This window comes from Saccopteryx leptura, chromosome 2, assembly GCF_036850995.1.
Source record: "Saccopteryx leptura isolate mSacLep1 chromosome 2, mSacLep1_pri_phased_curated, whole genome shotgun sequence".
NCBI classification, from domain to species: Eukaryota; Metazoa; Chordata; class Mammalia; order Chiroptera; family Emballonuridae; genus Saccopteryx; species Saccopteryx leptura.
This window is the reverse complement of record NC_089504.1, coordinates 330,817,571-330,938,668: the sequence shown is the minus strand read 5'-3', so window position 1 is coordinate 330,938,668 and position 121,098 is coordinate 330,817,571. Positions and strand designations below refer to the sequence as shown.

The following is a 121,098-nucleotide window of genomic DNA, read 5'->3' as shown; positions in this document are numbered from 1 at the left end:
AAGTCAGATGGGTCTGAAAACTCCAGCCGGAAAGCACCTGTTTCCCAAGGCGTCAGGCAAGAAAGCAGGACATAAGAGGCTATTGTAAAAGTCATAAAGGTTCTTTCTGACGTGCAGAAAAAGGGGGGCGGGGGAAACAGACTCCAAGTTATTTGTGTGCCATTGGTTGTGAATTGGATTTTCTTCTTAGAAAGTTCAAGAGAATCAACTGAAAAGCTTAAAAACAAAAATGAGTTCAGTAAGATGGCCAGGTAAGATACAATTTCAAAACAACCATTGTCTAAATACAAACTCTGAAATCAGGAAAAAAAAAACACCTATCTTTCACGGTAGCAAAAAAACATAAAAACAAAATACAGCTGGAAATTCACGTCTCTGTAAGGTAAGACCTTGCTGGAGAAAACCGCAAAACACACCGCAGGCTGTTTTTGAAAATCTCAGCAGGTGAAGAAATGTCGTATTTCTGAGTAGGAAAACAATATTATAAAGTTAGTAATTTTCCCCAACTTAATCTGTACATTTAAATTAAAACCCCAAAGAGTTTCTTCTGGGAATCTGAAAAACTGACACTAAAAATTATCTGAAGCAATATAATCAATAGGTTTTTTTTTTTAATAAGAGTGAAAATGGCCCTGGCCGGCTGGCTCAGCGGTAGAGCGTCGGCCTAGCGTGCAGAGGACCCGGGTTCGATTCCCGGCCAGGGCACACAGGAGAAGCGCCCATTTGCTTCTCCACCCCTCCGCCGCGCTTTCCTCTCTGTCTCTCTCTTCCCCTCCCGCAGCCAAGGCTCCATTGGAGCAAAGATGGCCCGGGCGCTGGGGATGGCTCCTTGGCCTCTGCCCCAGGCGCTAGAGTGGCTCTGGTCGCAATATGGCGACGCCCAGGATGGGCAGAGCATTGCCCCCTGGTGGACAGAGCGTCGCCCCTGGTGGGCGTGCTGGGTGGATCCCGGTCGGGTGCATGCGGGAGTCTGTCTGACTGTCTCTCCCTGTTTCCAGCTTCAGAAAAATGAAAAAAAAAAAAAAAAAAAGAGTGAAAATGACCTAAACCAATACTGATCAGATTAGCAAAATACCTAAAATTTGATGATGCCCAGTGGTGGCAAGGGCATAGAGTGGCATTTACAATTTTCTAAGTGGGAGTGTAAACTGGTAAAATTCTAAACGCTCATTATCTTTGAGCCTGTAATTACACTAGGAACTTACCCGTCAATATACTTGAAAAGCATTCCAGAACACATTTAAAGATGGTCGTCACACCATTTCTTTGTAAAAAAAAAAAAAAAAAATGGGAATAACCTAAATGTCCACCTATAGGGACTTGTTAAGTAAATTCTGACATATTCACTTATAACATAGTATATCATCTATATAAATTTTCATTTACTGATTCTGTGAAAAAAGAAATAAACAAAAAAATTTTTAATAAATCAAGATGTGGCCACTAACTTAACCTGACAAGCTCAGGGAAAGCCTACACAATGGCCTCGCAAACTCAGGGAACTGAGGTAAACACAGGATGGTCTATTCAAACGTTTCTAACTCAAAGCAGTTCATGGTGGGTAGTCATGTCCTAGGGAAGAACTTTCTCTAAACAAAGGTAATGTTTGTTTTTACTCAAGCCTGTCTGCTGTCTTTTGCATCTACCAGAATGTACCTGATAACATGTGTTTGGAATGTAAGGGGGTCAGACATCCCACCAGAGCTAAAGTCAATCGACCCTTCACTGTTATTGCTATATGAACCGTTAACTGTCCTGTTCCCACCTATGTAAAGAAGTTTCTTTCTTTTTTTTTTTTTTTTTTGTATTTTTCTGAAGCTAGAAACTGGGAGAGATAGTCAGACAGACTCCCGCATGCGCTCTACCGGGATCCACCCGGCACGCCCACCATGGGGCAACGCTCTGCCCACCAGGGGGCGATGCTCTGCCCATCCTGGGCGTCGCCATATTGCGACCAGAGCCACTCTAGTGCCTGAGGCAGAGGCCACAGAGCCATCCCCAGCGCCTGGGCCATCTTTGCTCCAGTGGAGCCTTGGCTGCGGGAGGGGAAGAGAGAGACAGAGAGGAAAGCGCGGCGGAGGGGTGGAGAAGCAAATGGGCGCCTCTCCTGTGTGCCCTGGCCGGGAATCGAACCCGGGTCCTCCGCAGGCTAGGCCGACGCTCTACTGCTGAGCTAACCGGCCAGGGCAAGAAGTTTCAGCACATATACTTCTACTTTTTACTCAAGCCCAGAGATTTCCCAGTTTTGCTTTCTCCCGCCCTAATCTATCACCAATCAACTTCATGTAACCTCCTAACATCTTCTCCTTCGACTCTGATTTATGTATAAAGTAAGTGGTGAAACCACCATTTTTCAGTTCATTTTCTTAGTACGTTGAGACTTTTTGCTTCCCGGCAACTGTCAACAGTTTGCTTCAAATAAACTTATGAAAAATTCTTACAGGTTTGGAAGATTTTTATGTTAACAATTCTAAAAAGAGATAAAGAGAGAAGCAGACAGAAACACCGATCTGCTCCTGTATGTGCCGACTGGGGACCAAACCACAACCTCTGCATATCAGGACAAAGCTCTAATCAACCAAGCCACCCAGCCAGGACATGTATTATAGAGCAGTTAAAGAAAATGGGTAGAACTGCAAATGTTGCTCTTTAAAGATGACTAAGTCCATTAGATGAAACAACAACAGGAAGAACACTATAAACAATCTAATCCTATTTATAGATTGAAAAAGTTTATGCTGGTAGATGCATAAAAATAATTTAAAAGAGTATCCAAAAATCTATTAACTAATTTGCTTTTGGAAAGAGATTAGAAGTGGGAGAGAAAAGAAAAACTTTTCATTTTTTAAATACCTTTGAGCTGTTTTGAATTTGTTGCTTGCATAATGATAAAAAAAAGTTTGAGCCTGACCAGGTGGTGGCGCAGTGGATAGAGCGTCGGACTGGGATGCAGAAGACCAAGGTTGGAAACCCCAAGGTCGCCAGCTTGAGCGCAGGCTCATCTGGTTTGAGCAAAAAGCTCACCAGCTTGAGCCCAAGGTCGCTGGCTCAAGCAAGGGGTTACTCAGTCTGCTGAAGGCCTGCGGTCAAGGCACATATGAGAAAGCAATCAATGAACGACTAGGAAGTGGCAATGCGCAACGAAAAACTAATGATTGATGCTTCTCATCTCTCCGTTCCTGTCTGTCCCTGTCTATCCCTCTCTCTGTCTCTGTAAAGGAAAAAAAAAAAAAAGTTTGATCCTTCAATTGCGGTACTAATACAGGAACAAAGAGATCCAAGAAACAAAACCAAATTTCCGGAATTCACACATGTACATCTATATATGAGTTTCCTAAGTGATAACAGCAAAATCTCAAATCACCAAGGAGCATTTTCAGTAAAGGACAGAGACAACTTGGTTGTCACTTGGAAAATAATCCAGTCAGACACAGGTTGTCCAGAAAACAGAAACTAGGTTGCAGAAAGAGATTTAAAGAGAGAGCTAAGTTTCAAATTTGTTGAAGTGGCTGGAAAATAAAAATGGGAGAGTTGGTGTCACCCAGAGATCAGGAGTTGCAGGAAGCCACCAGGACTGGGGCCCACACTGCCATGCTGCGGTCGAGGGAACAGTCCTCACCTGCTGCCACTACTGCTCACAGAACCAGAAGGCCTCTCCCACCTGTCCCCCTTCTGGCCTCACGCAAGTGCCTCTCACTGGCGAAACCTAAACTATCAATAGAAACCCACTGCCAGGGAGTTCAGGAAAGGTTTCAAGTCTTCCGGGCCCTGGGATCTGGGGGAGCATGAACAGCAGAGGAAGTGGTTAAGTATCTCAGTAAGTGGTGCTGTAAAATGACTTATAAGTCTGGGGAAAAAAAACACAACCACAGATCAATCCTTAATTCACACCTTAAAAACACATAAATTTCAGAAAAAAATTAAAAGAAATAATAATAAAGGCATCTCAATTAGCTAAAGAAGACTGAGGGATCACAAGAATTACTTTCTACATTATCTACTTTGGCACCATTTAAGCTATTGCAATGACTTTCATAATCCATGAAAACAAAGACTGTTCTTAGGAGTGGAAAGATGTGGTCAAGCTTTCACAGCATGGGCCATAAAAAATAACGTAAGATACTAAGAGCAAGGCCAGCCTACAGCAAGGCCCTAATCTCTGTGCCCCGCCACTCCCAGGCCAAGCTCCACCTCCCGTGGACCAGTGCTCTCTTCTGGTGACCGTATTTACTAAGGAATGGAAGTCTCTCTTAGCAATTCACCAAGCAGGAGGCTAGGTAAAGGACTGGCAGTGTAGTCAACAGACATATTTATGCATACAATGGAAATGAAAACTACAGAACAAAGTCCTGGTCTGGTGTTCTTTCCTCCCTAGTTCCTGCTTTGTACTTTTTATATTTGTTCTGGGGTGTTTTGTGGCCTGATTTGAAATAATAGGGCAAGAGCTGAGGATATTGAAATACCAGACTAGGAATTGCTTTCAACTACTGTCCCTGCAAGATGAACTTCATAGCACACTATTTCGGTACCCATTAATAGAAATGCCCAGAAAAAGTCATTCTTAGACAAATAAGGTTGAGAAATGCTATATAATCTCGTGAGTGGGGTGGGGGATCACAGGGTATATTATATGTGCATATTAAAGGCACTTCTGTAAAGAAAACAGCTTAATACTTTTTTTTTTTTTTTTAATTTTAGAGAGGAGAGAGAGACAGAGAGGGAGAAAGAGAGGAGAGACAGAGAGAGAAGGTGGGGAGGAGCTGGAAGCATCAACTCCCATATGTGCCTTGACCAGGCAAGCCCAGGGTTTCGAACCGGCGACCTCAGCATTTCCAGGTCAACGCTTTATCCACTGCGCCACCACAGGTCAGGCATCTTTTTTTTTTTTTTTTTTAAGCTTAATACTTTTTAACATCAAATGTTTCCCAAGTTTATTTTTTGCACAATGCACAGACACTTTTGTGATAATGTATTATTAAAAAACAATGTTCTACAAACAATTTCTTAGATTCTGCCCCAGATCATGCTAAAGGAAAAAGCGGCCGGTATGACACCAATTCTCTAGCAGTCTGAGGACTGGTTGATGTTCTCTTCCGACACAGGAGGAAGCGGGTCCTGATCCTCGGTGAGCAGATTCTCCGATTTCAGCTGGGCCCTCCTTATGCTTTCCAAGTTCAGTTGTTGGTATTTTCTTTTAAAAAAGCCACACTAAAACAAAGGGAGGGAAAGCCCAATTACCGACCTAAGATACCCATCTGTCTTAGAAAACCATTTATCTGACTGTGGCCGAAAGAGCCCTTATCCTCCTCGGCTTCCGAGGGTTCCTCTGCATCTCTCCCGGGTGATACACTCTCTCTAGACCTGTCTTCAATGCTGCCTTTTCCACAAGCCTCTCCTGGTGCTCATTCCCCAGCCACAGGGATTTTCAACCTTTCTCTGAACCCTTAGAGCTCTCTAATCTTTTTTTTTTTTTTTTGACAGAGACAGAGAGAGAGAGGGACAGACAGGGAAAGACAGGAAGGGAGAGAGATGAGAAGCATCAATTCTTCATTATATAGTACCTTAGTTGTTAATATATTGCTTTCTCATATGTGCCTTGACCAGGGGCTACAGCAGAGCGAGTAATCCCTTGCTTAAGCCAGTGACCTTGGGCTCAAGCCAACGACCTTGGTCTTCAAGCCAAAGACCTTTGGGCTCGAGCCAGGGATGATGGAGTCACGTCTATGATCCCACACTCAAGCTAGCGACCCCGTGCTCAAGCTGGTGAGCCCACACTCAAGCCTGCAACCTTGGGGTCTTGAATCTGGGTCCTCCGCATCCCAGTCCGACACTCTATCCACTACACCACTGCCTGGTCAGGCTTAACTTAGCTAATTCTAAAAGTACTATAGAAAGTACTACAGTGTTGGCTGTACTGGATCTTATTTATGTAAAAGTACTCAGCCTACTATGCTGAGACTAGAATATCAAGTATGGCCTCCTACATCAAGAAACCCACAGTCTAGAGAAAGAGAATGATTACCACAGTACCACGAGGAAGGGTTTCCAGAGGGAGCTCACAGGAAAAGCATGTAACTCAGCTCAGCTCCCAGGGCTCAGCCCCCTTTGGGCTGAGTTTGAAGGGAAGAGCGTGAGAAAGGTGAGAAAGTGGGGAAGAGCGTAAGAGGTAGATAACCTGATGACAAGCACAAAGATGCAAATCTACTTAGTTCAACCTCCAGAGAAAAAAGCAAGACTAAGGGTGGAGTGGGAGGGGCCGGACAGTGAAGAGACTTGAACAGCAGAAAAAGAGTTTGAACATTAAAAGAGGAGAAGGAAGCCCTGGCCGGTTGGCTCAGCGATAGAGCGTCGGCCTAGCGTGCAGAGGACCCGGGTTCGATTCCCGGCCAGGGCACACAGGAGAAGCGCCCATTTGCTTCTCCACCCCTCCGCCGCGCTTTCCTCTCTGTCTCTCTCTTCCCCTCCCGCAGCCAAGGGTCCATTGGAGCAAAGATGGCCCGGGTGCTGGGGATGGCTCTGTGGCCTCTGCCTCAGGCGCTAGAGTGGCTCTGGTCACAACATGGCGACGCCCAGGGTGGGCAGAGCATCGCCCCCTGGTGGGCAGAGCATCGCCCCATGGTGGGCGTGCCGGGTGGATCCCGGTCGGGCGCATGTGGGAGTCTGTCTGACTGTCTCTCCCTGTTTCCAGCTTAAGAAAAATGCAAAAAAAAAAAAAAAAAAGAGGAGAAGGAAAGGATTTAAGTAGAGAAAGTACAATCAAATCTGTTTCAGGAAAATCTCTCTCTAATACTTCAATAAGATTTTTATCTTTTTCAGACAGAAACTGTCTTACTCTTTTGCTTAAAGAGATGTGCGGCTGCCTGACCTGTGGTGGTGCAGTGGATAAAGTGTTGACCTGGAAATGCTGAGGTTGCTGGTTCGAAACCCTGGGCTTGCCTGGTCAAGGCACATATGGGAGTTGATACTTCCAGCTCCTCCCCCACTTCTCTCTCTCTGTCTCTCCTCTCTGTCTCTCCCTCTCCTCTCTAAAATGAATTAAAAAAAAAAAAAAAGAGATGTGCGGCTGAAAGAAAAGGGTGTAGTGGCCACCCAGCCAGGGCAGCTGCTCTAAGTCAGGGGCTAAGGCAGAAAGCTCTGCACCCAACACAGAGCCTTCCTGGCCGGGACGGTGCTGACCTTGACTAGGATGACTATAATCACAATCAAGACCAGAAGGCCGGCCACGCTGCTTCCGATGACGAGAGGCAGAGAAAGGTTCTCCTCATCTTTCAGGAAGACGATGGTGATCTAGAACAAGAAAAAGAGATCATCTAATAAGTGGGGTAAAGCAAATGAGAAAAAATTGCCACACGTTATTTTAAGGAGAAAAATATGAGTATAGAGGCTTACAGGCTTCGGGTAGGAAACCTGACAATAACTGACGGACTAATGCTCAGTGTGGACAGCTCTGAGAGGTAAAAACTCCAGGGAACCCAGTCAAAAGGGAGCCCCCATAGCAATGACATTTACCTCCAAGAGTTTGACCAGGTTCCCAAAGTAAATACTGGAGGAAAAAGTCTTCGCTTCCCAGCAAGGGGAGGGTGAAAGGAACCATTCTGAAATACACCAGGGCACTCCACCACAGCCTAACCTGCTGGGGTATCACCAGAGCCTAGCTTACCCGGTGGGGGAAGGGAAATACTCAAGCTGAGCCCACTCTAGCTATCCTGCCCCATATACTAAAAAAAACCCTGAGAAACACTTGTGAAGTTCCCAGTCCAGAGGCACAAGACTTCCCCTCCCAACCCTCGTCCCGCCCCCCACCACATTATCACAGGCCTATTTACAGCGGCTCCTTTGACTTAATACATCATGTCCAGCTGTCAAGAAAAACTTACCAGGCATATCAAAAGGCAAAAAAACACAATTTGAAGAGAAAGAGCAAGCATCAGAACCAGATGTGGCAAGGAATGTTAGAATTATCAACTGGGAATTATCAAAATAATTATGATTAATATGCTAAGGGCTCTAATGGCTTAAATAGACGACAGCATGTAAGAACAAAGACAAAGAACAGGCAATGCAAGGAGAAAGAACTGAAATGAAATGCTAGAGATAAAACACCATAAGGAAAAATGAAGGATGCCTTTGATGGCTCATTAGTAGATTGAATTTGGCTAAGGAAAGAATCTCTGGCCTAGGTAAATCAACAGAATCCTCGATAAGCAAACAGAACAAAAACTGGGGGGGGGGGGGGGGGGGGGGATAGAGCACAGTAAAATGATCTCATGAACAAAACACTTTATATTAACTATTTTGACTTGTAATACAGAAACAGAGCTAAGTCTGTCAGGAGATTGTGGCCTTCTGTAAGGATTCTCTGAGTTTAACAGAGGGTCCCACAGGATTAAGGTCTTTAGGTTTTAGCCCTCGCCAGTTGGTTCAGCGGTTGAGCATCAATACCGACCTGATGTGTGGATGTCCCAGATTTGATTTCTGGTCAGGGCACAGAGGAGAAGCACCCCTCTGCTTCTCAACCCCTCCTCCCCTTCCTCCTTCTCTCTCTCCTCTCTCTCCTCTCTCTCACTCTCTTCCCCTCCCGCAGCCATGGCTCAATTGATCTTGATAGACACAAGCACCTCGGCCTGGGCACTGGGGATGGCTCCGGGGAGCCTCCACCTCAGGCGCTAAAAATAGCTCAGTTGCGAGCATGACCCCAGCTGGGCAGAGCATTGGCCCTAGATGGGGGATGCCAGGTGGATCCTGGTCAGAGTGCATGCAGGAGTCTGTCTCTGTATCTCCCCTACTCTTGCACACACAAAAAAAGTTTTTAGGTTTTAAAGACTGACAGAAAATTAAGATTCTACAGCCAGTGATGCCAGTATACATCCTTCATCCCGATGCTCATCTTCAAAATGATAACCTATTGTAAACGACCGTTAAGTCCTTCCAACTGTTCTGACAGCTCTTTTTGAGCTTCCATAAATCCCTAAAGTCTGATAATACATTTTTTCACACACACAAAATATATGACAAAAGTACTGGTCTACTCAACAGACTAAAGTGTACGTTACCTCAGAGACATAAAAAGCAAAACAGCGTCCGTGCGCACAACCTGCGGAGCTCTTCCATTAGGAGCCATTCCCGGCATTGCTGTCGAAAGGCTCTTTCAATTTCACAGTCTATGCTGTCTTCTCACTAACAGGACTCAGCTAGGAAGCTCAGGTGATGTGCCTCCCAAGTGAGAGCCAGATATGGTTGTCCCAAGCTGTAGCCAGCATGCACATCATGGCCAAAGGGCCATCACAACTTCTCTGCCTGCCCCAAACAATGAGTTCCTTTCACCCAAGTGTTTAAGCCTCAAGGTCAGCAATGCTTTAGAGAGAAATTCTGTATGGGGTGGAAGACTGGACAAATTTACCTTTAGGGCCTCTTCTGAGTTACAAATGCTGGTTATTGTATGTACTTCCTAGGGTTGAGCTTCCAGGCACTATTCACAGAGCTGAATTTAAAAGGATTAAGTTCTAGGCCTGGAGAGTAGGAGGGAGCAAAGGACAGAGAGGGAGGAAGAACAGGAAGAGAGCTGGTGTTTCTTCCATGGGAGTGAACTGGGGGAAAAGAGGACTGGAGAACCTGGCTTAGGAAAGAGATAAATGGAGTCCCAAAGCGGCAGTGGTTTTACACAGCAGAACTGAGCAGAAGAAATGCTGCTATTTCTCAAAGTCTCTATCCTTTCCCTCTTCCAAACCCACAGGTTTCCAAAGCGCCCCAAAGCTGCCCTCGCAGAGGTGACGGGAGAAACAGGGCACAAGATACCACTGCTTGTAGCAAACACTGATGGTGGCCTACTCAACAGCCATTCTCTCGTTTTAGACTCATTCAGAAATCATGACTGGTGTAAGCTAATCATGGCAACGCTTGATTGTCCCCTTTGCCAATGGCTGACATGAGATCCGGCTCTTTCTAATGACATATAGGGAGGTATGTGCTGGGAGTTTTCAGGAAAATTTCCCTCCCTGAAAAGGCCCATGAAGATAAAAATCCCTTTGCTGACCTCTTTCTACCTATTTTGTATTCGGCCCTGTGAAAATACAGCACTGGGAGAGGTGGCAACTGTGTGCTGGGAAGGGAAGGCATCACCGGCACGCAGGTGTGTGCACAAGATTCAAAGGAGCCAGGCCATCGACCTGGTCTGCCTCCCTAACTTAATAAACAACACATGCCTTTATGGTACGTAAGCGGGAGTCTTTCCTTACCTGCAGCTGAAATGCACTTGGATACACAGCTTCTAGATTCATTGTAAGTCAGGCATGCCCTGTGGTGGCGCAGTGGCTAAAGCACTGACCTGGAATGCTGAAGTCGCCAGTTAGAAACCCTGGGCTTGGCTTGCCTGGTCAAGGCACATACAACAAGCCATCAATGAACAACTAAAGTGAAGCAACTATGAGTTGAGACTTCTTGCTTTCCCCCCTACTCTCGCTCTATAAAATCAATAAATAAAAATTAAAAGAAAAAAAAAGACTTGTAAGTCAGGAGCTTATTGTCAAGAACTACTTGGCACCTTGGGGTACTGAATTTAAAGAAAATAATTATTAAAAATCTATACTGCAGAAATAAAACTGTCAGTAAGAGGAGAAAGTATGTACCATAAATAAAATTATTTAAGAATGTGCATGTAAGAAACCGTTAACAATAACTCATTTGGGAACAGGGAGTTGGGGCATGGGAAGAGGGAGTGAAGGAGCCATTATTTTTCATTTGGTATCTTTCTGTAAGGCTTGGATTTTCCTCTAAACATTACTTCTATTTTATTTTACTTTTATGTATTGATTTTAGCCAGAGAAAAAGGGAGAGAGATGGAGAGACAGAGATGGGGGGAAAGGGGGGAGAGAGATAACGAGAGAGAGAGAGAGAGAGAGAGAGAGAGAGAGAAAGACACACACACACACACACACACAGGAACATGAATCTATTCCTGTATATTCCCTGACTGGGGATCGAACTGGCACCTCGAAACTTCGGGCCGATGCTCTAACCAATGGAGCTATCCAGCCAGGGCAAGCATTACTTCTATTTTTTTTTTAAATCTGGGTAGTGGGATAATGGGGCACTTCTCTTTCCTTTTTTTTTCTTTTTCTTTACGTGAGAAGCAGGGAGGCACAGAGACAGACTCCAGCATGCACCCCCACATACACCAATCCACCCAGAAAGCCTCCTACTGGGCAATGCTCTGACCATCTGGGGCGTTGCTCCATTGCTTAGCAACCAAGCTATTTCAGCGCCTGAGGTAAGGCCATGGAGCCATCCTCAGTGCCCAAGGCCAACTTGCTCCAACCGAGCCATGGCTGTGCAAGGGGAAGAGAGAAATAGAAAGAAGGGGGGGTTGGAGAAGCAGATGGTCGTTTCTCCTGTGTGCCCTGACTGGCAATCAAACCCAAGACATCCACACACTGGGCAACGCTCTACCACTGAGCAAACTGGCCAGGGCACTTCTCTTTCCTCTATATCATTTTTCGTATTAGAAATACTTAAAAAAATAAAGGAAAATGTTATTCCTGATATATTTAGAGAACTGCTCCTTTCTCCTCCTCCAGAAATGAAACCAGAGGATCTAATATTTAGCAACCCAGTCTCACTCTCTTAACATTCCTTTCACTAATGAATCATGCCTAACTAAAGAGCTCACAGATGGAACATCTCTAAAGCCAGCAGCACATCTAGGTGAATGTCAACAAGAATGACAACTCAGGGAGCACACACAGCATTTAGCCCATAGATACCACATATCCCTTTGACTTGTGGTCATACTTCTGCAAAAATAAATCACAAGTTTTAGTATGTAATCTAAGACTTGTAAAGGAAGTATGCATTCCTGAGTATTGTCTAAATGCTTAATTTAATATTATAACTAAACTCTGATACTTCCCACTAGAAAGAGTTATGGCATACAATTTCTCATTTCAGAAAATTTTTTAAAAATACCTTTCCAAATCAAAGTTATGCGTAGCTGTGGTTCCAGCCTAGTTATTTCAGCTTAGAATTCCTCAACTTAAAACTCTTTTAATTGCCTCATTTCACAGATGGAAAATCTGAGGCAGAAACTGACTAGCTCAAGGTCACAGAGGCAGTTGGTGGCAGAGTCAAGATCAGAGGTGGCAAGACTGAAAGTAGGAACAAGGCGATAGCAGAGCACTACCCAGAAAACAGACGTTACCTCAGTTCTGTGGTTCTCTGCATTAAGCCCCTCGTACAAAGATCTGTTGAAGGATATTTCACCCAGGATCTGCAATTCACTTACATCTCTTAGGAACTGTAATTAGGGGTGGGAGGAGGAGAGAGGAAACAGGTTTTAGACAGGGACTTACTGTTTTTGTGCAGCATTCACCATCCTTCCTTTAAACGTGTTCCACCTCTAGTATTCCCTAGCCTCAGCAACCACAAAGTTACCCCCACAAGAAACCTGTAGTTATTTCTCAACTTCTTTTCCCTAACCTTCTACCTCATGTCACATCTTCACCTACCTGCACTTGTCATACTACCCACCCATGCATTCACTGGTTGACTGCTGTCCATGACCCAACTGGGGATTGAACCTGCAACCCTGGCATACTGGAACAATGCTCCAACAAACTGACCTATCTAGCCAGGGCCTGCAGTTCTCAATTTTGAATGAATGAACAGGGAAGGCCTATCTAAGGTAACATTTGAGCTAAATATAAGAAACCACACATATGAAGATCTGGGAGAACAGGATCATGCAGAAGGAACAGCAAGTACAAAGATCCTGCGGCTAGAATGACAATGGCAAGCTGGAGGAACAGAAAGGACAGAATAGCTGGAGGACAAGAAGCCAGGAAGAGGAGAACACTAGGTGATGAAGCTGAAGAAGAAATCAGAGACCACATCATGCAGTGCACGGCAGGCCACTAAACAAGTATGGAGTTTAGTCTGAGCTTATTCAAAAGCACTATGTTTGCTTGTAAAAGACTGCTGTTAGGTGAAGAATGTTTGGAGAGGGCATGGCAAGAGCAGAGACAAGAAGAGCAGATAGAAGGTCGCTGCAGTAGTCTGGGGCAAAGACCGTGTGGCCTGAACGAAAACTGTAGCAGTGGAGATGAAGAGAAGTGGATGGATTTAGAATACATTTTGCACTTGATCTTAGCCAAAAGGCCCAGAAGCCTTTGGCCTTTTAGATTAGAATAGAATATATTTTGGAAGTGGAATGACGGAGCTCGCTGTTGGAATAAAGGCAATACGAAAGGGAGGAGTTCCAAGAAATTCCTAGGAAGTACCTGGAGTGGTTAGTTACCTGGGTCACTAACTAAGTAAAGAACGTGTCAGGGCAGAGGGTGGGCCAAGAGGCATGTTATTTGTGAGATGCTAGCACCGTGCTAGTATTCTTTCTAGGGGAAACGGATGCCCGTAAGCTGCAGGGAACACAAATCTGAAGCATTTCACAGTCCAGGTACCTGCTTAGATTGACTCACGGAGAGCTCTGCAGCTACCGTTATATTCTCTTTATCCGCAGTGATGGCACAGCTCACGGAATGCCATTCCTCCACATGCTGGAAAAGGAAAGTTTAGTTAGCACGATCCTTCGTAGGGAAAAGATGGAATTTTAACACTAAGCACGCAGAGCACTTTTAAGATCCCAGAATATAGGATGCGAACAGTTGCATCTAATTGCTCACCTGAGTGGAAGCCAAGCCGCACGTCGGCAAACGTGCCCCAGGGAAGAGGCGAAGCGGGGCTTCGGGGCCACCCCGCGTGTGCTTTCGGGGGAAATCTCGGAAAAGGAGTAACCTGCCCTCTCTTGCCACCCGCTGCAGGCCCTCCCTCCCTTGGCTTCTCGGGACCACTGCACTCACCTGAATCGGGGCGCTCCCACAAGTGCGCTCCTGACTCTGGATGCACACGGTGTAAGCCTGAAACGAGAGCCATTTCCGCGACTCAGTGAGGAAACGAAACCGCCGCAGTGATCCGCCCTCTGCCTGCTCCCGCCAGTCCGCCGTGATACGCATGCGCGCGGACGGACGCTAGGACCCGATGTGCAAGCCAGCCGACAGGCCCGTCGGCGTCGGCGTCTGGAGGAAGTCTCGCGGTGTTTGCATTTAAATCGTTTGGCGGGGGAGCGCCATGGCAGCGCCAGCCCCGCGACTCCGGAATCGGCTCTTACGAACTTATGGTGCTGCTGGCGGCTGGGGGCGGCAGCGGCGGGCGGGCCGGGCCGTTGCTCAGTGGTTCCCGCCTCAAGATCCAAAGCGTTTCTTCAGCAGCACCAGTAGCAGCGACGACCCCTCGCAATCCGTCGCTTCCGACGATCCTGACGACCCCGATTTCTCCTGCAGCCCGGTGGGTCAGCGGCGGAAGCGAGCTGGCGGTCGAATCGCCAAGGACCAGCCGAGCCTGATCGTGACCCCCAGACGCCTGAGGCTGCGAGCTCGGCCCCCGCAGAAGTGCAGCACCCCCTGCGGCTCACCCCGACCGCCGCCGTTCCCCAGCAGCAGCCCGAGCCGCCGCAGCCCGGACCGCAGTGTGTACAGCCAACCCGGGAACGACAGCGAGCTGGGCACCAGTGCCTCCTTGTTTAGCTCCCCGGCCTCTCTGGGCCCCGCCCCTGGTTCCCCAGCGCCAGGAAACCGTGTCATCGGTACCGGCCCCTCTCCCTCTCTGGTCCAAGCACCTCATCTTTGCTCCCAGGAGGCAGCAACAGGAGGAGGTAGCATCACCAGGTTGGCCCACCCAGCTCGTGCCAACCTCAGGTCAGCTCTCTTTAGCCTTACAGACTCTGGAAACACTGAGGACTCTGACTTCGGGACAGATGGGAAGAATATGAGGAAATCCTGCTATGAAAGGAAACGGGTGGGGAAGAAGCTAGAGAGCCCAGGTTTATCACCCATCCGAAAGAAGAGGGCCACAGACCAGAACTCTTGTCAAGAGATTAGGGCTCAAGGGGCTGTCCAGACAGAATATGAGGAAGCCAGTGGTTGCAAGGGCTGTACTGTACCTGGGAAGAGCAACAGGCCTGAGAGAACTGGGCCAAGCCGGAAAAGGAAACATCAGGAGGCAGTAGAAACCTCCCTCCTCCATCACCACCAGTTTAAAAAGGGCCAAAAGATGGGGAAAAATTCATTCCTCGCCCAGGACGTGACTCATTTACAAAATGACTGCTCTTGGACCAAAGCCAAGGCTTCCTTCAGTTTCCACAAGAAGAAGATAGTGACCGCCGTGTCAGAAGTGTGCGGCAGCTGCGCCGGCACCGGCTCTCCCTCTGGGTCCTTCATATCGGAATGTTCAAATACTTCTGTCCTGAACAGAACAAACATTGCTTCGTCCCGTTGGCACTCCTCTTCTATGTATTTGCTAAGCCCCATAAAGACACTTCATGTCACAGACAAAAAGGCATCGGATGCTGAAAAGGTTTATAGGGAATGCAACCAGCAGGGTCCTATCCCCTTTAGCTCTTGCCTTCCCACGGAAAAACTGGAAGGCTGTGAGAAGATTGGGGAAGGAGTGTTTGGTGAAGTGTTTCAAACAACTGCTAATCATACACCTGTAGCCCTAAAAATCATTGCTATTGAAGGACCTGATTTAATTAATGGAGCCCATCAGAAAACTTTTGAGGAAATCCTTCCAGAGATCATCATCTCCAAAGAGTTGAGCCTCTTGTCTGATGAGGTATTTAATCGTACAGAAGGTTTTATTGGGCTGAACTCAGTGTACTGTGTTCAGGGATCTTACCCTCCCTTGCTCCTCAAAGCCTGGGATCATTATAACTCAATCAAAGGGTCTGCAAATGACCGGCCTGACTTTTTTGAGGAGGACCAGCTCTTCATTGTGCTAGAATTTGAGTTTGGAGGGATTGACTTAGAGCATATGAGAAAGAGGTTGACCTCCATAGCTAGTGCAAAGAGCATCCTCCACCAGATCACCGCATCCCTCGCTGTGGCAGAGGCATCGCTGCACTTTGAGCATCGAGACTTACACTGGGGGAACGTGCTCTTAAAGAAAACCAGCCTCAAAGAACTCGACTACACCCTCAACGGGAAGACAAGTACTATTCCCACTCGTGGGCTCCAGGTCAGCATCATTGACTACACCCTGTCACGACTGGAGCGGGATGGAATCGTGGTTTTCTGTGACATTTCCATGGATGAGGACCTGTTTACAGGTGAAGGTGACTACCAGTTTGAGATCTACAGGCTGATGAGGAAGGAGAGCAACAACTGCTGGGGTGAATATCACCCTTATAATAATGTGCTCTGGTTACATTACCTCACAGATAAGATTCTGAAAGAAATGACCTTCAAGAATAAACATAACACCCCTGCCCTGAAGCAAACGAAGCACGAGATCCTGCATTTCTATAGGACAATGCTGAACTTCAGCTCTGCCACGGACCTGCTCTGCCAGCACAGTCTATTTAAGTAAGTCAAAGGTGCCTTAATGCCCCACACGGAGAGGGCACTGGCCTGGAGAGCCTCCAGTGCTGTTTTCAGTCTCTGTCCCCAGAAAAGGGTAAAATTCCCACTCTTCCCATGTTTCTAATCAGCTTTTCAAACAATTTGTTTCTAGGTGGAAACTGAAATGTTTGTGGAAATGTTTAAACAACAGATGTTCTTTAAAAACAAACTACACCTGAGAGAGTGTTTATAATTTATAAGCCCTCCTTCTGTCAGCAGAGTCCATTTTCTAAGTTTCTTTCCATATTTTTATTGTTGAGCCTTGGCACTGTATGTAGCCTAGGGAAAAGGAATTCAGGAGAGCCTAAGGCCTCAGCTGTCCTGATCAGAGCCAGTAAGTATCATCAGGCTGGCTTTGGGAACCATACTACAGTCAACCGAGAGCAAAGAGGGTGTAGCAAAGCAGAGATCAAGACAGACAGACTGGAAGGAGAGAGAAAAGGAAGGTGGTGGTCAGTTTATAGGGAGACATGCAAGAAATGTCACATATTTATCATGCTCATTTGCCAATCAGAGTAGAATAGTGATTTTCAACAGGAAAATAAATGTCTCTATGGCTACTAAAAAGGTTTAAATTTTTGCTTATTTGTCACCAAGGGAAGGAAAACAAATGTTGCTGTAGGAAACAGTTGGTTATTATTCCTTCTGAACATGACTTTGATAACTTGTTCCTAATGTGTTCCCAGGCTACCTAAGTTTGTGTTTATACCTTTGAGAATTCATAGGCACTCTGGAAAGAGATGTGATCGTGATAAAGAACCGCCTCTAAGTACCTGAGTCTTTGTCAGGTTCTTCACTCTTATAAACTGGACACCCTGTAATTTGATCGGAATACAGATTTGCAGCTGGAATTCGGCTCCAAAGAAATTTTCCCCATGTATCTGCAAAGTAAAGAGTGGAAAATTAAGCTGGTGTTGCTTTGCCACTTGTAGCTTTGCAATCATAGGTACTAAACACTTACATTGAAGGGGAATTCTTTGTGGTCAGAAAGCTCCTGGCTTGTGTTCACATACATCATTGATGGTCTGCAATTGATTGAGAGGATATTTGTTAGGTCTTGAGGCCCCCTTGTTATAAGTGAATCTGAATGCTACCAATTGGGTACACAAGGACAGAGGGCACCAGATCCCTAAGAGGAATCAAAGCTAAATGTCAAAATATAAATTAGTGGAAGGCAGTTAGTTGGGAAAAGGTAGAATATTTGAATAGTATGTATTTGGGCTGGTTCTGTGTCTGTCACGCTTCAGGATGGCCTTTTCTCCTTTTTCAATCCCATAGCCCCTCTCTTCTTCCCTCCTTAATATCATGTCAGTACTCTTGTAGCAAGACTGGCAGACACTACTACTTCTATTATTACCATGGGTTTCTTGGACCCAACTGTTAGTGTCCAGAGATGAATGGGAGCCTGGACTCCACTCAGAAAGGCAGTGCCCACATCCAGCCTCCCACCCGCTCCATCCACAAGAGAGAACTCCTGAAGCTGTCCCGCAGGTGCTGGCCGCTTGGAGGTACTTACTTGGGAAGAACTGCAAGGAAGGCATGCCTGAATTGAAGGCTGTGGGTCTCTCTGACCAAAGACCGTCTTTCATTGGCGCTAAGAGATAATAATGTCAGTTAATAGCACACCTGCTTTGTGTATATGGCTACATCTGTACCTTGGCTTCCCAGGGTCATCGGGGGTCAGATAAGACTCTTGGACATAAGCAGAATGCAGAGGAATTGCTAGAACTCTTTACTTTGAGAAACATTGATTTTAAAGGGTTTCTCAACCTCAACAATATTGACATTTTGGGCCAGCTTATTCTTTGTGAGAGACTATCCTGTATATTGTAAGATGTTCAGCAGTATCCCTGGTCTCTACCCACTAGATGCCAGTGGCACCCTCTAAGACACGCCAATCAATATCTTCAGGTATTGCCCACAGGGTGGCAGAATCACCCTCATTTGAGAACCTCTTCCCAACACAGTACCCACCCTATGCCCAAACAGAGATTTTGCAAATGACAGAATTTCCCCAAAGTTACATGAATCAGAATTAGAATTCCAGTCCAGGCTCATTCTATCGGACTGTACCATAGTTTAACTTTGTGTGTCAATAAAAGAATGTTTTAAATATCTCTGATTACAACCAAGGGGACACAGGTGACTTTGGGCTCACCGAGGTTCTCCCTGGGCAGTTAGGGAACCATAGATCTTACGTAGCATGTGGGAGGAAGATTTCTTTCAGGGCCATAGCCTGAGTCTGCTGTGACACAGGCACTACTTACTTTGTCATTGTCACAGTGATGTATGCTGTCCTGTTTGGAAAGGCACTCTCCTCTAGCTGCCAAACTACTGAAAAATTTGCCTATTAAAAAAAAAAAGTCACTGATTCCTACTAACTAGATGGACCTGGGAAACAATTTATACTGCTCACATTTTTGTATCATAGCATGCTTCCACATTTATTATTCCATGTAAACCTCTTAGTCCGCTTTTACAGCTGAGGAAATGCCTCAGAGATTCCCACAGCACAAAGAGCATCAGTGCTACATCAGGGACTCAGCTCAGGATGAATAACTTTGGGTCTGATGATCCTCCCGTACTACCCACAACTACACTCTGCTGTGCTGTGTGAGCCAACAGTGTGTGCTGTATCCCTCACCCACCTCCCTGCCTTCAGAGCGAGCTTGTTAGTTCTAAGCATAGCTGTGGTAAAAGGAAGTGTGGAGACCACAACTGAGATTTCACAGAGACTGGAAAGTACAAGACACCAACTCCAGGGTACCGAGAAGAGTCAATCAAGACAGACTCACAGATGACCTCTTGAGTATGGGGTGACCGATCTTGCAGGTCATGACCAGGACAGAAGCAGTTGGCTTGGGGTCACCACACTCAATGTTTGGAGAAGGAGGCTGTTAACACGAAAAAGACTGCTCTTAGAAGGCAAAAAACAAGTTTATTTATACCAATTTAATACCGTTTACTGACTTTTCACATGCAACACACCATGTTGGGGCCTGAGGACATAAATCAAACTTGGTCCCTGTCTTCCTTACAAGTTGGGCAGGAGGCTCAGTAGGAGATGATTGAGGGACTTAAATACAAGGCCTACAGAATGGTTCTGTGAGAGGTACAGTCATCCCTTGCCATATCACCGTTCACTTTTCATGGTCTCTCTCTATAGCAGATTTTTTTTTTTTTTTTTTTTTTTTTTTTTTACAGAGACAGGGAGTGAGTCAGAGAGAGGGATAGACAGGGACAGACAGACAGGAACGGAGAGAGATGAGAAGCATCAATCATCAGTTTTCCATTGCGCATTGCAACACCTTAGTTGTTCATTGATTGCTTTCTCATATGTGCCTTGACCGTGGGCCTTCAGCAGACCGAGTAACCCCTTGCTGGAGCCAGTGACATTGGGTTCAAGCTGGTGGGCTTTTGCTCAAACCAGATGAGCCCGCGCTCAAGCTGGCGACCTCGGGATCTCGAACCTGGGTCCTCTGCATCCCAGTCCGACGCTCTATCCACTGCGCCACCGCCTGGTCAGGCTCTATAGCAGATTTTAAAATTGTGTATATCTAATTTTGTATTGTGAATTTTTCACTATATCGTGGGATTTTGTGGTATGTAGGTATTTTTATGTATTTATTATTTTAATTATTTTTGCAGTAAAATAAGTGTGGGAAAGGTTAATAAGAGTGTGGGGAGGGTTTATAAAACCTTAAAATATATATAAATAGTAAAATAAATATAAGGTCACTGCTTCGCAGCTTTTTGCCTATGCAGGGGTTCTTGAATCAAACCCCCGCGATAGACAAGGGACCACTGTACAGAGAAAAGCAGTAGAGAAAGAGAGAAATTCCAGTTTGGAGAAATCTCAGTCTTCATGGGGAAGGGGACATTTGAGTTGGGCCTCAGGCCAATGCAAATTTAATTTCCTGAGATGGGCTGAAAGGCTAGCAGGAGCCCCAGCGCCACCAGGCTGCCTTTTTCAATTCTGGTTCCTAGTCTGGACCGCTCTGCAGAAAACGATTTGAGCAATGACTGTTTTTCATTTTCCCCAGAAGGGTGCATCACTAGTTCCATTCTAGGTGCTTAGGAAATCATTTTATTCTCTTTAGAATAGATGCTGTCCTAGCCCAAATAGCCCAAGACCATCAGAGACAGACCATGGGCTGACAGGTTTGATTCATTACAACGAAGAAAATTGCACTGCTGAGTCTTACCACACAAAGGAAAAGACAGTTATTAAAGGACTCGGGAACGGTGGTGTTCGGTAAATGAAGCAGTATGTTGATAGGCTCATAATAAAGCAGGGCTTGTGTAAAAGGGTCACTCAACATCAGGTCTGGTCAGCAGAGTGGACCCAGGGACCCCTTCCCTGGAAACTAGTAAAATAGATGTGAAACATTTTTCCAGAAGTGCTGTATGTGCAGCTCTGTGCCTCAGGTGGATATAGACTGCTTCTCTTTGTCAAAGGCACTTCGATTCTCCAGGCAAGGGTGAGATGGTTTCATAATTACAGATATAACTTCAAACAGCAGAATTTCTGATTGCAACAATTTTAGACAACAAAATTTCTCAGTGTTATGATACTTCGCAGCTTGTCCTTGGGACAAATACCATTTCCTAGTATCTCACAGCCAGCTTTGTGTCTGCACTCCCAGGCCAGTGAATGGCAGGGCAGACTTAATTTCTAGTCCTAGCTAATTTATTAGAGATTATTTCTCTCTTAGAACCTGGGTTCAGAAAGGTTACAAACAAGAAGGAGTAATTGTGCAGCAAAGTGGCACCATTGAAGGTTTGTGAGACAGAGAATGGCATGATTGGATCCATGGCATATAGTTGGATTGGAGCAGATTCATCTAGTTAGTTAATAATCACTTACTGGATGGACCAAGATGAGGCTGGAGGTAGAGGTAGGAGGTTGCCATAAAAAACAGGTATGCAAGGAGGAAAAGCCATGAGTGGCATGTTTCCAAAACTGCTGTCATAGTTACCTTTTGTATCCTCTTAAACTGTAAGTTTCTGGGGTAATTCAAAGCAATGCTTGTCATGTAGGAATCTTCCCCTGAGTTAGCGAGGTTAATGTTCATTGTCAGCTCCTTTGTAACACCCACGACCAATTCCTGCCTGCACAGGGTAGGCAAACAGATTATTGTTACCAGTTTATTTATTCTGTAAAACCTGGATGCAATGCAATAATACATTCTTAACTAACTTCATAGATAAATTTCCTAAAGGATACATTTAGCCTAGATTTTCTTCCAGTAACATAAGCAAACACCTGGACCTCCATACCTACCTCAGTTGCTCCAGGGACTGTGTGAAATGCTTCACATGCTCAATTTATCCTTATTATAACTGGATGAAATAGGACAGCTATTCTCCATTTTATATAGAAGGACACAGAAGCCAAGAGACTCACTAATTTGCCTGAAGTCTAACAGCGTTTCAAAAAGGAATTGGGAGAATGGGATGTCCTCTTTCTACCACCAGTTCTTTGTGACCCCAGACAAGGCACGTCATTACAGAAGTCCATTTATTTTACATATATTTATGGAGTACTGTAGTTTCTGTGCCAGATACCGTGCTCAACACTGGAGAAACAGTGGTTCACAAGACAGATACTGTCCCTGCCCCTTTCCTTGCTTTAGCATTCCCAACCACAGAATCATTCAGGCCCTTCCAATTTAAAGGCTATGGTTTAAAACATGAGTCTGTTCAGCCTGGTGAAGAGAAGACTTGGGTGTGTTTGTGAGAGAGTGCAGAACTATCAATAATTGAGATCTGCAGGAAAATGTACAGTACAAAGAAAACTTTCTAACCATCTGAAACAGTCAAAGATGGGATAAGTAGTTCTGGGAATAACCATGAGTTTTGTTATGTGTTTTTTGTTTTTGCTTATTTTTTCCTTAATGGTTTGCTTGATTGATTGATTTTGGAGAGAGAAAGAAACATCTATCTGCTCCTATATGTGCCCTGACTGGGATCAAACCCACAACCTTGGCATATCGGGACAAGGTTCTAACCAACTGAGCTATTGCGCCAGGGATGTTGCTTTGTTTTTAATCACAGCTGAGTAGAGGACAGATGATTGGACGGAGAAAGGAGTCAGAGACAGAGCCTGCTTACAGAGATCCATCTGAAACAACACATGCCTGCCATAAGACAGTAGTGGTTGGGATGGAAAGAAGGGATAGAAGCCAGAGATACTAAGGCTGTACTTGCGAGCAGAGTCAAAGGAGAGAGGACTGGAGTCCCACGTTTACAGCCTGGGTGACCGATGAGGGAGAGGCCACAGGAGGAAGAGTAGAGGTTGGAAATTGACCAGAAGAGTTCAGTCTGGGAAATGCTGAGAGGTGTTTATACTATAGGATAACAAAGTAGAGATGTTGAAATATCAGTTGAAAATACTATTCTAGAACCCAGAAGAGAGATCTGAGAATCATCAGAATATTTTAACAGGAGTTCTTAACCTGAGGGCCAGGGACATTTTCAGAAGCCCTGAATATAACACTGATGTATGCACATGTGATCTTCTAATTCTTTAGGAGATCTATGTCCACAACAAGGTAAAAAGCCACTGAAATATTTGGATCCTAAAGATCAGACTTAATACTTTGAAAAATGAAAAGACTGCTTGCTATGTACACTAGGGGGTGATGTAGGGCCAGCTGTTAGTGCTACATCTCCAGTCACAAGGAATTGGCTGAGAGGGCAGTTCTTAGCTCTGATTAATCCCCTGTGGAAACAGCTGTGTCTGCTTGTTAGGCTGGATTCCAGAGCACTCAAAAGTCTTGAATTGGATCCTTAGCAACTGAGATGGGCAGCGCTAAGCCATCCCCATCTGAAACACAAGTCTTGCAAATGTCTATGAGAAGACTTATCAGGGAACAGTGTTCTTCCCCATAGACACTGAATCCAGCCACTGGCCATCAGTTCCATGTTACACTTGCAGCACCACTCACTATCCAGGAAGGCATTTTAAGACCACCATGTGTCCAAAACCAAACTAGTGATTTCTTCCTGTCGACCTTGCCTTCCAGAATCATTCTTCCAAAGGCTTCCGCAATTCAGTTCTTAGCATCGCCGTCGTTCTAGAATTCAGTGTGGTCCAATAGAACTTTTGCAGTGGTGGAAATGGTCTGTAGCTGTGCTGTTTAATATCACTAGCCTTATGTTCGGTATTGAGCACTTGAAATGTGCATAGTACAACTGAGGGACTAAAACTTTTTGTTTATTTGTTTGTTTACCAGGGCTTAACTTTTATTGATTTTTAGAGAGACAGAGATGAAAGGAGACAGGGGAGGGGGAAGGGAAGCATTCATTTGTTGTTCCACTCATGAGGTCCTGCATTCTTTGGCTGCCTCCCATGTGTGCCCTGACCAGGGATCAAACCTGCTACCTTGTCATCTCAGGACAATGCTCTTAACCGACTGAGCTAACTGGCCAGGGCTATTAAAACTTTAATTTTAATTAATTTAAATATTAATTGGATAGCACAGTTCTAGATGCTCAGGCTGAAACCTTGAAAGCCTTCTTAGAGCGCTCTCTTTCCCTTACTCCCCACATCCAGTCTGTCATCAAACCCTGTGGGCTCTAACTTCAAACTATAACCACCTTCATTGCTACCACCCCGGCTGAAGTCACCATCATGTCTCCCCTGAGTTATAAGAGCTCTTTGCTATCTCCCTGCTTCCACCTTTGCTCCTACAGTCTATTCTCAACTCAGCAGTAAGAATGATCCTGTTATAAATGGAAGATCATGCATTCCTCCGGCTTCCCAGCGCACAGGAGAAGCCCTGGGGAGGGCCCATGCAGCCCCTATGACCTTTCCTCCTGCCCACACATTACCTCTCCTCATTCTTCTGCGACCACACTGCTGTCCTGGCTGTGCCTCCCTCTCCAGGCATGCTCCCATCTCAGGGCATCTGCAGGTGCTCTTCCTTCAGAGACCTACATAGTTCACTCCTCGACCTCCTCCTGTGTGTATCAGCGAGTCCTTTCCCGACCTCTCCATTTAACACTATCACCCCACCTCCGCCCCGCACTCCCTCTCACCTTCTCTGCCTTATTTTTCTTTGTAGTCTGTCTTCACAACATATTTACTTATTTACTATAATCTCCTCCTAAGAGCAGCAGGAAGGCAGGACTTTTTGTCTGTGTCGTTCACCGACTTACCTCCACACCTAGAGTGCTCAGCACAGAGGAGATGCTCCATAAATATTTAATAAATTAAGTAATTTGGTTAAGCAGTGAATCAGGGCAAAGGTTACCTCTAACTGAAATGCTCCTAGGAACCAGAGACACTGGGTTATGAAAATAGCGCTACCTGGGATGGTGAGAAACCTGGGCTCAAGTCCACCAGGTGACCCCATGCAGGCTCTCAACCACTGAGTCTGTTCTCTAATCCATGAAATGGGAAAGCAAATCTTATGGGGTGATAATAAAAGCAAGAGTCCTTCGTGGGCCATGAGGGGAAGGGGAAAGAAGTGAGCAGTTGGTCCTGATGAGGTGTTTGCCTAGGCAAGCCTTCAGGAGGAAGTTAATTGCAGAAACTAGTCTGACTGTATCCAACTCACTGAGAGGTGGTGGCGGCCAACTGTAACTCAGCAACACAAAACAGCTTATTCTTGCAGGCCTTCTCGTAGGGCAGCTGGAACGAGACAGAAAGGGCAGATCAGCCCAGGGACCCCCATCCCCGCAAGCCTTGCCTTGTGATCTCCTCCTTAGGACACCCCTGTCCCTCCTGCTGACTCTTGAGAAGTACAATTATGGGGGGTGAAGGCTGACAGGCTGGGGTTGTGTCCACATGGCCAAGAGAGCTGTGACCATGATTCCCCGATCTGTCAGGGATAGGAGGAACAGTCAGATAGCATTCAGATGGCAGGTGGCAGTCTGTCAGGTAGGGGAGTGCTTGGTCCTGCAACACGGGTACCATGAGAAAGGTCTGTGGCCAAGGTCAGAAAGGGGGTGACTTCATGGAATGGTGGGAGTGCCTGTCACATTTATAGCATAAGAATAAAACAGTAAGACTAACAATTCATTTTGAAATTTGGAGGAGGAAAAACTACATGAAGAAAAGCCTCCTGAGATGCTCCAAGTAGAGTCAGGAACAGCAGAGGCATGAATGGAAGATTCCTAACCAAATATTGTCAAGGTCTAGTCCTGCAAGGTCCACTGACCCCATGGCTAGTCTTCTCTGTAGGTTAACTATTCCCCTTGCAATCTTGCCTACACTGAAACAAATTTAGAAAGTCACATTGGGTCCGAAGGTCCAGTCAAGGTTGCAAAGCCCTAGTTCAGGTTGGAAAATTGAGTTTTCTAAAGAATCTGGGTGTTATTTTTTATTACAAAGGAGACACCGCCAACTCCTTAACTGGGCAATCTCTGTATTTATCTCCCCAGCAGCCAGTGACCATCTCAGCAGTTTTATGCAAGGACTCTCACCATGGCCTGCAGCTGGAATGGGAGCCCAGAGCTGCAAAGGAAACCTACTTCCTGCGAAGGGAGATGCAGTTTGCGAAAGGCAGAGCTTGACACTGATGGGGTCAACGGTTTTGAGCAAGATGTTTTTGTTTTGGGGGAGGTTCCTTTCTTTTTTTTCAGATTTGTTTTTAACATAGCCCAGTAAAAGAGCAGGATTAAACTACATTGAGCTCCCAGCTAGAACTCATTCTCTGGAAACATCTATGTACCTAACTAATACCAAATCACTTCTCACCCTTTTTATCAGTGGAATAAAAATTTCTTTGCCAAACCATCAAAGTAATACTTGATTAAGGTAAGAATCATGCATGGGGCCCTGGCCGGTTGGCTCAGCGGTAGAGCATTGGCCTGGCGTGCGGGGGACCCGGGTTCGATTCCCGGCCAAGGCACATAGGAGAAGCGCCCATTTGCTTCTCCACTCCCCCCTTCCTCTCTGTCTCTCTCTTCCCCTCCCGCAGCCAAAGCTCCATTGGAGCAAAGATGGCCGGGGCGCTGGGGATGGCTCCTTGGCCTCTGCCCCAGGCGCTAGAGGGGCTCTGGTTGCAGCAGAGCGATGCCCCGGAGGGGCAGAGCATCGCCCCCTGGTGGGCATACTGGGTGGATCCTGGTCGGGCACATGCGGGAGTCTGTCTGACTGTCTCTCCCCGTTTCCAGCTTCAGAAAAATACAAAAAAAAAAAAAAAAAGAATCATGCATGGATGTTAAACAGGATAAACACATACTCTCAAAGCATCTCCCCATAAAACATTTATAAATTACAAAGGGAAATAGCACAGGTAATGGGACAAAGCAATGTGCCCCCTGACATGATGCACGTAGAAAGACAGAGCTTTACCTCTATGATAATCTTGCCCAAAATGTATAATCTGAATAAAGAACTATCAGACAAGTTCAAGTTGAAAAACATTCTATAAAATCACTGGCCTGTGTCTGTCAAAAATTTTAAAGTCATGGCCCTGGCCGGTTGGCTCAGTGGTAGAGCGTCGGCCTGGCGTGCAGGAGTCCCAGGTTCGATTCCCAGCCAGGGCACACAGGAGAAGTGCCCATCTGCTTCTCCACACCTCCCCATCTCTTTCCTCTCTCTCTCTCTGCCCCTCCCACAGCCAAGGCTCCATTGGAGCAAAGATGGCCGGGGCGCTGAGGATGGCTCCATGGCCTCTGCCTCAGGCGCTAGAGTGGCTCTGGTTGCAACAGAGCGACGCCCCAGATGGGCAGAGCATTGCCCCCTGGTGGGCGTGCCGGGTGGGTCCCGGTCGGGCGCATGCAGGAGTCTGTCTGACTGCCTCCCCATTTCCAGCTTCAGAAAAATACAAAAAAAAAAAAATGTTAAAGTCATTAAACAAAGACTGAGAAACTGTTCCAAATTAAAGAAGACTAAAGATAAATGATAACAAATGCAATGAATTGATGCTGGACCAGAAAAAATCTTTTTTTTCTTTTTTTTCTTTTTTTTGCTATAAAGGACATTAATAGGACAATTGATGTCATTTAAATAAATTAGATAATGGTATTTTATTAATTTCCTGATTTTGATCATGGTACTGAGGTTGTATAAGAGAATGTTTTTGTTTTTTTAAGAAATATAAACTGAATATTGGAGAGTAAGAAGCATCAAAATCTATAACTTACTTTCAGATGGTTCAGAAATATAAATGTGTATGTAATATAGATGTATATGTGTATATGTATGTCTGTATATAGTGAGAGAATGATAAAGTAAAAATGTTTGACATTTGAGAAATCTGGATGAAGTGTATGGAGATATTTTGCACTATTTTTATAACTATAGTAAGCCAATTATTTCAGAAAACTTTTTAAAAAAAAGAATATATAAGTTAGTGTTAATCTATTTATTAAAAGATTATGTTAGTCTTTCCGATCTTTTCTGCATTGAACTTGCTGCCAATACTGAATTTTTAAAAATTCTTTACAAAATAAATATACTATTATAAATTTAAAATAAAAGTCTCTTACCTAGAAAATTAAGATGACAATCTTTGTTCATAAGGAACCTGATTCCCACTCTTCCTGGGTAGATGAGCAGTGAAAAGAATCACCCTGATTATGTCACTCTTATTTCTATTTACTATTTGTGATAGATACATTGGGTATTGACCAAAACGAGAAAACACATACACACACACACACACACACACACATATACACACATATTTATATGTATGTGTGTATATATATATATATATATATATATATATATATATATATATATATATATGACAGGGACAAGGAAGACAGATAAACATCAACTCATAGTTGTGACATCTCAGTTGTTCATTGATTGTTTCCTCATATGTGCCTCGACTGGAGAGCTCCAGCCAAGCCAGTGACCTTGGACTCAAACCAGTAACCTTGTACTTCAAGCCAGCAACCTTTGAGCTCAAGCTGGGGACCCTGCCAAGCTGGTGAGCCTGTGCTCAAGTTGGATGAGTCCGCACTTAAGCAGCGACCTCAGGGTTTCAAACCTGAGTTCTTAGCATTCCAGACCAACGCTCTATCCACTGTGCCACTACCTGGTCAGGCGAAAAGCTTATATAATTTAATATAGAGCATTTGAATAAAAATATTGGATAGTTGGGGCTGTCCTGTGATTATCTGGATGTATACTTATGTTACCTGAAGCATTTCTGTGCCAGCATGAACTACTTTCGGCTTTTTACTTTTAATTTTGGAGACTCAATTCATTCCAAGTGACTGTAATTATTACTCTTTCATGCTCATGTCACTTCTTTGATCTTACTCATTTTTCTATACCCCATAAGACTCTAAATGTAGATGGATAGGATGTACTAGGGGCCAGGGCCTGGACACAAAATCACCTTAGATGTCAGAATCAGGAAATATGACTGTTTGTCCCCTACCCAGCCCCAGATTTCTCTTAGTACGAGAAAGGTTCCTTGTGACACTCAACCCATTAGGATGCATGTCTGGTGGGCCAGACATTCAGCCTGAAGTCCCTGGATAGGACCTGGGTAGACAGGTGTACCAAAGGGCATCTACTCTGCAGTGCAGAGCAGCTTGACCCCAGCCCAGTCCCCATACAGGACCCCCACCACTGTCATCAGAGACCCTTGCCAAGTCAGGCAATGCATTCATGTGCTTTATTTAATATGTAGTAAGCACTTTTTGTAAACATAAAGGAACTAGCCTTGGGTGGTAGTTTGGAGATGTGGTTACCTAGCAGTGAGGCCCTTATGTGCAAGAAGGGGCCCAAATGCTATCTGAAGACCCTCCCAATTCTAATATTCTTTGAAGTTACGGGAACAGGTACTTTTGGGTGGATGGCTCCCAAGAGGGTCTGGTCCTAGCTGTGGGTAGTCACCTGGAAGATGGCGGAGGGCTCATTGTAGGGATCCAGAACAGGGCGGGGATGCTCCCTCTGGCCCTTGGAGGTCTGGAGTTGGTAGCTGACCTTGACACTAATATTGGAGAAGCAGTCCTCTTCACAGAGCTTCAGAGGCATCAAGGAGTGCAGAATTGCAGTTGGATGTGAGGAAGAAGATGACAAGGAAAACATTTTTAACTTTGATGTAGTTGTAATAATAAACAACGAAAGCGGTGAGCCAGAAGTCCTAAGCCTCTTCCATATAAGCCAGGCTGAAGGGAAGCTTTCATTTAATCAAGCTGCCACGAGTGTTGGAACGATCTCCTTCAATCTGCTGTGGCCTCAGAACTCCTAACTCCCTGAGGGTTCCACCCCAATCATAAAGGGATTCTGGCTCTCATGAGTTAACAACTGACTTGACTTTATTCAGAGAGCAAATGGGAGCCACAGAAGAGAAGACTCATGGTCACACCCATGTTTACAAGGATCTTTCTCAAAGCAGCATGGAGGACATATTAGAAAGGTAAAACCACAGTAAGGGGAGGGCCTAACATGACATTGCCATGGTCTCTGAGTAAGCGTCTCTGCCATGAGAGAAGCTTGGAGCACATGAAAATAGGTGAGCATGATTCCGAGTGGAAAGGGTATTTATGCTTTTATTTAAAGAAGCCATAGACTCACTATACACTTTCTTAATCCAATTAACAATTGGAACAGATGTGTAGTCAGAAGCATAATTTATGAGGTTATTGAAATAAATGGCCCTTATAGGTCCAAAGTTGTATGTGAGGCTCTGAGCCCTGATAAATACGTGTTTTCATGTCTCTAGACACCTTTGTCAGGAGTAGACCTTTATAAATGATAACTTTTGTCTTTCTCCTTTCTCTCATTCAACTTTTCTGATGTTGATTCAAAGAAGGACACACAGCCCCGCTGCTGTCATTAGGCAAGGTTAGGTGACATTGGGAAGGGAAGAAACAGCAATTAGAGCATTTCCCTTTTTGTTCAGATGCTAGGAAGCTCAGAAATATAGTTAATATTCAATGTCAGTATCTTTCACTTGGATCTCTGGCATAATTAACTCCATCTCCCATGCCATTATGTGGTTCTTGACCTATTATTTTAATTGTCTAGTTTGTGTGGATGGATAGATAGCCTTCATTGCACACCCCTCAGTCCTTTTCTCAATAACACAGGCCCTGCTGGACTCTTGTGAACTCCTCGCTTACCTGTCCCTCTGTGGGAATGAGCAGGAAGGTCTCACAGAGACGGGGTTCGCTGCTCCACTCCTGAAGGTAGCTCTGACAAGCTCCCTTGTTCCAGCACTGGAGCCTCTTCCTCTGCTTCATCCTATCCACGTCCAACGTGAAATTCAGAGCCATCTCCCTGAGGCCTGTGAATGAAGACCAGACCTTCCTGATGAGGCCGGGCAGGGCAAGCCCAGGTGCAGGCCCAGCCAGCCTGAGGCCCCTCAGGAGCCTCCCCAGTGTCCCCACATAGCTGCTGCCCTGGGGCTACCCTTCTGGGTCTTCTTCTCTGGGAAGGGACTTTTCTCATGGTCCTCTGGCACCTGGCTATGGTCCCTCAGTGCCCAGGCCCAAACCCAGAGCAGCACATTGCCAGGGTTCCCTAGGAGGAGGGAGTGCTAGGGAGGAGGCTGGGATTCAGGGAGAAAAGGAGGAGGGGGAATAATACAGGGAATGGAGAGAGAACCCACGGATTCAAGGCTGAGGACAGCAGAGCCAGAAGCACCTTACCAGTCACATGGGCCAGCGCCCTTACTGTACCGGCCAGACCAGGGCCCAGAGAGTGACAGACACCTGCCACTCAGCAGCAGCCAGTCAGACTCTGCAGCCAGAATCTTTCAACCTATACAGCCAGAACTGCCGGGCCTGTCATCTTCCGCCCCCACGTTTGATAATGGACTCCTTCTGTGGGAAAAGTCAGCCCCTTGGAAGAGTACTTCCTTACTTGCAGGAACCTGGGAGACATCTGAGGGGTTGTTACTGAGTCACTAGACCTGGGAGACTGTTGCTGACGGATTACTCTGGAGAGGAGTTCTTGGGTTGCCAGTGAGTACTGGGCTGTGAAAGCCAGGCCATCCTCTGCCTTCTGGAAACTCCTCCAGCCTGTGCCAGGTACGGGGATGGGAAGAGAGGCCAGGCCTCCAGCAAGAGAGAAAGAGGAAAGGCACTTGGCAGCGGCCCCTACACACACATGCGCACGTGGACACAATAGGTGGACATGGAGAAATGCCTGCCCTTTTTTTTTTTTTTTTCTGAAGCTGGAAACAGGGAGGCAGTCAGACAGACTCCCTCATGCACCCGACCGGGACCCACCCAGCACACCCACCAGGGGCAATGCTCTGCCCATCCTGGGCATCGCTATGTTGCAACCAGAGCCATTCTAGCGCCTGAGGCAGAGGCCATGGAGCCATCCTCAGCGCCCGGGCCAACTTTGCTCCAATGGAGCCTCGGCTGCGGGAGGGGAAGAGAGACAGAGAGGAAGGAGAGGGGGAGGGGTGGAGAAGCAGATGGGCGCCTCTCCTGTGTGCCCTGGCCGGGAATCGAACCTGGGACTCCCGCACGCCAGGCCAACACTCTACCACTGAGCCAACCGGCCAGGGGATGCCTGCCTTTTTCTGAATCTTCTTTTGGAAACTCAGACCTTCCAACCTGAGGAAGGGATCGAATCCCCTTCTTCCCAACAGGGTCAGACACATCCCTCCAGAGTGTGGACTTGATGGCAGAGTGTACCTTTTATAGGGCAATTCACACCACAGAACCCAGTGTCAAAGGAGCTAAGCTCCAAACAGAGGGATTTCAAACACCAGGACCTCATAACACACTTCCCCGACCCCTACCCCCATTCTTTACCCCTGCCCCCGACCCTCAAAGCCAGCAAGGAGTGACCCCAACACCTGGTGATCAGCCAGGCTGCCTGTTACCTGACTTGGCAGTTGTGGTCATGAAGTTGATTTCAAAACACAAAGATACATTTACGCTGCTGTTGAAGCCAATGGGCAGCACCTTGGGGGCAAAGGTCATGGACACCTTCAGGCGAACCACAGGTCTTGAGCTAAATAAGACAGCAAAGAGGACCATGAGAAGTGACCCTAGGACTTCTGTATTAGTGCTTGGTTCATTCATTCATTCAATGAATATTCACTTAACATCTCTAATGTGCCAACTGCTGTGCTGAGTCTTCAGGATATAGTAGGGAAAGAGATAAGTCCCTGCTCTAGTGGGAAAATAGACAACAAGCAAATAAACAAGAAGAAACAGTAAAATACTATGTACAAATAATGCTATGATAATAAAGTAGAATAAAGTCATATAGACCGGGGGTTTCTTAGGTTGAGTAGTCAGGGAATGCCTCAGTAATAAGGAGATATTTGAGATCTGTTTACAAGAGAGAACCAACTCTGTAAAGATCTAGGGGAAGTGCATTCTGCAGAAGGCACAGCTAGTGCAAAGGGCCTGTGGTAGGAATGAGCCTGGTTGGAGGAACACAGGTCAGCATGACAGGAGCACAGTTAGTGAGACACGGTGGTAACAGGAGGTAAGGAGGGGTGGGTAGGCAGGGCCAGGCCATGGAAAACTTATAAGCCATGGTAAGGAATTTGGGTTTTACTCTAAGTGGGAGCCACTGAGGGATTTTAAGCAGCAGAGTGAAAGGGATCAGTCCAGCTGCTGCATGGAGAACAGAGCACGGGGAGTGGAAGCAGGAAGAACGCCATGGCAGGAATCCAGGTGAGAGGTGACAGTATCTTGTATGGGGAGGTGTTTTGGTGGTAAAGCCAACAAAACATATTGATGGGGTGGCAAGGAAAGGAAAAGAAGAATCAAGGATGACCCCTGAGCTTTTCCCCTGAAGCCTAGGGAGGGGCTGGTTCGGGGAGAATGAGGTGTGGGTAAGAAGAGGTCCATTTTTGGACATGTTGACTTGGAGATTCCTGGGAGCAACAGCAAAGAGGGGTATTGCACTGACAGCCGAGTCTGGGGCTTAGTGGAGAGCACAGGGCAGATAGGGGCCCCATCGGCTTATTTATAGCCATGGAACTTGATAATTTCCTTAGAGATGAGCCCAGGAGCTCTGAAATTAATGATACGGCAGCCATCACAGAGCACTCTGCTAAATACTCTGCACAGATTCTCTCAACCCTCATAACTCTGTGAGGTAAGCACTATTATTATTCCCATTTCCAGATGAGAAAATGAGACTTAGAATTCAATAACCTGCCCAAGCACAGACCATTAAGTGAGAGCTAAGGTTCAAAGCTAGACGGGCAGACTCCAGAGCCAGTGTCCCTAACCGCCTACTCTCTCCTGTCAGTGCCTGGTGTCTTCATGGGGTCATTGAGGGCAGGACAAGCAGGTGGGACTGGGGCCTGGGACCCCAGAAGGCAGGGCAGACTCCTACCAGAGAACAGCCGCCCGACCAAGAGTGCCCACGGTGATGTCACCGAGGCCATCACCACTCAGATCTAAGCCACCGTCCACGGACATGCCGAAGTAGTGGAGTCCTGGGGCCACCGCCAAGGCTTTGATGTGCTGTGAAGGGAGAAATACAAGGCATGGGAGAGGGTGGGGAGAGTCCCTTTTGGTTTTATTTATATCAGCAAGTCAGCATGGGTCCCCACTCCTCAATGAGGGCCCTCAATTAGAAATTGGAAAGAGCAGGGCAAGGTCCTCCAAGGGGAAGTGGAATTTGAATGGAGTCTTGAAGAGCAGCAGGTGGGACTTGACAGGGGAGATGAGGAAAGCAGGGGTGGGGCGGCTTAGGGTGGTCTCAGGAATCAGCCAGGGGCCAGTGCGTGGGAACAGGAAGAAAGCTGGGTGCAAAGAGGCTTGATGTGGGGGCCTGGGTAGGGGGTAGGGGTTTGGGGATGAGTGAATCTAACCAGACATAGCGCATGAGAGAGGGAGAAGACAGGTGGCAGGGATGGAGGCGATGGAGAGGAGGGGCTGGACTGGGATAGAACTAAAATGTTAGGATGAACATGGGGCTGACAGGCTGTTCCGAGTGTCGGGTGTCTCAGATTATCCCAGGTTTCTGATGGGGTGGAGGGAGCCCAGAGGAGCAGCAGGTCTGGGGGGAGGAGGATGCTTTCTGTTGGGCAGCATGAGTGTGAGATGCTTCGGAGCCATCCAGGTGAGGTGCTCAGGAGGCAGCTGGACAGGCAGGACTGCAGCTTAGGAGAGAAACTAGTTGGCGGTGTGCGAAGGCGCCCGGCAGCAGAGTGCTGGAGGGTGAGAACCGAGGCATGGAGAGACGGGTGGGGGACAGGAGCCAGAGCAGGGACAGAAAGAGAGAAAGGAGGACCTGAGGCAGGTGCACAGTCGGCAATGCCAGAGAAGGGAGCTACAGGTCAGGGAGGTACCCAGATGCTGCCTCAAGCTCCTGCCCCACCTGAGTGGTCTGGATGAGGCCCTGTACTGAAACCTCCCACCAGCCTGAGTGACTTCTGCCCTTCACTGGGCACTGCCAACCCCGTGGGACTGCCCGACAGTTAGAACTGGAGCTGACTTGGGGCTCAGGCCATAGCATCTGGGGGGATCACTGCCCCAGAGTAGAAGCAGGAGAGAGCCCTGCGGGTTACCTGCGAGGGGCGGGTAGAGAAGCCAGCCCTGTGTCCGTTGTAAATATACACGCTGCCGCAGCTGGAGCCGTCATCTCCCCACAAACCCTCCAGGGGGGCCCCAATGGCCACATCCGTGAGTTTATCCTGGCTGATATCCCCCACCGTTGCCACGGCAAAGCCAAATCGGGCATCAGTGAACTCAGGCTGCCCACTCAGCATGCTTGCCAAGGAGAAGGACCCATCCTATAAAGCAAATAGGCAGCTCAGCCCTCAAGACAAGAGGAGCAGAGTGCCCACCCCATTGCCAAACAGGAGGCATGCTCGCCGGATTCATCCATTTGGATTCCCTGGCAGGGAGGGAGTGTGAGGCTCAGAAAAGGCAAAGGACCTTCCCAGGGTTCCACAGTGAGCTAGTGGTAAAGCTGGGGTCCTCCTGCCTTGCAGCTCAGGACCACAGCCTGCCACCTCTGCTCCCACCATTAGGGGCACTGGACTGGCAAATGGGAGGACTGGGTTCTAGTCTTGGCTCTGCCACACATTTGCTCTGTATATGTGAACAAGTTGCAACATACTGAGCCTCAGCTTCCTCATCGGTAAAGTGAGAGTGACAGCTGCCTCCCATAATTACTAGAGAAACAGGTGAGATTATAGACAAATCTTCTTTGTCAACTGTGCTGCTATTTGGGATGTAATCACCACCAATATATGATGATGAGATGGAGGAAATGAGAAAGCAGGGTACAGGAGGAGTGGAGCCACTGGCCACCTGGCCACCATCCAGGGTAATTCCAGCCTCTGTCCCCTCTGCACCAGGCTGAGTCGTCACAGCCTCAGCAAGCTGGCAAAGACAGAGACTCCCACCTGCTCGTTCAGACGGTATACGTAGACTCTTCCTTCCTGTCCATGAACATGGTAAAATGGAGCAGCCACCAGCAAGAAGTCTGTGGTTCCATCCATGTCGATGTCCACAGGACACAGCTCAGAGCCAAAATAGGACCCCATCTACAGCCCAGGAAGAACTCAGCTCACAGGGGGCACTGTGGAGGCCCCCGCTCCCACCCCTCAGCAAGGCTAGACCCCTGGCCCTGCTCTCCCTGGACCACCAAATCTGGGTCATTCCAGATCAATCCATTCACCAGAGTAGCACAGGAGACTGGGAGAGCCGTCTGACCCCCCACGATGAGGAACCACTGGCAATCAGACATGCAGGGCCAGGGCGAAGGCTCTGAGTGCTGCCCAGGCTGGGTCCTCACGGTGCCCTGGAGCCCATCCCTTGTCCTTGGGCCTCCGATCCCTCATCTGACATAATGGAGGGGGCCCCGCGGTCCCAACCCAGCAGGTACCTGCTCCCCCTCCAGTACTGGCACGAAGCTGGTCTCTCCGGCCTCCTTCTGGAGCTCAAACACGGCCCCTCGATGCTTGTGCCGGGGAGCCCCTGCCACATAGGAGAGGCCGCAGGCCTTATGCAGCACAGCCACCGAGTAACCTGGGGCGGGAGTGGTGTTCTTGTGAACAGGAGCTCCCGCTGGGCCACTCCTTTGCCTCCTCCCACCACCTTCTGAACCAGGACTTGAAAGTGGCCTGAGCAAGAGGACAAAATAGGGGACTGCCCTCATCTTTTTAAAAACTGGCATCAGGGAGCTCTTCCACTTGTCCACTCTCGTTGGTCACACATGTCGCTGGTCAGCACACAGATGTGATATACACACACTGTCATGTATACAGCTTCACTCAAAATACACTCATTCACACACCCAGTATAAGGACAGGTAAGGGGTGAGGGTCACCCACCACTATTATTAATGGGGAGGCCCTGCTGCCCTAGGCAGCCATCCAGGGCCACCCCAGGAACTGAGTACTGAGCAGGCCCTGTACTCTCCCTGGAGGCACTAATTCTTAGCCTCCAGGTTGAAAACAAGGGCCCATAACTCAGTCCATGTGACCAATTTGGGCCATTCCCAACTAGGAAACCTAGTGCAGCCTAAAGTGACACCTCAGTATCCCTGCCTAGGCCCCACCCTCACCCAGGTAGCCTCCAGGCCCCACCCTCACCCAGGTAGCCTACAGGCCCCACCCTCACCCAGGTAGCCTCCAGGCCCCACCCTCACCCAGGTAGCCTGCAGGCTCCACCCTCACCCAGGTAGCCTCCAGGCCCCACCCTCACCCAGGTAGCCTCCAGGCTCCGCCCTCACCTAGGTGGTCTCCAGGCTCCGCCCTCACCCAGGTAGCCTCCAGGCCCTGCCCTCACCCAGGTAGCCTCCAGGCTCCGCCCTCACCTAGGTGGTCTCCAGGCTCCGCCCTCACCCAGGTAGCCTCCAGGCCCTGCCCTCACCCAGGTGGTCTCCAGGCCCCACCCTCACTAGGTGGCATCCTGGCCCTGCCCCCACCAGGTGGCCTCCAGGCCCCTGCCCTCACCCAGGTAGCTGTGCTTTTCAGCGTTGGTGTTCACCATCGTCTGGTTCAGGAAGTGGCCGCGGTGGATGCGCATGTCATAGAGCAACACACCCCCTGACCAGTCAAAGGCCCCAACAGCACCAAGCAGCACCGTGCCCTGCAAGGGACAAGGGATGGAGGCCATCTGAGATGGCGGTACCTGGGGCCAGCCTCTGTGGCCTTGGGTTTCCCGGCCAGCACAGTCAACCTTGTGCTATAGGGGAAGGGGGCTGTCCCTCTAGTACCAACACCCCCAGAGCAGAAAGCTGTCCCAGGGCCCAGACATGGAGCATTCAAACACTATGATTGAGAAGACAGTGTTCCTCTCCTTCTTTGCACATTTCTCAACCCCGGGCCCGACACACAGACCCAGCTGGGCTGAGTGACAGCGCTAACCATGCTTCTGCCATGCACAAAGGCGTGTCCTCACTGTGCCGTACACAGGCCCCCTTGGGAACAATGCCTCTGGGGGGGAGAAGTAGGCAACTTGGCAAGTTGATGCAGGCCAAAGCCTGTCACTCATCTGTATTTTAAAAAGACCTGCCCAGTTTTTGAGCACACAAAACAAGATGACCTCCAAAATAAACATGGCCATTCTTTTGTCTGCCTCAGGGGTCCAGATTAGAGCCAGCAAGCAGAAGTCTTCCCCATTATCCTAACATGGCTCCTTCAGAGGCATCGCCATAGGAGGCAGAGCCCTGTACTGAGAGCCAGGGCCCTGAGTCCTTGGGTGTCACTGTGGCCCCTCCTTGATGGCGAGCCTGCCTGGTGCCGAGTTGGCCACATACTTGGTCCAGGATCTGGGCGCTGAACCCGATCTGCGCCAGCTGGTAGTGGTGGTCTTCTCCGACAGTGCCTGGAAGCCAAGAAGCCTGGTGAGACACTGGTATGGGCAAAGTGAGGGGAGAAACCAAGCCAGGGAAGGGTCAGGCCTGGCCTCGCACCCAGACAGAACCAGGACTGGGGTGCTGGGATGAGCACCAGCCAGAGAGTAGAGATGTGGGTCCTGCTTTAGTAGCTACTAGGAGAGGCCCTGGATGGTACCCTCCCTCTTTCGGGGCTTTGGTTTCCTCAACTGCGAGCCCTAGGAGCAGGAACCACGCCCTATTCATCCTTCCTGTCCAGCTCCGTACCGCATCAGAGCTTCATGGAGTTTGGGGAAAGTGCAGAAGGCTGGAGATATGGTTGCCTTTTTAGAGATGGAACAGCTGAGGCTCCCAGAGGTGACCGGGGTTGCCCATTGTGCCGTATGGAAGGTAGGCCAGGGGAGTAGCTGGAGGGCAGGGTTCAGCCCTGTGGCACGCCAAGGGGCAGCCACAGCATGGCCGGGTTCCCTGGAGCCCTCACCTTCCATGCGACCGATACTCTGCTGCAGTTTGCTCAGCAGCCCATCCAGGGCCGCGTAGTTGGTCACCTTGAAGGCATGGGTCTCATCAGGGTCTGAGGCGATCAGCTTCAGTTCCATCTCAGTCTTAGCTTTCTTAAATGCTTCTCCCACCTGCCAGATGAACGGGTCAGCACCGTGAGGGCTGGCTGGTTGCTAAGCCCCGGGGTCTCCCCAGGCCCAGGGAGAGGGCTAAGCCACGTGTGCCCTCTGGGCTTCAAGGCCTTCTTCACCTGCCCCCTACTTTTCCTGCTGCCCATGCGGCCCCAAACACACATTCTGGGTTCCAGTTTTACCAATCTACACGTTTTCCTGGACACACCAGGCTCCTTCTCACCTGTGCACTTGTGGTTTCCTCTGTCTGCAGAGCCCTTCCCTCCGCCCCTGTTCCCTAGGCCTCCAAGACCCAGCCTAGTCCCGCCTCCTCCAGGACTACCCCTTCCACCTCAGTGTCCATCCTGTGGGCTCCCAGAGTGGCCACTGCTCTCCCCATCACTGCTGGGCAAGTGAGCTATGAGCACATCGGGAAATGAGACTTCTGTGGGAAGACCCAGTTGGGAGTGGGAGTGGTGAACAGGGCATGGGGACTGGAAGAAAAGAGGCCCGTGAACAGAACAGGGTTTGGGGAAGCCGCGTGCAGAAGCCCCTACCAGGAATCTCGGCTCCTCCCCTCTCACCAGGCTATACAGGGTCAGGAGGTGCCCCCGGCTCCTGGCTCTTACCCCAATGGCAAAGCGCTCAACACCTTGCATCTTTGGGGAGTTGATGACAGTCGTGAGGTTGAGGGGGTCCCCGAATATGTCTCCATCAGTGAGTACCACCATGACCTTGGAGGCCTTTTTTCTGGAGCCGTGGCTTGGCGTGAAGATGTTGTCTCTAAGTAGGAGAGAGTAAAGGAAGTGGAGGACTGTGCCGGAGAGATGGCTGAGCCTGGGGACATTTTATTCACAAACCTATTTTAGAATTGGAGAGGATTAAGGAGCTCTCCCAGGGGAACAAAGTTTGAAGTAGGAGTGGTGATGTTCTCATGGCACACAGCAAAGCTGGCTGCGGGTGGGGAACCTGCCCCAACAGGAAAGTGTGGGACAGCACAAGAAACAGACTTGAGTGGGACTGATAATGACATGAATAACAGTGGCTAATATTTACAAAGCACATATGTAAAACCGGCACTGTTGTAAGCGCTGTACATATTTTAACCTATTTAATCCTCACAAAATCCTCTAAGGCAAGTGCTATTATTATTCTCATTTTGAAAGCAAGGATCCAAGCACAGAGAGGTTAAGCACCCAACATCTCCGAGTACAGATTGGAGCTGGGATGTGGACCCAGGCAGGCTGGCCACTGAGCCCAGCCCTGAATGCACTGCGCTCTACTGCCACTCACAAGAGGTGTCTTCAGAAGAGTTTTTGGAGGACTGTCCTGGGGTGTCACTCACCAGCTAAGTAAGGCTGGACTAAAAGACCTCACATCCCCCTCTTAGCCAAGGAGGAGCTAGAACCCTGATGCCCTCTTCTTCAGTTCTGTCCAGCAACCTCTCCAGCCTCTGAGAAGGGATGCCAGCCAGCACCCAGGGGGTGATCAGGGAATTCCCACTGCCCTCCCACTCACTCACAGGACATGCTGCATGGCAGAGGCTGTCTTGGTGACATTCCCCACTTGAGTGATGCTCTGGACTCTGTTGAGAGAGGCCACCACATCCTGGCTGTACCGAAGGTCAAACTCAGTCTGGATCACGTATCCATACTGCACCAGGGCAAAGCTGCACTGGAGGGAGGAACCAAGGGGGAGGAGGCTGGCAGAGTGGCCGAGTTGCCACGCCTTCGCCCTTGAATAGCTCCCCTGGAAGCAGTGGAAGAATCCCCTCATTCTTCCCCACTTAATGCAGGAGGAAAATCTCTAAGCAAGTGGGGCTGGAGGAAGGTATGGCAGTAATGGCTCCCAGTGAATCACAGACTCTTCCCTGAACCCATGCCTTGTGTATTTCCTCTCCCCTCCATGTGACTTTCTTTGGCCATTGGGATATCAGAAAATAGGATGCAATCAGAGACATGGAAAGTGCTTGTGCGCATTTGGTCTTGCCCTCTTTGAACACTGCAGCCATGGAAGTGTTGGGCTGACCTGCTGGCGACACATGGCTAGACAGGTGAGGCCATCTTGGGCCATCGAGTCCCAGTCAAGCAACCAGATACCTGCAGCTGCAGAACAAAACTTCAAGCAAGACCAGCAGAAGAACCACCCAGCTGAACCGAGCCCAAGTGGCTGACCCACAGAACTGTGAGCAGGTCAGTCAGTGGTGGTGGCTTAGAGGTTGTTCATTCACAGCAATAAATAGCAATAGACAGTGTGAGTCTCACTCCGAGGAAAGCCCACCTCAAAGCATTTCTCATAGATGTTCCTCATCATGTTAGAGATGAAGTCTTTGGCCCTCTGGAAGTCTGGGGGATCAATGCTTCCTGAGCCATCCAGGATGATGGCAATCTCGGTACCTGGGCCAAGACAAAGAGCAGCTTGGGAGTGAGCATGGAATTCGGGGCAGGAGTGAGGGCTGCATGTCCTGAGCTGCAGGCATCCGCCCCCTTCAAGCCCCAAGGGCTTAGTTCAGGCAAGTACCTAGTTGGTGAAACTTTCAGGAAGGAAGCCTTTATCTCAGAGGCAGAGCCAGAGCCAGAATGCTCATGCTCTGACCCTATGTGAGCACTCCCATCACTCCCACTCGCTAGGCCTCAGTTTCCCCATCTGTAAGATGGAGATGGGCAGAGCTGGGACTGGCCGGGGCTATAGAACCCAGCCACCGCTCCCCATCTGCCAGACCTGGGCGCTTCTCACCCTGGAGGTCACCAGCCCTGAGAGCCTCTGGGAGCAACCCAGATCTGCCTCTTCTCACCAGCTCCTTCCTCCTCCTCCACATCCTCCTCCTGCTCCTCTCCTGCTGCCTTCAGGGCACGGCGCCGCCTGGCTGCGTTCCCCGCGTTGCCTTTTCTGTCCTTGTAGCAGTGTCCAGTGTCCACATGGGCCTCAGGATCCAGAAGCATTTCTTTAAAAATACACGCAGAAGAGCTCAGAGTCAGAGCCTCCTCGTTCCCTGCAGGGCCAGCCCGGACTTGGCCCGCGGGGCACCCGGGCCTGCCTGGCCCTCTCTGGGCCACGGTGTCCCTCTTAATCTGCCACGGGCTGGTGCCTCTTCTTGGAAACCCAAGGTGACCTCTTCAGAGCTGTCCAAGGCTAGTGAGTATCCAGTCCTTACCAACATTTTTGAAAGCCACCTCGGCCTGGGGACTGAGGTTGGGGGCCAGCAGGCTGCAGGTGCCAGTGAGCTCTGAGTTGAGGCTGTGGGGCTGCCGGGACACCACCTGAATGCAGATCTGAGTGTGGGGGCAGAGAGGGAAAGTCTAGGTTACCCCCAACCCAGGCCCCCTAGTCACAGCTACCCAGAGCCAAGTGCCTCAAGCAGGCAGGGGAGAAAGAACAGCTTGCTCAGCCCTCACCAGGGGTGGGGTCAGAGATAGCACCTGGGGCAGTATGCTGGGTCACACAGAATACCCGGTCAGAGCCACCGTCAGCCCTGGGGTTGACACCAGGGATGGACTTGGCCCTGAGAATAACATCCAGTCAGGACTGGTATTACATCACTACCGGTTTGCCACAGGGGTCCGTTCCAGCCTCCCACCCCACGCACACTCACCAAAATACCGTGGTGGCTCCGGACAACTGTCACTCCCCGGTGCCTCCCCTTTGGGATGGGGACATGCTCTGAAACAGTTAAGCCCAGGTAAGGATGGGAGAACCACAGAAAGGCGACCCTAGAGCCAAGGTCAGAGGGCACCGGGGCTGTGGTGTCCTCTGTGCCGGCCTGTGCTGGATGGTGGTGGAGGCCTGGAAACACCGAGGCCTGGTGCTCCTCCTCCAGGGGCTCCCCGTCTGCTGGGCAGGCGACTAAAGCAGCACTAGGTGGCGGGTGTGGGCGGCGCTGGGGAGGCATACAGATGCCGAGGGACTGGCTACATGGACCCACGAACCCTGCAGTCTCAGAGACCCGTCTCTGGGGAGTCTTATTGCTCCCCTACCCCAGGGGCAGATGTGGTAGCTCCTTCCTCTCCCTTCCCAAAGTGAGCCTCAGGAAACTGTTCCATTTTTGAGCCCCCAGATCACCCTGTTATCCTGCTGGACTGTGTCCCTTTCTGAGGCTGTTCAACACACTGCCTCTCACAGAGACAAGGACTCTGCCTCACATAGCTGAGGGGTGATCAACACATATGAGCCTGCGTTGGATCGAGTGGGATGGGTAGACTTGGGTGGATAAATGCACTTGTCCATTGTTCATTCATTTATTGAAACAGCATTTACTGAGCACCTGACAGGCGCCCGGTCCCATGCTAGACATTAGGATGGCCACAGTTAGACTGGGAGGGGAGGGTTGGATTCCACAAAGGTGTGGTGAGTGGGATAGGTTAGGTTTTGGACTCAGGTGACGTTAGGTTTGCATCTGTAGGTGCCGCCAATACTGTTTGGGTGACTTGAGTCATACTGGCAACCAAAGGACTTCTCTGAACTGGCGGCTCCTCTTCTGTCAAATGGTATAGTTTTGAGGATTAAAAATGAATGAAGAAGCACTTAGCATGGTGAGCACTCAGTACATTTTAGGATTGGATTTTGTTAGGATTGGGTCAGGCAAGCAGGCTGCGAATTAGAGTCGGGCTGGGACTGGATTGGGCACTGGGATAGAAGGTGAGCTGCGAGTGGCGGCGGAGTCTACTGGGGAGGGACCGGAATCATCGGGGCTGGGGTGGGAAGGGTTTGGGCTGGATGAGTGGGGCTCCTAGAAAGGACTCCTGGGAGCATTCCCCGGAGCTGGGCTTGACTTACCTACAGGTTGGCAAAGGATCTCATCCCGGGCCAGGGAACACAGATGCAGGGGCCCTGTTGTCCTGCTGGTCCTCGGGCTGGTGACCAGGAGCCTGATGGAAGGGTGGACACCAAAGCTGAGCTGGCTGCTGAGGCCCGTTGCCTCCCTGCCTGCCCATGCACAGTCTTCCCATCACAGGCCCACAGGCTCCCTGTTTGGAAAACTGTGGAGAAGGCGCGGACCCGAGAAAAGCAGGCAGAGGCCCAGCTCAGGATGGCGGACTCCACATTACATGGAAGGCATTGCTCAGCCTTCACCTTTGCACAGCTCCAGACGGGGAATGGTTACCTGCATTCCCTCTCTGCCTTCTGGCCCACCCTGACAGAGACAGGGTGACACTGGTAGTAGACAAAGATTCTGCTCTTCGGTGGCAGTGGGAGGAACCAAGGAGCCACCAGCAGCGCAGTTGGTTATACTGGGGATAGTGCTGGCTCCTCAGTGGCTGCCAGGGAGAGGGGGCTGCCCCAGCTGGCCTCGGTGACACTATTTCCTGAGGAGAGCACGCTGGTGCCCCTAGCGTCTGAGTCAGTCAGAACTGGAGGTCCGGGAATGGGCACCTCGGCCTGATGAAGGCAGCCGCAGGAGATGCCACGACCAACGACAAACTTTGCCCTCCCACCACTCTGAGCTCAGCCTAAACCTTCTCTCTACCATGCTGCCCAAGGAGGGCTGGGCTGCCAGAGACGGGGAAAGGGGCCTGGGGAAGGGGCCCTGAGGCTGGGCTTGGTAACAGTGAACCAAGACCAAAGTCTTCATGCTGAGGGCAGTAGGAAGCCATGGGGGACTTTATAAAAGGGAAATACACAATTAGCCTATGCTTTAGAAAGGTCATGGTGAGGCTACAGTGGGTTGGGGAGGGGTCAGGAATGAGTTACTCTCTTCACTTCCTCACCTCTCGTCACTCTACATCTTATAACATTATAAAATACATCCTTCAGTTATCTCCATGGTTTACAGAATAATAATAACATCTACACCTGCGTGTGTGTCCCACTAGCTTAACCCACCCCAAGGTCACCAGTGGTCCCTACATGGCCAGATCCAATGGACACCTTTCTGTCCTCATCTTCTTCAACCTCTCAGCAGCCCTGGACGTGACAGTCTCCTTGAAACACTTCCTTCTTGATTCCCTCCTACGTGTCTCCTTGCTGCGCCTCAGATGCTTCCCCGTCTGACTAAACAGAGCCCCAAGGCTTGGTCTTGTTTCCTTTGCCAGCAGGCTGTGACCCCTGCAAACCCGTGGCTCCAATCCACCTGTAAATGCTGAGATTCTCACCTTTACATCTACGGCCCTCGCATCCCTCCACTAGAGTCAGACTAGCCTAGCGGGAAAAAGCAGAATAATGTCCACCCGCTCCCCACGAGATGTTTGTGTCCTAAGCTCTAGAATCTGTGACTATGCTGCTTTTCATGGTCAAAGTGATTTTGTGAACTTGATTAAGTAAAGGATCTTGATATAGGGAAATTACCCTCGATATTTTTTTTTCAATTTAAATTTTTTTTATTTTCAGTTTACGTTCAATATTATGTTGTATTGGTTTCAGGTGTACAGCATAGTGGTTAGACAATCATATACTTTACAAGGTGACCCTGATATTTCAAGCAGGACCAGGCACTATACATAGTTACTACAGTTGTACTGACTAGATTCCCTAAGCTATATTTTCCATCCACAGGGTTATTTTGTAACTATGAATTTGTACTTATTAATCCTGGCACCTTTTCCACCCAGCCCCATGTCCCCCTCCCCTCCGGCAACCATCAGTCTCTTCTCTGTATCTATGAGTCTCTTTCTGTTTTGTTTGTTCATTTATTTTGTTCGTTAGACTCCACATATAAGTGAAGTCGTATGGTATCCCAGAATATTGAGTGATCTCAATGTAATCACACTGAGAGGGAGCAGGAGGATCAGAGTCAGAGAAAGCTTTGAGGACGCTACATGCTGGTTTTGAAGATGGAGGAAAGGGCCACAAGCCAAGAACAGCAGACGACCTCCTGAAGCTGACCAAGGCAAGGAAATGGGCTTTCCCCTAGAGCAGTGGTCCCCAACCTTTTCTGGGCCACGGACCGGTTTAATGTCAGAAAATATTTTCACGGACCAGCCTTTAGGGTGGGACGGATAAATGTATCACGTGACAAGCCTCAAGGGTGAGTCTTAGACGGATGTAACAGAGGAAATCTAGTCATTTTTGAAAAATAAAACATCGCCTGACCAGGCGGTGGCGCAGTGGATAGAGCATCGGACTGGGATGCGGAAGACCCGGTTTTGAGATCCCAAAGTCACCAGCTTGAGCACGGGCTCATCTGGTTTGAGCAAAGCCCACCAGCGTGAACCCAAGGTCGCTGGCTCCAGCAAGGGGTTACTCAGTCTCCTGAAGGCCCGTGGTCAAGGCACATATGAGAAAGCAATCAATGAACAACTAAGGTGTTACAACGCGCAACGAAAAACTAATGATTGATGCTTCTCATCTCTCTCCATTTCTGTCTGTCTATTCCTGTCTATCCCTCTCTCTGACTCACTCTCTGTCTCTGTAAAAAATAAATTAAAAAAAATTAAAAAAATAAAAAAATAATAATAAAACATCGTTCAGACTTAAATATAAATAAAATGGAAATAATGTAAGTTATTTATTCTTTCTCTGCGGACCGGTACCAAATGGCCCACGGACTAGGGGGTTGGGGACCACTGCCCTAGAGCCTCCAGATGAAACACAGCCCTGCTGATGCTAATTTTAGCCCAGTAATACCCACTTTGGAGACTCCTGGCCTCCAGAACTAAAAAATAATACATTTGTATTGTTTTAAGCCACTAAATGTATTATAATTTGCTGCAGCAGCAGTAGAAAACTAATACAATAACCAGCTGCCTATTGTCTAATAGGCATCTCACACTTCAACTGTCCCAAGCAGAACGCTTGGCCTTGACCTCCCAAGCCTGTCCCTTTCTTTTCTTTTCTTTTTTTTTTTTTTTTTTTTTTTTTTGTATTTTTCTGAAGCTAGAAACGGGGAGAGACAGATAGACTCCCGCATGCGCCCGACCGGGATCCACCCGGCACGCCCACCAGGGGGCGATCGATGTTCTGCCCACCAGGGAGCGATGCTCTGCCCCTCCGGGGCGTCACTCTGTTGCGACCAGAGCCACTCCAGCGCCTGGGGCAGAGGCCAAGGAGCCATCCCCAGCACCCAGGCCATCTTTGCTCCAATGGAGCCTCGGCTGCGGGAGGGGAAGAGAGAGACAGAGAGGAAGGAGAGGGGGAGGGGTGGAGAAGCAGATGGGCGCCTCTCCTGTGTGCCCTGGCCGGGAATCGAACCTGGGTCCCCCGCACGCCAGGCCGACGCTCTACCACTGAGCCAACCGGCCAGGGCCAAGCCTGTCCCTTTCTATCTTCCCTCAGCAGTACATGGCCCTGCCGACCCCTACAGCCTACATCCCAAAGCCCTGGGGCACCCTCGATTCACCTGTTCACTCATCGCCTACATCAAATCCATCCATGAGCCTTGTTGGTTCTTCCTCCCAATTCTATCTAGAGAGCATTTCTTCTCTCCACTTCCCCACTGCCATCCTGGCCACCGTCATCTTGCCTGGTCCACGGTAAGCGTATACTAACTGTTATTTTCTGTTTTTTAAATCTACCCTTGTAATTTATACTACATCACTCCCCTGCTTCAGTAGCGTCCCGTGCACTTAGGAAAAGAGCCCCTATCCCTCGCCGCAGCCCACAGGGCCTCACAGATCCAGTCCCTGCCTGCCTCCCAGATGTCCCCTCCCACCCCACCCCTCTCCCAGCCCCAGCTTCACACTAGCTGGCTCCTGCTCCTGGACAACCCCGGTTCCTTCCAGCCTCAGGCCCTCTGCCCTGCTGTGCCCTCTGCCTGGAACCCTGGCCCCCCACTCTCCCAGGCTGGCTCATTCTCATTCTTTGTCCTCCTTCAATGGTCACTTCCTCATAAGTGCTTTCTCCAACGGCCCAACCTCACAACCCAGTTCCTCTGCTTTGAGTCACCCTGTTTTATTTCTTCAGAGCTTGTCACCTCTAACAGTATCCTGTTTACATGTTTACACACTTGTATCTGTCTCCCCCACCAGACTGGACGTTCCCCAAGGGTCTTGTCTATCTCATTGGCCATGTTTTCCCAGGGCCTGAAACAGTCTGGCATAAAGCAAGGACTCAGGAAATATTTGTTGAGTGACGACTAAATGACAGCCCAGGCAGCAGGTGAGGGGACTGATCTTGGGCAGGGCTGAGGGGTGGAGAGCCAGGTGCAGCTGAACTCTGCAGACTCTGCCCTTGAGCCCCAAATTAGGTCATCTGTTCAACAACCCTGCCTCTCTGCCCAGACTCCGCCCCTGCCCGAGCTGCAGGCCTGGCCCCAGCCCCTCAGAACTGGGCTCTGCCCTAGACCACGTTTTCCTGGGGTGGATGCAGGCCTGGAGCAGTCTCCGCTCTCCTTCCGCTCTCCTCCCCTCTCAGGGCTTTACCCAGGCTGTTTTCTCTACCTGCAATGCCCTTCCCTTCCTTTTCCCACTGAGCAGCCATCCCAGACACCATCTCCTGGGGAGCCTCCCTAAGGAGCCCTGATTGCCAGACCCACTCCCACCCCGGCCTTTGTTCCCACCTAGACTGAGTGCCCCAGGACCATGTACAGCTGCACAGCCACGCCCACGGCTGCCATTCACATCACAGTCATGCAATGCTGCGGCCTGGGGCTCAGTCTGAGCAACCTCTGCTGCCCACCTCTTTACTCACCCCCACCTTGGTGGGTGGTCTGTTGACCTCCAGGTTTGTTGACTGACTGACTGCCTGATAAAGTAACTAAACAATAGCTGAACCCCTCATCAGCTGACAGCCCATCTGACTGATGGCTGACTCAAACCTGTCTTCGTTCTCAGTCTGGTCCCACACCCCTATAAGGGGAGGCCTTACGCTCCACTCCATTCCTCCTGCTGCAGCCAGCCCTGCCTGTTATATTTTAGGGAGAAACAGCATGAGCGAGTGAGAGGGACATGGCATCTTTCCTCGGGGAGCCTGCTTCTCTCTCTGTGGCCTGGTGGCCAACAGAGCATTTCCTGCCCCGTACAGCAGGTGCATGGTCTTGAGCTCCGTCACTTGTGGCAGGAACATAGGGGTGCCTCCCACCACATCCTCACGTGAGCCCCTTCTGCTTCAGCAGGTGTTCAGGGAGGTTTCATGAGCCCAGTGGGGCACTTCCTCCACCTCTTGGTGGGCTCAGAGCCTTATGTTCTGGGGGCTTCATAAAGTGGTCATTAGGCTCGACTTCTAAGGGAGGGAGCCTTAAAGTGTCTCAGGCCAGGAGCAGGGGAGGGCCCTGCTGAGGTAATTGGTGGGAGGGGACTGAGCAGGAGATGGTCACGAAACTCAGACTGAAACCCGGACTTCCAGAGTGTGTGGAGCACTCAGAATGCTCACTCACAGCCAATCTTGCAAAACTGAATGCTAAGCCAACACGTAAGCCGTGATCCAGTAACTCCACTGCTGGGCGCTTGCCTGACAGCCGGAAGTGCACTGGTCCACCAAAGGAAAGCACACAGCCCTGCTATTCATAAAAGCCCAAGGAGACTGCCTAAATGCCATCATCGGCACTATTCCCACCGTGGAAAACTCTAGCAACAACTCAGACAACAACATGGGTGAAATTCACAGACTGTTTGTTAAGGGAGAGAAGCCTAACATAATAGTGCACCCACTGTATGCCTCGTTTGTAATAAGTTCAAGAACAGGCAAAACTTATCCATGTTGATGACAGCTGGAGCCCTGGTTGGCCCTCGGCAGGTGCTGAGCCCGGCGGGGGGCACGTGGGCTGGAGGGCTCATGAGCAATTGGTGACATCCTGCTCTGGACCTGGACGCCACTTACACAGGTGGCTCACTGTGTGCACATTCATTGAGGTATTTTGTGATGAGTGCCTTTTTCTATGTGGCACATGTCAATAAAATTTCACCAGAATAAAAGAAAAGCAACACTGACCTTTCATTCAAATTCCTGCAGCCAAAATCTTCCTCACAACCTTTGCAACACCCCGCACCACCACGTCAAAGCTTTCTGGCTCTCCCCAGATCCTTGGTGGCATTGCCTGCCTCTCCCATCTCATTTTTCATCGCACTCAGCTTCAGCCACAGACATTGTCCCAATTCCTTGACCGTGACCAGGTCAGCTTCCAGGCTCGGACCAACCTAGTCTCAGCCACTCAATTCCACACCTTCTCACACTAACTCCTACTCATCCTCGAGAACCAGTGTCAATGCACAGCCTCTGCCTGAAGGACACACCTGCCTCTATGTCCCCAGAGAGCCCTCCATGTCCTCACCAGCGCAGTCACCACTCCTCCTGTCATCACCTGACTTGCCTGTTTCCCTCACGAGCCTGGGAGCCGAGTGAGGGCAGGGACTGTGTCTCCTTCACTATCTTATCCCCCAAGCTTTGCTTGGCACTGAGCAGGTGCTCTGTAAGTACTGGCTGAGGGAGGGAGGGAGGGAGGGAGGGAGGAAGGAAGGAAGGAAGGAGGAAGGAAGGGGAGAGAGAGAGAGAGAGAGGGAGGGAGGGAAGGAGGGAAGCAGGGAGGGAGGGAGGAAGGGAGAGAGAAGATGAACGAATTGGCCCTGCCCTCACCACTTAAATCTAACGATCACCAGCCTCTTCACTGAAAAAATGTGGACACCACAGTCCAGCAAGGGGTCCAAGACTGCTTGGCTGGCAGAGTCCTGGCCCAGGTCCCAGGGCTGCCTCAGGAGCTGCCAGTGCCCATCCATCCTCCACCGAACAGAGCTCCTGCTCTGCTGACCTCAGGGATGTGACGTTCCACTCAGCCAGGGACCCTGGGCACCTCGCGTGGCTCTGCTGTCTGGGCCCCGGGACCATGGCTCAGGTGTGCTGGATATGAAGGAAACCCACGGCCATTGTCCAAAAGCAAAGCCGTAGGGGTGGGCGTGGGAGGGAAGCAGCCTGCAGCAGGGCCTGAGCATGGCTGGGTCGTAGAGCAGGCACAGAAAAAGCCCCGCGACCGTCATGAACAAAACAGGAGAGGAAGGATTGCTCCAGCTTAAAAGAGACTAAAGAGACACAACAATGCCACAGGACACATAAACCCTGATTGGATCCCGGCTTTAAAATAAAGCAGTCCCATCACCAGTCATTCTAGTGATAACAGGGGAAAGACTGAAGACATGCTTCTCCATCAGCACACCACCACTTCACCAGCTGATGTAATGCTGGGGGCATAATTATTTATTTTATTTGCTTGCTTATTGTCCATCTCCCCTGAGCACAAGGGTTTATTGTCTGTTTGCTCTGTACGAGTATCTGTTGAGTGAACGACCACTGTACATGTAATTCTACAACTTGCCTTTTTCTCCTTACAATATGTTTGTTTGTTTGTTTGTTTTTTATAGAGACAGAGAGTGAGTCAGAGAGAGGGATAGACAGGGACAGACAGACAGGAACGAAGAGATGAGAAGCATCAATCATTAGTTTTTCATTGCACTTTGCAACACCTTAGTTGTTCATTAATTGCTTTCTCATATGTGCCTTGACTATGGGCTGTCAGCAGACCGAATAACCCCTTGCTGGAGCCAGCGACCTTGGGCTCAAGCTGGTGGAATTTTTGCTCAAATTAGATGAGCCCACGCTCAAGCTGGCGACCTCGGGGTCTCGAACCAAGGTCCTCTACATCCCAGTCTGACGTTCTAGCCACCGCGCCACCGCCTGGTCAGGCTCTCCTTACAATATGTTTTGAGACCCATCTAGGTTAATACGCCCGCATGGCACACATTTCAATCATTTCAGCTGCTGCTAGTACTGGTCGTGTAACTCCCAGCTTATTTCTTCCATGTTCCGAATGACGAGCACTCCAGTCTTCTCACCGCTCCAAGCGGGGCTGCCGTGATACCGCCACCCGCGTGGTGCTGCCGTGATACCGCCACCCGCGTGGTGCTGCCGTGATACCGCCACCCGAAACGTTCTCTAGGGTGGCAGCTGGGAGTGGGAGCACTGAGTCCCAGGCCGCGTGCATCGTCAGCTTTACTACACATGGCGAAACTGTTTTCCAAGGTGGTTACACCGATTTACGTTCTTGAAAGTTCCTGCTTCACCACATCCTTACTGACAGAATGGTGTCAGATTTAAAGTTTTTTGTTTATCTAATGGGTGGGTACAGGTGATAGTTTAAAAATAGAAGATACTTTGATTGAGCTTTAATTTGGCCAGAAATGATGATAAACCCCTCACGGGCACGAACTCAAACAGTCTCTGCATCAGCCCTGTGGGGCAGGTGAGTCGCTCTGCCTCACTGCAGAATGAGAAACGGGCTGGGGGTGAGCTCCTTGCGGCCAGCATAGAGTCAGGCTGTCGCCGAACCACGGCCACCAGCCCCACAGCCCGCCTCAGCCCCACGCCCTCCTGACTCAGAGTTTCCATTTAAAAAAATGTTTTTTATCACTGACCAAAATTTCTACACTGAGCATGTGTTACTTTTGTCAGAGACAAAGAACCTTAATAAACCTTATTTAAAAATGCTTTTGGGTCCTGGCCAGTTGGCTCAGTGGTAGAGTATTGGTCCAGCATGTGAATGTCCTGGGTTCAATTCCAGGTTAAAGCACACAGGATTAGTGCCCATCTGCTTCTCTACCCTTCCCTCTCTCTTCTCCTCTCCTCTCCTCTCCTCTCCTCTCCTCTCCTCTCCTCTCCTCTCCTCTCCTCTCCTCTCCTCTCCTCTCCTCTCCTCCCCTCTCCTCCCCTCCCCTCTCCTCCCCTCCCCTCCCCTCCCCTCCCCTCCCCTCCCCTCCAGCAGCCATGGCTCAATTTGAGCAAGCTGGCCCTAGGAGCTGAGGATGGCTCCATGGCCTCTGCCTCAGGCACTAAGAAGAGCTCAGTTGCTGAGCAATGGAGCAACAACCCCAGATGGACAGAGCATTGCCCCCTAGTGAGCTTGCCAGGTGGATCCTGGTCGGGCACATGCAGGAGTCTGTCTCTGCCTCCCCTCCTCTCATTGAAACAAACAAACAAACAAACACATATACAAAACCACTTTTAAAGTACCCCCACCCCCATCTCAGCAGTGAAGAAAGAAGCCAGGTAAGGAGAGGGGCCGGAGTGGACGGGCCTGGAGCTCACAGCCTCCTTCCACCTTCTCTCTTTCTCCAGTATGCCCTTGGGACAATGCAGGTACGAGGAGGTTCTCCCCAGATTGTGGGGGTGGGGTGTCAAGGCCTTCTCTGGGGCCTCCTCTGGCTCCCAGTCAGCCCCCTCAGTCCTCCGCTGCCTGTGTGCCGGGTCCCACTCACCAGGTCTGGTTGCTGCTGGGGTCTTGGTGCAAGAGGGAGCTGAGCACATAAGGCCCACCTCCCTCGGGAGTCACCCAAGTCCGGGCTACATCCACATTGAAGGCCACCAGAGGAGCCAGGCCTACGAAAAGAAGAGCAATATTTAATAAGACATGAGGCCATGGCTGGGCCTGTTTGCCCAATATTCCATCAAAGTTTTCAGTGTCACCGTCCTCACTGTACAGAGGAAAAAAGCGAGACTCCCAAGGACTTTTTTTTTTCCCAGGAACAGGACTGGAACACAGGCATGCTGACCCAGAGCCCCTGTCTTCCCACCAGACCTAGCTGTATCGGCACCAAGGTCCCTCGTCCAGGAGGCCTTCCCTGGATCTCCCCCCAGAAACACTTTCCACTTTCTCACACCTCCCACCGTGCACTTCCTGTACCTGTCACTTAGTATACATGTTCATCACTGTGTCTTTGTCACAAAAGTATAATCAACTTTGAGCCCCAGAGCAATCAGACTATGTACCTCCAAGTGACTTGAGAGAAAATATACAGTATGTCCTCAAAAATACCTGCACTGCCCTGGACAGGTAGCTCAGTTGGTTAAAGTGTCCTGCTGAAATGCCAAGGTTGCAGGTTCGATCCCCAGTCAGGGCACATACAAGAATCAACCAATGACCTGATCAGGCGATGGCGCAGTGAATAGAGCGTTGGACTGGGATGTGGGGGACCCAGGTTCAAGACCCTGAGTTCGCCAGCTTGAGTGTGGGCTCATCTGGTTTGAGCAAAGCCAGCTTGGACCCAAGGTCGCTGGCTCAAGCAAGGGGTTACTTGGTCTGCTATAGCCCCCCGGACAAGGCACATATGAGAAATCAATCAATGAACAACTAAGGAGCAGCAATGAAGAATTGATGTTTCTCATCTCTCTCCCTTCCAATCTGTCTGTCCCTATCTGTCCCTCTCTCTGACTCTCTCTGTCTCTGCCACACACACACACACAAAGAATCAACCAATGAATACACAAGTAAGTGAAACAATAAATTGGTGTTTCTCTCTCTTTCCTCTCTCTCTAAAATCAATCAATAAAGAAAAAAAATTAAATACACAGTCCCAAACTAAAAACAACCCAAATGCCCATCCACCGGGGAAGGGACAAACTACCTAACTGTGGTATATCCAGACAATGGAATATTACTCGGGAACGAAGAGGAAAAGTCAACCGACACATAGCAATATGGGTGAATCACAAACACCATTATGCTAAGTGGAAGAAGCCTCACACAGAAGAGTCTCTACTATCAAATTCCATTTGTATGCTATTCTAGAACCAGCAAAACTAAGCTGTAGTAAAAAATATTGCCTGGAGGGATGAACTGGGATGGGATAGGAAGGAACTTTCTGAGGTGATGGAAATATATCTTATAACAGTTTAGATTACAAAGGTGTGTGAATGGTCCACTTAAAGTCTGTGCATTTTGCTGTATGTAAATTTTACCTTAAAAAACCCCTGTAGCCTGACCTGTGGTGGCACAGTGGATAAAGCGTCGACCTGGAAATGCTGAGGTCGCCGGTTCGAAACCCTGGGCTTACCTGGTCAAGGCACATATGGGAGTTAATGCTTCCAGCTCCTCCCCCCTTCTCTCTCTCCTTACTCTCTCTCTCTCTCTGTCTCTCTCTCTCCTCTCTAAAAAAATGAATAAATAAATTTTAAAAACCCAAAAAAACCAAACCTGTAAATATTAAACTCTAATTGATATGTATGCTGAAATGTTAAGGGGTGACATGTACTAATGTTAGCAATTTACTTTGAAATGCATCTAAATATAAGGTGGCTTGACGGATGGATAGATGAGTGAATATATATATTTTTATATAGTGTATAATATACGTATATAAATATATATTGTATATAATGTGATAATGCAAAAATAAAATGTTGACAGTTGTAAATACCTACATGTGATATGTGTTTGTTTGCTGTGCAATTTTTTTCAAGTTTTCTATTTGAAATTTTTCATTAAAAATATTGGTATATTCAGATTACTCTTCAAAGAAGCTGTGTTAATTCATACTCAAATGAAGAGGCCTGTTTCCTCACAACATTTGAGGTTATGTGCAGCCTTTTCATTCTTTTTTTTTTTTTTTAAGTGAGAGAGAGACAGGGACAGACAGGAAGGGAGAGAGATGAGAAGCATCAACTCTTCCTTGCAGCACCTTAGTTGTTCATTGATTGCTTTCTCATATGTGCCTTGACTGAGGGGGCTCAAGCCAGCAATCATGGGGTCATGTCTATGATCCCATACTCAAGCCGGTGACCCTGCTGTGAGCCTGCACATAAGCTGGATGAACCCATACTCAAGCAGCAACCTCAGGGTTTCAAATCTGGGTCCTCAGCATTGGAGGCCTATGCTCTGTCCACTGTGCCACCACCTGGTCAGGCTCAATCTTGTTTTAAAAGACTGTCTAATTATTTTTTTCCAAAACTATAAATATAAATATATTTTAGAGAGAGAAATAAGGGCAGACAGCAGACAGGAACGGAGAGATGAGAAGCATCAATCATTAGTTTTTCATTGTGTGTTGCGACACCTTAGTTGTTCATTGATTGTTTTCTCACATGTGCCCTGACCGTGGGCCTTCAGCAGACTGAGTAACCCCTTGCTCGAGCCAGCAACCCTGGGTTCAAGCTGGTGAGCTTTTGCTCAAACCAGATGAGCCCACGCTCAAGTTGGCGACCTTGGGGTCTCAAACCTGGGTCTTCTGCATCCCAGTCCAACATTCTATCCACTGCGCCACTGCCTGGTCAGGCCAAAACTATATTTTTGAGTGAGGTGAAGCCCCTTATTATAAATTCATCTACTGCTTATTCATATGTTATATTTGATGAGGCATTTATTGTTTGCTTATTTATCTGTAACATTTTGAATTCAAAAGAAATTGTCATTGTGTTAGATTGTGGTTTTTAGCCATTTGGCATGTGGTATTTTTTCCCACATCTACAATTTTTATGGAGTCAAATTATTTTTCTTTCATGACTCTTGAGTTTTGAGCCATGCTTCCCTACACAAGAGATTGTTTTTCAATTCACTTGATGTTTTCTTTGATATTTTGTTTTATTTCTTATGCTTGAATCTTTAGTTCATCTAGATTTTATTTTGAAGTGCAATAGGAACTCGGCTTTACTTTTTCTCCTCCCTGATGAAAGTATCTCAACATTAGCCCCACAGATGTGAAATACGACTTTGTCATTCTCAGAATTCTCATATGCTTTGGGGACTTTCTCAGGACTGAGTCCTGCCTCACGGAATTCATTGTTTCTGACTTGGACACATTCAATAGTCACCCTGACCTTTCTCTTCCAAGACTTGTCACTCTGGCTATATCCTCTCTATCAGCTACCAGAAAGAATTCTTAAAACCATGGTCTGACCATGCCATTCCACTGCTTAAAATTTGATATTTACATGGAAAAAGGAAAGGTATCACTTCAATTACTGTTCGATTAACTTTCTGCTCAGTGGCTCTTAAAAAGCTATACCACTTTTGAACAACACCCCTATTTTATGATTGTATAATGACTGATACAGTGTATTCCCTGAATACACTAAATAAACATACCATAACAAATGCTATTCTGACATCACATTTTCAGGGAATAAACACACTCACCAATGTACTTTTTTTTAAGCAAGAGAGAAAGAGAGGGAGACAGAGACAGAGACAGAAAGGAAAGGAAAGAAATGAGAAGCATCAATTCGTAGTTGCAACACTTTAATTGTTCATTGATTGCTTTTCATACATGCCTTGACGAAGAGCCTCCAACCAAGCCAGTGACCACTTGCTCAAGCCAGCAACTTTTGGGCTTAAGCCAGTGACCATGGGATTCTATCTATGATCCCACACTCAAGCTGGTGACCCTGCGTTCAAGCTGGTGAGCCTGCACTCAAGCCTGAGACCTCGCATCCCTGGGAGGTCTTCGCATCCCAGGTCGATGCTCTATCCACTGCACCATAACTTCGTAAGGCTTACTAATTTACTTTAATATAATAGTTTCTAGCCCAGCTATAGTCTAGGGAACAAATTTCCATTGCTTGGCCATGTTTGTATAAGCCCCAAATGCTCTATTTTGCACATGCGTGCCAATTGGGAGGGATGGAGAGGTAGCATTTTCTATAGTTCTGCTATTTCCATGTGTTTTACAGTGCTTTCAGGTTTAGAACTTACTTTTACCTCAAGGTATTTTTCTGTGCTATAATTTCATTTATTTTTATTTTTTTTTTATTTCTGAAGTTGGAAACGGGGAGGCAGTCAGACAGACTCCCGCATGCTCCCGACCGGGATCCACCCGGCACACCCACCAGGGGGCGATGCTCTGCCCATCTGGGGCGTCACTCTGTTGCAACCAGAGCCATTCTAGCACCTGAGGCAGAGGCCACAGAGCCATCCTCAGCACCCGGGCCAACTTTGCTCCAATGGAGCCTTGGCTGCGGGAGGGGAAGAGAGAGACAGAGAGGAAGGAGAGGGGGAGGGGTGGAGAAGCAGATGGGCGCTTCTCCTGTGTGCTCTGGCTGGGAATCGAATCCGGGACTCCTGCACGCCAGGCCGACGCTCTACCACTGAGCCAACCAGCCAGGGCCTATAATTTCATTTTTAAAGATAATTTAAGTGCAAAATAGTTATGGATCTCCAGAGGGTTAAAAATCAGTGAAGAAATGGTGTAGAAAGAAATATGTATCTTCTTAATAATGACTCCCTCACACCCATCCTTCACCAGCCATGTTCATTTCCTCTTTGATGAGGACAATACACCTTCATTACAGTAAGCTGTACCTATAAACTGCATCTTTATATTGAAATTATTGAGGTTTTTAAGTATAAACTTGATTTATTTGTCAATTAAGAAATTTTTCCATCAGTAAAAATAATGTGGGTATTGGGTTGGATGGACTGCATTGCAATTTTTCATTGAAATTAATGAAAATATTTTTTCCAATGAATGGCTTTTCACTCAGCAGTAGAGGTTTTAGGAACAAATTAAAGTAAGCAAGCAAAGTATAGATTTACAGACCATGTTGTATTTTATATAAGAGAAGAAAATATACACATACAAGTACGTTGTTCTTCATTCACTAGGTGGATATAACAATTTAAAAATCTGTATGTACCCAATAACATCACTTCAAAATATACATAGCGAAAATAGACTGAATTAAAAAGAAAAATATAAAAGTCAACAACCAAAGTGGGAGACTTTAAATTAAAAAAATTTTTTTAATGTATATTTTATTGATTTTAGAGAGAAGAAGGGAGAGAGAGAGACAGGAACATCAATCTGCTCCTGTATGTGCCCTGACTGGGGATCAAACCGGCAACCTCTGTGCTTCAGGATGATGCTCTAACCCAGGGGTAGTCAACCTTTTTATACCTACTGCCCACTTTTGTATCTCTGTTAGTAGTAAAATTGTCTAACCGCCTACCGGTTCCACAATAATGGTGATTTATAAAGTAGGGAAGTAACTTTACTTTATAAAGTTTATAAAGCAGAGTTACAAGACGTGAAAGCATATAATAATAATTACTTACCAAGTACTTTATGTTGGATTTTCACTAAGTTTGGCAGAATAAAACAACTTACTATAGTTAAATCTATCTTTTATTTATACTTTGGTTGCTCCGCCACCGCCCACCATGAAAGCTGAAACGCCCACTAGTGGGTGTTAGGGACCAGGTTGACTACCACTGCTCTAACCAAATGAGCTATCTGGCCAGAGCCAAAGTGGGAGACTTCAATTTTTAACAAATCTTTCATATTAGCTCTAAAAGCAAACAAAAAATCAGTAAGTATAGAAAAGATCTAAACAACACAGTTAAGAAGCTTAATTTAATTGACTGACAGAACACTGTATCCAACAATGGTAAAATAAGCATTCTTTGAAGTGCACAAAAAACATTTACCAAAATTGACCTATGCAAGTCTCAATAAATGTCAATAGCTTGAAATAACTCAGAATACATTCTCACACTCTAGTTAAACTAGAAATCAATAATAAGAAGAAAACTTTAAGGCCCTAGCCGGTTGGCTCAGTGGTAGAGTGTCGGCCTGGTGTGCAGGAGTCCTGGGTTTGATTCCCGGCCAGGGCACACAGGAGAGGCGCCCATCTGCTTCTCCCCCATTCCCTCCCTCTCCTTCCTCTCTGTCTCTCTCTTCCCCTCCCACAGCCAAGGCTCCATTGGAGCAAAGTTGGCCCAGGCGCTGAGGATGGCTCTGTGGCCTCTGCCTCAGGCGCTAGAATGGCTCTGGTTGCAACAGAGCAACGCCCCAGATGGGCAGAGCATCGCCCCCTGGTGGGCATGCCAGGTGGATCCCGGTCGGGAGCATGTGGGAGTCTGTCTGACTGTCTCCCTGTTTCCAACTTCAGAAAAATACAAAAAAAAAAAAAAAAAAGAAGCTAAAAATCAATCATTTAAGCTTCTATCTCAAGAAACTAAAATAAACAAACCAAACACAAAGAAATGACAAGAAGCAATAAAGAAACAAACGTATATCAAGGAAATAGAAAACTTACCATAACAGTAGAAAAAAACCAACAAAGCTAAAGTTTGTTTTTTAAAAAATAAATAAAACCAATAAACTCCTAGCGAACTGATTAAGAAAAGAGAAAACACACAAAGAGGACATCAGAACAGGTCCCAAGACATCTAAGAAATCATGAAAGGACAGAAAATACAACTTATTTCTAGCAAGCTTGACAACTTATATGAAATGGACAAATTCCTTAAGATAAAAATTAACCAGAATTGACAAAATAAGCCTAATCCAAATAATCCCATATAAAAGAATAGGAACCCATTATTAAATCCTTAAGATAGACTCTTCCAAATATTTGAAGCAGAAATATCAATTTTACCAAAACTATTCCAGAGAGTAGAAAATGAGAGAACAATTTTCAATAATTTTTAGGCCCACATAATATTGACATTAAAACCCAACTAGAGCACCACATGAAAGGAAATTGACAACCTCTCTCTTGAACATAGATGTAAAAATCCTATACAATATATTAATGAACTAAATCCAGGGATTAGCATATAAAAAGCACAAAACATCATAACCAAGTGGAGTTTATTTCAGGAGTATGAGTGGTTTGACATTTGAAAATGATTTGTTTGGCCCTGGCCAGTTGGTTCAGTGGTAGAGCATCAGCCCATTGTGTGGATGCCCTGGGTTTGATTCCCAGTCAGGGTACACAGGAGAAGTGCCCATCTGCTTCTCCACTCCTCCTTCTCTCTCTCTCTTCTCTCTCTCTCCCTCCCACGGCTATGGCTTGCCTTAATTGGTTCAAACGAGTTGTCCTCAGGCGCTGAAAAGGCTTCAGTGGCCTCCACCTCAAGTGCTAAAAAAAGTGGCTCACGCACCTGACCAGGCAGTGGCGCATTGGATAGAACGTCGGACTGGGATGCGGAAGACCCAGGTTCGAGACCCTGAGGTCGCCAGCTTGAGCGAGGGCTCATCTGGTTTGAGCAAAAGCCCACCAGCTTGAACCCAAGGTCGCTGGCTCAAGCAAGGGGTTACTTGGTCTGCTGAAGGCCCTCGGTCAAGGCACATTGAAAAAAAAAAAAAGGCCCTGGCCGTTTGGCTCAGCGGTAGAGCGTCGGCCTGGCGTGCGGGGGGACCCGGGTTCGATTCCCGGCCAGGGCACATAGGAGAAGCTCCCATTTGCTTCTCCATCCCCCCACTCCTTCCTCTCTGTCTCTCTCTTCCCCTCCTGCAGCCAAGGCTCCATTGGAGCAAAGATGGCCCGGGCGCTGGGGATGGCTCCTTGGCCTATGCCCCAGGCACTAGAGTGGCTCTGGTTGCTGCAGAGCGACGCCCCGGAGGGGCAGAGCATCGCCCCCTGGTGGGCGTGCTGGGTGGATCCCAGTCGGGCGCATGCGGGAGTCTGTCTGACTGTCTATCCCCGTTTCCAGCTTCAGAAAAATACAAAAAAAAAAAAAAAGGCTCACGCAACTGGAGCAACAGCCCCAGATGGGCAGAGCATAACCCCAGTGAGCTTGTCGAGTGGATCCTAGTTGGGGTGCATGTGGGAGTCTGTCTCTCTGCCTCCCCTTCTCTCACTAAAATAAAAAAAACATTTTTTTAACAATGCATTTGCTTGAGTAGGCAGTAGCACGGTGGAAAGAGTGTCGAACTGGGATGTGGAGGACCCAGGTTTGAAGCCACAAGGTCACCAGCTTGAGCACAGCTCATCTGGCTTCAGCATGGGCTCACCAGCTTGAATGTGAGGTCGTTAGCTTGAGCGTGCAATCATAGACATGACCCCATAGTCACTGGCTTGAGCCCAAGGTCATTGGCTTGAAGTCTAAGGTCGCTGTCTTGAGCAAGGGGTCACTCACTCTGCTGTAGCTCCCCAGTCAAGGAACATACGAGAAAGCAGTCAATGAACAACTAAGTAGGCTAGGGAGCCGCAACAAAGAATTGATACTTCTCATCTCTCTCCCTTCCTGCCTGTCTATACCTATTTGTCCCTCTCTCTCTGACTCTCTCTGTCTCTGTCACCATAAAAAAAAAAAATTACGTATTCATCAGTCACTAGAAAAAAAATCAAATGATGATTATGATAGATGCAGTAAAGGGCATTTGATAACATCCAATATTTCTTTGTGATTTAAAAAATTATAGCAAGCTAGAAATAGAAGGAAATTTCTTTCTTTCTTTTTCTTTTTTTGGGGGTATTTTTCTGAAATGAGAAGCAGGGAGGCAGAGAAACAGACTCCAGCATGCACCTGACCGGGATCCACCCCGCAAGCCCACTAGGGGGCAATGCTCTGCCCACCTTGTACATTGCTTCTTGCAACCAGAGCCATTCTAGTGCCTGAGGCGAAGGCCATGGAGCCATTCTCAGCACTAGAAGGGAATTTTTTTTTTCTTGTGACAGAGACAGAGAGAGGGACAGACAGGAAAGGAGAGAGATGAGAAGCATCAATTCTTCCTTGTGGCTCCTTAGTTGTTCATTGATTGTTTTCTCACATGTGCCCTGACCAGGGGGCCACAGCAAACAGAGTGACCCCTTGCTCAAGCCAGCGTCCTTGGGTTCAAGCTGGTGAGCCTTGTTCAAACCAGATGAGCCTGTGCTCAAGCTAGTGACCTCGGGGCCTCAAACCTGGGTCCTCCGTGTCCCACTTCCATGCCCCATCCACTACACCACTGCCTGATCAGGCTAGAAAGAAATTTCTTTAATCTGATCAAGAATAGCCACAAAAAGCCTTCAGTAAACATCACGCTGAACGATGAATTATTGAAGGCTTTCTAAAATCAAGAATGAGACAAGGATGTTCATTTTCACCACTTCTCAACATTTTTTCAGAGGTCTTAGAACAGTAAGTAAAGAAAAATACAGAGCATAAAATTTTTAAAGAAAAAAATAAAACTCTTTGCAGATGACATGATAAGGTAGATTGAAAAAGCCACCAGATCCACAAACATTGAGATTAATAAGTACCTTTAGCAAGGTCACTGGATACAGAATCTCTATATACTATCATCAATGATCAAATAAAGAATGAAAAATGTAGAAGATGCCATTAACAAGACATTTAAAAAATTCAACACCTAAAAAGACATCTTAAAGATATATACAACTTCTACAACTGAAAACTATAGATTAAAAGAGATTAAAGAAGATATAAATAAATGGAGGAATAATGATCATGAATTGTCAATTATCACTGTATTAATCTATAGCTTAATATAATTCCAAGCAAAATCTCAGAAAATTATTGGTGGTGGGGGATATTAACAAGCCATTTAAAAAATTTATGTGAAAATGCATAGAGCAAGAAGAGTCAAGGTGAGTCTAGAAGGAGAATAACAAACCTGTAGCACTTATACTACCATTTACCAACATTTTGTATAAAGTTATAGTTATTAAGACAGAATTATATTGGCACAAGAATAAACAAATAGACCAATGGAACAGAGAACCCAGAAACATACGGTCACCTTACTTATTACAAAGGGGACAGCTGAAGAACAGTGAGGAAAGAATGATCTCTTTAATAAATGGTGCTGAGTCACTTAGTTATCAATATTGAAACAAAAATTGATTTTGTAAGTAAATCAGAAAAAATCAGGAACTGCATTATTCCATACGTAGGTGGGACATAAAAGTGAAACTAAGAGACATTGATAAGAGTGTGGTGGTTACGGGGGGAGGGGGGAGAGAGAGAGGGAAAGGGGGAGGGGGAGGGGCACAAAGAAAACTAGATAGAAGGTGACAGAGGACAATCTGACTTTGGGTGATGGGTATGCAACATAAGTGAACGACAAGATAACCTGGAGTTGTTATCTTTGAATATATGTATCCTGATTTATTGATGTCGCCCCATTAAAAATAAAATTATTAAAATACTTTTAAAAAATTAATTTTGACTTCTCTCTCACCTCATACACAAAAATTAATTCCTGTCTGACCTGTGGTGGTGCAGTGGATAAAGCGTCAACCTGGAATGCTGAGGTCACCGGCTCAAATCCCTGGACTTGCTGGTCAAGGCACATACAAAAGCAACTACCATGAGTAGATGCTTCCCTCTTCCTTCTCTCCCTCTCTTCCTCTCTCTTTCTCTCTCTCTCTCTTCTCTCTAAAAATCAATAAATAAAATCTAAAAAAAATAAATCCATTCCTGATGAATTGGAGATTTTTTTTTGTATTTTTCTGAAGCTGGAAACGGGGAGGCAGTCAGGCAGACTCCCGCATGCACCCGACCAGGATCCACCTGGCACGCCCACCAGGGGGCGATGCTCTGCCCATCCGGGGCATCGCTTTCTACCAGAGCCATTCTAGCGCCTGAGGCAGAGGCCACAGAGCCATCCTCAGCGCCCCGGCCATCTTTGCTCCAATGGAGCCTCGATGCGGGAGGGGAAGAGAGAGACAGAGAGGAAGGAGAGGGGGAGGGGTGGAGAAGCAGATGGGTGCTTCTCCTGTGTGCCCTGGCCGGGAATCGAACCCGGGACTTCCGCACGCCAGGCCGACGCTCTACCACTGAGCCAACCAGCCAGGGCCGATGAATTGGAGATTTAAATGTGGATTTAGATGAACTATATATCTAAATGTGAAAAATAAACTAAATTTTTATTAGTTTTATAAGAAAAGAAAGAAACTTGGGGTAGACAAATATTAATCAAACAGGACACAGAAAACATTAAACATGAAGACAAGAATTGATAAACCAAACTTCATTAAAATTAAGAACTTTTGTTTATCAAAAGACACTATATTAAGAGAGTGAAAAGGCAAGCCAAAGAATGAGAGATGATATTTGCAACACAACTATAGAACAAAGGATTCACATCAGAATATGTAAAGAATTCCTATAAATCAATAGGAGAAAATCATGTAAGCTACACAAAAGGACTTTTCACAAAAGAGATGATCCAAATGGCCAGCAATCATATGAGTAGGCGCTCATTATACTTCAGAGAAAGGCAAACTAAAACTGATACCACTCCACAACCACCAGAATGGCTAAAATGAAAAAGACAGTACCAAGTGTTCATAATGGTGTGAAGCAATCAGAACTCACAACTACTGCTGGTGGGAGTGTAAACTGGTACAAGCCATTTAGGAAACTGTATGGCAATATCAATTCAAGCTAAACATATGCTTAACTTATGACCCAATAATTCAACTACAGGCATATTCCCAATAGAAATGTGTTCTTGAAAAGACATGTAAAAAAATGTTTGTAACCTCACTGTTCATAATAACCCCAAGTGGAACAACTCAAATATGTATCAACAACAAAAAGGGTAAATAAATGGTAGTATATTCACCAATGGAGTATTTTACAGCAATTAAAACTGCAACAAAGTGGATACATCTCATCAACACAATGCTGAGAGAAAGGCACCAGGAACAGCCCTGGCCGGATAGCTTGGTTGGCTAGAGGTTGCTGGTTCAATCCCTGGACAGGGCACATACAGCAACAGATCGATGTTTCTGTCTCCCTCTCTCTCTCCCTTCCCCTCTCTCTAAAATCAATAAAATAAACATTAAAAGAGAGAGAGAGAGAGAGAGAGAGAGAGAGAGAGAAAGTCACCAGGAACAAGATAGAGTATAATTCCATTTACAGTTTGAAACAGACAAAACTAATGTACAGCAGCAATTTTCAACTAGTGAGCCACAAGAATTTCTAAGACATGCAGTACCTATTTCCCCTTACACTGTCAAATTAAAGAATGGCAACAGCCAACCCACCAATAGCCATCCAATGTGAATCAATCAAAGTTAGACCTATTTTTTTGTCAGGTCAGCAAAAAATATATTTTTTTGGGTGTGCTACAGAATTTCAGTAATTAGTTTATGTGTGCCATGAGATGAAAAGGTTTGAAAATCGCTGATCTTTGGGATTAGAAGTTAGTAAAGTAGCTACCCCTTGGGGATAAGGTAATGATGGGAGGGGGCCATAGCAGTACTTTCGGGATAGTTGGCAAGGTTTCGTTTCCTGAAATGGGTACCAATGGCATGCATTTGATTTAATTTGAAAATTCACTGATCTGTACTTGCCTATTTTTCCGTTATATCTTATGCTTCAAAAAATGTTTACATTAGTCTGACCAGGCGGTGGCGCAGTGGATAGAGCGTTGGATTGGGATGTGGAAGGACTCAGGTTTGAGACCCCGAGGTCGTCAGCTTGAGCGCGGATTCATCTGGTTTGAGCAAAGCTCACCAAATTGGACCCAAGGTCACTGGCTTGAGCAAGGGGTTACTTGGTCTGCTGAAGGCCCACAGTCAAGGCACATATGAGAAAGCAATCAATGAACAACTAAGGTATCGCAACGAAAAACTGATGATTGATGCTTCTCATCTCTCTCCGTTTCTGTTTGTCTGTCCCTATCTGTCCCTCTCTCTGACTCTCTCTCTGTCTCTGTAAAAAAAAAAAAAAAGTTTACATTAAAAAATGATAATCACAAGTGTTTGAAACACTGAATATATAAAGTTTCATGATTTCATAGTGATATTTAAAAGAGACAGAGAGAGAGAAACAATAGAAATGGAAATACTACATTGTTCACCACTGGAAGCAGTGAAGGAACCATCCCCTTATTCTACAACCTATTAAACGGAAAGTATTAAATAATTTTCTTGCCTTTCCTGTATGAACTGCATTTCAGGGTCATATGGTTGATGAGAAAGAGTTCTTCACAGAAGAATTATCACTAATGAATGTGGGAGGAATACTGAAATCATGAAACTCAATTTTGCAAGCCATTATATAATAATCAACTCAGGCAATGATCATTAGTGGGTGAAACTACTAGATGAATTTGGTAGAGCACTTTACAACTAGGCTGACACCCCCTAAGCCCCATAACTAATATTGGAGTCCCCAGATGGGTCCCCAGGCCTATGTGCCTCCTGGTGTGACACCCTAGGAAGGACACAGGGGCCCAAGATTCTATATTTCTAACAAGTTCCCAAGTGACACCTATGCTGGGGATCATTAGACCACATTTTGAGTAGCAAGTGTGTCAAATACTTCAGCAAAGGAAACAAAAAGGGGGAGGAAGATGCAAGAAGTATGACATATCCTCAGAATTGTTTACAGTATGCTTGCCAAATGTCTAACCTGAATTTAATGAAGTCATTAACACTAATTTCCAGGTTTGGGGACTTGTAAGGGACAGAAGAACAAATCACACTAAGAGGAGGCAAACACGCAAATCTTGAATGAACTGGTCTATAAGAAGTGACTGAGTTCTGCAGGAAAGCAAGGACTTGAAAAGACACACAAACCAAAAACTGGGCAAGGGAGCCGTTTGGATCTTGACTTGAACAAACTGTCATGGAAAGACAGGAGGAAAAAAAGGAAAGAAAAAACAACATGAGCAAAACAAACAAATAACAAAAAAGGAAAAACAAAGAAAGACAGGACAATCTGAAGATGGACTGGGTATTAAATAATACCAAAAAATTGTTAATTTTGTTAGGTGATAAAAATATTGCAGCTATATAAGAAAACATCCACACACATCAGAAATGTGTACTGAAGTATTTAGGGGTGAAAAGACTGATGTTTGGGACTTATTTTAAAACAATGCTTCTGAAACATTAATGTATCACCCAAGTATCCTGTTAAAATGCAGCTTCCACTTCAGTGGGTCAAGGAGCGGGGCTGAGATCATAGTCTAACAAGCTCCTCAGTGATGCTACGCCACTGGTCCCCAGACCAAATTTAGAGTGGCATGGTTTTAAAATGCTTTGGCAAAAGAAACAAAAAGGACGTTGAAATAAACGCAGCAAGTGTAGCACACACTTAGTAACAGTGTCATCAGTATGATGTGTATATTAGGTTCATTATTGTTTCTTTACTTTTGCACATGCTTAAAATTTTGTTATTAAAAACCAACCTTCCAGTCAGAGAAGACCAGTACCATATGATTTCACTCATACATGGAATTAATTGACAAAATGAACTAAGAAACAAAATAGGGACAAACTCGTACACAGAGAACAAGCTGAGAGTTGCTGGGGCGGGGTGGGGGGGTGGGGGGGTGGGGTGGAGCTGGGTGAGGGATGTGAAGGGATAAAGCAAAAAGAAAAATACTAATTTATGGACATGAACAACAGTGTGGTGATTGCCGGGGGCGGGGGAGGTAGAGGAGGGTCTAGGGCAGTGGTGGTCAACCTGGTCCCTACTGCCCACTAGTGGGCGTTCCAGCTTTCATGGTGGGCGGTAGCAGAGCAACCAGAGTATAACTAAAAAGATAGATTTAATTATAATAAGTTGTTTTATAAAGATTTATTCGGCCAAACTTAGCGAAAATCCAACACAAAGTACTTGGTAAGTAATTATTATTATATGCTTTAACTTGCTGTAACTCTGCTTTATAAATTTTATAAAGTAAAGTTACTTCCCTACTTTATAAATCACCGTTACTGTGGAACCAGTGGACGGTTAGAAAATTTCACTACTAACAGAGATACAAAAGTGGGCGGTAGGTATAAAAAGGCTGACTACCCCTGCTCTAGGGGGTTTAAATGGTGATGGATGGAGACTTGACTTGGGGGGAGAACACACAATACAGAGTCAGCGATTGTAGAATTGGGCACCTGAAACCTGTATACAGTAGTTATGTTAACTAGTGTCACCCTAATAAATTCAATTAAAACAAAACAAAACAAAACAAAAAACAAAAAACCCCAACCTTCTAAAGGCCCAAGGAGGAGGCGGAGTGTGAGCGGGCTGGGTGGAGGGCAGCACCTGCTCGCTCAGCCCCAGCCCCCGCCCTGAGCCGGCACAGGTGGGCTCCTGCCCTTATTCTCTCCCTCTGGACCTCCGCCTTACCCACAGTGATTTGTGGTGACTCACAAGACATGCAACACCCTAAAATAAAACTTGTTTTAAAATAATGGGGCAGGTGGAATTTAAAAAAGAAAAAGGACAGAAGGAAAAGAATCATTAGAAAAAGAAAGAGGAAAAGGAGGGCCACCATCAAACCGGGAAGGCTGCTGAGAGCTGACCTGTGTGTCAGCGGGAGCCGGCACCTTCTACGCCGGCCGCACACTTGTCTCTGAACACAGCGTGGGCACACAGCAGGCACTTCTTAAATTATTTGTTGAATAAGTGCACAAATAAGTGAACTTTCTGGAAGCCAGAAAAAGGATGAAAACAGTCAGTTATGTCATTCACAGTCTCCACAAAATTGGGGGGAAAACCCAAAAACTCTTCTGGTGAAAGAAAATAATAGAAAACCAGAAAAAAAAATTTCCCTGAGGGTTCTCTTAGCAAGAATGTTGAATAAATTGGGACAGGGCAGAGTTAAAAAGAGAGAGAGAGAGAGAGAGGGAGAGAAAAGAAAGACTCTGAATGAACAAACCTGCACTCAAAGTTCTCCAGAGCGGTTACTGGAGTCCTCCCTGCCAGGGCCGGAAGTATGATGCAGACAGTGGAACCGCCACAAGCTCATCCCCATTTGGGGCCATGTGTCCCTTTGCAAATTTGATGAGAGCATCAGAACCCTCCCCAACACCCTCCAGGGCACATCTGCACAAATCTTAGCCTCCCAATTGCTTTGCTTTGAGACTGTCTCCTGACTTCTTCATCCTCACCATGGACCTCCTCCCAGAAGCCTTCCTGACCTCCAGAGCCCGCCTGGCCTGGCCACACTGCACCCCCACAAGCTTTTTCTCACCATCTGAAACCGCCCTACTTATCCCCAAGGGCGAAGACTGGGTGCCGTGGCAGAGCCTGATACAGTGGTCTACCCGGGTTAGGTGTTGGATGCGTGAAAGGCACTCACAGACCCCCTGTGGCTACCGTGTACCCTCCAGGGCTCCAGATCAAGACCTCAAGTGGGAAAGGGGAAGCACTGTCCTCTATGCACACAAAATTTAGATAAAAGTGTCCACAGAGAACTTGGACTCAGGCTCCTCGGCCTGTTTCATGCCGAGCCCTGTGTTGTTTGGTCAGCTGGGCTGGGTAAGAGTGAATGTCAGCACACTGACAGGTGAGAACTCTGTATTGTCTGTGTAACTTAGACATAACTTCAAACCCCTGAGATAAGTCTAGTGTCTTCATCGGGCATTCGTGGCACCTCCCTGCCCAGCCCAGTGCCTCCTCTGCTAGGTCTGCTCCTGGTCACGTCCAGCTCCTCTCACCCCACTCCCTGATCACCACCTGCACACTTTCTGCCTCTGGGCCTTTGCACACACAGGCCCATGCTCCACATGCCTCCCTCACCACTCTCCCACCTCTGCTGCAAACTTGGGGGCCTTGCTCAGGCCCCTCCTGCCCCAGGGAGCGAATCCAGATTCCTGGCCACAGTAGCTCACAGGCCCCTGAGCCCCCTCAGCCTGTGGTGTCTCTGGCTCTGACTAAATCCTGTCTGGGTCAAAGTGATCTATGATTAAGTCTGTCTCCCCCAAACCGTGATCTGCTCTGAGTCATCCACAATAACCCCCACCATGGCCAAGCACAGCTCAGCACAGGGCCTCTTCATCCCGGAAGAGGTGTCCTGGAAATGTCAGAGTGGGCCAGATTCCTGTTCCTTACCCCACGCATCCCCCCTCCATTTCTGCTTGTTCAGCCGAGGGACGCTGGTGCAGGATCCCTGAGGGCTGGCAGGGGAGCAGAGAGACAATCCCAGCTGCCCTCTCGGGCCACCTGCTGTCTTCCAGGCACCACGCTGTGTGCTGAGGCTCGGAGAGGCTGAGTGATTGCTCCTGGTCCACGGCTGACTGAAATATTTGTGTCTGGGGGGGGCCAGGTCTGCTTCATTCTAAAGCCTTATTGAAAGCTTGAGGGATTGGTGATCAGAGAGCAGGGTCACAAATAACCCCCAGGACCTGGGCACGGCTCCCTTGTGCTAGCAGCTCACTGAGATGGGGCAGGGCTCTGGTTGGGAGGACTGGTAAGTAGGTCAGCGAGAACCTGTGTGGAGCGGGGCCTGTATGTGCTCAGCTTTCCCAGCCACCAGCCGCCAGCCCCTCCGTGCCTGGGGTCTGCCCAGGGGTGAGTCTCCTTGCTGGAGCAGACTCCCTCCAAGCCCCCTGACATTGTTTGCTTAGCCTGTCCCTAGATTGGGTAACCCTTCCCTTCCCACTTCCCACTGAGACTCAGAAAAAATAGCACCAGTCCCAGAGGAAGACAGTCCTGAGTTCAAATCCTGACTTTGTCACAGTTGCTGAAGGACCTTGAGTTTGTCACCACCCCTCAGGTCCCCCACCCCCACCCCGTGATGCGCGCCGTGCAGATGTGACACTGAGCTGGGGCTCCGTGCCTGGGTGCGGATGTTAGAGTTACGACCACAAGGGAGGGCCTAGCATTCTGACAGCCTCGCCTTCCGTCTCTAGCCCCCCTCACAGACTGTCAGACACGAGAGCCCAGCTGAACCAGCGTCTGTCACCACACTACCCACAGGGCTGCCTCCCCACGCTGTTCCCAGCCACAGGGGCCCGCTGAGTCAGACTAAGACCCTCCCTCCATCCTGTCAGCCACCCTGCCTGCCCCCCCAGCCCCTTCTCTCCCCCACCACACTGGGCACTTTAAACACGTACTCACAGCACTGTTTCCGCTGCAGCAAACTGAGGCCCAGGGGCATGGTTTGCCCAAATTTATACAAGGAGCCAGCTGAAGAGCTGGGACTAGACTCGGGTGTCCTGACACCCACTCGGAGCACCCAGGTAGGCCTTGGGGGAGAGAGGTTACCCCTCGGAGATGTCCGCAGAGCGCCTATCCGGTGGAGCGGCTCACCCCTCGGGCCATCCACCTTGTTACCCCCACGGGAGCCTCAGTGTCTCAGTACCAAATCTGTCGCCTGAGCCCCCAGCCCTCCCAAACCTTCGGTTTCCCTAACAATGGCCAACAGGTCCTGAGCACAGACTGCAAGCCAGGCCCTGTGCTAAGCCGTTGCCAGTGGTCTAACTTTCCTCCCATTTCTCACGAGTGCCTCCTCCTTCTCACACTCACCTGCCCCAGCACCCCCGGACTGGACCAGGCAGCACCGTCCTCGCTGGCTGGCCTCTCTGCCGCCCCTTTCTCCGGGACGCCATCTTCCACACAACAGGCAGGTCTCCCCGTCACTACCCCGCTCAGCAGCACCGTGGCTTCCCGCTGCCCCAGGGCGAAGTCCAAGCTCCCTCAGCCTCCCGCTCTGGACCTCTCCATCCTGGCCGCCCACATGCCCCATACACACCCTTCCGGGAAACTCCCTAGACACTGGGGGAGACTCTGGGTTCCCATATGACCTCCACTCCCCACCTGGATTGCCCACAGATACTGCGCGTCTTTGACATTTTACTCTGCCTAAAATGCCCCTTCCCCCTTCCCCATGTGTGAGACCTGAGGCATTGGGGGGGGGGGGTCTGCCCCAGAGGTCTCTGTGTGTGCATGTGCACACCTGCCTTTTGTTCACACCAAGGCCCCAGGACAGGGATGCACCCCCACCCCAAGGCCCACTATGTCCTCCTTGTCAGAGTGGACAGCTTTCTGCTCCCATTCAAACCTCACCTGCATCTTCCTAAACACACTCCTCACAACCCATGCCTTTGTCCATATCGTTTTTCTTGCACAGAAAGCCCTCCTCCGAGTACTTGCTAAAGATCTCCCCCATCCTCAGGGCCACTTGAGCTCCCCAGCCCCAACGACCAAGGATTCCTACCAAACACTTGTACACAGGTCTGGGGTTGTGCCCCAGGCACAGCCAGGTCTGAGGCCCTCTGACCCCCCACCTGGGCCTGACTGGACCCCAGGCCTCAGTCCAAAGTGGAGCGACAGGGGGCGGGCCCTGGGCTCGGGCTCCTTCACCACTGCAAGGTTTTGCAGGCTGATAGCAGAGTTCCCTTCTCGACATGAGGGGATGTAGACGCAACCTCATAACCCAGGAGGAAAAGAGAGCGACTGTGGTCACAGAATGAGTCATGGATGAAGGCTGACCTGGGGCCAGCAGGCCACTGGGGACAAGAGTGAGCTGAGGCTGGGGGGGAGGGCAGCTGCAGGGGTGCCGTGTCTGTGTATCTGCGCCCGACTCGAATCCTCCCCTCAGTTATCTCGTTTGTGCCCAGGGATGAGAAGTGGACACCCCCAGAGTGGGTGGCCTGGGGAGAGTAGGTCAAGGTCAGGCCGGGAGCAATCTGGATTCTCTGTAGCCTCGGGAGGTCCCGCCAGGCACAGGACTCAGGGCCTGGGGTCTGGGCTCACAGTCTGAAAAGGTTCTTCCCACCCTCGCCGGCACCTTGTCACTCTGACTTTCCCCAATCCTCAAGACTCAGTTTCATGTGCTCCTGGAAGCTGTTAGTCTATCCAGTCTCAGGACCCGAGTTTGCAGAACTGTCAGTTTCATTTCTCCCGCTCAACTTTTGTAGCTGCTGGGACCCTGCTCCCACATCCTTCCCCATGACTTAGCCAGGTCATGCCCTAAGTAATCTCATGGCAAGCCCGTTTCTTGCTCTGCTGTCCATCAGCATGGGGAGTGCCTGGCCTCAGAAGGGATTTGATAAATGTCATCTGGATTAACCTATCTGAAAAAGGTGTGCTCGGGTGATGGCCAGTCTTCCAGAGGCCACAGGAGACAAATAAGCAGAAGCCAAGAGTGACATCGAGGTTAGTGTCCCAGGCCATGGGGTACTCTAGGGCTGGGAGACAGGGTAGAGGCCTGGGCTGGACCCTCATTTTTACTAATACTTGCTGTAACCCTGGACAGTCACTGCCCATCTGGGCCTCAGTCAACTCCTCCACACTGGGAGACTGTGAACCCAGATCTACGCATCTTCTATGAAGCCACCAGCTATAAAAGGAGACCCTCTCCACATACCTTATGCAACTGAAAATAAAAGTAAGTTTAAACCATAAAATAAGGAACAGAAAGTTTAACGAAGTTCTGACATTTCCCTGACAACTGTTTTTGTAGTATCATATATTAAAACGTATCCCAAAATATATGTGTCGCTGGTCCCCTGCCCGGGTTTGGCCTGCCTCCTGGTGATCTGGCACCACAGTGGACGCTAATCCTGAGTCCCCCACCTGGCATGGACTCGGCACTCAGACATCGCTGCTCAGGTGCTGGCCCTGGCCCATCCTTCTGGGAGAACTCACTCTGCCAGGAGTCTTCTTTTTTCAATTGATTTTGAGAGAGAGAGAGAGAGAGAGAGAGAGAGAGAGAGTGTGTGTGTGTGTGTATAAGGGGGGAAGGGGGGTTGGGGGAGGAGAGAGAGAAGCATCAACTTGTAGTTGCTTCACTTCAATTGTTTGCTGATTGCTAATCATTACTTGACCGGGGGACTCAAGTCAAGCCAGTGATCTCTTGCTCAAGCCAGCAAACTTGGGCTTCAAGCCAGTGACCTTGGTATCTCACGTCAATGACCCCACGCTCAAGCCAGGGACCCTATGCTCAAGCCAAATGGCCCATGCTGAAGCCGGCAACTGGGGACCTCAGCATTCCAGGTCAATTCTCTACTTACTGCACCAGCACTGGTCAGGCTCCCGTAGGAATCTTGAAACTACTTCTGCCTGATGTCCATCTCATTCTTCTGTCAAGCTTCTGACCACAGTAGGAGACCTCAGACCTTAGCAAGCCTGCCCCGATCACCAGGCAGAACCACCCTGGCCTCACACTGGATCTGAGCAGCCTCCAAGGACTGGCTGATGTGCTCAATCCCTCCCCTCCATCCTCGTGGGAAGGTGCAGGCTCACGGCTTGGCTTGCCCTAAGTGACTTCCATGGGAGGTTTAAAGGTCAGAATGGGACCCCCAGGCAGTAGGAAGAGGAAGTGGCCCTCTCCACCACACATACAGATTCTCCAACTGGACCCCGACATCAGGAACAGTAAGCTGGCTCCCCCAGTGTATTCACCCTTTACCAGACACATGCCCCCAGTTTCTTGCCAATGCTTCTCAGAGGGTCCTCACTCTCATCAGCTGAACCCCTGGTCTATAGAAGGGTGCTCTGCTCTGGGAATGGGGGTGCACCAGCCTCCACTATGAGAACAAACTCAACACAGAACCAAGGACCTGCCCAACCTGCCCACCAGAGTGGGTGCCAGGGTAGAGGGCCCGGCTGGCTGGAGAACGACCAGGGTGGCAGAGCTCTGACCTCTGGCTCTGAGCCCATCAGACAGACAACAGAAAGACAAGGCTGTGCCGAGGGCACAGCAGCCCCTCTGGGCGGGGGCGAGGCTGACTTACTGGTCATGCAGAGCACAGTGTGGAAGAGCCACATCCTAGTTGAAGCAGAGGCAGCGGAGTGGGCCCGGCCTGCTCAGCTTCCCCTCAGCTGTGGCAGCAGGAGGCGGGGACAGTGCACACACACAGCAAGGACCCACAAGCTGACAGGCACCTTGAAGTACACACAGACACTCCCGCTTGCAAGCAGCTGGCTTCATGGCTTCCTCGGCAGTTGTGGGCCGAGTCCCGGGAGCTTAGAATCGTGTGTCACCCTGTCCATCTCCTGTATTTTCGTGGAATGGTGAGCTGAGGCCTGGAAACACAGCTGTGGATGTCCTCGGCCAGGAGCAGTATTCATCAGTTGCTGTTTATCATCCATGTGGGTCCCAGCCAGACACCTCAGCCCCACACCCAGCCAAGGTCTCCCTCCCACAGGCAGTGCCTCCACAGCCAGAGCCCTGGCCCCTGCCCCTGGCCCTGCACTCGAAGCCCTGAGGCTGCAGAGGGCCAGGTGCGGGGAGCACCCAGGGCATGCTGAGACCACTCCCTCCAGTCAGCTCTGGCTGATACCAGGAATGATTCCATAGAGCTCGAGCTACCAGAACAGCAGCAGAAGTAAAATTCCACAAATCGTTCAGCATATTGTGACCCAACCCAGCATCCCAGAGGACACAATGCCAACAGTCTACAGTCATATTTCAATAACTTCACGATTTGCCAAATTTCCTGTGTGACTGCATCCGTTGCAGAAGGAAGTTTCTCTCACACTCCTGTGTCCCAGACTGTTGGAGTGCAGAGCGGCGCTGTCCCACAGAACCCTGCGATGTCCCACATCTGCACAGTCCAGCACGGTTGCCAGTAGCTGCGGGTGGCAACCGAGCCCTTGACATGTCACCAGTGCAACCGAGGAAATGAATTTTATTTATTTATTTATTTATTGTATTTTTCTGAAGCTGGAAACGGGGAGAGACAGTCAGACAGACTCCTGCATGCGCCTGAGCGGGATCCACCGGCACGCCCACCAGAGGGCGATGCTCTGCCCCTCCGGGGCGTCGCTCTGCCGCGACCAGAGCCACCCTAGTGCCTGGGGCAGAGGCCAAGGAGCCATCCCCAGCGCCCGGGCCATCTTTGCTCCAATGGAGCCTTGGCTGCGGGAGGGGAAGAGAGAGACAGAGAGGAAGAAGGGGGGGAGGGTGGAGAAGCAAATGGGCGCTTCTCCTATGTGCCCTGGCCGGGAATCGAACCTGGGTCTCCTGCACGCCAGGCCGATGCTCTACCGCTGAGCCAACCGGCCAGGGCCTGAGGAAATGAATTTTAAATTTGAGTTTTAATTTATTTACATTAAAAAAGGAGGGTTCTGTGTCTCTCTCACAGAAGTGTCTACATATCCAGGAAGAGTAACTCTGAAGTGTTAATATGTGTTAGAACATAGAAAACAATGGGGTTGACTTAACAACTAGATGAAAATTTTATTTTGTTTCTCACATTAAAAGCTGGCTTGGCCTACATTTCATAAAGATTGATGATACTTAAAACATTTTTGCATTGTCTGTTTGGGTCTGACAATGTACCTACTAGTAAGGTAGTTCCCTGATGTTACATGGCTGTTTTACATAGATCACAATTCACCATTTGTCACACTGTGTACCACTCAACAGAGAAGTTAACACAGCTGAAAAAGTGAAGCTTCAGGTCTGACGATTTGGCTCCCAGATCACAATGAAGACCACCCTGAGCCAGTGCTCCCTTGTCAGAGACGGGAGACCTGGCCGGTCTACCCCACTCCAGGGCTCAGTGACTCTCTCCCTCCCCCCACCTGTTTGGAGAGTCAGGGGCACATCGCAGTGTCACAGGGAACTCCTCTCTCCACCACTGTCCCAGAGGGGCGAGAGAGCAGCCCCAAGCCACATAGCAGGTCAGAAGTAGGAACAGGCTGGAACCCAGGACTGTTCTGAGAAACAGGACTTCACATCTGGAATGCGAACTTCAGGACACATCAGTAAGTCAGGCAGACTTGAGGACTGGATGCTGAGCCAGGCACAGTCATTTTCTGCACCTTTGGTGATGTCTAGAATGTTGACTCATCCTGTACCCATCTAAGAGGTATTTACCCAAGCTTGTTGATACCACATGGCAGACCTCTAGTCATGAGCACATACAGGGGTCCTTCAAGCCCATCTGACAATAATTGGGTCTCCGCAAACCCAAACTTAAGGTCTCAAGGGATATGTACAAAGCTGGGCATTCAGCAAGTACATATGTACCCAAAATGAATGTGAAAATGACTTTTGAACTCATTTTACTTTAAACAAATGTCAATGGACATTCTACAAGATAAATGGACTGAACTCTTCCAAGAAAACATTAATATCCTAACCCCAATAAAACCAATGAAAAAACACTAACATCATAAAAGACAAAGAAAGGCTAAAGAATTCTTCTAGATTAAAAAAGAATAAATGTAGTGTGTGATACTGGATTGGATCCTAGACCAAGAGAAAAGAATTGTTTTAAAAAATATTATTGGTTCAGCAAAATGTAATACTTGCAATATTCCTGGAAATGGTAACCAGAAAGTCAAGTCTCTGGTTATGGCCAGAAAGATGAGGTGAATGGATTGTGGAGAGTCATACTAAGGGCATCTACTCCAGCTGGAATTTATATTCATTAAAAACGGGGTGGGCCTGACCAGGCGGTGGCACAGTGGATGGAGCATCGGACTGGGATGCAGAAGACCCAGGTTCGAGACCCCGAGGTCGCCAGCTTGAACGTGGGCTCATCTGGTTTGAGCAAAAGCCTACCAGCTTGAACCCAAGGTCGCTGCGTCCAACAAGGGGTTAGTCTGCTGAAGGCCTGTGGTCAAGGCACATATGAGAAAGCAATCAATGAACAACTAAGGTGTTGCAACGCACAATGAAAAACTAATGATTGATGCTTCTCATCTCTCTCCATTCCTGTCTGTCTGTCCCTGTCTATCCCTCTCTCTGACTCACTCTTTGTCTCTGTAAAAAAATACATACATAAATAAAAACGGGTGGGGGGGACAGACTAAACCCCATTACTGAGACAGTAGGCTACTACTGTACTGATTAGATAAAATTATACCTTTTCTGAACTTGATAACTACACTATGGTCATTATGAGAAAATGTCCTTGTTTTTAGGAAATTTGTTCACCAAAATATTTAGGGAGTAAGGGACATGACGTGTATAAGTAACTCTCAAATAGTTCATGGTTCAAAGAAAGAGGGAAAGGAGATGGGAGGAAGGGAAAGAATAAGTGATAAAATGTGTCAAAATGTCCTTTATTCTACCCTGGAAACTGTTCTATAATTTCAAAATAAAAAGTTTTAAGTTACGGGACAGAGGAGTCACGTTCAGCATGAAGTGAAAGTACTAACTGCTCTGTCTTGAGAGTGAGTCAGAAGCACTGATGTCTGTACCCACCAGGGATGTGGGCGCTCCCACAGCCCCGCCTCACGCCTCCAAAGCTCAGGAAATGTTCCTAGCCACCCACTTGCTTTTGAGTCCTCAGAGGGAATCTGGCAGAGTGAGGATGTTACTGAGACTAGAGTGAGGACTCTGGCGGAGGGTAGAGCTGGCAAAGGGGAGCCGGGGGAAGACTGAGGAGCAGCGGTCATTACTGCTGTTGACACTGTTGAAAGATCACTCGGGAGTTAGCACCGGCCTCGGGGCCAAGCGCCTTCCGTGCAAGCCCTCGTCTGGTCCTCACAGCCACCCTACTGGGTGTTCCCCATTTCACAAATGAGGATACTGGCTCCAAAAAGGTGCCTAAGTAATTTGTCCAAGGCCACCTGGGAGTAAGTGGCAGAGCTGGGACTCAAACAGGTCTATCTCCTCCAGAACCAAGACTCTGAACTACTACAAACCTAATGCCTTCAGACCCATTGGTCTAACTCCCTCTCAGCTATGGACTATTAAAAAGCAGGGACTGCCTGACCTGTGGTGGCGCAGTGGATAAAGCACTGACCTTGAACACTGAGGCTGCCAGTTCAAAACCCTGGGCTTGCCTGCTCAAGGCACATATGGGAATTGATGCTTCCTGCTCCTCACCCCTTCTCTCTCTCTCTCTCTCTCTTTCTCTCTCTCCTCTCTAAAATGAATAATAAGAAAAAAATTAGAAAGCAAGGACCTCATTCTACAAACATATACTGCGATCCTTGAATTACTGGGGCCATGAACTGTGCTCCCCATCCCCCATATTAATATGTTGAAGCCATAAACTCCAATTAGATTGTATTTGGGGATAGGGTCGTTAGGAGATATTTACCGTCATGAAGGTAGCACCCTAACACAACAGGCATAAAGAGTGAAAAGAGATCTCTCCCACCAAGTACATGCAACCAGGCCAGGCCATGTGAGGACACCATAGGAAGGTGGCTGTTTGCAAGCCAGGAAGACAGGCCTCACGGGAACCCAGCTGTGCTGCCACCCTGATCTCGGCCTTCTAGCTGCCAGGTTGTCAGAAAATAAATTTGTTGTTAAAGTCATACAGTCTATGGTATTTTGCTATGGCAGCTCAAGCTAATAAACTAGGCCACCACCCCCCAAAAATCTCCAAAATAAAACGCTGCATGGGGTGTGTGTGTGTGTGTGTGTGTGTGTGTGTGTGTGTGTGTGTGTGTGTTGGGGAAGGGGGCTTTCTTAATGGGGAGAGAGCAAGGGAGAGGTTCCTCCTGTCCTTTCATAACAGGCTGGGAGGGGCGGGTGGGGGTTGCGCTTGAGTCATGAACAAAGGGCCCAAAGGCTCAGGCTCCTTGCTGGCCCCCACATCCTTCTTGTCCAGCGTCCAGTCCTGATGCTCTTTGGGAAAGTACAGCAAAGTGCTTAGAACTTACATTAACACTAATGAAAACTGGAGATCATTCCAATCAAGCCCTTCATTTGACAGACAGGAAAACTGAGGCCCAGAGAGGTAAAGGGACTTGCCCAGTATTTTCCTGTTTGTATGTCAGACAAAATGAGTCCCAGGGCCCCAGTCCCAGCCTCAGCCACAGCCACAGCCCCCATAATACTATTTGGTCCTCTCTAAAGATATTCTACCTGACCTAGAAGCGTTGCATCCTGAGGCCCTCTGAGGACCCCTATCAGTGACAAGGGACATGTCACAGGATTAAATAGACAACAACCCCAGGAAGGGATGGGAAAGCCATGTCTTCGCTCCTGCCAGCTGTGTGGGCCGCTTGCCCACACTAACCTACACTGGTCTAGGGGGGAGGGTGACAGTGTGAGGTCACACAAGTCTTAACTACGGAAGGATCTGGTCATCCACAGGGGCCTCTAGAACAGCGCAAACAAAAACAAACAAGAACCCCAGGGCAGGTACTGACGACTTGGGCAGATTAAATACTACCCATACTCCAGAATTTTATTTATAGCCAGCAAATCCCACCTCAATGCCTCACAACAATTTGAAATAAGGCTTTTAAGCTGGCGGTTCCCTAACTGCTCTCAGGAACATCAAAGTTCTGTTAAATGTTCATAAATTTCATTTTCTAAAAATGCTACAGTACTTTTTCTTCTAAGCTTTATTTTACAAACATGTAAGAAAAGTTCTAGGTTACCAGTGGTGAGATTACACAATAACAGTCTGCCTTGAAGCAAGTATGCTACTCTTAAAACTATAAAGAACATTGTCCTTTTAGTTCTTAAAAGAAAAAACTGGTTTAACTTCTAGTTTACTTGTTATATAAAGTTTAAAAGCAAATAATTATACATCAATTTTATTTGTACAGCAACTAATTAATCGGTGAAGCCACGGTATGCTGTGAACTTGAACCTGATTGCCTGTCCGCATTTCACTGTAATGTTAAGAACGCTCCGTGCAAGCTGGAATGCTGGAACGCCGCTGCGAGGGAGAGCGAGGGAGAGCCGTTTCCTTCTGCCTCTTCGGACCACTACCACTTACAGGACCCGAGGCCGCGAGCTGGTCCAGCAGTCCCTCCTGGCCCCTGCCCACGTTCTTTCCTGCTCTCCTAGGGCAGATGCAGGCCTTTTTAACTAAGACTTTCTAGCAATCCTTATAGAGCTAGGTAAGCTTTAGTTCAAATGTGGCCAGATCACCAAAATTTGAATTTTATCGAGGTCTAATCAACAAGACTTTTTTCTTATACAAGTACACTGTATGTGTTTCTGAACAATTTTCCTCTTTTTGAACCTGGTGGTCTGGGCTAGAAGCAGACTGACCTGCAGACACAGGGGCCAGAGCTGGGTAGGTACCACAGTTCATTCATTTACATGCACTCTTTAAGTATCCCTTGTTCTGGACTGGTGTGGTAGGAGGACACACAGATAACAACCTGAAGACACCTGCTCATTAGGAGCTCACAGGCTAGCAGGGAAAACACATAATGAAACAGGAAAACGGGACTGGCCTGTAAGAGGACCTGGGGCCTCAGGGACGGAGCTGCTCCCCCAGGTGGGGTTTTACTCATTCATCACATGCCTCTGGGGTACCTGTCAGGCCCCAGCACGGTTCTAGGACTGGGGAGGCCCAGGAACAAGCCAGATGCGGCCCCTGCTCTCACGGAGCTTACAGTCTAGCACAAAGTAGGAACAGGGAAGTACAGTTCAGTGTAGAGGTGTGCTAGCTTGGAGAGTACAGAGATTTAGTATCATAACCCATCTCACTTGGCAAAGACTATGATATTTGGGGGGGGGGGGAGACAAGGAAACAGGAAAATGGACTTATTTTAAGCCATTTGGCCCCTTCTACCTGCCTTCCACTCACTGAGCAGGCAGGCGAACCGAGGCAAGCTTACGCTTCTGTTGGTCCTGTGGCCTGTCTCAGTTCCCAAGCACCTCTCACCTGAGTGCCACTCTGACCCCTAAAACAAGCGTTCTGTGTACAACATAGTCCTGAGAACTGCAGCCCAACAACTACACCTGGTGCGCAGCCAAAGAAACCGTATCTGCTCCACACAGGCAGAACCACCTGCACTCACGATGGACCTCGTGGTGTTTGTCTTCAACGTAGCACTTCCTCGGGGTTTCCAAGAGGAATTTAGATTACACTCAATTTTTATCTTACTCATGACTTTATAACCTAACCCTGGAGAGAGCTGCGTCTCCTATGTGGCAGTACCGAAGGACACAAAGCAGGGACCCATAACCTGGCTCTGGAAGTTGGGGGTAGCCTCGTGGAAGGGTCTCTAAGTCCTTGAGGATGAGAGAAAATAGAAGGCAAAGCAGGAGGAAACAGGAATAGCGAAGTGTGTCCCTGCAGGGAGAAAAGGCATTGAGCAGTCTGGAAGGCTGGTGACATCCAGATAGGCGGGGAAGCAGCAAACAGAGGGCAGGGAGGTTTGGGCCAACAGGCCAGAATGCTGCCTGAGGCTAGGTCTTGACCAGCCTGTGAGCTGGCAAAGGAGTTGGGGATTTTTTCCAAGGGCAACGATGAAGTTTTGGAAAGGGTTGAAGCAAAGAAATAACAGAATAACTTTCTTAAGAAAGTTCATCCTGAAGCACATGAAAAAGATGGCCAACATCATTAGTCATCATGGAAATTCACACAAAAAACACAAGATACCATTTTATATCAGGAAATAAGTTGCTGACCAAGATGCAGAAAAACTGGAACCTTCCTACATTGCTGGGAGGAAGTGAAGAATGATGTATCCCCTTGAGAAAATGGTCTGGCAGTTCCTCGAAAGGTTATAGAATAACAACATAACCTAGCAACTCCACTCCTAGGTATATAACCCAAGAGTAATGAAAACATGTCCACACAAAAACTTGTACATAAAAATGTTCATAGTACTATTCATAAGAGTCACAAAGCAGAAACAACCCAAATGTCCATCAACAGGTGAATGGCTAAATAAAATGAAAATGTGGTACAGCCATACAATGGAATATTATTCAGCAAAAGAAAGAAATGAAGTGCTGATACATGCTGTGACAACATGGATGAACAAATAGCCACAAAGTGTATGATTCCATTTATATGAAATGTGCAGAATAGGTAAATCCATAACAACAGAAATAGTGGTTGCCAGGGGGAAGAGGGAATGAGGAATGACTGCTAACAGGTACAAGGTTTCCTTTCAGTGATGACAATGTCTGAAGTGCACACTTTAAATAGATGAACTGTATGCTAAATAAATTATATCTCCATAAACTACTAACAATACGAGTTCATCCTGGCGACGGTGTAGATGAGGCCGAGAGCACGGAAGGGCCTGCTACAGGGATGGAGCAGAAGACAGTGCTGACCTAAGGGGAGGGATTCATGGGACTGGTTAGAGGCTGGGTGAGGGAGTTTACATCTTGTGGAAGGCTCCACAAGTTCCTGGCACCTCTCCCAAGAGGTACAATGGAAAACAGAAATGAGGTATGTAGTTATTATCAAGCAGCAAACATGTATTTAAACCCTTGTACATGTAAAGACTGAGAGGAGTACGAAAAGTGCGTGGCCCCACTGAACTGCCTGACGGGGGACTGTCCTGACTGTTCAGCCTCACTCCCAAGGAAAGGGCCTGGGCACCTGGCATGTCTAAGATACTGCGACACCTGAGTGTCTGCGTGCAGGCTGGAGAGAGAGAGAGAGAGAGGCTAAGGACAATAACCTTCAGAAATAAAATCTTTAAAGAGACATTTCTGGGTTCTGTGTGTCTGAGAATTGCCAGGCAGTAAAGGGGGTATTTTTTCCTGGTTAGACCAAAGACCCAGTTTTGACTACACATCATCACCCTTCCAGAAAGTCCTCCCTGGTCTCTAGCAGCCATAACTGTGACAAAGAGTTAAACACCACTAAGACACACTAACAAAGCCAGAGCTCTGGTACCAACCCATTTGTTTGCTGGATGGGGAAACCAAGGCCCAGGCCCATGGAGCAGAGCCAGGCGCTGGAATCCAGGTCTCTGACTCTCAGGACCTCATACTTCTAGCTCGACCAACTCCCCAAACGCTCCCCAAGAACATAGCTCTCAGCTATGTGCTTCAAAGAGCAAGAGGAGCTGAGAAGCCTCAGAACCCTGAGTCTCAACTGGCAAAGAAACCTAACCCATCTCTTTCCTAGAATTCTACTAGGCAGTTGAAACATATCATAATTAGAAGCTCTAATCTTTCTAAAGGGAGAGGAAAAAGCAGGTTAATAACAAAACAGAAACAACACAGCTTTTGCTGCAGCTCTCAGGTCTCACAGCCCTTTACTTGTTAACAATAGGGTTCTGCATTCAATCAACTATCCATGTGACCATTAATTAGCTCAGCCACAAGTAAAGATCTCTAGAATCCAGGGCTGCGCTGGGTACTGAAATGCTCCAGACACATAAAAAATTGTGACATCACAAAAGGGACAAAGCCTTTACTATCTCTAACTCTAGTTCTAGTAAATTGAAGTGAATCACTATTTTTAGCATGGAGAGGAATGCAAATATTAAATACTTCAAAATAAAATCCAACAAGAAAACAAAATAATCTACTGCCTTTTTATGGTTAAAATATTCTGAAAGGGGTTTAGAAATAAGAAAACTAAAATTTCTTTAACTTTTATCTTATTTGCCAGTTTTGAAGATGTCTTCAGGTGCCAGAACTTGGAGACAAAAAGAATGTCGATTAATTACTTCTAAAGTGATGATAATAAACAACAGAAGCCAACTAGGATAGATGGATTTTTTCCTACAGTGGCCAAAAAGCAAGTTGAACTCTATGTACAACAGACTATGCAATTAGGATCATTTAAAAATAATGAGACTCCTCTCTTTGCCTTCTTCCAAGGTATATAATATATATTTAACAGCACATAAGACACCACTTGAGCTTCCTTTGCAGCCAACAGGAAGTAATTTCATATATAAAAATTAAAAATTTTAACTTTTAAATCATTAATATTTTTTAAACATAATAGACTTAAAAATTGTTCAACCCCATGATCCCACCCCTAGCACAAAAAAATTCCACCCCAAATCCAGAAGTCACAGTTTTTTGTTCCTAAAAATCCCACAGCACTGAACTTGATCTTCACTTCAAGCTGATGGCTAACAAGAGGTCCCCAACAGAAGTCCCCGGGAGGAACGGAAGCACGACGATGCTGAGTCTCTTATCTACCTGGCAGCACGGGTGCACCTCTGAGGTCAGGTCCATGAGGTTCGGCCCCACACTAGGGTCCTGGAAGGGTGAGCTGGCAGCTTCCCTCATCTTCCCCCTTGAAGGCTGTCCAATAAGCACCTGGGAATTGACTTGTCTTGGGAAAAGGGTGCTGGTAACAGCTGTCAGGGCCAAGGCAATAGTGAGAAGTTCAGTTCTCTGCTCTTTGGATGAACTGTGTAAAACATTTCTTTTAAAAGACACAATGTTAAAAATATTAAGAAAAACGTCTACAAAATCTGGAGGGCTGCCTTTTTCTCAAAGGGTAAAGCTTGTGGGGTGGTAGGAAAAAAACCGAGGGCCCAAAACTATAACTCTGCAGCAAAAGACAGATGCCCTTCAAAACACGTCACATTCTTTAAGAGGTCTTGCAAAAGTAGCAAGAGCTGAGGGTGACTTTATAAGTAAAAGCGGGAGGGGCACCAACTCGTACAGGGGCAGTTCCTACTGTGCACCTGACCCTGAGCAAGAATGTCAGGTTTTAGGGCAGCTCCCATCAGCCCCAAGGGCATCAGGACTCTGCCTCTGAACCAGAGCTGCTTTCCCGACTAACTTCAATCTGGAGAGATGGTAAGTTATCTAACCGGCTCTTCTTTTGGCGAGACTGTTCTTTCTCCTTAATCAGAGCCCCCCATGCCCTCTGCAGCTCGGAGTCATCTTCCTCAGTGCCAGAAGCCCTATGATCCACTTTCTTCATGTTCTTTTCTTTGGTCTTCGATGCAGATCCTAAGCGAGTCCATAAGCTACCTGTTTGAAGGAGAAGGGATTTTAGCTTTGGTCATCAATGCTGAGAAGCAGGAGCACTGCCAGCACTCGACGAGCAGGAAACACTGATGGGGGTGCATCTGTGGCGCTTGCAACCACTGTGTAGCCTTGGGCAGGTCATCTCATTTCCCTGTCTGCAAACTGAGGGATGCAGACCCAAGGGGAGTGTCTCACAGCTAGGGGACGTGTCCCTCGCCACTAGGCTTGTCAGAATCACCAAGGGAGTCTTTTCATGCTACACCTGCCCCTCCCTGGCGAGATTCCCAATCCTGTGCACAACTGCATTCTGGCAGGAGTGGGTCATCCCAGATCACTCCCAGCTATATAACATTCTTCAACACTGTAAACTTTTAGAGATTCTGCCTACTCTCCATTAATCTTAAAAAATACTCTATCAATATCTAATAATAGCAAAACACGTATTTAGAATTTATAGTATAGCTGTACTATAAGGCAATTAAGTTGTATTTATAAAGAATATTACACTGTAGAAAAGTGACTATATGAAAAAGTAGGATATGTACATAAGACAAAAACCGGAATAGCATACGTGAAACTAAGAAGTATCTGTCTGAACAGAAAGAACCAGGGGCGAGTCTTTTCTTCTTTTTTCTAAATTTTCCATACTGTTACCATTATTATCGTTATTACAATGATTATAATGGAAGAGGAAAAATAATTTGTTTTTGGCGTTTGCTATTTACTGCCTTCTGCTAACAAAGAACTTCAATACTTTACCCATTGTCCCTGCTCTTACCCAATTCTCATCCCCATTAGTTGTGTTACCAACCTGATTTCTTCTCCCGAGTATCAGAATAGAGGCCTTTAATGTCTTGCCTCGGAACACCTAGCCTACTATGTACATCAGAAAAGGGCTCTCTCCGAACAATAGGGTTGCAAGCCTTTTCTGGAGAATGTGGTCTTTTTCCTAACCGCTGGCGTATATCTAGAAAAAGAAAAAAAGTACTACTGTTACCAAGGGTATGTGCTTTGCTCTCTGTACTGCAACCTAAGACCTCTACAGGACCTGGGCCACAGCTCCCTGAGTGAGGACAAAGGGCCCGATACTCTCAAGCTCCTAAAAGCCTTCTTTCTATGCCAATGATTTTCAACCTCTTTCATCTCATGGTAACATAAACTAATTACTAAAATTCTGTGCCACACCAAAATATGTATCATACTTTTTGCCAATCTGACAAAACATAGGTATAATTTTGATTCATTCACAATAGGATGGCTATTGTTGTATTGGCTGTTGTCATTTTTTTATTTGATAATCTAAGGGAAAAGAGGTCAGTGCCCCTGACTAGTCATGTATTGCATGTTTTAAAAATTCTTATGGCAGCCTGACCAGGCGGTGACACAGTGGATAGAGCGTCGGACTGGGATGCGGAAGGACCCGGGTTCGAGACCCCAAGGTTGCCAGCTTGAGCGCGGGCTCATCTGGTGTGAGCAAAAAGCTCACCAGCTTGGACCCAAGGTCACTGACTCAAGCAAGGGGTTGCTCGGTCTGCTGAAGGCTCACGGTCAAGGTACATATGAGAATGCAATCAATGAACTAAGGTGTTGCAACGAAAAAAAAACTGATGATTGATGCTTCTCATCTCTTTCTGTTCCTGTCTGTCTGTCTCTGTCCATCCCTCTCTCTGACTCGCGCTGTCTCTGAAATAAATAAATAAAAATTAAAAAGAAAAATTCTTACGGCATATTGGTTAAAAATCGCTGATCTATCCAATCAATCTGTATTCTCTTAGGAAAATTCAGATGTAGAAGCTCTTAGGGGAAAAAAGTCTCAGCTAACCATTCCAGAAAGAAATTTCTGAGGCAGGATAAACTGTCTTTTGGTTTTGGGGTTTTTTTTTAGAATTTATTGATTTTTAGAGAAGGGGGGGGGACAGAGAGAGAGAGAGAGAAAGAAAGGGGAGAAGCAGGAAGCATCAACTCATAGTAGTTGCTTCCTATATGTGCCTTGACCAGGCAAGCCCAGGGTTTCGAACTGGACCTCAGCATTCCAGATCGACGTTTTATTCACTGTGCTACCACAGGTCAGGCTTGTTTTTTAAGTATAACCAAGCAGATCAAATAATTTATAAACAATTCAACTAACAAGCAATAAATGCAAAGCCTCTGGGCAAAAGCCACAACCTTTGAACATATATAAAGTTCTCGATAAACTTTTTACACTTGATGAATGTTATGAGGGCAGAAACCACAATCTTTGAACATATAAAAAGTTCTCAGATTCAAAACCCCGAGATTGTCGGCTTGAGTGTGGGCTCGTCTGGCTCGAGCACAGATTCACCAGCTTGAGCGCAGGCTTGCTGGCTTGAGCGTGGGATCATAGACAAGACCCCATGGTCGCTGGCTTGAGCCCAAAGGTTGCTGGCTTGAGCAAGGGGTCACTGGCTTGGCTGGAGCACTCCCTCCCCAACCTCATCAGGGCATGTATGAGAAACCAATCAATGAACAACTAAGGTGCCACAACGAAGAATTAATGCCTCTCATCTCTTTCTCCCTTTCTGTCTATCCCTGTCTGTCCTTCTCTCTTGCACTAAAAAAACAAACAAACAAAAAAACACTTAGAATGGTGAAAAACAAAGGGAAGATGTTCCAAATCAAATTTGTTTTTCCTCTAATCCCCCCCAAATCTGCCTGTCCTCCTGGGCTCCCTCTAACAATAATAGCAACAAGAAAACCACGTTTATTGCCAAGTGATTGTGCTGGGGCTACTCCCCATCCTGCTCCTTCTCTCAGAGAGCAGTCTCCCCATCATCCGAGTCCCTGAGGTCTGAGCCCCGTGGCTTCTCTCTCTTTCCCCCCACACATCCCAGGGCTGAGTATTCTTCCTTCACAAGGTTTTACTTTCTTATCCATTCCGTCTCTGCAGTTCCTGACCTAGTTCAGGGCCTTGTTAATTCCTTAACTTTATACCCTACCCCGCTCTGTTCCCAAGTTATCTTTCTAAAATAGATATAAGGTCAGGTTACTTCCTTAAAAAACTACATTTGCCAACTGAGATCCTATTCCTTCCCCAAGGACTCACTCTAAAGCAACTTTTCTAAGAAACCTCCCACAATTTTGCTGGTAGATCTAGCTTCCTCCCTGTTCCCACAGCCCAGTGTTTACAGAACTATCAGAGCATTTCCTCCACTCTGCTTTGGGGGGAGTTATCTGAATATGTATACTTGTTTTTCCATCAGGAGTTCTATAATGACTTTGCATCCTCTCCAAAAACTTCAAATACTCCTAGTACCTGGCCCAGGGCCTGTCACACAGCAGGCATGGCCAAGTACCTGCTACATACATGTCTAGTTCAAATTTATAACCATTTCTACAACAATTTAATTTCTAGTATCCTTATGTATAAAGAATACCAATTACATACAGAGCAAAATAACTATTAGGTCCCAAAATACAGAAAGCTAGTATCAAAAAGTCTTCTTATTCTTCATTTCATCAAGTCTAATGCCTAACTCAAAATTTAGAAGTGATGAACCAGGACAACTAAATCAGTCGAGAAATAGCAACATTTTTATCTAAAAACCTATCCCTGCCCCAGTTTGCTTTCCGTAGTTCAGAATAAAGCCCAGAAACACAACTGAACAACAATACCTGACTTAATACTGCTGCCTGATGGCCGTGGACGTGTGTGCTGACGTTTTTCATCTAAAAGATGTCGGACATCTGCAAATTTTTCAGGTGGTAATTTGTTACCGATTCGATTTTTGATATTGCTTGTGGATACAGTATCTGCCCTCATGGAGTTCCTTAAAAAAGGAGAGGGAGACAGTTAACCAACTTCAGCTGTGGGACAATGCCCACACAACAATCTCATACACTTTTGAGGAACTACACTAAGAACCCCAACCTAATAGAGCCAACATTCACTTATAAATACTATACATTGATAATTATTTGTTCACAAAAATCATGATCAGCCTGTTGCAAAGAGACCAGCCAAGGCGAGCAGGCTCCTGAGTTTTCCAGGGTGGTTTCCACACGATATCTGTAAGCTATCACACAGGAAGTAAAACTATAAATCCCCTTCTCCCCAGACAAACATTAAGCAGAGTCCGTAAAGGGCTTGGGGCCTCTGCTCATCTAGGCTGTGATTTGGCTGTATTCAAGATACAAGAGAATCTACAATCCTTTTCTTTAAAGGGTTGACTTCTTTGTCAACGAGATCTGCTATCATGCTGGGGACCGGCATTATTGTGGTAAAATTTGCCATTGCAAAGTTCTGAGAAAACTAAAAATAACGATGTGAACAAGCCATACAAATCAGTTTGATTTTTTCCCTTTCCCCCAAATACACCACCAAGAACACTTGGAACATCCCCAGACTCCAGCCCTTTGAGTTGTGTATATGCGATCTGTACTCAGGAATCTGTTCATCCCCACTAGTCATCAAAGAAATGCACATTAAAATAACTATTTCTTTTGTCTGAAATTAGCAAAAATTAGAAAGTGATAATACCTAACATTGGCAGGTATGTAGGTAACAGGTGGCGATGTGAGTGAATAAAACCTTTCTGGAATGAAATTTAACAATACCACATTTTAAAACATTCATATTGTTCATGCAATAACTGGAATTCAAGAAATTTATCTATTAGTACGATAGCAAGAAAATAGAACCTAAATGGCCATCAATATCTTATATTGGGTTAAATAAACCATGGTTTTCTAAATAAATGGACTACATACAGTTGAAAAAATAGTTGATGTTCACAATATATTAAATGGAAAAAGCATACTGGAAAACAACATTAATAGCATAACTTCATTTTAGTACAAACAGACCTATCATTTCTCCGTATGTTGTGTACATGCACAGAACTAGCAGGAAGGTTATTCACCCAATTGCTAGGAGTCCTCATTGTAGAAGGGGGTGATCGTACAGGTGATTTTCACCTTTTATATTATCTATAACAAGGATCTCTTCCTGCGTATTTTGAGGAAAAAAATCAAACACTTTTATTCAAATTCTACAAAGGACTAAAATTAGGAGAGATAAAGTGATTATAAAACTAAGATGAATTAGGCCCTGGCCGGTTGGCTCAGCGGTAGTGTCAGCCTAGTGTATGGAAGTCCCGGGTTCGATTCCCGGTCAGGGCACACTGGAGAAGTGCCCATCTACTTCTCCACCCTTTCCCCTCTCCTTCCTCTTGGTCTCTCTCTTCGCCTCCAGCAGCTAAGGCTTTATTGGAGCAAAGTTGGCTTGCTCTACGCCATAGATAGGCCGAGCATTGCCCCCTGGTGGGCATGTCGGGTGGATCCTGGTCAGCCACATGCAAGAGTCTGACTGCCTCCCTGCTTCTAACTTCAGAAAAATACCAAATAAATAAATAAATAAATAAAAATGAAAACTAAGATGAATTAAAGAAAGTTAGAAATTAGTATTTAAAATCAAATTAAAAACTAGCACTCGCCCTGGCTGGTTGGCTCACTGGTAGAGAGCGTCAGCCTGGCGTGTGGATGTCCCGGGTATGATTCCCGGTCAGGGTACACAGGAGAAATGATCATCTGCTTCTCCACCGCGCCCCCGCCCCTGCAGCCATGGCTCCATTGGTTCAAGCGCATCTGCCCCCGGGCTCCGAGGATGGCTCAGTGGATAGCTCCATGGAGCCTCCACCTCAGGGCACTAAAAATAGCTCAATTGTGAGCATGGCCCCAGAGGAGCAGAGCATCAGCCCCATATGGGGATTGCCGGGTGGATCCCGGGAGAGGTGCATACCGGAGTCTGTCTTTCTATCTCCCCTCCTCTCACTTGGAAAAGAAGGAACAAAATTAAACAAAATGCACAAAGTAGCAGTGACAGCCCTGGTCAGGTGGCTCAGTAAACAGAGCATGATCCTGGAGTACCAAGGTTGCAGGCTGATCCCTGGTCCGGGCACACACAAGAGCAACCAGTGAGTGCACAACTAAATGGAACTAAGGGGAACAACAAATTGTTGCTTCTCTTCCTCCCTCCCTCCCTCCCCTCCCTCTCTCTCTCTCTCCCTTCCTCCCCCTCCCTCCCTTCCCCTCTTCTCAAATCAATGGAAAAAATTAAAAAAAAAAACAAAAAAAAATAGCACTGACAAAAAGAAAAAATATTACCTAATATTTTTCAACTGAGATTCCACTTCATCAGCATACATAGTCATTTTCATGCTTTTCTTTGGTGAAGGAGTGGAAATCATTTTCAGTTCTAGATCATAGTCCATTTCATCGGAGTCCGAGCTGCTGGCACTGGACTGCCTAGACGCGCTCCGCTCCCGGGTCTGCTTGAGAGCTGGGAGCTCCTCATGGTACTCCACCACCACCCTATCATCTGCATCCATGTCCTGGTCCTCTTCTTCCTCCTCTTCCTCCTCCTCCTCTTCAATGGGTTCCTCAGGAACATTCACTAGCCCTAAAGATTTTAACCAAAAAACATTAGGAAAAACATGACAAGTCTAATTTTCTATTCATTTCGATGACCCTTTTAAAAGAAGGGGTTCCTATGCCCAAGATTTTATTGAAGCATTATCTATAACAATGCCAATCTGGTTACCACTCTGATACCTACAACATAAGAATGGCTAGGTAAAGTATGATCTTCCAGTTTACAGAAGATTATAAAATTATCTAAAATAGTTGTCATTATTCACAGAGTCTATATTTCTGAATTTGTAAAACTTATCTCTAACTCTAAAATCAATACTTGCAGTACTTTCACGGTCATTTGTGGCCATGTGCAGAGTGGCAAAAATATCTGAGTCACCACACATGCACATTCCCAGCTCAGGTCAAACATGGAAATGCTCTGCCTTTTTCTTTCATCTCTCACACTGTAAATAAGTGTCCTTTCTGCAATCTAGTGAGTACCATGTTTTTCACATTTCTGTGCCTTTTTTCCATGATTTCCCTGTTTAGTAATGCCAAAACTCCTTAGTGTTTCTAAGCGCAAGGGGGATGTAATTAATGTGCCTTAAGGGGAAAATATGTGTATTGGATAAGTTTTGTTTGTTCAGACATGAGTTATAGTGCTATTGACTGTGAATCCATGTTAATGACTGTATTAAATGTATATATAAACATAAGATGTCCTTAAACAAAAACACATGTCAAACAAGGTTATACATATATTGATCAGCTGACAAAAATGGTATGACCAGATTCTCAATGCTTTAGTATTTGCTCCTTCAGTAATCACAGTGACTTTACAGACCATAACCACCAGAAATAATGAAAATCAATTGCACCTTTAAAGTTGATGAAAAATGTTTATAAATAGGGAAGCAGAATATAAAGTATATGTTCACAGAAATTATATTTATTATGAGAAGAAACAAACAGAAAAAATGTAAAATGAAGACAGTTGTTACAGTGCTAGAATTAGGGGCAATTTTCTTGTCAATTTCTTTAATATGAATATAAAGATTACATGACAAAAATATCTTGCCCTGGGCCCTGGCCGGTTGGCTCAGTGGTAGAGCGTCGGCCTGGTGTGCAGAAGTCCCGGGTTCGATTCCCAGCCAGGGCACACAGGAGAAGCGCCCATCTGCTTCTCCACCCCTCCCCCTCTCCTTCCTCTCTGTCTCTCTCTTCCCCTCCCGCAGCCGAGGCTCCATTGGAGCAAAGATGGCCCGGGTGCTGGGGATGGCTCCTTGGCCTCTGCCCCCAGCGCTAGAGTGGCTCTGGTCGCAACAGAGCGACGCCCCGGAGGGGCAGAGCATCACCCCCTGGTGGGCAGAGCGTCGCCCCTGGTGGGCGTGCCAGGTGGATCCCGGTCAGGCGCATGCGGGAGTCTGTCTGACTGTCTCTCCCAGTATCTAGCTTCAGAAAAATACAAAAAAAAAAAAAAAAAATCTTGCCCTGGCCGGTTGGCTCAGTGGTAGAGCATCAACCCGGTGTATGGATGTGCCAGATTCGATTCCCGGTCAGGCACACAGAAAAGGCAACCAACTGCTTCTCCATCCCTCTCCCTTCTTTCTCTCCCCCTCTCTCTCTGTCCTCCGCCCCCATAGCCGTGGTTTGATTGGTTTGAGCACATCAGCCCTGAGCACTGAGGATGGTTTCATGGAGCTCCCACCTCAGGTGCTAAAAATAACTAGGTTGTGAGCATGGCTCCAGACAGGCAGAGCATCGGCCCCAGATGGGGGCTGCTGGGTGGATCCTGATCAGGGCACATGTAGGAGTCTATCTCTCTGTCTCCCCTCCTCTCACTTGGAAAAGGAGAAAAAAAAAAAAAAAAAGAAAATATCTTAAAATAACTAAAACTGGAAAAGTGTAACTGCATAAGATGCAAATTTCAAATATATAATTTTCAATATACACATTAATAAAAATGTATAGGCCCTGAACAGTTGGTTCAGTGGAAGAGCACCAGCCCAGCATGTGGAGGTCCTGGGTTCGATTCCCGGCTAGGGCACACAGGAGAAGCACCCATCTGCTTCTCCACTCTTCCCCCTCTCCTTCCTCTCTGTCTCTCTCTTCCTCTCCTGCAGCCAAGGCACCATGAGAGCAAAGTTGGCCCAGGTGCTGAGGATGGCTCCACGGCCTCCGCCTAAGGCGCTGGAATGGCCGTGGTTGCAGCAAAGCAACGCCCTGAAGGGGCTGAGCATTGCCCCCTGGTGGGCATGCCGGGTGGATCCCGGTCAGCACATGCGGGAGTCTGTCTGAAGCCCCCCACTTCTCACTTCAGGAAAATAATAATAATAATAATGTATAAACTTCACCTCTTCCTGTCCCTGTAACAATAAATGTGTATGCATGTTATTACATGTTTTTATGCATGTTATTACATGTTTGTATGCTGACTTAACTAATTCTAGTTCTACAAAAAAGCATGTAGGAGATCCCACAGATTAGTTTAAAAATAAAAACAAATCGCCCTGGCCAGTTGGCTCAGTGGTAGAGCGTCGGCCTGGCGTGCAGAAGTCTCGGGTTCGATTCCCGGCCAGGGCACACAGGAGAAGCGCCCATCTGCTTCTCCACCCCTCCCCCTCTCCTTCCTCTCTGTCTCTCTCTTCCCCTCCCGCAGCCGAGGCTCCATTGGAGCAAAAGATGGCCCGGGCGCTGGGGATGGCTCCTTGGCCTCTGCCCCAGGCGCTAGAGTGGCTCTGGTCGCAACAGCGCGACGCCCCGGAGGGGCAGAGCATCGGCCCCTGGTGGGCAGAGCGTGGCCCCTGGTGGGCAGAGCGTAGCCCCCTGGTGGGCATTCTGGGTGGATCCCGGTCGGGCGCATGCAGGAGTCTGTTTGACTGTCTCTCCCCATTTCCAGCTTCAGAAAAATACAAAAAAATAAATAAATAAAAAAATTAAAACAAATCTATACAAAACATAATGGAAATGATTCTTTTACAATAAGCATGGAAGGAAGGAAGGAAGGGAGGGAGGGAGGGAGGGAAGAAGGGAAGGAGGGAGAGAGGAAAGAAGAGAGAAAAAGAAGAAAACCAAACCTAAGTTATGACTTTCCACTTTTTGAAGGCATTCATGTGCACAAGCCAATAAGCATAGAACACTAGACATAGCAGCCTATTTTCATTTTCAGACAAAAGAACAATAAAAATCAGCTCATCTGATAAATTATTTAAAAAAATTTTTTCATGCAGCTTTTGATATAAATAGGAAAAATTAGAGTCCAATAGTTTCAATTTTCCCTATGTCACAAATTGGTCTTTTTTGTTAGAACAACTTTTATTAAAATCATTTGACCTCTTTGTATGGGCAATTTAAAATTAATTGTGACTTCACTTACTTTCCTATATGTTGGCAGAGGGTGAGGGCAAGGAAGAGAGGATGATAAAGTTTGGAACCTTAAAAGACTGTATTAAGAATAAAAATATGATTTCGGGAGCCAAACATGTGTCTACCCAAGAGCTGAGCAGGCAACTACCGGAATGTCGGTGTTTATAGGACGTCAAGCCAACGTCATCCCCAATCAGTGCTCTCTTCTTGATCACATCCCGCTGAATGCGACGGGAATGATATCTTCGCTTCCTGTAACATTGCCAAAATAAGCACATAATCAAAGATCAGCAGAAAGGACCTTGAAACCCACTGATTAATTTCAACGACACACTGATACAATGTCAGGTGCTGAAACAGAGACATCTGAAATGAAACTGAAATTTAGCATTCTCACACCACTGACCACAGGAAAGAATCCTGCACTCTTCCCTCCTCTTCCTTGGAGTCCACACAAGGTGTTGACATTCTACTGCAGAATACCAACTAAAGGATTAAGAACGGTTTAACCATTGTATGTTACACTTTTGGACTCACCAAGAATTACTAAGTATTCCTTTCATGCCTCCGTAATTTGGATTCCCATATTTCATGTAATACTGACTTCTTCTGGCTGCTCCAAGTTCCTTTTTGTCATCTAAAAATTAATTACAACAGTTACCTAGGATTTCCTGTGGGTGTGAAAACAATGTGGAATAGTTAAAAAAAAATAAAAAGACTGTTTTCCACAGCTGATATCAGACCAGCACAATCAGCCAACAAAAGAGAAAGATGCACTGTAAACATTCACTCTGAGTGCCTAGTAGGGCAGTGAAGTGTCGGAGAGACAGATGAATGAGGTGAAGCTGCTGTTAAGGAGCTGATTCATAGAGGAAATACTTCTAGAAAACCCCAACAATACAAGATACAAGATTCTAGGAAGCATGAGAGAATTTCAATCATTACAGGTGCTCAAGAATCAAAAGGCATTTTTGAAGAGGTGGCATTTTCACTGCCCCTGAAAGGTGATATTCATTTCTGAATGGCAACACATCAATAACACAAAATCGGGATTAAAGAAACATAAGCCCATATATTTGATAAATCATTTTTCCAGTTTATCATGATTTCCTCAAAATAACTTAAAGAAAACAGCACAGTGCCATGTATCCAGAATACACTCAAACAAGTAAATGTAGACAAATCTCTTTGTCAAGTTAAAATGCCAATTAATAGAAAGGAAAGGTGCTCAGTGATCATACATAATTTTTATACTCTGAAGGCCTTTGATGGTTCCTTGGGCACTTACTGACTGCAATGGATGAACCCCAATATGAATACACCAGTGCTACGGGTAAACACAGCGGCACAAGCTAGTACATGCTCCCTACAAAAAAACATGTCTGAGGAGAAACGGCTGGAAGGGGCTCTCCTGGCGAAACCCAAGACAACTCATGAATTAAAATAATGATAGCAGTGAATGATAACCCACTGAATAAAACAAAACTCCATGAGTCTACACTGACATAAATAAGTAAATAAATGGGTAGAAGGGAAAGCTCTTCCTTACAGCAGACTGCCAATAAAGAAATAATGGAGTGAAAAAGTCAATGGATGCTAAAGCTACTGCGTGAAAGTTTGAGGAGCAACAGACTACTTACATAATCTCGAAGTATCTTCCCACAAATTTTAAAATTACAAATCGGAAAACAGAAACTACAGTATAGAGAAACCTGGCGATCATTACCTTAACCAAGTGATAAAAGTTAACATCCCCGGGAATTGGACAAATGTTAGTATTCTTTTTTATTTTATTTTAATTTTTAAATCCTTCTTGGGAGAAAAAAAGAAGCATCAACTCTTAGTTCCACCTAGTTCTTCCATTTAGTTGTTCACTCACTGGTTGCTTCTCACAGGGGCCCTGACTGGGAAGTGAACCAGGTCAACACTATATAGTGAGCCACTTGGCCAGGTCCAGTTCTATAGCATTCTTACCTAAAATATACAGCCCCAATCTAATCAGGATAAGATATCAAACAAACCCGAACTATAGAGCACTCTATAAAATAATGAGCCTATACTCTTTAAAAAATGGTTCCATCAATGAAAACAAAGCAAAGCAGTAGTTCCAGATTTAGGGGACTAAAGTACACTTCAATACTCAGTCCTGGAGTGGTCCCCGTTTAATGGGGGAGTAGTATAAAAGAAAATCCAAATCTGACAATTACCATCCTCATCATCACCATCAACTACGTACAGCACTCACTGTGTGTCAGGCAGTTCTGATATACAGAGTGGGGGAATTCTTGGAACAACTGATGAAATCTAAATGGGGACTATAGATTATGTAATAGTGCTGGTATTAACGTTAAACTTCCTGATTTTGACAACTGTGCTATATGTAAGACAGTCCTCGTTCTTCAGAAATACATACTGAAGTATTCAAAGATGAAGGATTGTTACCTCTAATCAACTCTCAAACAAGTAAAAGAAATTGTGTGTGTTTAATACACAGCAAGTATCATTTTGTATAACTAGCCTTACAAATTATTATTTGACTTAATTCCTTAGGGAATTGAGCTGAATGGCACTATGAACAATGTCCAGGAAGATTCTGCTGTAATAAATAAAAATATACAATTTTCAGAGGTTTTTATAGTTCAGACAATAAAGTGGCAAACAAGCTATAACAGAAAATAACTTACTTTAGCCAGAAATCACAAAAGGATACAAATAGTTAATGTTTACTTTTAAAGTCGGAAACTCCAACTCAGGCAGCAAACCAGCATTTCATAAGCACAGAATATTATATTTTTAAAGGGCTTTGAGATTACCTGATCTAACTTCAAATTCAAAAGAGAAGGATGTCACTAAATAATAAATCACTGATTAAAAATAAAAACCAATACCAAATATCACATTTACCTTTTGTTGCAAATCTCATGAATAACCTATTTCCTTTAGCAAGTTTGTTAGCTGGACGAAGATCGTTTCTTAGCAGAGACTCTTCTTCTACCTGAGATAATGTGTCCAACTTAAGAAAAAAGAGTATTTCAATATAAAAATTAAAGCCATTTTCACTTTTATTCCGTAGCAAAGCTAACATTAATTAAGAAAGCATTCTGCCTTTAATAATAGTCATCAGGATTACAGAACTAATTCCTCTGTAGAATTCCTAAGTCAGAGGTCTTCCCTGACCACCTTGTCAAAAACAATGGTCTCCATCACTCTATGCACTTATCTTTCTTTTTTTTATTAAGCGAGAGAGGGGGGAGGCAGATGCCCACATGTAACTCAACCAGGATCCACCCAGCAAGCCTCCCACGGGGCGATGCTCTGCCCATCTGGGGCCACTGCTTTGTTGCTCAGCAACCAAGCTTTTTCAGCACTTGAGGTGAAGTCATGGAGCCATCCTCAACGCCTGGGGCCAACTTGCTCAAAGAACCATTCCAGCCATGGCTGAAGCCATGGCTGCGGGAGAGGAAGGGGGAGGAAGGGAGAGGAAGGGGGAGGAAGGGGGGAGGGGATGGTCGCTTCCTCTGTGTGCCCTGACCAAGAATTGAACCTGGGACTTTCACACGCTGGGCCAATGCTATACTGCTGAGCCAACCAGCCATGTCCCTCCCTTACCCTTCTTAATTTTTTTCATAGCATTTATCACTTCCTGACATTATATACCTGTGTATAGTACTTATCACTTCCTGACATTAATTATATACCTGTGTATCTATATACTGTCTTTCTTTTCCACTAAAATGTGAGCTCCAAGAGGGTAAAGACTTTGTTTGCTTGACACCATATCACCAGCATCTATAATTTGATATATACCGTATTTCCCTATGTATAAGATGCACCTTAATTTTGGGGCCCAAAATTTGAAAGAAAAAAAAAGTATTATATAAAGTTATTGAACTCAAGTTTTATTCATCATAAAATTCATATAACTCTTCCTCACTGTCAAAACTCCCATCCATTAGCTTGTCCTCATCTGTGTCTGATGACAAATCACTGTCTTCATATATTGCCTTGTCCTCAGTTCCATCTATGGCATTTGAAATGCCACAACCACTGTATAAGACGCACCCAGTTTTTAGGCCCCAAATTTTTCGAAAAAGGGTGTGTTTTATACATGGGGAAATATAGTACTATAGTATGCACTAAATGCATATTTTTTAAATAAATAATTTTTCCAACAATACTATATAATCCATTAGGAAACATGCCATTACTTGCTTTTTATTTTTTTAGATTTTATTTATTGACTTTTGGGGTGAGACAAAAAGCATCAACTTGTAATTGCTTCATGTTAATTGTTCATTGTTTCTCATATGTACCTTGACTGGGCAAGCCTGGGGTTTTGAATCAGAGACCTCAGCACTCCAGGTCGATGCTCTATCCCAGGGGTTGGGAACTCTTTTGGCTGAGAGAGCCATGAACGCCACTTATTTTAAAATGTAATTCCGTGAGAGCCATACAACGACCCGTGTACGTTATGCATTATCCAATAAAAATTTGGTGTTGTCCCGAAGAACAGCTGTGATTGGCTCCAGCCACCCGCAACCATGAACATGAGCGGTAGGAAATGAACGGATTGTAATACATGAGAATGTTTTATATTTTTAACGTTTTTTTTATTTTTTTATTAAAGATTTGTCTGCGAGCCAAATGCAGCCATCAAAAGAGCCCCATCTGGCTCGTAGGCCATAGGTTCCCGACCCCTGCTCTACCCACTACAGGTCAGGCTTGCTTTTTCTTACTTTTACTGATTAGATAACATTTCAAAGTATTTCTCAAAAAATTATTTTCTTTTACAGGAGTATAAGTACTATTTTAAGATCTCAAGATGAATCATTCATTATAGTCACACAAACTTAAAGGCTACAGTACTGGTGCACCCTCAGGTCTAATGGTGAGAGCCAGAGAAAGAACACAACTTACTAAGTCTTTAAGCCTTAAATAAAAAACAGTAATCAGTTTTTTAATGTAAAACTTTACACATATCTTTTCCCTATTACTAACCTCTACATCACTTGCATTTTCATCTTCAACTTCTCCTTCTTCAGCCTCGTCATCTGAACTGTCTTCCTGCTTGTCTAAAATGGAATGTGAGGACAAGATGAACTTTAACCTAACTCCATCTCAAATCACTTAAAAGTCCTATAATTTACTCCTTCTGTTTACTGATGATCCAAAACATCAGAGCCTATTTCAGAAATAACTGGTCATGAGATGCTGGATAACATTCTGCACAGAAACCCAAACTGATTTTCAGCCCTAAAGTCCCTCCTTTGTGTTGTTACCTTTTTTTTTTTTTTAAACAGAGACAGAGAGAGAGTCAGAGTGAGTGATAGACAGGGACAGACAGACAGGAACAGAGAAATGAGAAGCATCAATCATTAGTTTTTCGTTGCACATTGCGACACCTTAGTTGTTCATTGATTGCTTTCTCATATGTGCCTTGACCGTGGGCATTCAGCAGATCGAATAACCCCTTGCTTGAGCCAGCGACCTTGGATCCAAGCTGGCGAGCTTTCTGCTCAAGCCAGATGAGCCTGCACTCAAGCTGGCAACCTCGGGTCTCGAACCTGGGTCTTCTGCATCCCAGTCTGACGCTCTATCCACTGCGCCACCACCTGGTCAGGCCAGTTACCTTTTTTGCTTTTCTCAGATGACTTGTCTTCATTGGTATCCCTGCTTCTTATCTTATCCAGGTCTGGCAGAGAGCTCATATTAATAAGGGCTCGTGTGGCTGTCATCTCATCCAGCCAAACCACATTACCTAAAATAAAATGTAAAATAAAACACTGTATCACATCCAAATGGTTACGTTTCCTGAGAGCAGAAACTGCCTCATATTCATTCTGAGAGCTTCATCTAGGTACAGACTGATATCAATAAATGTACAAACCAACTAATGAAAAGAAAAATAGAAAGTAAGAGCAAAACCTCTTTGATGAAATTAGCCTAGACCTGCATTTCCGGACTGGGTTCTGCAAAATAAGTCAAAGATTCCATGAAAAAGAGTTTGTATATTAAAACTGGCACACAATGAGTGCTGTGTTAGTTCTTAATGAGGATGATTATCAAATAAATTTGGATTACCCTTTACACCTCTGTCCCCACAGGGAAGCCCTATGCTGTTCCTTATCATCCAGACATCCTTTTAAATGATGTTCTCCCATTGATTACAGCAGTAGTCCCCAACCCCCGGGCCATGGACCATGGACCAGTACCGGTCCGTGGGTCATTTGGTACCGGTCTGCAGAAAAAGAATAAATAACTTACATTATTTCCGTTTTATTTATATTTAAGTCTGAACAATGTTTTATTTTTTTTAAAGTGACCAGATTCCCTCTGTTACATCCGTCTAAGACTCGCTCTTGACGCTTGTCTTGGTCACATGATACATTTATCCGTCCCACCCTAAAGGCCAGTTCGTGAAAATATTTTCTGACATTAAACTGGTCCGTGGCCCAAAAAAGGTTGGGGACCACTGGATTACAGTATCTTCAAGAGATATACACAACAAAGGCATAACAGGCATTTGGCTTTGTAGCAACTAAGTGAATTTGCTTCTTTAACAAAGAGAATTAGGAAGACAAAGGTTTTGAGAAATCTTGTAAAAAAGAGACCTGTTTTGCCTGACCAGGCAGTGGCGCAGTGGATAGAGCGTCAGACTGGGATGCGGAGGACCCAGGTTCGAGACCCCAAGGTCGCCAGCTTGAGCATGGGCTCATCTGGTTTGACCAAAGCTCACCAGCCTGGACCCAAGGTCGCTGGCTCGAGCAAGGGGTTACACAGTCTGCTGTAGCCCCACGGTCAAGGCACATATGAGAAAGCAATAAATGAACTAAGGTGTCACAATGAAAAACTGATGATTGATGCTTCTCATCTTTCTCCATTCCTGTCTGTCTGTCCCTATCTCTGACTCTCTCTCTGTCTCTGTAAAAAAAAAAAAAATCTTATAAAAAAAAAAAAAAGAGAGACCTGTTTTTAACTGTTTAAAACAGCATTTATAGGCCCTGGCCAGTTGGTTCAGTGGTAGAGCGTCGGCCTGGTGTGCAGGAGTCCCGGGTTCGATTCCCAGCCAGGGCACACAGGAGAAGCGCCCATCTGCTTCTCCACCCCTGCCCCTCTCCTTCCTCTCTGTCTCTCTCTTCCCCTCCCGCAGCCAAGGCTCCACTGGAGCAGTTTGCCCGGGCGCTGAGGATGGCTCTGTGGCCTCTGCCTCAGGTGCTAGAATGGCTCTGATTGCGGCAGAGCGACGCCCCAAGATGGGCAGAACATTGCCCCCTGGTGGGCATCCCGGGTGGATCCCGGTTGGGCACATGCAGGAGTCTGTCTGACTGCCTCCCCGTTTCCAGGTTCGGAAAAAAAAAATTTTTTTTTAAATAAAATAAATAAAACAGCACTTATAGCCTGACCAGGCAGTGGCACAGTGGATAGAGCATCGGACTGGGATGTGGAGGACCAAGGTTCGAGACCCCAAGGTAGCCAGCTTGAGCACCACCTTATCTGGTTTGAGCAAAGCTCACCAGTTTGGACTCAAGGTTACTTGCTCGAGCAAGGGGTCACTCGGTCTGCTGAAGCCACCCCCCCCCCCCCCCGTCAAGGCACATTGTTTCTCATCTCTCTCCCTTCCTGTCTGTCTGTCCCTATCTGTCCCTGTCTGACTCTGTCTCTCCCACAAGAAAACAAACAAAAAAACAGCATTTACATGTAAGTTTGGGAAATGAAGGTCTGAAGAGTCTCACCTCTGTTACTGACAAGCCACGTGACCTTGGGTAGTTTCTCTTTTCCTTTTCTTGGTTTCTGATGTACAATATGAGGCAGTTGAACTGGATACTTCTAAGGGTCCCTCCAACTGGAATATCGCTTACCTAGTTTTAATGACTTAACCTAGATCCAGTCCATCATCTTTCATTTATTTGTCTGTTTATATTTGTACCAGCTTTACTGAGGTATAATTCATATACAATAAACTACACATCCACTGCCTGTTTTGTAAATGACTCTGGAAAGAGCCAGAATCATTAAATTACATACATACTATCTATAGCTGCTTTTACGTTATTATGGTAGAGCTGAATAAATGTGACAGAGACTATATGACCTGCAAAGCCTAAAATACTTACTACTCAGCCCCCCCCTTTTTTTTCCAAATTCAGTGAGAAGAAGGGAGGCAGAGACAGACTCCCACATGTGCCCCAACCAGGATCTACCTGGTAAGTTGACTAGGGGGTGATGCTCTGCCCACCGGGGCGCTGCTCTGTTGCTCAGCAACCGAGCTCTTCTTAGCGACTGAGGCAGAGGCCATGAAGCCATCCTCAGCATCCTCAGCGCCCAGGGCCAACTTGCTCCAATCGAGCCAGGGCTACAGGAATGGGAGTGGGAAGGGGAGGGAGGAGAGAGAGAGAGAGAAAGAGAGAAGCAAGAGAGAGAGAAGTGAGAGGGAGGAGGGGTGGAAAAGCAGATGGGTGCTTCTCCTGTGTGTCCTGACTGGGAATTGAACTCGGGATATCCACATGCCGGGCCAATGTTCTACCACTGAGCCAACAGGCCAGGGCTACTCAGTCCTTTAAAAAAAAGGTTTGGCGACCCTTGATTTGGATAATGTTAGTTAAGGAAAAAGAAAAAAGGAGAAAAATCTTTTACTCAGTCACATTTCTTCCTCTTTCAGTGAAAAACTGAATGAACATCTTCTAAAGAAAGCAGCAGCAAAACCAAGTTGCTCTCTAGAGCACAACCTAGTAGGTCTGCAAGCTGGCAGTAAGTAAAGCCAGACTAGAAGTGAGTCAAGACAAGAAGCTAGCAGAGTGGTCACCAGAGGTCAGGACAGACTTGGAATGGGGAGGCAACTTAAAAATTACAGATAGTTTGCAAGTTGAAAAGCTCACAGGTTAGTGCAAGCAGATGAAGTGCCAGAAAACACAATCCAAAGCCAGCACAGATGAGAGGTTTGGTACAGTGTCAGAGGGTTCTGATACAGTTCTAGATTAGAGACACTGAGGCAGAGGCAGCCCTCTGAATAACCATACAGCAAGTTGCGATGACAAAGTCTAAAGCCCTGAAAACGCAGCCCTCAGCCCAACTCTATATGGCTGGATCCACCCCTTTGTTGGGAAATTGTGGGAGTTAAAGAGGCCTCAGTCATGTATACTGGACTCAAGATTCCAGCAACCAGTTCTCTAAGCCCTGGTCACCACCTCTGAGCTGACTTAGAAGACTCATGGGGTATAACGTGGTAGATTGGTTAATGCATTTGATTCTCATCAGTGGGCATTTTTTTCTCTCTCTCATGCTAAGTGCAGAGGTTAGGCATAGAAAATTAGTCTGGGCCATAATCATTCACCATCTGAGATGCCAAGAACACTTTTAAAATCATAAACAAAAGCATATTCAACATAAAACTTGGGTGTACTTACAGGAGGTATCATCCAACCATTCAATATGAGCCGGAGGATATTCTTTAAAATAGGAAAAGATATCCTGGGTACTCATCTCATCTACTCCAAAAATGTAGATTGTCTCCAGTCTCACTTTGGGGATTGCTAGAAAAACAGGACACAGAACAGATGATAAGTTTTCTCATCCACTACGGCATATCCCACCAGGTCCCCATTACACAGTTCAGATAACATGTGTTTAGAAAGGAAATATCCTTAAAGAGGTGACATTTATTTCAGAAGATGAGACCTGACAGCAAGGTACACTATTTTAATTTTGATCACAGACCAAACAGCATTAAACAAATGATTTAATTCAGTACAGGCATTTTGGCTGAGAAATATTAAATAGTGTTGATAAAATACACGATACCTCTCCCAAATTAACCTGCAGTAATCAAAGCAATACCAAATTCAATAGGATTATTCATTAAACTTAACATGCTGATTCTAAAATTTTTAAATGTAAAAAAAGAAAAAAATGTTCAATAGATGAGACAATTTCTCTAAGAGATGCTGTCCCTAAATATAAAGCGAAAAAGGAAACTAAAGAAATCCTACAAATAAGAAAATAACAGCTTTGCCTGACCAGGCAGTGGCGCAGTGGATAGAGCATCGGCCTGGGATGCTGAGAACCCAGGTTTGAAACTCCGAGGTTGCCTGACCTGTGGTGGCGCAGTGGATAAAGCGTCAACCTGGAAACACTGAGGTTGCCGGTTCAAAACCCTGGCTTGCCTGGTCAAGGCACATATGGGAGTTGATGCTTCCTGCTCCTCCCCCTTCTCTCTCTCTCTCTCTCTCTCTCTCTCTCTCTCTCTCTCTCTCTCTCCCCCCCCCCCTCTCTAAAATGAATAAAAAAAAAAACAACCACATGTATAGCCTGACCTGTGATGGTGCAGTGGATAAAACGTCAACCTGGAACCCTGAGGTTGCCGGTTCAAAACCCTGGGCTTGCCCGGTCAAGGCACATATGGGAGTTGATGCTTTCTGCTCCTCCCCCTCCCCTTCTCTCTCCCCCCCCCCCCAAAATGAATAAGTAAAATTTAAAAAAAAATTAAAAAAAAAAAAAAAAGAAACTCCGAGGTTGCCGGCTTGAGCACAGGGTCCTCTGGCTTGAGCATGGAATCATAAACATGACCCCATGGTCACTGGCTTAAGCCCAAAGGTTGCTGACTTGAGCAAAGGGTCACTGGCTCAGCTGGAGCCCCCGAGTCAAGGTACATATGAGAAGATAATCAATGAACACTAAGATGCCACAACAAGAATTGATGCTTCTCAACTCTCTCCCTTCCTGTCTGTCCCTGTCTATCCCTCTCTGTCTTCAAAAAAAAGACAACAAAAAAACCCCCACAAAAAACCTACTCAAGGCCCTGGCCGGTTGGCTCAGCGGTAGAGCGTCGGCCTGGCGTGCAGGAGTCCCGAGTTCCATTCACGGCCAGGGCACACAGGAGAGGCGCCCATTTGCTTCTCCACCCCTCCCCTTCTCCTTCCTCTCTGTCTCTCTCTTCCCCTCCCGCAGCGAGGCTCCATTGGAGTAAAGATGGCCTAGGCGCTGGGGATGGCTCTGTGGCTTCTGCCTCAGGCGCTAGAATGGCTCTGGATCCAACAGAGTGTCGCCCCAGAGGGGCAAAGCATCGCCCCCTGGTGGGCATGCCAGGTGGATCCCGGTCGGGCACATGTGGGAATCTGTCTGACTGCCTCCCCGTTTCCAGCTTCGGAAAAATGAAAAAAAAAAAAAAAAAAAACCCCACTCAAAATCAGCTTAAAATAAAAACAGGCAAAGAAGATGATCAGGCAATTCACACAACAGGAAATATAACAAATATGAAAAGATGGTTGACCCCACAACTATGAATTGTTGGTAGTGTGGGAGAAAGAGCCACTCCCTCTGCTGGTGGCAATGTGAAGTGGCACAGACTCTATGAAGGACGAATTAAGAATGTTCATTATAAATGTAATTTAGCAGTGTTTTTCAATCACCAGTCATGGACCGGTGCCCTAAGGAGGGTTAACTCTTTCGCTGACTGGCACAAAATTTCAGGTAGGCCAGTAGTTAAAAACCACTGATTCAGCATGCCCTATAGGCACAGGTTCTCCTCAGTACCTACCCCTAAACACACGTGGGTTCACACAGGAGCTCACACAAAGATGTTCGTTGCAGCACTACTTCTAATAACCTAATATTAGTTATCAGAGCAATATATTACGGTTTATCCGTATTAAATGAATTGTGGTTTATCCAAATAATAGAATTTTAGTTAAATACCATGAAAAGATTCTAAGAGTGAACAAAGCAAGCTGCATAAAAATACATAGAGTATGATCACAATAAAAATATTAAAACATAAACACCAGCCCCAGCCCGATAACTCGGTTGGCTAGAGCATCATCCCGAAGCACAGAGGTTGCTGGTTCAGTCCCAGGTCAGGGCACACACAGGAACAGATCTATGTTCCTGTCTCCCTCCCTCACTCCCCTCTCTATCTCCCCCATCCTCTATCTCCCCCCTTCCTCTCTCTCTAAAATTAAAAACAAACAAAAACAACCATAAACACCAACATATCCTTTCTAAGGGTACATATTTATGTAAATAAATACCTAGAAAAAGGCCTGGTATGATTCAATCCACATTGATAACCTCTGGGGAGGAGGAAAGATTAAATAAAGGTTATGGTCAAAAAAGACTCTTAACACTACCACAATTGTTAATTTCTTTCAGTACTCTAAGTACATTATTTCATTTAATCTTTTTAACTGTGGAATATGCAAATATATGAATAACAAAAATAATTTTTAAATTCTTGTATATTCACTACCTAGCTTAACGCTTAATTTCTAAAAAGGATTCGAGGCAAATAAGATATTACATGTAAAACTTAGGTCACCTTGGCCAGATAGCTCAGTTGGTTATGTCCCGATATGCCAGGGTTATGGGTTCAATCCCCGGTCAAGGCACATACAAGACTCAGTCAGTGAATGGGTGGAACGACAAATCAATGTTTCTTTTTCTCATTCTCTCTCCCCTTTTCTCTCTAAAAATCAATCAATAAGTAAAAAAAAAAAAAAAAAACAACAACCTGGGACCTGTATAACCTCTCCACATCCCTTCTTTCCCACCTTTCTCTGAAGTAATTCTGTCAAAAATTGAATACCCATTACATTACATTTGATGACATATTTTACTTTTATTTAAAACAAACTTAAAATATATGTGAATACTTTCAGATAAGAAAATTTTTTAATAGTTGTTTTATCATCTTGAAGAGTAAATCTTTTAAGGGTAGCCCACGTAGGTGTGTAAATAACGTGATACCTTCCTGCCACCCAGATTAATGAAGATGGAAATACCATCAAGACAAGAATTTCAGTAAAAGCTTATTAGTGACCAGCAGTGCAACAGTGAACAAAGGCCCAAATGAAAGGGTATTCACAATGGACATCAAGATTGAGGACTGAAGGAGTCAGACCAGGAGGCCTTTCCAGGGCTTTGAACTAAAAGCCCTGAGTCTGGATGAAAGAGATCCCATGGGAAGTAGAGAGACGGGCCCAGCAACAGGAAAAGCTCCTGGAGACAGCAGAGCACACAGAATCAGGGAAAAAAACATAGGGTAGGAGACTTGATCTGATAACAAGGATTTAATCATAAATAAGACAAGCAGAGAAAATAAACATAAAACAAAATGACAAAAATAAAGAGCATCATAAAATTGTTATAACTTTACAACATTATTTTTTTAGTGAGAGAGAGACAGAGACAGAAAGGAAGGGAGATGAATAGCATCAAAAGCATCAATCTGCAGTTAAGTCATTTTAGTTGTTCATTGACTGCTTCTCATATGTGCCTTGATGGGGGGCAGGGAAGGCAAGCCCAGAGAGCAACCCCTTGCTCAAACCAGTAACCTCTGGGCTCAAGGCAGTGATCATGGAACCATGTTGATGATCCCACACTCAAGCCAGTGACCCCACACTCAAGCTGGTGAACCTGTGCGCAAGCTGGCAATCTTCAGTTTTTGAACCTGGGACCTCAGCATCCCAGGTTGATGCTCTATCCACTGCACCACCATTGGTCAGGCTTTACAGCATTTTTGTTTTAGAAAAAAAACTGTACAGTTTAGGAAGTAGCTTAAAAACAAAAAAGAAAAGAAGAAATAAAACTTCTGGCTCAGATGTCTTTATTTTAATGTACAGAGAATGATATACACATCTAGAAATGGGCAATGAACAACCTTGTTTAAAAGAAACATGTAGGCCCTGGCCGGTTGGCTCAACGGTAGAGTGTCGGCCTGGAGTGCGGGGGACCCGGGTTCGATTCCCGGCCAGGGCACATAGGAGAAGTGCCTATTTGCTTCTCCACCCCCCCCCTCCTTCCTCTCTGTCTCTCTCTTCCCCTCCCGCAGCCAAGGCTCCATTGGAGCAAAGATGGCCTGGGCACTGGGGATGGCTCCTCGGCCTCTGCCCCAAGCGCTAGAGTGGCTCTGGTCGCGGCAGAGTGATGCCCCAGAGGGGCAGAGCATCGCCCCCTGGTGGGCAGAGCATCGCCCCTGGTGGGCGTGCCGGGTGGATCCCGGTCGGGCGCATGCGGGAGTCTGTCTGACTGTCTCTCCCCGTTTCCAGCTTCAGAAAAATACAAAAAAAAAAAAAAAAAGAAACATGTAGAGATATTAAAAAAGAGATACAAAAGCCATATTACTACAGAGATAAACTAGTCTCAATCAGCTGAAAAATAAGTAAGGTTCATTCTCAAAAGAGAACCAAACTGACAGTGGCAAGACCTACTAGGGATGGAACCTTTGTTAAGCTCAAAATGTGATGGAAGACTGCCAAAGGAGAATGCTCAATACTCCCTCACCTTGCTGACAATGTCACTGCTTAAAATAAAACAAAGCAGGACCTAGATCTGTGCCCAATCGATGAGAAAGAGCTAACTACTGAGATGGCAGTGAACAGATGGATTAGGGCAGTGGTCCCCAACCTTTTTGGGGGCCACAGACCGGTTTAATGTCAGAAAGTATTTTCACGGACCGGCCTTTAGGGTGGGATGGATAAATGAACAAAACAAAATTATGCAACAGGCGTGAAAACTGTGGTATTTTTAAATATAATTGTCGTACTTACGAGACAAGCGTCAAGAGTGGGTCTTTAGATGGATGTAACAGAGGGAATCTGGTCATTTTTTAAAAATAAAACATCATTCAGACTTAAATATAAATAAGACAGAAATAATGTAAGTTATTTATTCTTTCTCTGCGGCCCGGTACCAGTCCGCAGCCCGGGGGTTGGGGACCACTGGATTAGGGAATGAGAACTGGATCTTTACTGAATGTTGACTATAAGCAAGGTGGTGAGGGCATCATCTTGGATTTTTCTAACAGGAATAAAGACAATGAATGACAGGTAGTAGGAAAGCAGATTTCTGAAAATTCAGAGGAAAAAAAAGCCAATTCCTACCTCACACTAGAATGATAAAAATAATTTGGAAGACACTAAATATAATAACTCAGAGTATGAGCGGTGATCCCAAGGAAAGAGAAGGCAGCAAAGCTTGGGTGAGAATTATTTGCCAAAGAACACATATGGGAGACAGATTAAGGGTAAATTACTATTGACAAATGTAAAAGAATGGATGAAAAAACCTAAGAATCACTTGACTAGTGGTAACACAGCAGACAAAGCATCAACCCAGACACTGAGGTCACAGATTTGAAATCCCAAGGTTGCTGGCTCTGGGCACAGGATTGCTGGTTTGAGCAGGGGAATCGTCCACACCATACCCAAATCACCAGGTTGAGCCCAGAGGTCACTGGCATGAAAAGCCCAAGGCTGCCTGACCAGGTGGTGGCACAGTAGATACAGCATCAGCCTCTGACGCTGAGGACACGGGTTTGAAACCCCAAGGTCGCCAGCTTGAGCAAGGGCTCACCAGCAGTTTGAGTATGGGATCATAGACATGACCGCATAGTCACTGGCTTGAAGCCCAAGGTCACTGGCTTAAGCAAGGGGTCACTGGCTCAGCTGGTGGCCCCTGGTCAAGTCACATATGAGAAAGCCATCAATGAATTAAGGTGCTGCAATTATGACTTGATGCTTCTCATCTCTCTTCCTTCCTGTCTGTCTCTCTCAATAAAAGGGGAAAAAAAAGCTCAAGGCTGCTGGCTTGAACAAGGGGACACCGGCTCGGTGTCAAGGCACAGAAGAGAAACAATCAATACTATACAACTAAAGTGGAAGCAAGTACGAGTTGATGCTTCTCACAATCTTTCCTCAGAAGCAACAATGCACAACTAAACAGTAGAAGCAACTATGAATTGATGCTTTTCACCCTCTTTTCTTCTCTCTCCTCTCTCAAAAAATAAAAAAATTTTAAAAATGAAAAAAGAAATGTAAGAATCTAGAAGACTAACATCAGGCTATATAATAACATGGAAAATGCAGATGACACAATGTTAAGAGAAAAGAAAAACAAAAATAAAATCCACACATAAAAAATAAAAGGAAATACACAAAATGTTGACAGTGACTGGGTTTGGTGTGGACTCTGGGCAATTTCTCTTCTTACTCTCCTTCCCAAATTTTCTTTGGTGAACATGAGTTATTTGTGCAACATCTCGGGTACAGTCCGGAATATACAGGCTCATCAAAAATGCTGATGGCTTCTAAAAAAAATATTTAGAACAACACAGCTTTGGGACGATGATGCAGGAAAAAAAGAACTGGTTGGTGATCTATTTTTACTAATTGGCAGTAGAATAGCTATCATTAGGTAGGAACTAAAATCCAAGACATGCAACAACAGCATAAGAATTAGTTTTAATAATTCTTTTATTTTCTTCTTTTCCAAGTTTAGAGGAGGGGAGATAGAAAGACTCCCACATGCACCCCAACCGGGATCCACCGGGCAACTCCCATCTGGGACTGATGCTTTACCCATCTTGGGCTGATGCTCTGCCCATCTGTGGCCATGCTATTTTTAGTGCCTGAGGTGGAGGCTCCATGAGCCATCCTCAGCACCTGGGACTGATGCACTCAAACCAATGGAGCCACGGCTGCCAGAGGGGAAGAGGAGGGAGAAAGAGAGAGAGAGAGAGAGAGAGAGAGAGAGAGAGAAGCAGATGGTCACCTCTTCTATATGCCCTGACCAGGAATAGAACCGACTTCCCTTCCACATGCTGGGCTGATGCTCTTTACCACTGAGCAAATGAGACAGGACCTTAATAATTCTGTAATTTTTTTTTAAAGATTTTACTTATTGATTGTAGAGAGAGAAAGGTGGGCAGGAGGAGTGGGAAGCATCAACCATAGCTGCTTCTCATATGTGCCTTGACCAGGCAAGCCCAGGGTTTTGAACGGGCAACCTTAGCATTCCAGGTTGATGCTCTATGTCACCACAGGCCCAGTTAATTCTTTAAATTTAAATTCTTTAATAATTTTTTAAACTTCTCTAGTAACTTAATAGTTTAAATCTTCTAGTACAGAATTTACATCCCAATGTACTGACTGACACATGCAATTGTGGTTTCAGAAATAGGCAGCAATCTCTAAATACAGGGAAGAAGTAAAGTATGTTAAAGCCTTGAGAAGGACTGATCTTGTACTGATTTTCATAAAAGAGGAAAAAAGAAATTCCCAAACAATAGACTAAAAAGATTATATTATTCTTTGAAATTTTTAAGAATTAGCTTATCAAACAGAATCTACAATCCTTTAAGAAATCAAGTCCTTCCCATAGGAAATGATATGAGTTCATAAGGAAGTAAGCCACACTAACCCCTTTTCTTCTTTTTTTAAATTTATTTATTTATTTATTTTTATAGAGACAGAGAGTGAGTCAGAGAGAGGGACAGACAGGAATGGAGAGAGATGAGAAGCATCAATCATTAGTTTTTCGTTGGGACACCTTAGTTGTTCATTGATTGCTTTCTCATATGTGCCTTGACCGCAGGCCTTTAGCAGACCGAGTAACCCCTGGCTTGCCAGCGACCTTGGGCTCAAGCTGGTGAGCCTTGCTCAAACCAGATGAGCCTGCGCTCAAGCTGGCGATCTCAGGGTCTTGAACCTGGGTCCTCTGCATCCCAGTCTGACGCTCTATCCACTGCGCCACCACTGGTCAGGCCCCTTTTCTTTTTTTGACAGCATTACCCAGCCAAGAATTTCAATAATACATAGATGGTGTTCTATCTCGAGATCAGTAAGGCATGTGACCTACATAGTTCCTCATGACAATAAAATGAAATGTGGGCCTGATAATAAAATAAGACTTATAACTCATGGATCCCTGTTTCATGGCATGATACTGGATTGCCCTGATTAACATTTACCAACAAATGGGTGAAGATGAAGAAGCCTGGCATACCAAAGTAAGGAATATACCAAAAATGTTAAAAAGTATGGTTAACATGAAAATGAACTCAACAGACTGAAACAGTCTTGAAATTAACAAGATATAATTTGATAGGGATAAATAAGCGTAATTTTTAAACAGTGCCTCAAGTACAATATAAGTAAAACTGCTATCATATCACATACTATAAGGCAATAGAGCACAGTATCTAGTCAATAGCAAGGCTTTCGAGTCAGTTAATCTAGGTTGAAATCCTGATACCACTTTTACTAGCTGCATAACCTTGAGCATTTATTAAACTTCTCTGAGCCCATTTCTACTTCTCTATAAAACAGGAATAAAAAAATATATTCCTCATAGGGTTGTTGTGAGAAATGAATAAGAAACAAATATGCACTATGTTAATTAACACAGCGCCTGGTAAGAGAGCAAGCTCCCAAAAAATAACAGCTCTTCTTTCATTCATTCAACATGTTTTTGTCAATCAAGCAAGCCTAGAGAAACTCATACGGCAGAGCGCAGACTTTAACATGTATTCAGAGGTCTGTCTATTCAGCTCTTCACAAATACCCAGGTTTGCAAATACAACAGAGGAACTCCTTCTGTATTCATGGATTTATATCAGCATGGAATAATAAACATGACTATGAGTCACTAAAAAAGTAATAATAATTTCCCTTTTTACTTATAAATTGCTTCAGAAGACTGGGGCAGATTATATAATTCAGGGTGAGTTCTAGGAAGCAAAACATTTAGCCACAAAGATAAAACAAAATCATAAGTCTGTATCAACAGAAGTATGGATGGCTTCCCTCCACCAATCCCAATATTTCCCTGACTCCTATAAAAGGTCTCACTGTGATATATATACTTCTAACGCATGTAAAGGCAAAGAAAAGTTAACCCTTCTATGATAAGAGCAGAAAATGGCTAAAAGTCCATAGAAGCACAGGTTCTAATCTCAGTTCCACCACTAACTGAGTGACTTTCTCTAGGCTTCCTCTGACAAGACAATCTCTTTTTTTCTAGCTCAAGTATCTGAGAATCTAAGAAATAACTCAACTTTAAACAGGCCGCTGCAGAAATGGAGACTTCACAAGTCCCTTTCCTTTGGGAGTATTTGGATGAGGACTGGACATGCAAGGCAAGGCCAGAAGTACAAGGCCATGCAAGGAAAAGTTACTGTCTGGGGAAATGTGGAAAAATATCACCAAACACCACGTACCTTTCTTCATCATGTCTCGGTCCAAAGCTACATTTCTTTGGGCAAGATTTACTTCTGATCGAAAATGGAAGCGCTTTGCTCGCTGCTCTTTCTTTTCAATTGCTTCCTAGAAGGTAGATAAAGACATGTTTCAATGAATAAGGAAAGTTAAATCACACACAATCACAAACACAACATAACGCATCAGGGACAACCCTAAAATAAATCAGAAGAAATAAGCAACAATGTACCTTTAATAATTTTTGCAGAGAATGGATATTCAAAGTCAATGCTTGGAAGTTGTACACTAATGCTGTTATAATTTATAATAATCTGCATGATGATTCAATGCCTATCACTATGTCTGGAGCTGAGTAGGAACTCAATGAATATTTGTTGACTCAATGACTAATAAATAATGCTTAATTCTCTGAAATTTATTATTAGCAATCATGCTTCAAACAAATTACAACTAAACAATCTGAAATCCCAATTTTCCAGGTGCAGAACCTGAAGCACAAAAATGTTAAAAGGTTGGCTTGGAGGTACTTCAGTAGTAAGTAGGGCAGACCTTCTGATCTCAGCGCTATTCCTAGGAGCCCCACCTCTGTCCCCATTTCACACTGTCTGTGTGCATGGTAATCACACCTTTCACACTCATCCACACAACATCTCCATGAGCAGTCCACTCCCTAAGGCTTTTTCTTGGGTTAAAAATAACATTGAGGCAAAGAAAATTTCTCTTCTATTCTAGGCTTGTGTCCATGGAATTGCCAGTTTTCATCTTTAAGTGACAAGAAACAATGATGCTTCACTGAAAAACAAAATAATCAGCTTCGTAAGATTTTTTTCCTAAGAGCTAAATAAACCCAGATCTAACTGTGGGTTTCTGATAGCTCTTAGGAACCCTTCACTAATTATACATTGATTTTGCCATACTAATTAAAGGCCTGACTATAGAAAGCTTGTGGGGATTGGTAAAGCAGCAACACTTCTGTTATTTCCCAATAGTTATGCTAATTTTCTTCACTGAAGTTTTCTCAGAGCAAACAGCTATTCTACCTTCCTTCAGTAACAACTTATGCACCAATTCTGGAACCACCACTCTTTCACCCATATATTTGTTTCTTTTTTTTTTTCTGAAGCTGGAAACGGGGAGGCAGTCAGACAGACTCCCGCATGCGCCCGACCGGGATCCACCCGGCACGCCCACCAGGGGCGATGCTCTGCCCATCCGGGGCATCGCTCTGTCGCGACCAAAGCCACTCTAGTGCCTGGGGCAGAGGCCAAGGAGCCATCCCCAGTGCCCGGGCCATATTTTTGCTCCAATGGAGCCTCGGCTGCGGGAGGGGAAGAGAGAGACAGAGAGGAAGGAGAGGGGGAGGGGTGGAGAAGCAGATGGGCGCCTCTCCTGTGTGCCCTGGCCGGGAATCGAACCCGGGACTTCCGCACGCCAGGCCGACGCTCTACCACCGAACCAACCGGCCAGGGCCTATTTGTTTCTTATAATAGCAAATTCTGTAGAATTATGAACAGTACAGTCTATTCTTTTCAATTACAGTAAGAAAATATCTTCACTTTATTTTCTGTCTGTCTAAAAGATCATTTCTTTTTTTGGCCTTTAAGCCATCTAAGACAGAGACCCAGATAAAGTGTAAAAAGGTAAGCGTGACATGTTTATTTTTATTTTTTCTTTTATATATCCAATATATTATATATCCAATTTAGTACTATTATTCAGATTTCAAAATTCTGTTCCAAACTTAATTGCACACACTATTAAAGCAACAAATATGAATTGATTATTTATAATAAGGAAAATAATGGGTTTGGCTCTGTAAGCCATTACAGTGAAATTGGTAATCTAGAAACAGTAATCACTAAATAAAAAATAATACTCCCAGGTACTGAGAATAATTCAGCTGACTTGGTCTTCAAAGCTTAGACAGCCACACAATCAGGAAATCCTATTACTCTAAGTCTACAACCAGTAAGGAATAAATACATTTTTACTAAGGAACTGCTATGTGCCAAGCATTTATCATGTTTTGTTTCATTTAAAGTAGAAACAGTGTATCATTTTTAAAGAATGGACATAGTAGAAAAAAGCATCCCCTGCAGACTGGTGCAGCCACTGTGGAAAAAAGTATGAAGATTTCTCAAAACATTAAAAATGAAACTGCCTTTTGACCCAGCCATCCCACTTTTAGGAATATATCCCAAGAACACCACATCAACGATTCAAAAGGAGAAATGCACCCCCATGTTTATGACAGCATTGTTTACAATAGCCAAGATCTGGAAACAACCCAAGTGTCTGACAGTAGACGAATGGATTAAAAAGCTATGGTACAAGCCCTGGCCGGCTGGCTCAGCGGTAGAGCGTCGGCCTGGCGTGTGGGGGACCTGGGTTCGATTCCCAGCCAGGGCACATAGGAGAAGCGCCCATTTGCTTCTCCACCCCCGCCCCCCTCCTTCCTCTGTCTCTCTCTTCCCCTCCCGCAGCCGAGGCCTGGGCGCTGGGGATGGCTCCTTGGCCTCTGCCCCAGGTGCTAGAGTGGCTCTGGTTGCGGCAGAGCGACCCCCCGGAGGAGCAGAGTATCGCCCCCTGGTGGGCAGAGCGTCACCCCCTGATGGGTGTGCCGGGTGGATCCCGGTCGGGTGCATGCGGGAGTCTGTCTGTCTCTCCCTGTTTCCAGCTTCAGAAAAATACAAAAAAAAAAAAAAAAAAGCTATGGTACATATACACAATGAATACTATGGGACCATGAAAAAGAAGGAAATCCTACTTTTTGCAACAACATGGATGGACCTGGAAACTATTATGTTAAGTGAAATAAGCCAGGCAGAGATTACCTCACTCATTTGAGGAATCCAATGAACAATATGAACTAAGGAGAAGAATAGAGACAGAGGAGGGATCAAAGGATCCAGAAGGAAAGCAGACAGAGGGAAAGGGGATGATAGGGTGATAGGACGGAATAAGAGCAGAAAAGCAAATCCTGGAGAGAAGGGAGGAGGGCGTTATGAGGAGGGGCAGGGGAGGGATGTACTGGGGAACATGGGGGAGGGGAGGATGTATTCGGGGGGACACTAGAATCTATGCAAACACAATAAATTAATAAAAAAAAAATTTTTTTAAAGCATTCCCAGTGCTTTTTTTCTTGGATATGATTAAGCACAGTCACCTAGATATAGTGATTTTTATCTTGTTCTGAACACGAGAATACACAAATACTGCCTGGATGTTTTCAGAAGGCACAAAGGCATCATTGTGTAATATGAAATTTAAATAAATTTTAATCCAGCAACAAAAGAAAATAGTAGGCAAAGACTAGTTGCAGTTTTGCAAGTCCTAGGGAGCAAGTCTACCAGCTTATCAAAATGAATAAATAAATCATGGTCTGTCTTACCTTGGAGGTGACATCAATTCCGGTGATGAAGCTGCCAGCCTTGTTTTCATATCTTCTGCTTGTGTCCTAACACAAGGAGGAAGGGTAAGAAATGCTGACGGCAACTGATGAGAAACTCATGATAAAAGACAGCTGATACCTTTTGGACAGTCATTCTTTTCAGCAATCCTTCCCCCACCCTGACAACCCCTTACTATGAGGAAGCCCATTCAGTGACTATGTGGTAGCAACCAACAACTCTAAAGAGAAGTCTTTTCTACATCGTATCCTAAGACCTTAAAGAATTCCATCTACTGAAGGTATCCGTGTAAGTGAAAACCTAAAGGCTTTTGTGAAAAACACCCAAAATGGGGCACGGTCACTTATCTCCCCAACCCAGACTGGCCAAATTCATCATGTCAGGCCACGATGGTGGAGCACAAGTCTTCATCAAAATGCAGAAAATCCAGACTCACCTAGACCTACAGAAAACACGGCACAGTGCAATGAAAGGAGGGTGGGAGTGGGAAACCCAGGATTCAAATGGCAACTCCAGGGGTCACAGGTTACAGGACATGCCACAATTTCACTGCCCTCACTGGGCCTAGGTTTCCTCCATGGTATTTGCCCACCTTCCTGCCCTCTAACTGCTCTCATATTTGTGCTATAGAACCTTGTTTCCTCAACAAAAGTCATGTTCCCATCTTAAAGCCTTGGTGCTTATTGTTGCCCCTCCTGAGAACACTTCCTTTTTGTCACTTGGGGTTTGGCTTAAATGTCACCACCTCAAAGGACTTCCCTAACAGTCCTATTCCATTCTGCTTCCCACCCTGCACACCGTCTCTGCTCTCTGCACCCTTTATCCCATTAACCTGCTGTATTCTCCTCACCGCATTCACCACTATCAGAAATTATTTGTTTACTTGTGTTCCCCAAATGGAACATAAACTCCAGGAGGGAGTTTAATCTTGACCGAGGGCCTAGGACTGTGCCTGGCACATCGTGGAGAATGCAATATGTTACAATGAATGAATAAAGGGATGATACATACTTCATAACTGCAGTGCTATTTAAATGATATAAAGTAGTTGATGGTAAAATGACACTATGTTCAAAGTCGTTACCATTTGTTATCTTTAGTGACTCCATCTTCACCTTTTCCCACAATTTCAGTTTAAAAACAAGAAACCCTGCTAATGTGGTAAAAAAGTAGTTTCTTCGTGTCGGTGAGAAATTCAGTCCCTGAAAAGAACCACGCAGGCCTGAGAGCAGCCCTGAGAACCGGACACAGGACCCCCAAACCACAAGCAAAGCACCTCTCGCCATCCCCAATGTGATGAAAGACTGATCAAGAATCACTGTGAGTTCGCCAATGTTTTGGTTTCATTAAAGGTCAGATGTTGGGGCCAGAGTGCAGCGGAGCTGCTCCGGGACAAGATGACCCTCAAGTCACAGCAGAAACACCGAGTTCCGACTGCGGTCAAGTTCAGCCCTCCCAAGAGAAACCGCGAGCGCTACGTTTCCCAGACACCAGCGACACGGGAGCAGGACCAACAGGGAGATCTGGATGCCGGCGCCACCCGGCCGTTCTGGGCCGCTCTCGGTTCTGTTCCCGCCCGGGGCTCATCCTTCAGCTCAAGTCCCCAGATAGTCAATCCCAGCCCCTGCTCACGAACCCCTTGTACAGACTAGCTCAGAGGGGAAGCGAAGGGGGCGTCCTTAAGTACCCTTCAGTTCTCCCCCACCTCCTTCGGCCCCCTCAACTCCCATTTCCGGGCGCCCCAGCGTCCTTTCTCCGGCTCCGGGTCTCCCCAGCCTGGCGCCCCGCCCCCCGGGCGCTCGCTGCCCTCTCCCCTTCCCCTGACTTCCCCTGGCCGCACAGCCTGCCGCCTCCCCTTCCGGCCCGTTCCGACGCAGGGGGCTCGCTCGCTCGGCGATCTCCTCGCCGCCCGCAGCCCTCCCGTACCGGGATCAGTTCCTTCAGCGAGCGCCGCACCGGCACAATCTCCAGTTCGCCCTCCTCCACCTCCATGGGCTCCGGCTCGCCACGCTCCAAGCCGGACTCCGCCTCGGGCGACGGGAGCCCCAAGACTGGCCCCGCCGAGGCCTCAGCTTTCACAGACACTCGCAGGCCCCGTACGGCCGCCATCGCCGCCCGCCCGCCGCACCACTGATAGCCCGCCCCTCACACCCGCTGGCTAGCGTGCCCCTGCCACTGGCCACAGAGCAGCCACCTCCGTCACCTAGAGCGTCACCTGCTTCGGCTAGAAGACCTCCTTCAGCGCCACCGCCCCCTGGTGGCCGGAGGAACCCCGGCTGGAGCCCGACCTGATGAGTAGGAGGCGGACGGAATGTAAACGGAGGCGGGGCCTGCCTGAGGGGGCGGAGCCTGGAGGAAATCGGTTGTCCGGGCTTGAGCAAGCAGTAAACCTGCGAAGCTAACTTTACTGATCGGTCATTGCATGCCGTCGACTATTACAAGCACTCGACTCCTACAACCACCCTATGGAGTAGGTACAGCTATTCCCATTTCACATATGAGGCATACAAATTTACCCAAGGAGACAGGCTATTTAAGGGCTAAAACCTGAAACTGACGGGCTCCAGAGCCCAGAATGAGCTTTGGTCTATCACCTCTGGGCACTCTCTAGGTTTACAATGTACTGGCCTTGCCAACCTATGTTTCTTTCAAATCTTCCAACAATTGACCAATTTTACATACACAAAAATTGAGGCTCCAGGAGGATAGTGAACTGCCCAAAGGCCAGAGCTTTTCTGACTCCTGAAGGTTTGATCCTCTGTAAAGTTCTGAACATAGTTTCTTGCAGACATTTCTAACAAAAGCCTGGTTGACAGAGACAGAATGTCCTTTAGGCTTCTAGAGGGCTGGACTGGTCAGTTTTTTCCTTTGAGTCCTCTGATTTTGCACCTTCCTCCTTGGGTTACCTTGGGCTAGTTCTGACCCCTTTCTGGGCCTGTCTCCCATCTCAGAAGGGTAGGACCCAAAGGTCTCAGAGGCCCTGCCACCTCTGACCATGGAGAAACAAATAATTATAAACCAGAAGTGAACATGATCAGAATCAGAAACACCTGGGTTTCAAGCTGACTGGCTCTGCCCCTTACACCATATGTGACCTTGGGCAAGGGACTTAACTATCTGAATCCCAGATCCTTCCGCAGTAATATGGGACATTGTTACTCGCCTCCAAGGGCAGTTGTGAGGGTTAAATGAGGTAATTATATGTAGATACAGGATTCAATGGAAGAGGTACAGTACATCAGTTTTTCTTAAATGAAGATTATATAATAAAACAAATCCGATCTGGAGCTCTTTAGATGGCTAGTTTTGATGGAAGGGACACAGTAGTTACAAAACTGGGTTGAAATGCATTTGCATGAATTTTTAAGAACACTGCAAAGAAAGTTTGTGCTTGGGATGACCAACTTTGGGTGACAGTTGCAGACCCTACCATGTCATTTGTTTGCTAGGCCTGTAAGGTTAAGGAATGGAGAGAGGAGGAAGCAATCCCTCCTCAACTATGGACACCGGGAAGCTAGCAGAGAAGGCTGGGCATGGCCTCTCACCCCGCTGGGAAGGAGCCTTTGGCTTGAGAACTCAGCATTGCAGTGCAGAGGAGAACTAG

At 46.5% G+C, this 121,098-nt stretch overlaps 3 protein-coding genes across 7 annotated transcripts; 1 reads left to right on the top strand and 2 right to left on the bottom strand.

The window, feature by feature from the left end:
* Positions 1-4,680: 4,680 nt before the first annotated feature.
* ITGAE (integrin subunit alpha E) lies at positions 4,681-74,713 on the bottom strand. 3 transcript variants are annotated; one of them, XM_066363429.1, is made up of 31 exons: positions 74,526-74,710; positions 52,862-52,982; positions 43,524-43,615; positions 42,343-42,410; positions 41,905-42,022; positions 41,545-41,694; positions 41,031-41,146; positions 40,273-40,424; positions 39,380-39,533; positions 38,621-38,771; positions 38,062-38,129; positions 37,256-37,391; positions 36,184-36,326; positions 35,702-35,842; positions 34,859-35,083; positions 33,679-33,809; positions 32,204-32,334; positions 30,486-30,649; positions 29,254-29,382; positions 25,007-25,080; positions 21,422-21,554; positions 19,238-19,336; positions 18,710-18,789; positions 17,959-18,036; positions 17,404-17,467; positions 17,216-17,323; positions 13,848-13,904; positions 13,449-13,544; positions 12,194-12,289; positions 7,177-7,287; positions 4,681-5,208 (listed from the first exon to the last, which is right to left on the bottom strand). In XM_066363429.1, exons 1-31 carry the CDS (start codon positions 74,557-74,559, stop codon positions 5,062-5,064), a joined length of 3,567 nt encoding a protein of 1,188 aa, XP_066219526.1. In that variant the 5' UTR covers positions 74,560-74,710; the 3' UTR covers positions 4,681-5,061. The 3 variants fall into 3 exon arrangements, with proteins under 3 accessions (XP_066219526.1, XP_066219528.1, XP_066219529.1); XM_066363431.1 differs by lacking the exon at positions 12,194-12,289 and having other exon boundaries at positions 74,526-74,711; XM_066363432.1 differs by lacking the exons at positions 4,681-5,208; positions 7,177-7,287; positions 12,194-12,289; positions 13,449-13,544; positions 13,848-13,904 and adding an exon at positions 16,715-16,865 and having other exon boundaries at positions 74,526-74,713.
* Positions 14,111-26,333, top strand: HASPIN (histone H3 associated protein kinase). Of its 2 annotated transcripts, none has more exons than XM_066363434.1 (2): positions 14,111-16,406; positions 25,836-26,333. In XM_066363434.1, exons 1-2 carry the CDS (start codon positions 14,116-14,118, stop codon positions 25,840-25,842), a joined length of 2,298 nt encoding a protein of 765 aa, XP_066219531.1. In that variant the 5' UTR covers positions 14,111-14,115; the 3' UTR covers positions 25,843-26,333. The 2 variants fall into 2 exon arrangements, with proteins under 2 accessions (XP_066219531.1, XP_066219530.1); XM_066363433.1 differs by having other exon boundaries at positions 25,833-26,333.
* Positions 74,714-75,958: 1,245 nt separating the features above from the next.
* Positions 75,959-119,756, bottom strand: NCBP3 (nuclear cap binding subunit 3). 2 transcript variants are annotated; one of them, XM_066363438.1, is made up of 14 exons: positions 119,421-119,756; positions 117,476-117,541; positions 114,084-114,189; positions 104,500-104,625; positions 100,725-100,853; positions 100,094-100,167; positions 98,000-98,108; positions 95,633-95,732; positions 95,244-95,347; positions 91,481-91,775; positions 88,991-89,145; positions 86,169-86,324; positions 85,198-85,360; positions 75,959-84,735 (listed from the first exon to the last, which is right to left on the bottom strand). In XM_066363438.1, the coding sequence occupies exons 1-14, from the start codon at positions 119,601-119,603 to the stop codon at positions 84,627-84,629; spliced, it is 1,875 nt and encodes a 624-aa protein (XP_066219535.1). In that variant the 5' UTR covers positions 119,604-119,756; the 3' UTR covers positions 75,959-84,626. The 2 variants fall into 2 exon arrangements, with proteins under 2 accessions (XP_066219535.1, XP_066219536.1); XM_066363439.1 differs by lacking the exon at positions 119,421-119,756 and adding an exon at positions 119,182-119,239.
* Positions 119,757-121,098: the final 1,342 nt, after the last annotated feature.

Excerpts from the sequence above, each read along its gene's own strand:
- NCBP3 (XM_066363438.1), bottom strand. The coding sequence starts at position 119,603 with ATGGCGGCCGTACGGGGCCTGCGAGTGTCTGTGAAAGCTGAGGCCTCG. Across the intron at positions 117,542-119,420 it reads CGCTGAAGGAACTGATCCCG|GACACAAGCAGAAGATATGA; the intron begins GTACGGGAGGGC and ends TCCTTGTGTTAG. Across the intron at positions 95,348-95,632 it reads GGAATACTTAGTAATTCTTG|GAAGCGAAGATATCATTCCC; the intron begins GTGAGTCCAAAA and ends GCAATGTTACAG.
- ITGAE (XM_066363429.1), bottom strand. The coding sequence starts at position 74,559 with ATGTGGCTCTTCCACACTGTGCTCTGCATGACCA. Across the intron at positions 42,023-42,342 it reads GGAGCCACCACGGTATTTTG|ATCTGCATTCAGGTGGTGTC; the intron begins GTGAGTGTGCGT and ends CCCCACACTCAG. Across the intron at positions 18,790-19,237 it reads CCATACTCAAGAGGTCATCT|GCAAATTTTTCAGTAGTTTG; the intron begins GTGAGTCTGTCT and ends TTTTTTTAATAG.
- HASPIN (XM_066363433.1), top strand. The coding sequence starts at position 14,116 with ATGGCAGCGCCAGCCCCGCGACTCCGGAATCGGCTCTTACGAACTTAT.